Here is a 144,179-nt window from a genome sequence, read left to right on the forward strand (position 1 = left end):
GTCAGGGAAATTTTTTTATCATTTCTATTAAAAATTTTAATTCTGAGCCGATCTCCCTGAGGCAGCACTTAGCCTCAGGGAGATCCGTGCACTCTTTCATGCGCATGTGTGAAAGAGTGCACTCCCTGCTGAGGGAACCCCCCCACTGCTCACACAGGGAGCACATAGGGCTTCCTGGCGGACTGGGTCTTAATTGTCCCGCCAACGTAAAATGGTGGCGCACGCTCGATCGGGGGCGCCGATCAGAGGCGCGCCCGCCCTCGCCTGCTACCGCACTTCCCCCCCAACGGGTGGAAAATCTTTTCCCAAGTGACAGATGCCACCTCAACCAGATGCTATGGATCTCTTCTCAACTCCCTCCAGACGCTTGTGAGCCAACCAGTCTCACTGAACTCCGTCTTTCACCTGAGGGTTTCCAATCTCCATTCTCCAAGAACTTGCTTTGGAATCTCTCCCAAACCAATGCTTTCTTTGAGATGTCTTCCACAGGGGTTCACCTCCATGGTTTCGAACTCTCCTTCCGATGTTCCTTTCCCCGGGTCACCACATGTATTCAAGCTTTCTTCCAACCACGGTCTCTCATCAACTCAGCCGTCAACAGTACCATTGCTTCACATGCCAATAACAAAGAGATACAGACCTTCAGTTGTCTCTTTGGGCCTTTTTGCCTCTTGCAAGCTGTTCTCGCTTTAAATCTGCTTTTTATGGCTTTTATCAAATCTGAAGCTTTGAGCCTTTCTCTCTGCCCCTCACTCTTAACTTCACTTAACAGGATCTTTTCCAGGTTCCTGTTCTTCCTTTGACTAGAAGGCTTTCTTTGGACTTTCCCCTCTTCCACTCCCCTGGAGTTTTGGGGGTTTTCCTTAGCTTGGTACTGGCTATCTGTCCCCTTCTAGGTTGCTTCTGCTTCACAGCTCTCTGCAAACCAACTGAACTCCACAGCTTCCAAATCAAAACTGATGGTTCTCTTCTGTGTGTATCTGTGGAAGGACCTGCCTCTCTGGCCCCCTGTTGCTAGGCAACAGTCCAATTCTTCTACCCTTGTTTGTTTACCTTTTCTTTAGCAGTCGTAAAACTCCTCATTAGAGATGCAAGCACCTTTTTAAAGTGAAACTAAAACTCAATTTGACCTTTTTTAACACAGATACAGAAATACAAATCAAACTTAAACTTTAAAGCTAAAATTCATTTCTAGCACCTTCAAATACCAATATAACTTACTTAAACAATCTATTCACTAACACTATTTATCCCTTTTAAAATTCCCCAGTGCGCATACGCACACACACACACACACACACAAAGGACAAACAAATAACTGCAGAAATGGGCAGTTGAAGAAAAAAAATTAAAATGCTAAAGCTCACAGGGTTTTGACGCTATCGATTTGGTGCTCCCTTGTGCGAGGACGGATCGCTAGTCCCAGTAATGTCTGAAGATTCTCATCAACGAGGCTTGAGCATGGAGGAAAATAGAGCCTGATCAGTCCTTCTAATCTCAGCCTCTCGGGTTTCCAAATACATACAAGTTCCCCTGAGATGAGGATTCCTAGCTGGATACAAATAAGCACTGTATTTCAAGCAAGGCAAGAATATTGCAATCTGGGCAACTTTTCCCCTTCTCATTTCATTCCCAGCTGGTTTCAGATAACAGGTTCAAAACCTAAATCTCCTCCATCAGGTGACTTCCAGTAAATCACCAGGCCTTTGCGTTTAAAGCCGTCTTTTTTCCATCAATTAAAGTGATTGCAGTTCAAATAAACAAATAGCTCTCCTCCAGAATTGCTATGCTGGTCCTTTAGCTGACACCATGTGATTTCTTACCCACAATCCATGGTGAATTTATGACCTTAGTCTTAAAATAAATCCAGGTCAGTTCCCAAGTGTCCAAATAATACAATGTCCTTCCAAATTTTAAAAGAAAATATAGTTCTTGTAGATATGGTTTGAACAATTCACTTCACTTGAGATATTTAGGGGACCTTGTGGTTACCTGATTGATCCATGGCTGAAAACATCCTTTTTGAAATCCAAGGAGAGAGACTGAAATAGGTTAGTTCAGTGAGCCTTGGGTATTATCAGGATCACTGTGGAACTGACCGCTGGAATTTAAGTCCATCTTCAAGTCACTGCCACATTTAAAATTAAATAATCCTGCAGTAGCAATACAACTGTATGTCTTTGTTTAGATATTAACATTTTTTTCACAAACTCTGTAAAATTTGATTTTTTTGAAAAGTAATAGGTAAAATAAGGTTACATTGAAGTGAATTCTCTTTTTGGTTATTAGTCAAAAATATTTGATTCTGACAAGTATAATAAAAGCAAAATACTGCAGATGCTGGAAATCTGAAATAAAAACAGGAAATGCTAGAAAAGCTCAGCAGACCTGGCAGCATCTGTGGAGAGAGAAAGAATTAGTGTTTCGAGTACAATATGACTCTTCTCTGTTTCTCTCTCCACAGATGCTGATTTTCTTCCAGCATTTTCTGATTTTGACAAGTTCTGTTTCCACTTATTTATGATACTATTAATCACTACATGTACAGATAAACGCTGGACATGGAAATAATATCCAAACCAATAAAATCGCATCGAGGAACAATCAAAATAACATATGCTGATATATTACAATGTCAAATAAATCATTACATATTTGTCACGCTTTTGAAAGTATTTGTGTAATGTCAAATTTCTCCATTTGGACAAAATTTTTCAAAATAAATATATAGTTTATTATATTTTAGTGTATACCTTAGTGCACAATCACTTATTTCGCTATCTGAATATTTATATGAAGAGTTAAGGGATTCAGTGCATTTTACTGTGATTGCGTCCCCTGCTTGCTGACATTATTACTTCTGGACGGATGGAGACCTCCTTGACTTAGCGCCAGATTTAAACTGCTGTGGGGAAAAGGGGATGTCCACGCTACAGAGATTACTAACTCATTATGGGCGGTTTACTTCAAATTCAGCAGCAAGCGGCGTTGCTTTGCCACTGACTGTAAAATCCAGGCCATTGTATTTCCCTTTTTTACTGTGGAGATGCTCTATTGGCATGTCAAAGGTAACAAAGTTGCATTGTAACAGATCTGACATTTCCTCAATCACAGTAACGCTAGTCCAGCGCCAACGTGAACTCCCGGTCTGCTAGCAGCAGTGGCAGGAAGATCGATGCTCAGTTTCGGGAGACTACAGTGGCCAACACCCAAAGGTTGTCGACGACCCTATTACCCTCGTTCAATATTTTTATAACTGATATACTAAAATTTTCAAAAGAAATGGATAAAATAAATGCCGCTTTCCTGCCCCTGGCTGATGCACTGACCAGTTAACCAGTAGATAAATATTCCACAAAATCCCTTGTGATGACCCCTTCCCTCAAGTTTCAGATCAAGGAAAAAAATTAGAAACAGAATAATTTTCTCTTAAAAGATTGATTGGTGGGGTGACATTAATTGAACAAGTTTATTATTATTAGAAATTCCTAACTCCCTTTCTCTGAAAAGTGTTGCTGTAAACATACTGGTGGCTAGGTGGCGGTGTGTGTGGATGTTCTCACCCACTCTGGGCCTATCCTCTCCACTCTCCTTTGCTGCGCCTGTTGCTATGGTTACCCGTACGCTACAAACAAGTTTGCTGCTGAACGGATCCCTTCTGCGGAAAAAAAAAGGGGGCATTTAAACGGATGAATTGCAATCAATAACGCTTGGCGGGGTAATTCGCGGTCTTTCAAAGTGCAGCAGCATGAGTTTCACTGTCACTCAGAGTCTGCAGGCGAAGCAGCGATTCAAACCGGAGCGAGCCCTTGACTACATCTATGGTAAAGCAGCCTCACTATTGCGGTACTGCCTGCTGTTAGACTCCTCTCCAGATATCTTCCTTTGTCGTTTTGTACGGTTTCTTTTAACTTTTTTTAAAAAACACTCTTCTTGTCCCTCATTGATTTGCTGCAATTTTCATTCTCCTTTCGTTACCGTGCACCCTCCAGTGCATCGTCCAAATGGCCCTTTCTGATGTGTGAATCCAGGCAGTGTACATTGGCGAGCTGTTTGGCTATGCAGCTGAATCTAATGCCGCCTCCCCTGGACAGAGAGATTCGTCTCGGATGAGGGCGCAAATCGGGCAGTATCCGATACGCAGTCCCTGATATTTAATCCATCTTGAACCAGGTCCCGCCCGTGAACTGGTCCCAATGTCCCAGGAATCTGAAGCCCTCCTGCACCATATCTCTTGCCATACGTCAACTTGCCAGATCCCCTATTTCTATTCTGAACAGCTTGGCACTGGGAGTAATCGAGAGATCTTTTAGGTCCTGCTTTTAAAACCGTGCATACTGTTCAACACTAAAAGGAGCAACAACCCTGATCGATTTCTCCTCTTTTTAATGGTACCGAGGCCAGTTGTACTGCTTCCATTCTAACTGAGATTAGCAAATTCAGTACAGGGCAGGGATTGGAGCTGGGACCAGCCTGGTGTCTGTGGAGCTCTACCAAGGCATTTCCTCACAGATCCATTGGGGGAAACTTACTAGATTTGTGTTTTTTCTATATAGTTTCTCATACATCAGGAAAATACCAACTTCACCACTGTGATAATTTAATTGTCAATTAGTCACCACCTTCTCGAGGGCAATTAGGGATGAGTAATAAATGCTGGCCTAGCCAGCCCACACCCTGTGAAAAAATAAGTTTTAAAGAAAACAAACATAATTTTCTAAAAGATGTTTTGTGCTTCAGTTCGCTATCCTTGACAGTAAAATTTGCAGTGCTGTAGTCTGTGTTTACAAATTGTTAATAAACAAGGGATGTTTCAATGATGTAGTCATTGACACAATTGTGTTATCATACAATCAATTTTACCTCTGTTCAGTTTTCTCATTTAAATTGTTAAAAATATGGATAAAAACAAAATGGAAAAATTGCTCAGCAGCTGTCACAAGTAGCACAGTCTGATGTTACAGGAACTGCATCTATATAAATTGGAGTGACAATACTATTTTAAAAACAAAATCTAATGCTCATTATAAAATATTATTAGTACAGATGGCCATTTTGAATGTTAATAGGTTGAAGGGATTTTTGTATTTTGACAAGTTTTCATGGCAGCAGGTGGTGTAGTGACTGAATAGTTAAGTTCAGTGCTGTATCTGTCACTTTTCCCAGGTGCATTAAAGCAGGAGTATTTGGTTTGAGCATAGATAATTCAACATACATTTTAAAAATGCTTCCCTGAGGAAAAATAACAATACATTGAAACTATATCTTTTTAAGAAGTACTATTGTTTTCATAAATATTTTATGGCATAAAAGGAGGCCATTCACTGCATCATGTCTGTGCCAGCCAAATAAGAGCTTTCCAGCCTAATCCCACTTTCCAGCTCTTGGTCGGTAACCTTGTAGGTTACTGCACTTCAAGTGTGTATCCAAGTGCTTTTTAAATATGATAAGGGTTTTGACCTCCACCTGCCTTTCAGGTAGTGAGTTCTGGAGCCCCAATACACATCAGGTGAATAGATTTCTCCTCAACTCTCCTCTAATCCTTCTGCCATTTACTTTAAATCTATGCCCCTGGTTATGGACCTCTCAACCAAGGAAAATAGGTCCTGCCTATCCACTTTATTTAGGCACCTCTTAATTTCATACATCTCAGTTAGTTCTCCACTGCTAGATCTTGCAGCTCAGCAGGTAGCTCCCCTTCCCTGAAGCTCTGAGTTCAAGTCCCTCTCCAGGACTTATTGACTACAAAAGGAGAGTTTGTGAAGCGGTTCAAGCAAGTTGATAATTAGCCTGCTAATCCTTCCAACACTCTCCCACAGGGAACTAAAGTGAGTGAAGATACAAAGTAAACAATTCTCCTCTGTTATTGGGAGGGCAAAACAACCCCAGCCTGTCCAATTTTCCCTTAGCTAAAATTCTCCATTCCCAGCAACATCCTGGTAAATCTCCTCTGTACCCTATCTAGAGTGATCATATTTTTCCTGTAATGTGGTGACCTGCGCTGTACCTGCTACTTTAGCTGTGGCTTAACTAGTGTTTTCTGAAGTTCTAGCATAACTTCTCTTATGTTCTATGCTGTGGCTAATAAAGGAAAGCCTTTTGTAATGCCTTCTTAACCACCTTATCCTTTTGTCCTCCTGCTTTCACAAATTTGTGGACACATAGTCCAAGGTCCCTCTGTTCCTCTGCACTTCTTAGTATCCGACCATTTCTTTAGTTATTTATTTATGTTTTTTTTATTTATTTTATCCATTCATCACTAAGGCCAGCATTTATTGCCCATCTCTAATTGCCCTTGAGAAAGTGGTGGTTAGCTGCCTTCTTGAACCACTGCAAGCCATTTGGTGGAGGTACAAGGCAAGCACATTGTTTTTGAACACATCATTCAGTGGCATTGCACCTCAATTAGTAACTGTGTTTGATAGTACATTGGTATTTAAACATAATGATCCATGGTATTTTGCTTATATTTGAGATATTCTGGAAAATCTATTCTGTTCATTTATTTGCTCATTTATTTGTACAATTTAAAAGTGTAGTAATTGCATTTTTGTTTCAGCCTTTCTATCATTACCAGTGATCATTGCCCTGAAGTGTAGTACTTATGGTATTGAAATAGTAAACCAAAGGTTGTGATTTCAAATCTCACAGTGGCCAGTTGTGAAATTGCATTCAATAAATTTGGAATTTTATGGGGTAGCATAAAAAAAATTCACCATAAAATCTTAATGCAAAAGCTAAACACTGGATGCTGGGAATCTGAAATTGAAACAGAAAAATGCTGGAAATACAGAGCAGGTCTGGCAGCATCTGGAGAGCTCTGATGAAAGGTCACAGACCTGAAAGATTAATTGTGTTTCACTTTCCACAGATACTGCCAGACTTGCTGAGTATTTCCAGCATTGTCTGTTTTTATTACCATGAAACCTGTCAGATTATTGTAAAAACACAATTGGATCAATAATGATTTTCAGAAAAGGTAAACTACCACCCCATAACTCCCACCCCATACTATGTTTGACTTTTATGGAGGACCTTTGAGGTGTTGTAGCAGGTTTCTCAATTGTTTTTAGGGTAACAGCTGAGAGACAATAAATGTGGTCATGCCAGCATGCCCAGGCCCAGATAACGAATAATAAAAATAAATTGCTGAAAAAAGAGACGCTGAAGCTTTTTGCCTTGCACTAATCAGGACATCAGCAAAAATACAAAATGCAAAGGGAACAACAATTTATATTTCACGAGATGAGAATGCTGATTGGTTAGCAAGTGGACTCTGATTGGTAGGACATTACCACGGAGAATGTACCAGTTAACTGATGACTGACTTTTAAATGCTGAGCTTTGTTTAAATTCAGACCAAACAGGTTGACTCTCTGATTGGTCAAGGCATTGCCCTGGGGAATAAACCAGGGCATGGCTGTTGCCTGTTCTGTTCAGTTGAAAGAGGCGCAATGTGTGTACGTGTTCTTTCTGCTTGCAAAGAACAGGGTTCTGTGTATTAATATATGTAGCTTCTAGCACACATAAGTGTGCCCACACTGTGAGTCTGACTGATAATCTTAAATTGGTTGTCAGCGTAATTCTTAGAACAGTCAGGATTGTTTAGCAAATGTTGTCCAACCGTGGAATCCCATCTAATGTTGGACACTGTGTTTTGAGTTTTGCAAATATGGACTGGTTGGTGACGATCAGTACCTTGCCTTTTGCGAGCAGCCAAGGAGACACTGCTGTGGACTTGATTTTCCAGACAGGTTTCTCATTAGAAACATCAAACTTTATTTACAGGCTGCAGCAGCAGTTACATGCTTCCATTAAGCTCCACAACTAGAAGAAGAACTCCCACTCTAAGGTTCACCGCGCTTAGGGCTGATTCGTTCATACTGTCGCGTGATACTATACAACACAATAAGTCTTAAAACTACAATCATTACGTTCCTTAAAGCTACAATTACAACATCCCTCCCCCTTTAAATTTTTTGTACAGTTTGTATTTACAAGAACTCTACCTTCATGGCATTACAAATATATACAAGGGTCATGGAATTATAAGTTCAGTCTGTCAGGTGGTTTCCGGATCCAGGCTCCACGACTTTCGAATCTCTTACTGGATCCACGTTATCTGGAACTGCAGCAACATCAGGTACCTCTTTAGCCACAGGCAGTTCATTGTTATCTACTCCGACAGAGACATCTAGTATGTCCACCCATGGCTGAACAATTTCAACAGGGACCACAGTTTCTACAATGGTTACAGGTAAAACATCATTTTCTTGGGGTATCTCCCTTCTTCTCAAATGATGCACATGTTTTCAGGTGATCCGGCCCTCCACTTCTATGTGGTACGTGAAGGGTCCGGTCACAGAAACCATTACAGCAGGTAACCAACTCAATCCACCACCGAAGTTTCGTACATATACTGCTTCACCAACAGTAAATTCTTGCTCACGACTATGCAAATCACGAGAGCCTTTTGACTCCCTTGACTTTTCTCCACCTTCCCCTCCAAATTGGGAAGTACCAGGCTGAATCTCACTGGAAGGCATCACTTCATAAGTAACTCTGAAGGTGTTGAACCTGTAGTAGTGTGGGGGTTTGTTCTACAGTGAAACAGGAAACGTAAAAGTTTAGTCTCCATTGATCCTCCTGATAATTTTTTCATCCCAGCTTTAAAAGCCTGTACTGCTCTCAGCTAATCCGTTAGACGACGGATGATATGGTGCCGTCTTTACATGTTTGATACGATTTAGGCTCACAAATCTTTGAAATTCGGGGCTAGTAAACGCAATACCATTGTCAGAGACAATTACTTCTGACAATCCATGTATAGAAAAGCTCTGGTGTAACTTTTCTATAGTTGGACATGATATTGGCAACCTAACCTCGTACACATCTAGCCATTTGGAATGTGGTCAATTGTTAGTAGGAACATGGTGCCTAGAAAAGGACCAATGTAATCCATGTGCAGTCTCACCCAGGGCCTACCAGGCCATTCCCACAGGTGCAGTGGGGCCACAACAGGTAACTTCTGTAGTTGTTGGCATTGTATACAATGTTTAACTACCTTCTCAATATCACTGTCCATGACCGGCCACCAAATATAACTTTGCATGATCATCTTCATTCTTGAGATTCCTGGATGTGCGCTGTGCAACTCTACCAAGAGTGGTTCCCTTCCTTGTGAAGGAACAACTACTCACGTACCCCATAACAGGATACCATCCTGATGGCTCAGTTTATTCCTTTGAGTGAAGAATGGCTTCAATTCATCAGGGACTGGTCCCTGGGACCATCCTTTCAACACTTGGTCTCTCACTCAAGATCATGATTCATCCAGTCTCTTATCTGCCTCTTGCAGACTGGCGAGGAATCTAGAAAATTCATCGTTAATACGATCTCTTGGGGAATTGGGGCATGTTCATTGCTCTCCTGCAAAGGAAGGTGACTTAAGGCATCAGCATTGGCTATATGCATCCCTGGTCTGTGCACAAAAGTGTATTCGTATGCTGATAAAATTAGAACCCATCTTTTGAATTTGTGCAGAAGCAATGGGGGAGAGAGCTTTTTCTTCACTGAACAGACCCAAGAGCGGTTTGTTGGCAGACACTATCATAAAGTGTCAGCCATGTACATATTGATGGAATTTTTTAACTCCGAAAATAATCGATTAATCCTTCTTTCTCAATTTGTGAATACCCTTTCTTGGCCGTGGAAAGGGTCCTGGATGTGTAGCCTATCGGCCTTTCTGAACCGTCGTCCATCTTGTTCGATAGTACCACTCCCATGCCATAGATGGACGCGTCGCAGGTTAGTACCAGTTCCTTTGTTGGGTCGTAGTGTAGTAACAAGTTTGAAGAGTACAAGAGTTGTTTTACTTTCTTGAAGGCTTCTTCATGGGGTAACTTCCAAACCCACTTAATAATGAGTGTAGAGGGGCTAGGACCAATGATAAGTTGGGTAGGAATCGACCATAATAATTAACCAAACCTAAGAATGACTTGAGTTCAGAGTCATTTTTAGGCGAAGGTGCCTCCTTAATAGCTTTAATCTTTTCTTCTGCCAGGTATAACCCTTGGGCATCCACCCAGTGGCCCAAATAAACGACTTCACTTGCCTGAAAGGTACACATTTTTCTTTTTGTTAAGTACACTCCTTCCAAAAATCGTTTCAAGACTTCCCCAATTTAGCCAAGTGTTCAGCTTCCATGAAACCCGTTATTAGGACGTTGTTCAGGTAGACCACGGCTTGATCCTTGTAGTCCTTATAGCAAACTCTCCATCATCCTCCGGAAAATTGTGCAGGCCGAAGAAACACCGAAGGGTAGACGCATGTATTAATATAACCTATCGTGGGTGTTTATGGTCACAAACTCTCTGGAGGTATCATTCAGTTCCAGCTGCTGAAACGTGTGACTCATATCTAGTTTAGTATAAGTTGTTTCTCCTGCTAATTTAGCATAGAGATCCTCAATCTTGGGGATAGGGTACTTGTCCAACTTGGCAGCTTTGTTTACTGTTAGCATATAGTCCACACACATCCGGATGATCTGATCCAGTTTTAAGACAGGGACTATAGGTGCTACCCATTCTGAGAATTGAACCGGCTATATGGCCCCCCAGTCTCTCTAAATGGTTCAATCCAGTGTCAACCTTCTTCTTCAGAACGTATGGCACTGGCCTTTAAAGAAACAAGGAGTTGCTTCTGAGCCAACAAAGATCTTAGCTTGTAGGCATTTGATTCTCCCTAGTTTCTCTTGAAAAACCTTGTCATATTTCTTTAGCAGCTCTGACAGTCCGCCTACTCGTAGCTGGAAAATTTCAGACCAATTTAGTTTAATTTCTTTCAATGAATCATGACCCAGAAGGCTTGGTCCTTCACCTTCTACTACCATCACTGGGAGTTGTGCTGTTTGGTGCTTATAATAAACAGATACAATGGTAATATCTTTCATTTGGATAGTTTCGCCAGTATAAGTTTTCAATTTGGCTGAAGTCTGTTCCAAATTCAATTGTTGAGTAAAAGCAAAATACTTCGGATGCTAGAAATCTGAAACAAAAACAGAAAATGCTAGAAAACCTCAGCAGGTCTAACAGCATCTGCGGGGAGAGAAACAGAATTGACGTTTCGAGTCCGTATGACCTTTCTTTAGAACTCTGAAGAAGGGTCACACGGACTCAAAATGTCAACTCCGTTTCTCTCTTCACAGATGCTGTCAGACCTGCTGAGTTTTTCCAGAATTTTCTGTTTTTTTGTTTCAATTGCTGAGTACTCTTGTTTAAATATTTGAATGTGTGCTCTCTCACTACAATGGCTGAAGCACCAGTGTCCACTTCCATCATTAAAGGTTTTCCATTTACCTGCAGAGTAACAGTGATTGGCTCAGTCTTCTCTACTTTTACATTAAATAGGGAGTAAATATCAGAATTGTTGGTTTCTGGTTCTTCCACATTATGTACTTCGATTAACTTAGTTTGCTGCCTGGGCGCCTGTCTCAATCTTACTTTACATTGCTTCAGTATGTGTCCTCTTTTATGGCAAAAATAGCACTCCACCTTTTTAAAATGGTAGGTTTCAGGAGTATGATTGCTTCCAATTGGTAACAATTCATTTTCAGATTTGTTGCTGAGCTGTTTCCTGTATTTATTTTAAATTTTCGGGTAGCAGCACTGTCTCCTGCTTCGCGATGGAGCCCAAGCTCTTCACGCCACACCCAGCTGTCTGTTCCCACCCCAACTGGAAAATGGCGCCATTTTGTGCACCTTATATAGCCTGTGCGTCCCATTCGGCGCTTTCCATCGTGAGTGCTATTTCCAATGCTTTTTTAAAATTGAGGTTTACTTCAGCTAATAATCGTCGTTGAATGGCATCATCTTGCACACCACAGACCAAATGATCCCAGAGCATATCACTTGGCATTTTCCCGAAATCACAGTGTTCAGTCAGTTGTTTCAATTTCTCCATGTATTTAGCAATGGTCTCCCCCGGGGCTCTAACCCCTGAGTTAAACCTGATCCTCTGCATGGTCACTGAGAGTTTTAGGTTGAAAGTGTCCCTTAACAGGGTCTACCAATTCACCAAAGGCCTTTGAGTCGGGGGCGTTCAGGGCCATCAAACTTCAGATTAAATTATAGGTTTTACTCCGGCAAACGCTTAGGAGAATTGCTCTCCTCTTTTCCTCCCCTCTTATTTCGTTTGCCTGGAAATAGAACCCAAGACGTTCTACATATTGACACCAATCCTCTGTGGATGGTTCGAAGGGGTCAATCCTGCCAAAATGTAGCATATCTGATGAGTATATCTTGCTTTTCTTCTGTTTAAACAAAATACCCACAGTCACTGGGTGAGGGTCAACGCTGGAACCAATCCTGTCCTTATCACCAGTTTGTTATAGACTTGATTTTCCAGACAGGTTTCTCATTAGAAACATCAAACCTTATTTACAGGCTGCAGCAGCAGTTACAAGCTCCACAACTGGAAGAAGAACTCCCACTCTTCCCCGTGCTTAGAGCTGATTTGTTCACACTGTCACGTGATACTATACAACACAATAAGTCTTAAAGCTACAGTCACTACATTCCTTAAAGCTACAATTACTACAGATATGATCCGCTAGTCTCTAAGATGTATGGCCTACATACCTAGCATCACACCAACACTGAAATTCATGTACCACATTACTCATTTGTGTGATAGACAGAATAGCTTTTTGGCTTGACAGCAGTGCCCTGTTAGTGGTGAACACCACTCATGTTGCTACTGAATATAGCAATGTGGAATGGCTAACTTCACCTGTTGCTCAAATTTTTGAGATACATTGCCTTTCCAAGGAGTAGAAACATGAGTGGTGTTCACCACTAACAGGATGCTGCCATCAAGCCAAAAAGATGTTCTGCCCATCACACGAATAAGAAATGTGATGTATGACTTTCAGTACTGGTGCGATGCTAGGGATGTAGGCCATACATCCCAAAGACTGGTGGATCATATCAAACAGCATGTCCCTTTGGCAGTTCACATAAAGTAAGGTACTGATCATCACCAACCAGTCCGTACTTGCAAAACTCAAAATACAGTGTCCAACATTAGATGTTATTCCACGATTGGACAATATTTGCTAAACAATCCTGAATGTTCTAAGAATTACGCTGACAACCAATTTAAGATTATCAATTGGGCTCACAGTGTGTTGCACTTATGTGTGCTAGAAGCTACACAAATTAATCCACAGAGCCCTGTTCTTTGCAAGCGGAAAGAACACGTGCACACATTGCGCCTGTTTCAACTGAGCAAAATAGGTGACAGCCATGCTCTGGTTTATTCCCCAGGGCAATGCCTTGACCAATCAGTCAATCTGCCTGGTTTAAAGTTAAACAAAGCTTGGCAGTTAACTGTCAGTCTTCAGTTAACTGATGCATTCTCCATGGCAATGCTCTGCTAATCAGAGTCCACTTGCCAACCATTCGGCACTCTTCCCATGAAGTATAAATTGTTGTTCCCTTTGCATTTCCTATTCTTGCGAATGTCTTGATAAGTGCAGGATGAAAAGTTTCGACATGTTTCTTTTTAGCAATATTTAAGTAAATGACTAAAAATAAATCCTAACTTTTTTTGGTGGTGTACTTGTGTGATTTGGGTGAAAGGCAAAATTAGGGCACACATCCACCATTTTATTGTCCTGTTTTAGAATTCCAATGGGGAGTAGGTGGCCACTTCTGTCCATTAGCTCCATTGTTGCATTATAAGAGTTGGGACTGTTGAGATAGCATCCAAATTTAGAGGTTCCACCTTTTATATGGTAAATGTATAAGCAGCATAAATGGGGTTCACAATGTTGTTTCCAATGGCAGTCCATCTTATTATAGATTGATTGCTGACCTATGAGAGATTGATTGCTAATAGGAAAATGGCAGTGACACAAAGGAACATGTTACGATGAAAATTTCTTTTTTTTGGCTAGAGCTGTCCATTGCCCCTTACCATCAATGCTGCCAGTGTGTCTACATGAGATGGCAAAATTCCAGTGACCACTGTAAGTAGTGCAGGTGCCCAGCCCATTTATATAAACGACCTAGGGATGTGATTTGCAATGTCAACGCTGGGACAGACTGACAGGCAGAAATCCTGCTGTGCTGTAAATCTGAGGTGCAGCGGCTCAACTGAAATTCCCAGGCCACATTTCCCTGCTAGGTCTCCAGCAGTTTCAGCTATTGCTGTTTTTAAATTGGCTGTGTGGTTTTCAGAAATGGCATCTTACAAGAATATACATGTAATTAACTTTTATATGAATTACAACACAATGAAAATATAACCAAATTAATGAATTTATTTGGAAATTTATATTACACTTAGATGAGTTCTTAAAAACAAGTTAACTACTTGAAGCTGAGGGATTCATGTTGGTGACTCCTATTATCGGTAGTCATCCTTATTGTAATTATATACATCAATACTTCTTATCAAGTTAGAAAAAAATTATGATGATGAGCTATTGAATAACAAAATGACTTCTTTTGTCCACCGCAGATCCTTTGTATTCAGTAGCTAGTGAGAAGGATCATGCCAAGATGTCCATGAAGGCATTCACATCCGTTAACAGATTAGTGAGTACTGGCAAATGTATTTTATCAATGTGATGTGATCTAAAAATAAATTATTCACTAGAATAAGTTGAGGGGTCAATGTGTTGGCAATTCTTTCAGCTTACTAATGAAACAAATAGAAATTCATAGAATACTTAGCTTGGCAAATATATTATTGTCTAGCATCCTCTATTGTTATCATTTTTTCTGGAAATATTATTCAATCTCTATATTTTTTTCTGAATTCCCAGGTTTCTTCAGATAGCCCATCTGCCATGGTGATATTTTGAGATGCATCTTAGATGCTTATGACAATAATTGGTACAGCTGTCTATATTCTATCCTTCCCAATCCCACATGACAAATCCTTTTGGTTCTTTCAGGCACTGCTCTGGATTGTCCTTAAGGAAACTGCCCATTTCTGGACAGCATAAATCAGGCTGCCAAGTAAAATAGGGTGAAATTCTTCCTTTAAAAATGTCCACCAGATTTTTCTTTGTGGGACCTGCTATGATTCTGATTGTGTGCCAGATGTGCCACAACTGAATTTGAATGAAGTGGGCAGAGGCATGGCCAAAAGTTCCTTATTACCCTGCCTTTCTGCCCATTTGCACCTGAAAACTAAAGCCATTGCAAAGGTGGCTCACAGGCAGAAAGAGATCAAGAAGGTGACTGGCCATAAACAGTTTTTGTTTGGACTTTTTTTTACTTGAAACTGCAATATTTGAGCATTTGTAGGAACTTTGTAGAATTTGCTAAGAATTTAAAGGGTACCCTTCATAATTAAATAATGGACTTATCTCTGGGGCTTCCTTTATTGCTGACTTTTTAGCAGAGGAGGATTAACATGGAGGAGGAAAGGATGAAAACTAGGAGAACACAGCATCATATGCACAGTCAACATCTGACCTATAGGTATTTGTATCACAGAGGACCATTCTGGATTTTTCATATAGGGAGTGTCCACGAAGTTTGCATTTTCCTCCTGACACCATCACAAAGATGTGCCTCCCTTGGACCCTGACCTGCATCCTCTTTCAGTTAGGGGCTCTCACTACCTTGTCTGTGGCTTTGACAGCATTTTTATGCATCCAGATGCTTCAGAATGACTCCTAGTAACATAATCACATCAGTCAATGAGTGGGTCAGTGCTTCATTAGACAGGTCATGGATGCATTTTTCAGGCATACTGCAGTGTTGATTTTGACTGGAATAGTGAATGTTCCACAAAAAAAGGACTTAATTTTCCTCCCCATGTACAGTCTCTTCCCACCTACATCTGTGACTCTTCCAATGCCCTACATCACTTAGACCATAAGAACATAAGACACAAGAGCAGAAGTAGGCCATTCGGCCCATCGAGTCTGCTCCGCCATTCAGTGAAATCATGGCTGATCTGATAATCCTCAATTCCGCTTTTCTGCCTTTTCCCCATAACTCTTGATTCCCTTACTGATTAAAAATCTGTCTATCTCCGCCTTGAATATACTTAATGACCCAGCCTCTACAGCCCACTTTGGTAAAGAATTCCACAGATTCACTACCCTCTGAGAGAAGAAATTCCTCCTTATCTCTGTTTTAAATGGGTGACCCCTTACTCTGAGATTATGCCTTCTGATCCTAGACTCCCCCACAAGGGGAAACAATCTCTCAGCATCTACCCTGTCAAGCCCCCTAAGAATCTTATATGTTTCTATAAGGTCGCCTCTCATTCTTCTAAACTCCAATGACTACAGGCCCAACCTACTCAACCTCTCCTCATAAGAAAATCCCTCCACACCCGGGATCAGCCTAGTGAACCTTCTCTGGACTGCCTCCAATGCCAGTATATCTTTCCTTAGATAAGGGGACCAAAACTGTTCACAGTATTCTAGGTGTGATCTAACTAGTGCCTTGTTTTAGCAAGACTTCCCTATTTTTATACTCCATTCCCTTTGAAATAAACGTTCCATTTGCCTTCCCTATTCCCTGCTGAACTTGTATGTTAGCTTTTTGTGATTCATGCACGAGAACCCCCAAATCCCTCTGTACTGCAGCTTTCTGCGGTCTTTCTCCATGTAAATAATATTCAGCTCCTTTATTCTTCCTGCCAAAGTGCATAACCTCACATTTTCCCACATTTTATTCCATCTGCCAAGTTTCTGCACACTCACTCAACCTGTCTTTATCCCTCTGTAGAATCTTTGTGCCATCCTCAGCGCTTGCCTTCCCACCTATTTTTGTGTCATCCGCAAACTTGATGGTAGTACATTCACTTCCCTCGTCCAAGTCATTAATATATATTGTAAATAATTGTGGTCCCAGCACTGATCCCTGTGGCACTCCACTAGTTAAAGGCTGCCATCCTGAAAATCACATCCCCCTTATCCCAACTCTGTCTTCTATTAGTTAACCAATCCTCTATCCATGTTAATACACTGCCCCCAACTCCATGGGCTCTTATCTTATTAAGTAGCCTTATGTGTGGTACCTTATCGAACGCCTTCTGGAAATCCAAATATATTACATCTACTGGTTCTCCTTTATCTATCCTGCTTGTTACCTCCTCAAAGAATTCTAATAAATTTGTCAGGCATGATTTCCCCTTCATGAAGCCATGCTGACTCTGCTTGATTATATTATGCATTTCTAAATGCTTTGCTATTACATTCTTTATTGTAGACTCTAACATTTTCCCAATGACGGCTGTTAAGCTAACTGGCCTATAGTTACCTGTTTTTTGTGTCCCTCCCTTTTTGAATAAGGATATTACATTGGCAGTTTTCCAATCCTCTGGGACTTTTCCAGAATTTAAGGATTCTTGGAAGATTATTACTAGTGCATCCACTACCTCTGTAGCTATTTCCATTAATATCCTAGGATGCAACCCACCAGGGGACCTATCGGTCTTTAACCCCATTAGTTTCCCTAGTACTTTTTCACTAGTGATAGTTATTGTATTTATTTCCTCCCTCCTCTTTTAGGAGGTAACAAGCATGATAGATAAAGGGGGAGCCAGTAGATGTAATATATTTGGATTTCCAAAAGGCGTTCGATAATTAATACTAATTATTTAGTAATTTTGGAACGCTATTAGTGTGAAGACTGATGAAAGTATTCATTCAACTCCTCTGCCATTTCTTGGTTCCCCATTATTATTTCCCCAGCCTCATTCTCTAAGGGGCCTATGTTCACTTTGGCATTGCTCTTTTTTTCGTATATTTAAAGAAACTCTTACTGTCTGTTTCTATATTACTTGCTAGTTTATCCTCAAAGTTTATTTTCTCCCTCTATTTTTTTGGTCATCTTTTATTGGTTTTTAAAACTTTCCCAATCCTCTGGCTTACCACTAATCGTTCCCACATTGTATGTTTTTTTTCTTTCAATTTGAAACTATCCTTAACTTCCTTGGTTGACCATGGTTGGTTTATCCCCTTCCTAAAATCCTTCTTCCTCCCTGGGCTATATCTTTGTTGTGAGTCATGAGCTATTTTCTTAAACATCTGCCATTGTTCATCAACAGTTTTTTTCCGCTAAACTCCTTTCCAAGTCCACTCCATCCAACTCTGCCCTCATTCCTTTGTAATTACCCTTATTTAAGTTTAGCACAGTTGTTTCTGATCCAAGTTTCTCACTCTCAAACTGAATGCTAAATTCTACCATGTTATGGTCATTGTTTCCTAGGGGATCTTTTACTTTGAGATCATTTATTAAACCTGCCTCATTACACATTGCCTGATCCCTGATTGGGTCCACAACATATTGTTCTAGGAAACTGTCCCGAATACACTCAATGAATTCTTGTTCATAACTACCTCTGCCAATTTGATTTACCCAATCTACATGAAGATTTAAGCATGATGATTAATGCATTGCCTTTTTTATATGCCCTCATTATCTTCTGATTTTTTCTCTGTCCTACAGTATAGCTCCTGTTAAGGAGCCTACAGATTACTCCCACCACGGTTTTCCTCCCCTTAATATTTCTTACCTCCATCCATATGGTTTCTACATCTTCTGATCCAAGATAATTTCTTGCTGTCGTACTTATTCCTTCTCGTACTAACAAAGCTACCCCACCAACATTATCTTCCTGCCTGTTCTTTCGAAAAGTCACTTACCCCTGAATATTCAGTCCCTAGCTTTGATCTCCTTGTAGCCATCTCTCTGTAATGGCTATAAGATCACACCCATTAATCTCTATTTGTGCCGTTAATTCATTTATTTTGTTCCAAATTCAACGCACATTTAAGTAAAGAGCCATTAATTTTGCCTTTTTACAATTTTTTCCCCCTTTGACTCTATTTGCTGCTTTTTTTTATGTTTGTACACTCCGTCCCTTCCTGTCACACTAGGTATCATTATCTAAATAGCTGCCCTGCAATGCTACCATATCCTTTTGCTTTGTAAGCCTATGTATCCCCTCTCCAGAACCCTCCCCCCTTCTATTTAGTTTAAAGCCCTCCCTACAGCCCTAGTTATTTGATTCGCCAGGACACTGATCCCAGCACAGTTCAAGTGAAGCCCATCACACCAGAACAGGACCCTTCTACCCCAGTACTGGCGCCAGTGCCCCATGAACTGAAATCGCAACCGTTTCCAATTTCCTGGCCCTAACCATTTCCTTTTCACTTTGGACATTCAGCTCCTCTACACCTCCATCCCCACCAGGATGGACTCAGAGCTCTCTGCTTCTTCCTCAAACAGAGGCCCAACCGGTCCTTATCCACCACCACCCTCCTCCGCCTGGCTGAGCTTGTTCTCACTCTGAACAACTTTTCCTTCGACTCCACTCACTTCCTCCAAATAAAAGGTGTTGCTATGGTTGCCCACATGGGTCCTGGCTATGCCTACCCTTTTGTGGGATATGTGGAACATTCATTATTACGGTCCTACATGGGACCTCTCTCATTTCTTTTTCCATTACATTGACGACTGTATCAGTGCTATTTCCTGCTCTAGCCATGAACTGGAAAATTTCATTGACTTTGTTTCCAATTTCCACCCTTCTCTGACCTTCACCTGACCCATCTCTGACTCTTCCCTTTCTTAAATCTCTCCTGCCCTCCATCCTATCACAGATTTTCTGTTTTGTGGGCACTATAAGACCACATTTGGAGTAATGTGTACAGAATTGTTCACCTTATTTAAGGAACGATGTCACTGTGTAGGAAGCAGTTCGGAGAAGGTTTACCAGACTAACACATGAAATGGGTGAGTTGTCTTATGAGGAAAGGTTGGACAGGCTAGGCTTGTAGCCGCTGGTGTTTGGAAGACTAAGAGGCAACTTGATTGAAACATATAAGATCCTGAGGGGTCTTGACAGGGCAGATGTGGAGAGGATGTTGCCTCTTGTGGAAAAATCTAGAACTAGGGGTCACCCTTTAAAAATAAAGGGTCACCCATTTAAAACCAAGCTGAGGTGAAATTTTTTCACTCAGAGGGTCGTGAGTTTTTGGAACTCTCTTCCTGAAAAGATGGTGGAAGCAGTCTTTGGATATTTTTAAGGCAGAGATGGATAGATTCTTGGTAAGCAAGGGGGCAGTGGGTTATTGGGGGTAAGTGCAATGCAGATTTCAGGTTACTATCAGATCAGCCATGACCTTATTAAATGGCAGAGCAGGCTCGAGGGGCTGAATGGCCTACTTCTGCACCTTGTTCGTATGTTTGTTCTTCCTGCCCTCCCTACCTTTCTACTGGCTTAAAACCTATTACCTTTCTTTCTATCTTCAGTTCTGATAAAAGGTCATCGACCTGAACATTAACTCTGCTTCTCTCCACAGATGCTACCTGACTGCTCCCTATTTCCAGCGTTTTTTGTTCTTATTTCAGATTTTTGTGTCTGTTATATTTTTCTTTTGTATTACTGACTGATTCAGCAAGGTCTTGAATACTGCCAGGATCGTTGTACAACAAACAATTGGAATCCTGAAGTCCTGTTTTCAATGCCTGGACAGCTCAGGGGTGAAGAAGGAAAAGGTGCTGCAGCCCAATCTGCTCTTTGTGGCACTGAATCCCTAGAAAGAGAGGAGATAGGCCATGACAACCTGTTGTCAGAAGCATACGCTGACAGGCAAGAGATCATCAACAACAGCTTCCAATAAAAAGGCTACCCTCTATTGAATGACACAGTAAAGCCCTTCACGATTCCATACCTTTCTCTCCAGATAACTCTTCAGTCAATCTGTAATACTTTCAATATCTTCTCTGGGAGAGAATATTTAGAAACATCAATCTCCATATTTTACATCCCCCTTGATAAAATATTCAAATATGTTGACTTGTCAGAAATGTATCTGCTAACTACCATTTGTCCCTTCATTATGCCACACTGCTACTTGTTAAGAGGGTGATTACCCCTTGTGTCAAACACTCTTTTCACATTTAACCTTAGTCTTTTACTTCGACAAGGTATTACCTCACTATTAGGTAATTGTGAAGTTTGTGACCAGAACTTTATCGATGGAACTATTGAGGACTGATGGGTCATTCATCACAATGAAGCCAATGTTCTTGAAGGGCCTCTTTCCAGAGCCACATTGCTGTGTGCCTAATGTCTAGTAGGACCAGACTAGAAGCTACAGTCTGTGCTGGTTTTGGAGAGAGCCACATTGATGCTGAAATATTGTCATTGCCAGTGAGGAGCAACAACAGAAGTGGTTGCTATTTGCAGTCAACTGGTGATAGGCACGGGCTCAGCTGGCCTAATTGTCTGCATTTTAGCGGTTGAATAATGCCAATTAAGTACTCAAAGCCCCAGGTTTGCATTCTCTTCAAGTAGTCATTGTTGCCACGGTGGAAATACCAACTACCCTTAAAGCCTTTTCCTGATGTTTTGAAGTTGCATTGATTTGATTTCTGGACCACCAAAGGCACCAGGGTCTTTCTCATGTTATGCTCTGTGATTCACCTGTGATGCCTCATTTGGCTCATCAGTGCCTTCATTTCAAGTGTGTCTATATAGGTTGGTACTTGGGTAAGTAAGGGACCATAATGGTGTGAGTGAATCAGTTGGAAAAAGAATCTCTGGAGATGCCAGGCTGTTTATTTGATGTAAGAGTTCAGCAGTTCTGAGGGAAACAATGGACATTAAATTTACTTCCTGATTTGTGAATCTACTGGTTAGAGTCATACCTAGCACAAACGAAATAGTTGTGGTTGTTTGGAGGCCAATCATTTCAGTGCCAGGACATCGCTGTAGGAGTTCCACAGGGTAGTGTCCTAGGCCAAACCATCTTCAGTTACACCACCAATGACCTTCCCTCCATCATAAGGTCAGAACTGGGCTTGTTTGCTGGTGATTGCACAGTGTTCATTACCATTCGCAAATCCTCAGATAAGTAAGCAGTCCATGTTGCCTGCATGCAGCTAGACTTGAACAACATTCAAGCTTAGGTCGATAAGTAGCCAGCAACATTTGTGTCACAAAAGTGCCAAGCAACGACCACCTCCAACATGTGAGAATCTAACCAACCTCCCTTGACGTTCAATGGTATTACAATTGCTGAATACCCCATCACTAAAATCCTGAGGGTTACCGTTGACCAGGAACTTAACTGGACCAGCTATGTAAATACTGGGGCAACAAGATAGAATTGAAAAGTAGGGATGTTATGCTGAACCTGTACTAAATCTTGGTTAGACCATCCTTAAAGTACCGTGAGCATAAGAATACATAACAGGAAAGAATTGATAGGCTGGCTCTCTTGTCTCTTGATAAAAAGAAGGCTAGAGCCTGTTAGCATTGTTGTGGGTCTTAGATAAGCCTGCCCTTGGTCAGGATTGATGGATACTGCTGGAGTCAAGGCTCCTGGTAAACTTTACCTTTTATTGAACGTTCTACTAACTATATACAGTACAAGGCTTCACATAGAACTATTTCCCAGCATAATCTGTTGTCATGTGATCTTACACCACTGATGATGTAGACTTTATTTTTGCATATTTAACATTAACCTTTGAAATGACAGAGAAGTGACCTAACAGAGGTCTTTAATATTATGAATGATTTGTGAGAAAAGATGGAAGGAGGATCAAGTGAATCATAAACAGCATCATGGACTGATTGGGACCATATAACCTTTGTAAGAGCAGTTCAGAAACTGGGAATTTTGCATCAAGTAATTCATCTCCTGACCTCCCAAAGCTTGTCCACCATCAACAAGGCACAGGTCAAGAGTTTAATGAAATACTGTTTACTTTCCTGGATGAGTGCAGCTCCAAAAGCACTTGAGAAGCTCAACAACATCCATGACAAAGCAGCCCACTTGTTCTGCACCCCCTCTTATGCATTCACTCCCTCCACCATCAATACTCAGTGTGTACCATATACAAAATGCACTGCAGCAACTTGTCACGCCTCCTTTGACAGAGCCTTCTGAACCCATGACCTCAACCACCTAAAAGCACAAGGGCAGCAGACGCATGGGAACCTCTCCAAGCCACATACTATCCTGACTTAGGACTATATCACCATTCCTTCACTGTTGTTGGGTCAAAACCCTGGAACTCCCTTTCTAACGACACTATGTGTGTACCTACACTACATGAGCTGCAGTGGTTTAAGAACGCAGTTTACCACCACTTTCCCAATGGCAATTATGGATGGACAACAAAAGCTGGCCTTGCCAGCAATGTTCACATCCAGTGAAAAAAGTAAAAAATGTAATTGAGCAATGGGAAAAGATGTTTCAAATCATCAGAATATCTGCACACAGCAACAACTCACAGTTCTGTAAGTTTCCCATCCCTAATAGCTTTATTGCAATGTCTCCATCTCCTATTGATTCTGAAGCACACCTGCCCACAAGTTGTAGAGCTTCCTCCTCATGCCTACTGAGAGTCATAGAGGTCTACAGCACAGAAAAAGGCCCTTCGGCCCATCAAGTCTGCACTGGTCAAACAAGTACCTAACTTTTCTACTCCCATTTCCCAGCACTAGGCCCGTAGCCTTGTATGCCATGGCATTGCAAGTGCACATCCAAACACTTCTTAAATGTTATGAGGGTTTCTGTCTCTATCACCCTTTCAGGCAGCGAATTCCAGACTCCACCCTCTGGGTGAAAGATTTCTTTCTCACATCCCCTCTAAACCTCCTGCCCCTTACCTTAAATCTATGCCCCCTGTTTATTGATCCCTTCACCAAGGGGAAAAGTTGCTTCCTGTCTATCCTATCTATGCCCCTAATAATTTTATACACCTCAATCATGTCCCCCCTCAATCTCCTCTGTTCCATGGAAAATAACCCCAGTCTATCCAATCTCTCCTCATAACTAAAACTCTCCAGCCCAGGCAACATCCTGGTAAATCTCCTCTGCACTCTCTCTAGTGCAATCACATCCTTCCTTTAATGCGGATTCCAGAACTGCACGCAATACTCTAGCTGTGGCTTAACCAGTGTTTTATACAGTTCCAGCATAACCTCCCTGCTCTTATATTCTATGCCTCGGCTAATAAAGGCAAGTATCCCATATGCTTTCTTAACCACCTTATCTACCTGTCCCGCTACCTTAAGGGACTGGTGGACATGCACACCAGGTTCCCTTGGTACTTCCCAAGGTCTTACCATTCATCGTGTATTCCCGTGCCTTGTTTGTCCTGCCCAAGTGCATCACTCTCACTTATCTGGATTAAATTCCATTTGCCAATGATTAGCCCATCTGATCAGCCCGTCTATATCCTCCTGTAATCTAAGGCTATCCTCCTCACTATTTACCACCCCACCAATTTTCGTGTCATCCGCGAACTTACTGATCAACCCTCCTACATTCAAGTCTAAATCGTTTATATATACCACAAACAGCAAGGGAACCAACACCGATTCCTGTGGAACCCCACTGGACACAGGCATCCAATCACAAAAGCACCCCTCGACCATCACCCTCTGCTTCCTGCCACTCAGCCAATTCTGGATCCAATTTGCCAAATTGTCTTGGATCCCATGGGCTCTTACCTTCATTATCAGTCTCCCATGCGGGACCTTATCAAAAGCCTTGCTGAAGTCCAAGTAGACTACGTCAAATGCATTGCCCTCATCTACACACCTTTTTGAAAAATTCAATCAAATTGGTCAGATATGACCTCCCCTTAACAAAACCATGCTGACCGTCCTTGATTAATCCCTGCCTCTCCAAGTGTAGATTAATTCTGTCCCTCAGAATTGCTTCCAATAGTTTCCCCACCACTGAGGTTAGACTGACTACCTGTAGTTCCCTCATTTATCCCTTCCTCAACCGTTTCCTGCGGACGTTTCCTTGAGAGCATATTGTTAGATGCAAGCAAAATACCTATTACTCAAACAGGAAATGTGGTGTGCAATGGGGGATGACAGGAGGGGAGGTGTACTCATCAGGGGATCTTTTGTACCTACTAAAGGTCTCATTAATTTTATTTTATGCACTATGGGCCGGATTTTTGCTCCTGAGGCAGGTGGCTCAAGTCCATAAATTTCCCAGCTCAGCACACCCACCTCAGGAGAAAGTGTCCCAAATGGCATGATTTTCTTTCTGAGGGGTGGGGCAGGTACTGGATGGAGTTGGGTCTGCCACCCCCTGATGCAGATCACCCCCTGACACGGCCACAGGGGCTGCCAAGAGCTGAAGCGGGCTGGTTAAAAGGTTGGTTCTCTGCAAATTTGTCTCAGTTGTTTTCTTAAAAATTAGGCTCTCCAACCCTCACCCTTCACACCCCTCATCCCTCCTGCACTCCCCAAGCCCATACATGCCAAATCATGCCAACCTATGCCCCACTCATCCCCAATGGCCCCTCTTACCCTTCTTGCCCTCAACCATCCCCAATGTATTCTCATAACCTCCTTGCCAACCCATGCCACCAACTCACCCCATTGCCTGTTATAGCCTCCAAGTAAACTTAATGTCAATTCATGCCTTCATAACCCCCACCCCACCTGCCACCCTTTGCCCTTAAACCTCCATGCCAACTCACCCAGTATCCACCATTGACAAACCTCAGGAGTCACATTGAGATGAAATAAAATAAAGATCTAAATATGTATTACAGCTTTCAGTATAATGAACTAATACTCCCATTCTTGAAAGCCCATTCAATACATTTAAACCTCCTCAAGTACTAACCCCTTATTAAAACAAGCATTTATGACTCAACATCAAAGACAGCTAACCCTTTAATAACCTCTTTGAGCTGTCAATCAAACTGTGAACATACAACATCCCCCCCCCTCCTCACCCCGGCCGTGATAATAATACGCTATGGAAAGCAGCCAAGCATTAATAATGCTATAATGATATCATTTAGATTTATGTCAACAAACACCTGATGAAACTGCTAGGACATATTTTGTCAACTATCACAGACAGGCAGTTTCTTTTCAGTTTTTAAGGGCAAGCAATTTAAATAACTTCACAGCTTGAGTTTTTTCAACTCTCACAGATACCTGAAGGCAGTTTTTTAAATCTGCCCATTTAACTTGACAGCTTGACATTTCTACAGACTTTATCTACCCTTCAAGAGTGTTTACAACTCCTCTAAAGATCTGTATTTCCCACATTGTGGGATAAGGCCCTTGTTCCACCAAAAATGGGGTCTGTTTGAACACAACACTGAGTAGTATTTGAGAGTTTTGTTCTTTGGTCACTGTAGATCTCCCAGATAGTGCACTTACTTCTGGCATTACTTTTCAATGTTCAGGTGCAAGTCCAACTCTCTCTCTCTATCTTTCTATACATTTTGAGTAACCTGCTGTGCTTGTGGCCATTATCTTTACCTGCAACAATCTGATATGGTTTCCCTCCCTCCCAGGATGGTGATCCAGTCAAAAGTGAATCTTGCTGAATCTAACCTTGCACACTCAATAAGACACATCCAAGGAAAAGATGATTTAATACCAGTAGGAACACATGGGAAACGTTGCCCTGCCATTTTACTGAAAGTGTCAGGAATATCCTCACTGTTTTGCCATATTGCCTGGTATCCGCTATTTATTGATTTTTTTTTCACTGTGCCAATGGATTCTCTCTGAAATTGGCCAAGTAGAGAGCGATTACTTTTTTTCCTACTTATACATATGTAATATTTGTTTTTGAGCACTAATACACCTTCAAATGTATCAGATTTTCACAAGCACTAATCTATGACTGAATTTCTTGAGATGCACGGTTGTATTTGAAAATGTGCCTGCATGTTGTGTTGCCTTCAAGTCACGCCATAAATCATTATCATGTCAAGATTTCAGACAAGCTTGATAATGATTTCTGCAGATTAGAAATGCATTTTCTTTTTTTTTGCAACAATAGGTGTACACAGGAGGCCACATGTGCAACCACATTACATTATAAAAACTCTAAAATGCCACCTGGCTGATAGAATATTTGTAAAGAAATAGTGAGCTGCTGAATGATAGAATATGTCACAAATTATTATTTATTGATTTTGACATAAGCAGAATAAATTAAGTAATTATACAATTTATTGCCACTAAATGTCAACAATGTCCCTTTGAAGAGTGCAGAAATGTTTACTACATTGACTTATCTTGCTAATTTGCCTTTATATTAAATAGCAACATAATTGAATTTTCATAACCATATATTTATGTTAGTGTGTGCTTTGAATAATTGCCTTTGGGCCTAGCCATCACAAATTCTATATATTTCTTTCATCACACAGAAAAGAATACCTGACTATAAGACCATGTTCAGTAATTTGCAGCGTTTCCCAAGCTACACCTTTCAACTAGATCGTAATGACCCAGTCCCGAAATTTGTTGATCAACGCTGGAAAGGATTTGGAGAGAGAAAACAAGAAGCCATCAAGCACCTGGCAGCGTAATTGCTATGTTCTTTCTAGATAAGCTAAATAGTCAATTCCACATATACCTTTAAGTAAATCTTATAGCTGGAGTACAAACATATTTGAAGAGCACGTCTTGCTACAGATACCTGTTTGAAAAATTGTATTTACTGCAAAAAAAAGCTTGACATTGTGAGTAGCATTTAATGCAGGCAACAGGGATCTCACCTGCTGGCTGGAGAGCTGGCAAGAGCCCTGGGTCGCGTCCTTTAGGGAAGGCCTGATGAAGTTAAGTGCCCATCAGGCAGTGATGGACCTTCCCTGGGATAAGAACCATGGGGCCAGAGGTCCCACCCCCAAAACCTGCTGGCCAATCAGTGGCTGGTAGCTGCCCATTGCAGGCAGTGTCAGTGGAAGTGGTGGCCAACGAAGCCATCAAAAGCCCAGGATCATCAAGTGACCTCAGGCCACAGTGAGCGAGAATGGGGAGTCATGGGAGAGAGAGGGGGTTGCAGCAAGGGCAGTGTGGTGGTTTTCAAAGGGCCCCTTCTTCCTGATGCCGGTCCCTCAGGCACTGAGTCCTGGCAACAAGAGACCCCCTCCCACCCCGGAAACCCGCTTGTTCGCTTTTTGGGCTCCCTACATGGTTGAATACCAGCAGCGGCAGGGTGAGGTCCTTTGACATTAATTGCCCACTTAAGGGCCTCAATTGGCAGTGGGACAAGATGGCTGTCCACGAATCTTCCCGCTCCAGACTTAACGAGGCAGAGTGGGAAGGCGGCAAGATCCCTACCCTCCCATTAAATGACCCTCACTAATGGCCATTTTTAATTGTTTACATCATTTCTCTGGAAGTTCTTGTGTTCTTCTTTTGATGTTACGATGGGAGATTAGAAGAAACCCCATGGAAATTCCAGATGAGTATATGTGGGAGCTGAATTGACATTAGCAGATGGTGTTTGAACCAGCTGCTTCAAAGATCTTGTCAGTTCAAATGTGTGTTAAGCAAGGTTTGTCAAACTGTTCAGTGTAAAACTCATCTCAGCCAGTTCTTTCACGCGCTCAGGCCTCAAATTTCAAAATATCAAAAGAGGGTAAGAAAATGACAGGAGATTTGTGCTGATTAGCACATTTTCTCTTTAAGGCTAGGACCTCTATTTGAATGTAGGTAAGGTTGATGGTATGCAAGTCTTCTCTTTGTTGCCTTGTAAGGGTACTATGTGAAGCAGTTCAGAGAAAACTAATTGCAATTCAGCAAGAATATTGTTTTTAAAAAGTCAATGTAAAGTTTTGACAAGATTTATTAATAAAGTACATTGATTCTAGTCTATACTTAAAGAATGCTTTTGCTTAGATTTCATGTTTTTGTCTTTTACAACAAGAAATAGAAAAATTGATTCAAACCCACTACACAAATATTTCCTTTTCTTGGCAGAAATGACCCTTCCCTTAAAATGCAGTTACAAATACAGCAAGATCCACAAGTGAGCGGTAAGAACCGGTACAAGTATTTCACGAGGTAAGATAACTGAAGACAGTTTTTGTTTGCCAGTATTTTTGTTAAACACAGCATGAATAACAAATGCAGAATCTGACTTTACTCTCATTTTGCTTAATTTGAATTACTGAATAATTTGAAGTGTGCCATAAACACCTCCAGTACTATACTATTCCAATTATTGGATAATTCAGACATTTTATTGCACTCTCAATGGTTTGTTGCTCATATATGCATTTGTTATAAAAACATGGCAGTTTCCTTACATTTTGAGGTTCTTATGCAGATCAATATTTCCAATGTATTCTGTTTACTGTGATGAACTGGGCTACTTTGTATTATTGCTTTGCATATTTTAGTCACTGTCTAGCTGATACATCTGCGGGCTTTAGTTTCACAGGACCTAAATAGCTCAGTTTTCCAAACTGGCAATATGCAGTGTTGCACAATGTCCTTGGACCTTTTTGCATTTATTCAGAGTATCCCATTCAGTGGCTCTATCAGAAATACGTGGGCTTTGCTTGTTGACTGTCAAATAACAACCTCTATCTTCCTTTCAAACAGCACATATTCTAATGATTTAGTCAATCCGAATCCTTGATCCCTTTAAAGCTCAGGCACATAATAAGTTTTTGGGTTTTGTGCCCCTTAACTATTATGGGAATGGACTGGTTAAAAAAAAGTTCAGTCGTGAGACTGACTACCTTAATGAGATAAAGTCAGAAGGTGTATTAAGACTGGGCGGGGAGCCCACGATGACTTCTCTTCTTGCAGCTTTGGTCTCATGGTCATCAAACTTCTTTCTCTGTCTCTGCATGTCTTTCCCTCTCCCTCATCTCTTGTCTTCTGGTTTCTAGTTTTCTGTGTTACATGGTCTTATTCAGGAGGAATGCTTTTATTCTGGTTCTTATCCAGTTAACCCCTCCCTGTGCTCAGTCACAGTTCATGTGAGCAATGCTAGCCTCACTTGATCACGTAATGTGTCATTGTTATTCTATTTCCTTTTATCTCATGGCTGCTACATCCTGTTGCTGCTTATCTCAAACAAAGCCCCTCTGCATTAGCTTACACAAGCAGCTTCAAGGTTTAGCTTTCAGCTGCATTAAGCTTTTGAAACTTGACATCTCCAAGAATCCCTTAACCTTAGCATCATTATGTACCCTATTTCTAAGTTTTCCCATCTGCTATACTACCAAGAGGGGTTTCTGATAAAATTTGTAGCCTTGTTACTGGCCCTATAATCTTACAGCACAATAGCAGTCATCATGTACGAGATGAATAGTGGGTTACCAGTGGCTGTTCAGGAGCTGGCGCAAAGTATGTAGGTGAGAGAGAAACTCAAAGCAAAGCAGGGGCAGGATCTGAGCCCGAGCTGAGTTGTACCTCTTGCCTGACCTGTATGGTCTGACTCTTTTGCTTACACTGGGTCATGAGCTGCAGGCTCCATAAGACCATAAGATGTAGGAGCAGAAGTAGGCCATTTGACCCATTGAGTCTGCTCCACCATTCAATGAGATCATGGTTGATCTGATAATCCTCAACTCCCACTTTCCTGCCTTTTCCCATAATCCTTGATTCCCTTACTGATTAAAAATCTGCCTATCTCAGCCTTGAATATACTTAACGACACAGCCTCTACAGCCCTCTGTGGTAAAGAATTCCACAGATTAACTACCCTGACTGGCACTGGGTATTTGGGAGCTGATGCAATATGTTTTGGTGAGAGAGAGTGGCTAGGATGGGACTTAGGAGTTAAGGGACCAGAACCTAGGGTTTGGAGAGTGAAACTACACAGATCATGGGACTGAGGTGGAATTTAGGATCCAAGGCTTAGGAAACAAAATGAAGGGAATGGTATGAGAGTAACTGGCTTGAATTAAGTTGCTGAGTATTTCTCCCTAAGAGAAAAGGGGGAGGATAGGACTTAAGCGGAAAGTCTTGCTGCAGAACAGAAATGTAGTCTACATGGTAGAAATACAGTAGAGTTTGCTGAAGGAAGTCAGAGCAGGAGTGGTTAGGCTTGGTGTAGGATCTATAGAGTGGAATTTGGCCAGATGGCAGGGAGTAGGATGGAGCATGTGGGTAGAGAGAGGAGTACTTATGCAGAGTAGGAATGGAGAGGAGCAGAGCATTGTATCAGAATGGGCATCAGCGTACTTGAATCAAGAACAAACACTGGTGGAATAGGAAGAGAAGTATTCAGCAGGGAATGGAATGCCCGGACATGGAATATAGCATTGTAGCAAAGATGGGAGTGGGCATTTGGAATCGCAGCTTAGCGCTTAAACAAAGAGTAAAACACTGAGCTGGGACAAGATGAGTAGCATTCTGGAAGCAGATTGTAAGTTACAGTGCAAAGCATATACATTTAATCGGTCTCTAGTAACCACATGACTGATAATCCATTAAATGCCACTTGACCATCATGAACCACTGAAATGTCTGACAATGGACATACATATGTTATGTTTAAAAGGGCAACTGGCACAGATGTATATGGTACAATAATATTGTGGCTAGGATCCTGGACTAGCAACCCAGAGACTGTGGGCTGAATTTTACCAGCTTTTTTGAGACAGGTGGGGAGGTGGGAATAATACGGTAAAATGGCAAAGGCAGGAAAGATGGAAGATGAGCCAGCCACCCAGAGCTCATTTTCCCCCCCCTCTATATGCATCTTTCCCACATTAGGGGGCCTGCTGCTGTGTGGGGAGACCGTCCAGTGACACTTGGCAGCCTCTTGCATTAAGGTCTTCTGTGCTGCATCAGAGCGCACTTCCTGGTCTGTTGTAATATTTCCATTCTACTATTTCTTGCTCAGTGGCTTCTGTAACCAGTTCCAGCACCTGCTTCATCCAGAAATCAACCCACCTTCAAGAGGTGCAGCCTGGCTTAAAGACTCAGTTCAATTGGTGCTTGTCTTGCCTGAACTTTGGACCCCTGCTGAGGCGTGCAGCCACTCAACAGTCTGCTTAACAGTATTATTTAACTTAGCAGACAGCACAAGGTTTGCAACATTTATGGACAGGCACAAGTTAGTCATGCATCATAATGACCAAGCACATTTTCCAGCCGAAACCATTTTCTCTCCCGTCATCTCTAACATTACAGGACTCCCTTAGTACATGCTCAAGTCCTGGAGAGGTACTTGAATCTATAACCTGCTGATTTCAGGTGAGAATTCGGGCAAAAGTTCAATATATCTAAAATAAAATGTAAATATGCACCTTCTGTGCTTAAGGATAAATGTGTATATCAGATACATTTACATCCAAATACATCTTGGACGCAGTGGTATCTGCTATTTTCTAATAAGGACTCCTGAGACAGAAAATCCAGATACAGGTATTGGGACTAAGAAAAATGTTAGTTTGTCGATTATCCCTGGAAATATACTAAGCCAATTCTCAATAGATAGAACAAAGCCAAACAAAGGAACATTTTGGTTTTTTTAATTCATTCATGGGGTGTGGGTTTCGCTGACTGGCCAGCATTTATTGCCCATCCTTAGTTGCGCTTGAGAAGGTGGTGGTGAGCTGCCTTCTTGAACCACTGCAGCCCTTGTGGTATAGTTACACCCACATTGTTGTTAGGAAGGGAGTTACAGGATTTTGACCCAGCGACAGTGAAGGAACGGTGATGTATTTCCAAATCAGGATGGTGAGTGACTTGGAAGGGGAACTTCCGGGTGGTGGTGTTCCCATCTGTCTGCTGCCCTTGTCCTTCTAGGTGGTAGTGGTCATGGGTTTGGAAAGTGTGTCTAAGGAGCCTTGGTGAATTCCTGCAGTGCACCTTGTAGATGGTACACACTGGTGCTACTGTGTGCCGGTGGTGGAGGGAGTGAATATTTGTTGACGTGGTGCCAGTCAAGTGACTGCTTTGTCCTGGATGGTGTCCAGCTTCTTCAGTGTTTTAGGAGCTGCATTCATCCAGGTAAGTGGGGAGTATTCCATCAGATTCCTGACTTGTGCCTTGTAGATGGTGGACAGGCTTTGGGGAGTCAGGAGGTGAGTTACCCATCACACGATTCCAAGTCTCTGACCTGCTCTTGTAGCCACAGTATTTATATGGCTAGTCCAGTTCAGTTTCTGGTCAATGGTAACCCCCAAGATGTTGATAGTGGGGGATTCAGTGATGGTAATGCCGTTGAACATCAAGGGGTAATGGTTGGATCCTCTCTTGTTGGACATGGTCATTGCCTGACACTTGTGTGGTGCGAATGTTATTTGCCACTTGTCAGCCCAAGCCTGGATATTGTCCAGATCTTGCTGCATTTGGACATGGACTGCTTCAGTATCTGAGGAGTCGCGAATGGTGTTGAACATAGTGCAATCATCAGCAAACATCCCCACTTCTAACCTTATGATGGAAGGAAGGTCATTGATGAAGTAGCTGAAGATGGTTGGGCCTAGGACACTACCCTGAGGAACTCCTGCAGTGATGTCCTGGAACTGAGATGACTGACGTCCAACAATCACAACCACCTTCCTTTGTGCTAGATATGACTCCAACCAGTGGAGAGTTTTCCCCCTGATTCCCATTGACTCCAGTTTTGCCAGGGCTCCTTGATGTCGCACTCTGTCAAATGCTGCCTTGATGTAAATGGCAGTCACTCTCACCTCACCTTGGGAGTTCAGTTCTTTTGTCCATGTTTGAACCAAGGCTTTAACGAGGTCAGGAGCTGAATGGCCCTGGGGAACCCAAACTGGCATCAGTGAGCAGGTTATTGCTAAGCAAGTGCCACTTGATAGCACTGTTGCTGACCTTTTCCATTACTTTACAGATGATGGAGAGTAGACTGATGGGGTAGTAATTGGCCGGGTTGGATTTGTCCTGCTTTTTGTGTACGGGACATACCTGGGCAATTTTACACATAGCCGGGTAGATGCCAGTGTTGTAACTGTACTGGAACAGCTTGGCTAGAGGCGGGCCAAGTTCTGGAGCACAGGTCTTCAATACTATTGCCGGAATTTTGTCATTGTCCATAGCCTATGCAGTATCCAGTGCCTTCAGCTGTTTCTTGATATCAAGTGGAGTGAATCGAATTGGCTGAAGACTGACATCTGTAATGCTGGGGACCTCCGAAGGAAGCCGAGATGGATCATCCACTGGCACTTCTGGCTGAAGATTGTTGTGAATGCTTCAGCCTTATCTTTTGCACTGCTGTGCTGGGCTCCTCCAACATTGATGATGGGGATATTTGTGGAGCCACCTCCTCCAGTCAGTTGTTTAATTGTCCACCACCATTCACGACTGGATGTGGCAGGACTGCAGAGCTTAGATCTGATCCGTTAATTGAAGGATCGCTTAGCTCTGTCTATCACTTGCTGCTTATGCTGTTTGGCACGCAAGTAGTCCTGTTTTATAGCTTCACTAGGTTGACACCTCATTTTTAGGTTTGCCTGGTGCTGCTCCTGGCATGCCCTCCTGTACTCTTCATTGAACCAGGGTTGATCCCCTGGCTTGATGGAAATGATAGAGTGGGAGATATGCCAGGCCATGAGGTTACAGATTGTGTTCGAGTACAATTCTGCTGCTGCTGATGGCCCACAGCGCTTCATGGATGCCCAGTCTTGAGTTGCTAGATCTGTTCAAAATCTATCCCATTTAGTACGGTGGTAGTGCCACACAACACGATGCAGTGTATCCTCAATGTGAAGGCGGGACTTCGTCTCCACAATGACTGTGCAGTGGTCACTCCTACCGATACTGTCATGGAACGATACATCTGCGGCTGGCAGGTTGGTGAGGATGAGGTCAAGTATGTTTTTCCCTCTTGTTGGTTCCCTCACCACCTGCTGCAGACCCAGTCTAGCAGCGATGTCATTTAGGACTCAGCCAGTTTGGTCAGTAGTGGTGCCACCGAGCCACACTTGTTGATGGACATTGAAGCACCCCACCCAGAGAACATTCTGCGTCCTTGCCACCCTCAGTGCTTCCTCCGAGTGATGTTCAACATGGAGGAGCACTGATTCATCAGCCAAGGGAGGGCGGTACGTGGTAATCAGAAGGAAGTTTCCTTGCCCATGTTTGACCTGATGCCATGAGACTTCATGGGGTCCGAGTCAATGTTGAGGACTCCCAGGGCAACTCCCTCCTGACAGAATACCACTGCGCCACCACCTCTGCTGGGTCTGTCCTGCCGGTGGGACAGGACATACCCATGCATGGTGATGATGGACTCTGGGACATTATCTGTAAGGTATGATTCTGTGAGGATGGCTATGTCAGGCTGTTGCCTGACTAGCCTGCGAGACAGCTCTCCCAATTTTGGCACTAGCCCCCAGATGTTAGTAAGGAGGACTTTGCAAAGTCGACAGGGCTGCGATTGCCATTGTCGTTTCCAGTGCCTGGGTCAGTGGTGAATGGTCCGTCCAGTTTCATTCCTTTTCCTTGTCTTTGTAGCGGTTTGTTACAACTTAGTGGCTTGCTAGGCCATTTCAGAAGGCATTTAAGAGTCAACCATGTTGCTGTGGGTCTAGAGTCACATGTAGGCCAGACCAGGTAAGGATGACAGATTTCCTTCCCTAAAGGACATTAGACATTAGTGAACCAAATGGGTTTTTACAACAATCGACAATGGTTTCATGGTCATCATCAGACTTTTAATTCCAGATTCTTAATGAATTCAAATTCCACCATCTGCCATGGTGGGATTCGAACCTGGGTCCCCAGAGCGTTACCCTGGGTCTCTGGATTACTAGTCCAGCGACGAGGGACAGGGAGGGAAGAAGATGGAAACTGACCAGGTCAGTCCAATTATGCATTAGTGTACCTCTTGTTGGCCATTTGTGAATTATGCTGACAGAAGTCAAAGAGATGGTTGCTTTGCTCCAATGAGTAAAGAAATTGGGTGGGAGGAGACTAAATGATGAAGAGAGAAAAAGATTTGAAACCTGTTTGATGTATTTTGCTTTTTTTTAAAAAATAATGATTTTTTTTGGTTCATACCATTACATTACAATTTTTAATGGTTATATTTTCTGTTTGCTTTACAGACCCATTATTCCCTTTGTACAACATATACCTGTGAATACAATTCTGGATGTGCCCAAGTAAGTTCATATTAACTTTTTATGGAGGTTAATGATAACTTTGGCTTGTTGTACAACCCTTTTTCTAGAGAAGGTTGGTAGGAAGGGAAGTAACTGAATCAGTTGGGCTTATTTGTGTGAAAATAGTTTCTGTTCTTAGATTAAGCAAGTCATTGAATGAAAGTAAAGGATTTGAATTTGAGAAAAGTCATCAACGTGAAATGTTAAAACCATTTCTGTCTTCAGAGATGCTGCCAGTTCTGTTGAGTATTTCCAACATTTTCTGATTTTGTTAAAGATTTGAATGATGGATTTTAAACCTAGAAACAGCAATTTACTGCTGCTTACTGAGATTTATGGTGATGTAATAATAGAATTACCCTTGTTCAGAGGGCATTTTTAAGATATTGCTGTGGGTCTGGAGTTGCATGTAGGCCTGACCAGGTAAAGACATTAATGAACCAGATGGGTTTTCACAACAATGGTTAAAATTAGACTTTTAATTCCAGAATTTTATTGAATTCAATTTCCACCATCTGCCGTGGTGGGATTTGAACCCCGACCCCAGAGCATTACCACTACACCACTGTCACAAGGCACTCAACAGGAGGGATTTCAAATAAAATTTGACAGCAAGCCACATAGAAACAAAAATGATAAAAAGCTTGGTTAAAGAGTCAAAGTTTTAAGGAGCACTTTAAAGGAGGAGAGGGAAGTAGAGGAGCTAAGAGGCTTTGGAGGGAATCTAAAGTTTAAGCTCTAGGCAGCAGAAGGCACAGCCACAAATAGTAGAGTGATTAAAATTGGGGATGTGCAAGAGCCCAGAACTGAAGGAACACAGAGATTTTAGACAATTGTAGCAAAGGGCATATATGTTATCTGCATGTAACACTTGGGCAGGATCCTCTGCAAGAACTTAAAATTAAAATGTTTACAGAGCACCATTAGGAACAACATTCCTGTAAATATTTTAATTAACTCCAGGTAGATTTATAAAGTGCCTCTCAAATCCAACAGACTTCTTGTGCACTTTATGAGCCAGGTTTGATCCCATGTTGAAGTTAGATTGAGTTTGACAACTTATAAAATATATGTGACAATGTGGACGGAATCATCCGTGCCCACTGGCGGCGATTGCCACGATTCACTGGGGATAGTACGCTGTAATATCAAGCCCCACTGTTCCCCAAGCTGTGACAAATGTGAAAGTTTGACCAAACCACCAGATTGCTCCAATTCTACCTAACTGTTTAATTTAGGTTAACAGAATATAAGCACCAGGTTTGTAAACTTAATAAGTAAATAACTGTTTCTTGAACAAATTGTCTTTAACTAGTGGCAAAAGAAAGAAATATGAACTTCTAACTTCTAACCCTATAACTTAAACTCTACCCCTTCTTAAACCCCTAAATTACAAACACACACATACATAAGACGCACAAAATGTGGATTTTAAGGGTGAAATAAAACAGTTCAATTGCACCAATCCAGAGTACAGGATCAGATGGGTTGATTTTGATTGATGTCTTCCAAATTCCTTGCAGTTTGTTGATGACTCAAGGTGGTCTCTCAGCACTTTCAATCTGTGGTTCACTGGTTGAAAAACTTGCTTTTCAATGTCTCTACTGGTGATTTTCACCTTTTCCTCTTGACAGGGATTTTCAGAGAAAGCAGGGTACAGAGATGTGAGGAATAGCTAGCAAGCCACTATGGCAGAATTACTGGAATCTTACAAACACAGGAGAGAAAGGTTTTCGGTCTTCCCTCTTTGCAGGCTAGGAGCTGTAGTCCCTGCACTGTTACCACACAAAACCCTGGTCACCTGGTCAGGAGCCAATTAAAATGCTGTCATCAGGCAGTACCCCTTAGTCCAGGGCTCCTTTCCAGTACCAACCTGTTCTTTTATGGTACACTCTATTCCAGGATAGCAACATTGTAGACATTCTTCATCATATTCCAGTGAACATGTCTTTTAGCCACAGCCATGGTAGTTTTTAAATCCACAGTCCAATTTTAAAGCCACAGTCCAAGAAAAATAAAAGTAGGTTCTTTACAGGATGTCATGGCGGGCGTGAACAGACTATATGGCGAGAAGGCCAGAAATCGGCTTTATAGCGTCATGAAACTAGATTGCGATTGTCTGCTCCACCCTCAATGGTGAGCCATGCTTCCCACTGCCTCATGTCAGGAACATAATTTCAATACTTTAGCATCTCATTATAAGCTCTGCTCACTGAAATTATTCCCCCAAGTTGGATCATCCTAGCATGTCAGCCTGATTGCATGCCGACGTGTTTCATAACTGTACGTAAGTGATATGCACCTGGCAACCTGCATTTCGCTCGGGACTTCGAGGTTTGTTTTGCCTACCTTGCTTCGGGCTGCACTTGCAGTCATCAGCACCAGGCTTCACAGACAGCACCACATCACTTTTAGGGGGACTCATGGGCAGGTCTCTACCTACCAGACCAGTCATAAGGCGAGGGTGAATTTTCAATAGCTGCAGAGCTAGCGCTTGCTTGGGGATGTGGGAGAAGTGGCCTCAGGCAAGGGAAGAGGCTGCAGGGAGAGGGCTGTACTGGGGAAGGGGTGTATCTGAGGGTGTGTGTGGGGACACATGTTGATCTGTGCACGTGGCCTCAAGAGGGTGAGGGCTGAGGAGTCAGTGTCTAAAGGAGATGAGGCTAGATGGAGATGTGAGGGTGTCTGTGAGAGAGCGAGTGGTAATGTCCCATGAGCTGGCAGCGGGTGAGATGCCAGCGAATGTGTGATAGGCTTGTGAGTGTGTGAGTTCAGAGTGATGAGATGGTTGCCTTACCCTGGCAGCACAGATGAGATCATTCGTCCTCTTTCTGCATTGGATGGCTAACCTCTTTTGTGCAGCATTGGTACTGACCACCACTGCCACCACCCCCCAAGCTGGACTGGTGAGATTGCTGAACCTTCTGCAGCCAGAGCGGGGGTGGAGGACATAAGGTCACTGAACTCTTCTTGGTTTTCACTGGAGCAGTCCTGGGCTGCAAGCATTGAGAACTGTGTTCATGGCTGCAGTTTAGATATGGCACCCAGTGTAAGGAAACGGTGAGGTAATGGTGTGGCGGGCGATTCAGAGGCCGCTCGCCAGCGAGATGGCATGTTTCCTGTAGCTGCATAATTAATGAGGTGGGAAGCGGATCATACGGCGCGAAAACACGCCCGCTACCACACTTTGGGTGGAATCATCCTGGATTTGCACTATGTCTGTAAAAGCTTCCCATCATTTATGTAAAGCTGACTGACCCCTAATTTCTGGATTTATCCCTCTCCCTTTTAAACATTGGTGTAATATTTGCGATCCTCTAGTCCTCTGGCAGCCACCCCCCTCCCCCTCCATATGAATTATATTAATTTTTGATTGTTTTTAATCCAAGTCTAGGAACCATTTAAGTTTGCATGAGCAAAACAATTAAATATTATAATGCTGGCTAAAATGTGCAAAGTTTACTTTAAATTTCCTCGATAAAATGGCACATTAAATTTTTTAAAAGTAAAAAGCTTTAATGGTTGTAGGAGTTATTTATTGCCATTTTAGACTGCATCAGAATTCAGCTGTCATATAAGTCGGGGTCCTGAAGTACAAAAAAAATGCTCATGATACAGTAAAGGCAATAAATGCGTCTTATCCTTCAAACATTCTGTTATTATGAGACATTAACATTTTAGTAAGGGGAGAAGTTCTCCTATGAAGCAAATTAAATGTACTTTATTAACATAATTAAACTCAGATCTAAAATAGTATTTGATAACTTAAACAAATTCAGAAGCTTTTAATTGCTTAAATTGTGAATAGTGACAGTAACTAGAGCACACAGACTTAAGATGACTAGCAAAAGAAACCAGAGACAACATGAGCAATGTCCTGCTAAGATGCATGCATGCACAGCCGCCTGAAAAGTACTATGCAGGCCTAGTTCCAAGTACTACATGTGTGCGACTGCATCAAATAATTTAAAGGGACTGCGCAATGAAAAAAATTGGCTGTGCACAATAATGACATTTTCAAGGGAATGTTGGACACAAGGGAACATTTTTTTATATAATGAGTTGTTGTGATCTGGAATGCATTGTTTAAAGGGTGGTGAATGCAGATTCAATAGTAACTTTGAAAAGGGAATTGGATAAATAAAAATAAATAAAATGGGGAAAAGTGAGGGAAAATGAGACTAGTTGGCTAGCTCTACAAAAGAGGCAGCACAAGCACGATAGGCTGAATGGCTTTATTCTGTGCTGTATCACTCATTGATTCTGTGATAATTCAGCTAGAAAGGTATCAAGTCATGGAGACCAGAGGGATCAGATTTGCTACCAAGTCCACTCATCTCAGCCTAGGCTGCAATTGTCTTCAGTGCCCTGGACTAAAGGGAGAAAAAATTAATTTACTTGAGTTAATTTACTGATTTCTATCTAACATGTTTAGTCTGAAAAGTGTACTTGTTTTCACAAGTGCACAGGACCAGGTTTGTCTCTAACATGCTGAGCAATATCCCAGTCCACTGTCCAGACTCAGACATGAAGAATTGCTGCTTGGAAGCAAGTTATCAGAGGGTGGCCAGTTCCTGCTGACTCATACACCAACAACACTCAATTCCTTCAAACAAAAATGAGGAAAAACTATTGGGGCAAATTTTAAAAATGTCGTAAACTTTGACAATTAGCATACAATGAATTCTTAAGCTGACTTTAATAGCCAACACAAAAAAATATAGCAGGGGAACAGAAGAAGAATAATGTTGACAATATTTTAACAGAGCATTATACTTGGAGAGATGCAAACAATCAGTGTGTCCATCAGAAGAATGAAGTGGCTGGTAATCTCAACTCTGGGGGTAGAAAAACATAGGCTGTAATTTAATGTAGGTGACAGGGGTCTCGCCTACCAGCTGGAGAACCGTGAGAGCCCCATGTCACCTGTTTTCGGGAAGGTCTGCGTTAGTATGTCCAATTAGGCATTTAACTGGGCAGTGGCCATCCTTCCTGAGATCAAGGACCCCAGGGGCAGCTCCTGCCTGCCAAGAGCTGCCAACCAACCAGAAACCAGAGGCTCTTCATTGTTTGGCAGCACCATTGGGGAAGGTTAGCTGCTGCTGCAAAGCGCCCAGCTGAAGCCCAGGCCACAGATGAGGGAAGGCAGGAGGGGGATCACAGGAGAGGTGGGGTCGGCAGCAGAGGTGGCTCTCAGCAGACTCCCTTTTCCCGATCCCCGTTCTCTTGATCAGGCACTGAGTACCTTTAAACGAGGGACCTCCCTGGCCCCCCCCAGAAGCCTATATGTAACCCCAACAGAGTTCTGCATGGCATTTCCCCTCCCTGCCACTGCTTGAATACCAGTGGCAGTGGGATGAGCCCTTAATTGGGCATTAATTGCCCACTTAAGGGCCTCAATAGGTGGCAGGGTGGGGAGACAATCCGTGAGCCTTCCTGCCATGGACTTAAGTGCAGAGGTGGTAAGGCAGCAGAGCTGCAGGAAGGCGGCAGAGTCCCCACATGCCATCCTCCTGCCCGAGCCCCCGGCTATCAAACTTGCTACGGGGGAGGGCATTAAATTCTGCCTATAGTTTTCCCTTTCTATGTGCAGTTTTGCCTGTAAACATCAGCCTTACTTCTGTGGTAGGGTTCATGCTTTTGTTAGATGTTGTGGGTTTAAGTCCCCATTCCTGAGACTTGAGTACATAGTACAAGTTGCCTCTCCAATGCTGTACTTAGGGACTGCTAGACTATTGGAGACATGATGAGACATTAAACCAAGCCCATTCTGCCCTTTTGAGTTGAACATAAATGATCTCATAACACTATTTGAAGAAGAAAAACAAGTTCTCTGTGTCCTACTTAACATTTATCCCTCGGCCAACGTCAATAAAATATATTAGATTATCTGGACATTTATGTTATTGCAGTTGTGCACAATTGGCAGCCATATTTCTGCATATTATAACAGTGAATACACTTCAGAAATACTGCATTAGCTTTGAAACATTTTGGGATATCCTGAGGTTCTTGAAGGTGTTATATGAGGGGGCATCTCATAGAAACCTATAAAATTCTAACAGGACTAGACAGGGTAGATGCAGGAAGGATGTTCCCGATGGTGGGGGAGTCCAGAAGCAGGGATCACAGTCTGAGGATATGGGGTAGACCATTTAGGACTGAGATGAGGAAAAATTTCTTTGCCCAGAGAGTGGTGAGCCTGTGGAATTCACTACCACAGAAAGTAGTTGAGGCCAAAACATTGTATGTTTTCAAGAAGGAGTTAGATATAGCTCTTGGGGCGAAAGGGATCAAAGGATAAGGGGAGAAAGCGGGAGCAGGCTATTGAGTTGGATGATCAGCCATGATCATGATGAATGGCGAAGCAGGCTCGAAGGGCCGAATGGCCTACTTCTGCTCCTATTTTCTATGTTTCTATATGAATGCAAAGTTTTCTTTTCTTGAATGGTTTGGGGAAGTATTTGTCTGTCTATGTGAGAGCCTGAATCTACTAGAAGCTAGAGAGCCAGTTGTTACCTGTGATAGTATGGGTCCATCCTGGTTTTAACAACATGCACCATTAAAAATGAAACCATGGAAGTAATTTACTTTTATTATCATCACTGTTCTAAAATTTATTTTCCTGTAATTCTTTTCAGGGGCCGCTCCCCAACTAATTTTGAGCAATTGAATGATCAATTTATACCTATACGGACGGTGGGGGTACAAACAGATTACCGGGACAGTGAAACACAAACTGAACCATACTCTCCAGAATATGTAGTGCGACCTGGATCAGCTCCTGAACTCCTTACACTTGCTGCATTGAAATTTGGTGAGTTGTGTTTAAACTAGGCCAATATGCAAGAATAAATAGTAAATTAATAACCATTAAAGCAGAATAATGCAATACTGATCTCTGATCATTTGAGGAGCACTCAAGGCTGCTCTTTCAGTTGTAATAAGCAAAGTTAAAGTAAATAATTCCCCCTAGTTGTTCCCCCTTCCTAACAAATATTCAACAAACCAAATAGCATGTGGTCCACAATGCACAAAATGAAAAAAATCAGGGACATTTGTTTTGACTGCGTGCAAACTCACATCTGTTTTAAAATCTTATTTTCACATCTGTGTGTGATGTAGTAACTTCTGTTTAAACTTACTTTCATTGATCTGATTTTTGATAATGCCTGTTGATTTGCTTTTGCATTACGTTATTGTGATGCAATTGTGGCTGTAGCTGAATATCAAATGTGTAGCATAAAATGGACAAATATAATTCAGTCACCATTACAGATGCTACCTGAAATGGGGATAGCAATCAATTTTAATTCAAAAGCAACTGATGTGAGGGTTGTCAAATAAATTAATGCTTCAAAAATAAAAACAACTTATTTTTTCATGATTGAAAACACAGATGGCCTAATGAGTTCATGCATTGAAACATACAGATTAGGAAGGCCCCAAGTTTGATTCTCTATTTGTGTTGAGTTGACTGATCTCAACAAAGATGAGAGAAGGTATGCTGCATTTGGCCTCAGTGCTCCTCTGAGATGAAAAAAACAGTTAGGGTTTCTGCTTCTGAATGCTTCTGAAAGTGCACATAGTCATTCTTTGGGTGACGACAGAATCAAACTTGCCTGTGATGTCTCCACATTGAGCAGGATTTTACCGTTGGCGAGCAGGGGCGGGGCCCGCTCGCTGACACTTAAAATGACATGGGATGATGTCGGGCAGAACTCCCGATGTCATCCTGCCCCATTTAAATTTCCAAGAAGGCGGGGGCGCAGCAAAATCAGCTGCGCACCCGCCGACCTGTCAATGGCCAATTGAGGCCATTGACAAATCAATTAAAGTACTTAGTGGACCTGCCCGTCCAACCTTAAAGTTGGCGGGCAGGCCAGGAGCCCTGGCGGCAACTAGAAAAAACGTGAAATCTCATCCATCGGCGGGATGAGGTTTCATGTAGGGTTTTAAAAATTTTAATTAAATTGTTATGGAAATTATGAACATGTCCCAACTCATGTGACATTGTCACATGAGGGGACATGTAAGGGCATTTTTTTTTTCTCTGTTTTTAATATTGTTGACAGGAGAGGCGATCTCCCTGAGGCAGCAATTAGCCACTCTCGATTTTAGGGATTTCCCCCCAGCCCGCACAGGGAGCACATAGTGCTTCCCTGCGGACGTCACGCTGGGCAGGCCTTAATTGGCCCGCCCATGTAAAATGGCGCCGTGCCTCCGATCGGGGATGCCGATTCGAAGCGCACCTGTACGTGCCCGCCCATCAACATCCCACCCACCCACAACCCCCCCGACAGAGGGAAAATTCTGCCCATTGTCTTGCCAACAGTTTCATCTGGGCTCAATGATGAATAAAGAAAATAAATTGAAGAAGAATGAGGCCAGTAGCAGCATTGCATGCCGATGTTTGGCTCAAGTTATGGATGTAAGCACTGCTTCTTGTTCCTTTGATACACTGGGCAGTGAAGCAGTCTTGCATCACATTTACTAATTCTGATTCTAAACTGGATGGGTAGTCCAAGTTTATATTTGGCTGATTGAAATCACCTATTAAAATAACTTCACTAACACCCCTTCTGTAATTTTAAATAATTTAACCTTCTTGTGCTGACTTGGCTGGCAGTGGTGAATTATTAGTATCAGCTTGGAGCTGATTGTAGTTCATTCTGAAGTTGCATGCATTCTTGCCTTGTGAATGCTGACATGTTAATGCTGAGCATTAAAATGATGTTTTTTCTTCTCTATTTCTCTTTATCTTTATTTTCTTTCTTCTTTCTCTTCACAGCCTGCCTATAATGTTTTATTAAAACTGCGGGGCTTGGAGAGAGAAAGAAAGAAAAAATTGTCAGACTGAAACTGGCAATTACTGGTGCAGTCTGTACAGGTGGGACAAGTATTTTTTTCACTGCTGGAACTAGGTTGTCCCACTATGAAACTCTTAAGAAGTATGTTCCCTCATGAATTTCTGAACTGCTGTTTAACTATATGGAGGCTAATTTAATTCAAAAGATAATAACATACTGAAGGAAGTGAATCCAACTTTAACTTTCACTTAGAGTAATCCTCTGTGGATTTACTAAACATATCATAAATTCTAATGTATCAGGCATATTTTCACAAAGGTGTTTATGACCTGCAGAAGAGGTTGCAATGTGCAATAGAGATCTATTGTCCTGGGTAAATGCTGTAGGTACAACTTGCGTAGTTTTTTAAGTAAATGTAAATTAGGCTTCTGAAGAGAAAATAAGGATGTCTTGTCCTAAGAATCCTTGAATATTTGTAGAATTTGCTTTCCTCTTAAAACATAGTCAAGACTTTTTTTCTAACTATTTAATGAATGAAATTTTCTCATGTGACCACAGGCCGAGGCTTACCAGCAGGCTTAGCAGAAGTGGAGATGATTGAACGTGCACGAGCAAAGCGTGCATGGGAAGCTACCCTGCCTCCATTGAGTGATCACTCACAACATGAGAAGAGGAAGAAGATGATGGAGGCTATGGAAAGAAATGAGTGGGCATTTCGGGAACAAGAAATTGAAAAGTAGGCATAAAGTTGCACCCTAAAACTGAAAGCTGCAACAGAGTCTCAGTTGAATGTGCGTATAACAATAGGTAGAAGGGAGTTAAGACTAGGAAAATAAATGATTCTATCTGGACTTGGTTGTAGGCTATCACTTCACTGCAGTAGAGTGTGTGATGCACTGTCGGAGGTGCCATTTTGCAAATGAAATTGTAAATTGAGGCCTCATCTGGTCTATAAGATAGATGTAAAAGATTCTATAGCATTATTCAAAGAAGGGCAGAGGCGTTCCCTTAGTACCCTGGCTAACATTTATCCCTGAATCAATACCTAAAAAAAAGCAGATGATGATCATTTATTTAATTGCTGTTTGTGGGGCTTTGTTGTATGTAAATTGACAGCCAATTCTTACATTGCACACTGACTACACTTCATAAATACCTCATGGCTGTAAAGCACTTTGGCATGCCATTTGAGACATCCTTTGGGGAATCTCTATCTTTGTAATCTCTTCCAGTCCCACAACCATCTAAGATATCTGTGCTCACCTAACTCTTGGCCTCTTGGGCATTTCCAATTTTAATTGCATCACAATTGGTAGCCAACACCTTCAGCTGCCTAGACTCTAAGCCCTGGAATTTCCCTCATTAATCTCTCTGCCTCTCTACCTTCCTGTTTTCCTCTAAGACGCTTCTTAAAACCTACCTCCTTGACCAAGCTTTTGCCATCTGCCCGAATATCTCCTTATGTGTCGGTGTCAGATTTTACTTTATCACCCTCCTGGTGAAGTGTCTTGGGACATTTTATGGCATTAAAGGTGCTATATAAATATAAGTTGTTGTCCTTCAATCATGAACGGTGCCCTATAAGTGCAAGTTCTTTCTTCTAGTCCTGATATTATGTACTGTCTTAGAATGACCAATCTAACACATTAATCATACAAAGCAGAAATTAGTGTCTGCTCTGGTTGGACAGGTAGCCATCTATATCAGCTTACATTGGTAAAACAGGTTCTAATTTCTAATAGCTATGAGTCTGAGAGAAATGGATATAAAGAACGAAAGATACAAATAGAGAGAAGGACAAATAAGCAGTATTTTTCTTCATTCTAATGTGATTTCTCTAAACAAAAACAAGCTGAACTTTGAAAAGAAACAAAGCTTTTTTGAAGAAAACAGATAGAAAGATAGAAGACAAACTTACTAAGAATGAAAAGGCCACTGGTGTCTTGTCACCTGCCTTTAGGGAGAATGAATGGAAGTGGGGAGCAGATAGAGGTTAAAGGGTAAGGTGACAGTGAAGCTAGGAAAAGGGGAGGATAAAGGGGTGTGGGTAGTTCAAAGGGTAGTGATAAGAATGGTAGGAAGGGGACTGGATAATGGGAAGGAAAAGGGATAGGGAACATAATAGGAGCTGTGAGGCTGGGAAACTGGAGGAGAGATGGAGGCAGCTGCTGTGGGATACTTTTTCCCTGGACCCCTTGCACCAAACACAGAATGTAGCTTTTAGTAGCTCCTTTTCCAACTTACCATGCCATACCACCTACCATTTCACAGCCAAAAGTAAAGCAAAAAGAGGGTAGAATTTTCCCGGGCTGATCGAGGCAGGTTTGGAATCGGGGGAGGCCACTGTGAATTTTTTTTTTTTAATTGCCACCAACATCCTGTTATGTTCCATCTTTGCCAGGGGTGAGTTAGGAGTAAAGTCAGTAACCCCCATTTGAGGCAAGAAGGCAATCAAAGTTGTTACACATGCAGGCACTTAAGAGCCATTTTGCGCATGCAATGGCTCTTTATCAACATCACATGGGCCACACATTTGTGTATGCACATCATTAGCTTAGAGGAGGCGAATGCACAGTAGGAAGACATTGAGGCCTGAAACTGACATGAGCTCAGCTGTACAAATTGGGAAAGTGACAAGCCTGAGGTTAACCATAGGTAGATGGGCAAGTCATAGAGGCTGATATTATTGATTATGGTTGGGGTAAGCAACCTGGTGTCCGTTCCTTCAGGAGACTTGCACACTTCACCAACGCTACTGACCTTTCTGTCTGTGAGTTCACACAAGAACATGATGCCTTATCTGAGATAGGGTGGACTACTGAGGAGGAACTACATCGTCAGGAACATTAGCAGCCACAGCAGGAGGACATCAATGGCAAGGGGAGCAGCAGTTGATGCATGCAATTTGGGCACATGGAGTTGGATGCAACAGTGGGGATGGCTGCGGGGCAGGACATAAAAGAAGGTGCTATCCTCAACACAAGGTCTATAGGCCAAGAGTCAGCTTCTTGGACAAATCTGAGCAGCAACGCCTCCATAGGTTGTGGCTCTCAAGGCAGGTTGTCGCAGACCTCTGTGCATTTGGAGACAAACCCAAGGCCAGTCGGAGCAGGTAACCACCCTTTCCCAGTTGCATTCAAGGTGACATGCTGCCAAGTTTTCTTTTTTCTGGATCATTCCATGGGGCAGCAGCTGACATCCGCAAGATTTCACAATCTGCAACACTTAACCACATAACACAGACGCTGGATCCCTTCTACGTGAGGGCAGCGGACTGTATTAGATTTGAGACAGATGGGCTGTCAGCTTCACCTCCCCGGCAGGATTCCCTCAGGCTCAGAGTGTGATACACTGTGCCCATTTGGCAATCAAAGCTCCCTTGAAGCAGCCAGGTGTATTTGTCAACAGGAAGGGATTTCATTCCTTCAACACATTTGGTTTTCAACCAGTGAACAAGAATCATGCAAGTGTGCACACGGTTCCCAGGTAGCTACCATGACCCTTTCATACTGAAGTGGTCTCAGGTGCTTTAACTCTTCACCCCAATTCTTCAATGGATGGCTCCTGGGTGACGAAGAGCATTACCTGAAGACCTAATTGGATGACACCAGTGCAGAGCCCTACCACAGAGGCACACAAAGGATATAATTGTTGCCATACAGGGACCAAAGTGTAGGCCATTAGCTTGCTTAAAGTACAGCTCTCATGTCTTTACTGGTGGGCAGTCCTCTGCATTGTGGTGGTCTGCTATGCCCTGCACAACTTGATGCTTCAGAGAGGAGTTGGAGCTGGGACCAGAAGATGATGTGAAGTATATTGCATCCAGGGAATGTGGCAAAGCATGACAGTGCAGAAATTTTGCTCATGCCTGTTACCATAGACCTGCATGCCAAAGAAGCCTGCAATACCCTCATCCAGGCACGCATCTTCTGAATATGATGCATGCAGCACTACTCTCTTGCCCCAGACCCCTCAAGCCAGCAATTGTATATATATTCAACACCTCCCCCCAGTCTGTTGTCATCGTTGTGGGTCTTAGAAGGGGTTGTTCATGATCTGAACTTACAGATACTGTTGGAGACAAGACTGTTGGTAAACTCTACCTTTTGTTAAACATTATACTAATGATGTACAATACAGACTCAACACGAGGCTTTACGTAGAACTATCTCCATGCTCCGTTGTCATGTGATCTTACGTCACTGATGATGTACACTATATATTTACATACTTAACATTAACCCGTTATCCTACAGCTTCCCCCAAGTCTCTGCCTTCATCTCTGGTTCACAGAGATAAGCTTTGTGGTGATTTCACCAATCTCCCTGAGCTTGTTCTCATTTCTCTCGGAGATTGTATGGGATTCAAGTTCTCCATGTTCTCAAACTCTGTGGAGCAGTGTGAATCTTTCGAGACTATTGATTCTCTGTTCAGGTTGTTTTCCTGATCATATGGGTAGTTAGTCTGTACCATTGATGGTGGTCTTCTTGTAGAGGGAAGTGCACTTCTATTTCTTCTCAATATTCTGCATTTAGTCTCTACCAGGTAAGATCTCTTGTGTCTTTTCCAGTACTTGGCCTTCTTGATTCTGGTCTCTATCCAGACTGATTCATCTGGTTGGAGTTCTGGTAAATCACGCACTTTATGGCATTGTTTGCAGTTTCTGCTCTGATTTTCATGATACTCATCCTCCTCCTCCCTTACTCTGTCTATATCAGTTGCTTTTAGACAAGACAGAGCGTATGTGGAAGAACAGGAAGTTGAGTCCATAGACTTCTTCTCATCAGAAGTTCTGATAGAGCCAAACCATTCTGAAGTAGTGCAGAACAGTAGTTCAACAATGCTAAGTTGATATCACCATTCTTTTTTAACAAAGCTTTTACCATTCTTACTCCTCTTTTGGCCTCTCCATTTGCTTGTGGGTATCTGAATGAAATGGTTGTGTGGAAAAATCCATAGTCTTCTGTAAATTTTGTGAACCATTCAATCACAAACTGTGGGCCATTGCCTGAAATGATGAGACCTGGGATGCCATGTGGGGCAAAAATTTCTTCTAGTGAAGCTGCAAGATTGCCTGATAGGCGGCTTCCCCCACCCACTGCTGCATGTTCCATGGTCACTGAAGACCTCCATCTTGAACTTCAGAGGCAGCCACAGGCTTTCTTCAGGTAAGCCCTGATATGTGCACACCACATTGGTCCAGACATGTTCTGGACTGGCATGATTTCCCACTGGTGGCGCAGACAATTGGGGGTGGGGGTGATACTGGTTGGGCCTTCATCTGCACCCATTAGCGAGGTGAAAATCAGCTTCACGCCGGCCTATGGCAGGAATTACGACCCACCATGGCAGGTGGGAGCGTAAGATCCTGCTGTCACTTTACGTGGGCATGAAACCAATTTTTGGACCGTCCGCTGTATTCGTGGTCATAACTCACTTTCTTGTCTGCCCCCCATAACCCTTGACTCCCTTGTCTATCAGAAACCTATCTAACTCAGTCTTGAATAAATTCAATGACTCAGCCTCCACTGCTTTCTGGGGAGGAGAATTCCACAGACCAACAACCCTCTGACAGAAAAGATTTCTCCTAATCTCCATTTTAAAAGAGAGACCTCTTATTCTTGAACTGTGTTCCCTGGTTCTTTGATGGGGAGAGTACATGGTTGCATTTCCATGTAGTGTTGAGCCATCAATACTTCATTATGCCAAGGCCATTGCTATGTGAATGCATCCGCTGAGTTTGACTCTCCATTAATTTGGTCAATCATTGAGCACATGACCATCTCCTTCGAAAGAGTCAATGCTTCAGGCCTGATGAAAGGTTATGGACTTGATACGTTAACTCTGTTTATCTCTCCACACTGCTACATGAGTATTGTTGATTATTCCCTGTTTTCATTTGTGTTTCACTAACTTGATTGAATCTTTTGATGAGGTAACAGAGAAGGTTGATGTAGTGTATGTGGACTTCCACTTTGATGAAGTGCAACATAATAGGCCTGCCAGCAAAGTTGAAGCCAAAAGAATAAAACAGGCAGTGGGAACATGGCACGAAGTTGGCTGAGTGATGTTACGACTGGTCCCCAGGCGAGGTTCCCCCAATTTGTTATGATCCCGGATGAGGTACCCCAAATTGTTTTGCTCCTGGGTGAAGAAGGATGAGCTGGCTCCCCTTCTTTATTCAATCCCCTTGGTTGGTCACGACAAGGTTAATTTACAAAGGATCCCTTCCTTTGTGGATATCTTTTCCCAATCCAAATGTATTTATGTTTTAAAAGGAGCAAATTTAACCAGGCTGCCTTGAGTCAAAGAAAGAGTGAATTTATTTGTTACTAAAACGTGAGGAAAAATAATAAAACACAACACTCATACACACAGATTAGAAATGAGAAGTGAGTCCAGAAATAAAAGTTAAAAAAGATATATTAGTCAGTCTTTGGCTTGTCCATGAGGAGTAGATGATGAAACGTTGTAGCCATTAAGTTGGATGGTTCCGGCAGAGCTGACTTTGGGCAGTTAAGCAGTTGGAGATTCTTGGTTCTGCAGGTTAGCTGAAAGGAGTTGTCCTGTTTCCTTTTCAACTGTGACTTTGCTGACTTGTGACTTGCTTCCAGCAATTAGAGAGAGAGACTTTTTTACCTGCAAGTGCCTGGTTGATGTTCTTCAGCTCTGACCTTCACAGCACACACCAGCACCAGAACAGAACACTAAAACTAGTGCACACAGACCAGGGTTGCAGTTGGCTTTTAACCCCTTTTCTTATGTATTCCTGGAAGGTAAAAACAAGCATGCCTTTTTCCCAGAAACTGCTTTCTTTCAACTCAGTTCATGTCCACAGTCTGGGATATAACTCAGCAGGAGATGGTTTCTGCTAAGATGGTAATCAGTTTTTTTTGCATTGCACCTCTTCCTTTGAAGTGCCTCTGTCTGAAGTAGGCATTAACACCTTTTAGGTGTGACATTCTGTTCTCTGGACCAGTTGATCAAGAGTAATCCACATAGGAATTTTCCACCAAATATTTACTTTACAGTCTTAGCCAGCTTTTGCCTGGCACATGTCTCACTTAAAAATTCAATATGTCTGTAAATAATTCGGGGCTATGATCCATGGTCATGACAGTGACAGGAACCAGAGAGTTGTGAACATGTGTTTTTCAGACTGGGGAAAGATATATATATTATTGTAAATATATAGTGATGTTCCCCAGAGGTCAGTGTTAAGACTTCTGTTTTTCTTGATCTATATTAATAACCTAGACTTGAATGCATAGGGCACAAATTCACAAGTTGCAAATGACACAAAACTTGGAATTATAATGAACTGTGAAGGGGGATGGTGATACTCTTCAAGAGGTCATAAGCAGGCTGGCTGGTAGAATTGGCGTGCACGTGGCAGAGGAAATTTAATGCTGTAAAGTACAAACTGATACATTTTGGTAGGAAAAACAAGGAGACGGAACAATTCTAAAGAGGATGCAGAAGCAAACAGACTTGATTGAAACGTATAAAATCCTGAGGGGCCTTGACAGGGCCGATGTGGAGAGGAAGATTCCTCTTGTGGGAGAATATAATACTGGGGGGGCCTCTGTTTAAAAGTAAGGGTTTTTCCATTTAGGACAGAGATGAGAGTTTTTATCTCTGAGGGTCATGAGTCTTTGGAACTCTATTCCTCAAAATATGGTGGAAGCAGATTCTTTAAATATTTTTAAGGCAGAGGTAGATAGATTCTTGATAAGCAAGGGAGTGAAAGGTTATCGGGGGTAGGTAGGAATGTGGAATTGAGGTTACAATCAGATCAGCCATGATCTTATTGAATGGCAGAGCAGGTTTGAAGGGCAGAGTGGCCTACTTCTGCTCCTAATTTATATGTATGTATGCTCATATGTAAAGAGACCTTGGGGTAAATATGCACAAATCATTGAGGTGTTTGGGCAGGTTGAGAAAGTTTTTAAAAAGTCATACCAAATCCGGGGCTTATAAACAGAGGCATAGAGTACAAAAGTAGGAAGTTATCATGAGTCTTTATAGAACACTGTTTCAGCCTCAACTGGAGTATTGTGTCAAATTCTGGGAATTTTTTTCCACAAACTTTTTCTGGAATCCACTGCCTGAAAGGATGGTTGACACAGGTTACAAAGTAACTTCCAAAGGGTCTTAGAGATATACTTGAAAAGGAATAATATAGCACTTTTAGCATTGGTTCCTCTGTTACTGTGCCTTTTGTCAAATGTATTGCAATAATTCTATCAGGCTGTAGCAGTTGTAGCTGTCAGCCTTGCATTGTGAATGTAACAAATGCATCCTTTTACGTCTTGTACTTTTTCTTAAGGCTTCAGGAAATTCGACTGGATGTTTTGATGAATTTGTTGAGCCAACGGGAAGCAAAACAACAGGAAATGAATGTAAAACGGGTTGATGCAATTTGGTCAAAACTTCAGCAAAAGAAAGGAATGGCTATAAAGAAGATAAGATTGGAGCACATCAAAGGTACTGTTAGCTTCATTTAGAAGAGTATGAGTGACTATTTCTTTGACTTGTCTTTCATTTCTCACCTTTTTTCTTGTTATCCTTCACCATCGTTTCCTCTGTAAACAAATAGAACCTCTGCTAAAGCATTATGCAACTTACCTTGGAGATGTGTGTATGTGGCCTAGGCCACCTATCTCTGTTTGTTTGCAATTTAATATACTGTCGGAAACCATGGGAGAAAAACTTATCAAACCACTTTGTCATAGCCCTTAACTAGTTTCCTTGTTGCTGCTCTTTCATTTAAAAAAAATAGACTTCCATGAAGGGTAAAGTCTTCGTAAATTAATCTCGTACATTTTATGTAATGTCGTCATAAGCTCTTAAATTACTAAGTTTATCAAGCTGCTTTATATAATCTATCTATATTGATGGGAATGTTGGTCCAAAAGGTTTCTTTAACATTTTAGAACTCATTCTCTAACTTGTGCTCCAATGTAGTAAGTGTCCATACTGGGAGCAGAGCCTTCCAGGATTTGCCTGACAGGATTTTTTGTTTGGTTGCTTTTTTAGAGAATGGGAAATAGGAGCCAGTAAAGATGTGTTGGATTCTATTGAAATATCAGACATTTTCCTGTGCTCTGTGGATAAATTTTATTTTGTTTAGATATATAGTTACAGCTAGGCAAATGATCAGTAGATTAGCAGGAATTAAGCAAGAGTACTAACACATTTCTCATCATATTGCTCACTGTGATTTGTACAATACATTGGGCAGAATTTAGTTCCATATGCATGGATCCCCTTGAGCCCTGTGTCACTTCTGTGCAAGAGTCTCAACACTATTTAGGTGTACTCAGGTACACGACTGGTCAGCATTGAGCCTCCAATGCGATTAAGGCCTCCATGAGTGGAAACCCCACCCCCGAGAGCTGTCAGTCTATCAGAAACCAGTAGCTCTCCATTTCTGGCAGCAGTATCAGGAGCATGCCTGCTGCCAATAGAGCTCCAAGGCCTACCCAGAGGATCAACGCTGGATCCCTGGCGACATGTGAGTGGAGTGGGATGGGGTTTGTGGTGAGGGAGTTGACGAGGAGGGGCGGTCTGAAGCAAAGGCAGGGGTTTAGTTTTCAGTGGGTTCCCCTCCCCCCCCCCACCCCCCCTGCCAAACCCCCTTTTCTGATGCTGGGTCCCTGATCGGGCACTGAGCACCTGTCAACGAGGGACTCCCCTCCCCACTAAACCGCATGCAAACCTAACAGGAGTTGCCTGGTGGCCTTCAGAAACCATGGGAGACCCATGCGAGTCCTGCTTGTTTCCTGAACCGCCACTAAATTCCACTGGGCTCTCGGATAGTTGGCTTCAAATGGCTCATTTATGGGCCTAACTGGCATCCAGTGGGCAGGATTTCCACCTTGGGCCCTTCCTGCCCCCACTACATCGGGGTCAGTTTTCCCAAGCCAAGGATCAGATGCGGAGACTCCCACCAATTCTCCTGGCACCCCGCCATCATGGCCACTCTGGCGGGCTTCACTAAATTCAACCCATTATTTATAACAATGGAAGCATTTGACAACTAGCTAATTTATAATGTAACTGATCACCTCTGACTTAATATAAGCGGCCAGTCTAGGTTCAACATTTTAACTTTTAAAAATTGTCCTAAGTTCCGATTTGGCAGTTTCTCAACAGTAATTGATTACTCTGTGACTGATGGCTTTCAGGAAACCAGACTTTTAAATTTTTAATTACCTCACCGCTACAAGGAACAATATTGGTCAGCTGGAGCGCACAGGAAGAAGCCTTTAAACCCAGAATTTCTGGAGTACAAATAATGCACGTTGCCATATGTTTTAACATATGTGACTGGCTTCATTGTGGGCCACCATTCACTTCACACACAATTTTTAGATGACCACAAAAAGAGTGTAATAGATTCCCATTCCATTTTAAATTCCCTTCTGGCCAGAATACACTCGTTTTCCAGGACAATTGTGGAAGAAATTTGGGTATCAAACAGGGTATCATAAGGTTGTTCCAATGCATTCTAGGCCAACCTTCCATCTTCAAACCTCCCTAAACCTGAGCTCATTCGAAACTCTGGTGCCCATATCCTAATTCATATCAAGTTCCGTTTACCCATGTCTCCATACTCACTGATCTACATTGGTTTTTGGTCTGGTAACACCTCAATTTTAAAATTCTCATCATTATTTTCAAGCCCCTCAATGGCCTCACTCATCCCTATCTCTGCATCCTCCTCCAGCTTTACAACCCTAAGGCCTCTCTACTTCTTCAATGCTAGACTGTTGCACATCTCCGATTTCCATCACTCCACCATTGATGGATGTGTCTTCAGCTGCCTAGACCTTAAACTTTGAAATTCTCTCCCTAAACCTTTCTGCCTGTCTCTCTTGCTTCAAGGCACTCTTTAAAACCTACTTCATTGACCAAGCTTTTGGTCACCTGTCCTAAAATTTCCTTATGTTACTCGGTGTCAAATTATAAATAAAGACAAAAAATGCTTAAAATACTCAGCGGGTCAGGCAGCATCTGTGGACAGAAACAGAGGCCTAGATTTTCACCACAATGGAGAGCCTCCCCTTCAAGGCGAAAATAGCAGAACTACCTGAGAGCCGCAAATTCTGTCCCGAACTTGACACATCCCATTTTCTTGTGGGCAGGCATGAGGGTGTTTTGCACATGCACGTTTTATGGAGGCAGCTGGAGGTTTAAATCATTAGCTGCCTCCACTGAAGTGGGATTTTTGTAGCCTTGGAGTGTGAAACTCAAAAGTGTGTAGATTAGACCTGGTAAGAAGAGAACTGAACTTTGTGAATTTCTTTGGATAGCCTGGGTACTCCTTTGAAGAGGCATTGGATGTAGTCCCAGGACACCTTTGGTGGAGACAAAAACAAAAATTGCTGGAAAAACTCAGTAGGCCTGACAGCATCTGTGGAGAGAAAGACAGAGTTAATGTTTCGAGTCCGTATGACTCTTCTTCTTTGAAAACAATGGGCGGAATTTTCTGTGCCAGCTGGCATCAGGTGTGAGTGGGCAATATGGTGAGAAGGCCAGAAATCAGTTTCACGATGTTGTGAAACCAGTCTGCGATCGTCCACTCAGCCCATCAATGGTGGGCCACGTTTCCCGCCATCGGGTGTCAGGAACCTCATTGTAATACATCTGCATAGCATTATTAGGTCAGCCTGCCAGGATCATCACCCTATGCTGGATCGTCCGCTGACATTGGCATGATTATACACCGACGTGTTTCACAACAGCATATATAAGGCGTGCACTTGGATGGGCTGCACTTTGAGGGGAACTTGGAGGTGAATGCACAGTAATGTTTTGCAGCACTCGCCCTGTTGGACTTCAAGATTGAGTTGCGTTGGTGGGGCCGGGTTGGGGGGGCAAGGGTTGCCTTGTGGTTGAGACGACTTGGGGGTGGAGACAAGGGCTGCCCTGCAGTTGAAGCAACTTGGGGGTGGGGGCAAGGGCTGCCCTGTAGTTGAGGCGACCTGGGGGGTTGGTGGGGGCAAGGGCTGCCCTGCGATTGAAAGTAGTGCACAAGCACACGCAGGGTTGGGGGTGGTGGGGAGAAGCGGTCACGCATGTATAAAGTGCCCATTCCTCTGCAGCTGAGACAGTTCAGGCACAGCCACATTGACATGCGTGGAGTCGGGTCTCTATCTTATCTGCCCACTCAAGCAACGCAGAGGCATGAAAGTGCCACCAAGTGCTCCAGAGCTTTTCACACCTCGGGCACAGGCTGCAAACTATTGAACGTTTTAGTGGACTGCGGAACAATTGGACGACTGGGCACGTTGTATAATCTCCTTGCTAAAGCTGGCCATGGGAGCAGTCACTGGTGGAAGCATTCACAGCCCCTTGCAATGTCATCATTCCAGTTTGGAGCAGTCTCCCCCATGGTTTAAGCTAACAGTGCAGCCTTACAATGTGGGTTAAGAGATTGACTGCACATGAACTAAGAGCACAGCATGCAGTCCAGTGGGCAAGGCTGCTGCCAATCGGTCAGGTGGAGTGGGCGGAGGTAGTTGGGGTTTTGGGCAGCCATGCAGCGCACTAAACTCTGGCCACCAAGTGGTGGCCAGCACTCTCTGGGACGCGTTATGGGGCCTACAGACTTAACCAAGAGAGGTTCTTAGTATACCCAAGCTAACCCACGCATCTCTCTCTTTCATCCTGCAGGAGGAGTACATCCAGGACCATGGAGCCTGGTGAGCTAGTTGTATACCTTGTGGCATACAGAGAGAGGAGACAACAGAGAAGAGAGCGACGGAGGCACCTGGCTGCGCAGAGGGAGGAGCAGGACCTTTGGGAAGAAGGGGCGGCTGGGGCTCCTGCACACGCTGCTGAAGAACCACAGCGAGCCGTCATTGGTCAGCACCTAGCTAGACCCAGGATGTATAGACGCTGCCTTTCATTCCTGCAGATGACCGACAACTAGTGTCGCTGAAGACTGCCCATGTCTAGGGAACTGGTCAATCACATCTGCCAGCTACTACAGGATTTGGTGTCACGGGGACATGGAGGGCATCCATTGCCAGTGGCCGTGAAAGTGACCACAGCGCTCAATTTTTAAGCCAGTGGCACCTTTCAGGCCTCCATAGGTGACCTCTGTGGGATATCACAAGCCTCCACCCATAATTGCATCCATGAGGTCATTGATGTGGATGCTATCTTTGCGAGGGCACACAACTTTGTGCATTTCGCCCAGGATCAAGAGAGCCAGGGTGCAAGAGTGATTGGATTTGCCCAGATCTCAGGGTTTTCCACAGGTGCAGGGTGTGATCAACTGCACTTATGTGGCGCTCAGATCTCGGTCACAGCAAGGGGTCAACTATGTCAACCGCAATTACTTCCATTTGCTGAATTTGCAGCTGGTGTGCGACCATCTCAAAAAAGCGTTCTGGAAGGTCTGCGTACGGTTTCTAGGGAGTGTCCACAACTCTTTCATTCTCGGGCAGTCACAGATCCCTGATGTCTTCCAGCATCCGTAGAGGCTGCAGGGTTAGCTCCTAGGGGACAAGGGCTACCCGCAAAGGACGTGGCTGATGACACCCATGCGGCGGCCTCAGCCTGCAGCAGAGTAAAGGTATAACAAGACTCATGATGCAACTCACAGCTTGGTGTAGCAAACCATTGGGATGCTGAAAATGAGGTTCCGGTGCCTGGACCGATCTGGTGGAGCCCTGCAATGTAGTCCACAGAGGGTGTCATGCATCGTCATCACCTGCTGAGCCCTTTACAACCTGGTACTGCAATGGGGAGAGGAGCTGGCTGAAGAGGAGAGGCAGGAGCTGGAGACCTCCTCCGATGAGGAGGATGTCGACCGTGATGAGGATGAGGACATCCTCAAAAGCAACAATGACGGCGATGGGGACCTTGCACTGACCAAACGAGACAGGCGTGCTCGAGAGGCCCTCAAAGCTGCTAGATTTGTGGAGGATGATGATAACATGGAGTGAGGTGACACCGTGGATCCTCACATTGCATCTGTGAATTTTTGACTCCAGCCTAGTTATGGCAGCACAAATACCCTCTGTGATAATGCTCCTGTCATGGAGACACAATGGAGGCCCTAATAGTCACTTGATTGCAGGAGGATGATGATGAAATGCAGTGAGGACACTCCATGGATCTTCACATAGCCTCTGAGAATGTCTGACTGCTGTCTGGCCGAGGGCAGCTCGCTTGCGCTCAATGGTCAGGGTCACATCATGGAGGCGCAGCCATGTAACTTTAAAAGCACCTGATCCTTTGTCCGCCTTCAGCTCCTGACCCCTTCAGGAGCACAGCATCAATGGTCACAGATGCTGAAGAAATGGGGGCAAGCCCAACCTTAAAGGTGCTGGGAGCGCACAGAAAGAATGACGGAACTCCGAGACGCCTTCCCATAACATTCTGGCAACAATGACAAGCGCTGTCAAGGTGCAGGCATCACTAATATGTACAGTGTGAGGTCGGACCATCATTTTGGTCTGAAGGTTGCACAAAGCACAGGGAAGAGGCCCTGGACAGAGACATCTGCCTTTATCTTGTGCAGAAAGGTTTTACATCTGAGTGACACGAACACTGCTTATGAGAACAAGGAGATTAGGCAGGGAGACATTCTTGGGACTTTATTGACGGTAGTGAACATTATGTACAAGTGATTAATGCCTAGGCTGTGCAACTAATTCTCCTTAATTTTCCTGCCGCTATGTCTTGATGCTCCCCAGACAACCACAGCAGAGGTGGAGGCAGCCTGCTGACAGGTACGCCCTGTCTGTGATAACCTTGACAGGTATCCTCTGGAGGGCTGAGGCCTGGAGGGCCCCGGCCTGCTTTCGGGGTCCTGCTGTGTGACACTGGCACCCTCCTCGGCCTGTGGAGCTGGAGCTACTGAAGTCACAGGAAGAGGGGATTCTCCTGGAGTCACCTGGATGGATGGCCCGGGAGGTGCATCTGCTGGTCCTCCTCCCTATGGATGCCCGACGGCCCCTGGCTGACTCCTTGAGTAGAAGGGGTAGCAGGAGTGAGATCGGACTGCCCCACAACCCTCATGCGTACGTACTGTTGGAGGCCAACTATGGCGTTGGCGATGGAGTTCAGCCCATGCAGCAGTGCAGGAGCGATGAGCTGGACCAAGGTCTCCATGGTGGCTGTCATCCTACCAGTGTTGACCTCGGTGCATTGGCATGCCGGTGCTATCAACTCAGCATGAAGGTGGACGGACCCTTTCATCTTGCTTTGCAATCTGAGGAGTGCAGTGGACATCCCTTCCTGAGAAGGGGTAGAGTTTAAGCTATAGAGTTAGAAGTTAGAAATTTATCTTTCTTTCTTTTACCACTAGTTAAAGACGATTTGTTCAATAAACAGTTATTTAATTATTAAGTTTACAAACCTGGTGCTTGTATTCTGTTAACCTAAATTAAACAAGTAGGTAGGATTGGGGAAATATGGTGGTTTGGTCAAACTTTTCACATTTGTCATGGCTTGGGGAACAGTGGTGCTTGATATTACAGCGCACTAGCCCCAGTGAGTCATGACACTATCTGCTTGTCCTTTGTTTGTGTGTGTGTTCATGTGCGTGCGTGCGCGCTGGGGGAATTCTTTAGGAAGAGATAGATAGTTATACTTCCCGGTTACAATTGTGTGTTAACCAGTACTTGCAACTTGTTAAAAGAAGTTTTGTATTAAACTAAATTAATCATTGAGTTTTTTGAAAGAAGCCTGGTCAGAGTCTCTTTTCTACTGGGTACTAGAGGTATAGGTACACAATTGGCTATTTCAGTGAGAAAATTAAACATTTAAATTAATGGTACGGCCTGCAGAGTAGTGGGGCTTGATAATTCACGCACTCATCCGATCCCGGTCGTAACGATAGCGAGAAATGGCTGCAGGCGCTGGATACTACAAAGTCTATGGGCCCTGACAATATTCCAGCAATAGAACTAAAGACTTGTGCTCCAGAACCTGCCGTGCCCTTAGCCAAGCTGTTCCATTGCAGCTACAACACTGGCATCAACCCGGCAATGTGGAAAATTGCCCAGTTATGACTTGTACATTGAAAACAGGACAAATCCAACCTGAGCAATTACCACCCCATAAATCTACTCTTGATCATCAGTAAAGTGATGGAAGGGGTCATCAACAGTGCTGTCAAGCAGCACTTGCTCAGCAACAACTTGCTTATTGATGCTCAGTTTGGGTTCCACCAGGGTCTTTCTTTTATCACTAGTTAAAGATGATATGCGACTGAACCTCATTACATGGTTCCAACATGTACTAAAGAGCTGAACTCCAGAGGTGAGGTGAGAGTGACTGCGTTTGACATCAAGGAAGGATTTGACCAAGTGTGGCATCAAGAAGCCTGAGCAAAACTGGAGTTGATGAGAATCAGAGAGAAAACTCTCCACTGGTTGGAGTCATACCTAACACAAAGGAAAATGGTTGTGGTTGTTGGAGGTAAATCATCTCGGTCCCAGGATATCACTGCAGGAGTTCCTCAGGGTTGTGTCTCAGTTCCAACCATCTTCAACTGCTTCATCAATGACCTTCCTTCCATCATAAGCTCAGAAATGGGGATGTTCGCTGATGATTGTACAATGTTCCGCACCATTTGTGACTCCTCAGATAATGAAGCAGTCCATGTCCAAATGCAGCAAGACCTGGACAATACCAGGCTTGGCTGACAAGTGACAAGTAATATTTGTGCCACCCAAGTGCCAGGCAGTGACCATCTGCAACAAGAGAGAATCTAACCATTGCCCCTTGATGTTCTATGGCATTATCATCACTGAATGCCCCACTATCAACATCCTGGGGGCTACCATTGACCAGGAACTGAACTGTACTGGCCATATAAATACTGTGGCTACAAGAGCCGGTCAGAGGCTAGGAATCCTGTGGCAAGTAACTCACCACATGACTCCCCAAAGCCTGCCCACCATCCCCACGGCACAAGTCAGGAGTGTCATGGAATACTGTCCACTTGACTGGCTGAGTGCTGCTCCAACGACACTCAAGAAGCCTGACACCATCCAGGACAAAGTAGCCCACTTGATATCGCCCCATCCACAAACATTCACTCTCTCCACATTGACGCACAGTGGCAGCAGTGTATACCACTTACAAGATGCACTGCAGGAACTCACCAAGGGTCCTTGGTAGCACCTTTCAAACCCATGACTGCTACCATCTAGAAGGACCAGAAATTGAACTGGACATATAAATACTGTGGCTACAAGAGCAGGTCAGAGATTGGGAATTCTGCAGTGAGTAACCCATCTCCTGACTCCCCAAAGCCTGTCCACCATTTACGAGGCACAAGTCAGGAGAGTGATGGAATACTCTCCATTTGCTTGAATGACTGTGGCTCCAACAACACTCAAGAAACTTGACAGGACAAAGTAGCCTGCTTGATCGGCGCCCCATCCACCAACTTAAGCATTCACTCCTGCCATCATTGATGCACAGTGGCAGCAGAGTGTACCACATACAAGATGCACTGCAGCAACTCATGAAGGTTCTTCTGACAGCACCTCTAACAACTAGAAGGATAAAGGCAGTAGATGCATGAGAACACCGTCACCTGGAAGTTCCTATTCAAACCACACACCATCCTGAGCTGGAACTATATTGCTGTTCCTTCACTGTCATTGGGTAAAAATCCTGGAACTCCCTTCCTAACAGGACTGTAGGTGTACCTACACCAAATGGACTGCAGCGGTTCAAGAAGGTGATTCACCATCACCTTAAGGGCAATTAGAGATGAGCAACAAATGCTTATTTTGCCAGTGATATTCACATACCATGAAAGAATTAAAATAACTAATTACCCTTGTGGATTCCGTTAGTGTCCGTCTTCTATGTGCCTTTACATGTACTAATGTTTTTATACAGTGCTACCCCAGAAGCTGCAGCATGGCTGGTAGAAGGCTGCTGACTTTTATGGATGACACTGCAAAGGCCTTCCAGGACGACCTCGAGTAACGCACACCCTAAAAGGCCCGACTTTGGACTGAACCATCTTGGCATGGGTGGCAGGAGTGTGGACTGGCTGGATGTCATGCAACAGCAAATGCACTGGCAGGGTGAAAATATGACAGTCTTCCAGAGAGAAGATGGCAGCTTCCTGTTCCATAGAGCCACTGCCACTTTCCTGGGGCCGTTACCTTAGCATTCCTAATAACCTGTTGGAGAGCAGTTTGCTGGATGGCTGTGCCACCCTGCAAGCCCCTTTTAGGCACTGGTATCAACAGACATGATGGCAGGTTGTAGCGCAGCATTCTGAGAGCAGTCTGGCAGTAAATTGACTTTACATTACAGCAGTCTGAACTTCCTCTGCAACACCCAGATGTTGCATGGCTTCTGCTTGTTCTGCAATGGAATCGAAGATGTCAACCAATGCATCATTGTTGGGTCCTCAAGTGTTCCAAAGGTCTGCACAAAGCCCTGTGCAAAGATTTTGCTGGATTCCTCCATGCTGCTTTACATTGCATGCTTACTTTCTGACGGGCCTGATAGTGCACCAAGCATTTCATTACGCATACCCATCAATCTTCTTCTGTAACTTGCCCTATTGAAGTCATCATCTGAAATCTCTGCAGAAGAACTTGTGTGGAACTTTGCACTCATGTGAGCTGGCACCTGTGCTACTCTTAATTCCAGCAGGCTGCAGATCACTAGTGCCCGGTGTCTCATCATAAGCAAATCCCACTTTGAAACTGTCCTCTGAAGTATGCGCAGTGTCAATATTTGAGCTGATGGCTGCAAGTGTGAGAGCGAGTGATGATGTTTCTTCTTCATCACTGACTTCTTGCTCTTGCACCTCCTGCTGTTCCACCACTGCCTGAGCTGGTTGCAGTTCTTGGGAACTGAAAAGAGGAAGGCACAAGGGTAGGGCTGTGGTCAGGGGAGAGGGTAGAAATTAAGAGACACATGCTTATACCATCTACAGCTTGTAAATCTAAAGAGATTGTGGGATGAGAGAGAAGCAGGATGTGAGAAGGAGGATTAGGAATGAGGATACTGTCACCTTTGATGGTTTCAGCCCCACCATGGGCCACAACCTCAGCCATGGCTACTTCAATGATGGCAGCCACTGCCTCCTCCATGAGGGTAGGGACATGCAGCTGGGCCTGTCCCCCACTGATTCGCTCCTGCAGCTTCTGGTTATGAGCCAACTTGCCCTGCAAGAGAAAGGGAAGTGTGATGCAATCGGTTTGGGTGATGCGGCTCTCATGATTGAATAACAACTAGCAGTGTGTGAGATGCGGTGTGAGACTTGCAGCAGTGCTCAGTGTGTAATGGTGAGGTGTAGTTATGAATGTTAGGTATAAGTAGTGTTTGATGCAAGCAGGAGCATGAAAAAGGAATTCAAGGAAAGCAAGGAATGAAATTTTACTAAATTACCATTTTCTGTGTGAAGTCAGAACGCCATAAAAGTAAGTTTAGCTATTCATACAAAATGTTTCACACAAGCATAATTTCTTTATTAGATATTGCTGATTTGGGGTGTCAGTATCTTTGTAATAATTCTGGGAAAAGAAACAAAATCCCTAACGGTTCATTTTGGTGTTGGAGCAAGAATTGTTGAGACTATGGTTCTATGATTCTGTAATTCCATGGACAGAATTTTAACTGCCAAGGGGTGGTGGTGGTTAGGGTAGGAAGTGGGGCAGGGAGGGGGTCAGATGAGGGCATGGGTTTGGATCCAGGTGGGCAATTAAATCCCTGAAAAGTAACATCGCATTGGGAACCTGACTAGATCCCTCCCGCTTCCAGGTTTAACCTGGGTGGGTGGGAGGCACCTGTGGAGCTATCAAGGAATTGATTAAAATATTTAAATCTCCAATTAACTGAGGATTTAAACTAGCATTCTGGATTTAGCAGCCAGTGCATGGGTTTCTTGAGCTGTGTGGAACATGCGAGAGTTAGCCAGGTGAGAGAACAGTGGGGAATGCTTCTTCAGTGAACATGCTGCGAAGCCTTCAAAGAGTGAAACTGAATTGCAGCCATGCCTAGGTGAGAGGCTGATGCTCACAGCAGCTGTTCAAAGGGTGTGCTTTCATTGTTTGATAGGTGCTTTCCAATTCTTGGAACTCAGTTCACCTATCATGGAACTTACTTACCTCAGTCTGCACTTCCCTCGTTTCAGCCTTCATTTTGGCATGGGAGCGCATCAAGTAGCTCGACCTACTTCTAATGAAGCATAAGAGGAGAACCAGTGCAGCACTAGCTGCCTTCTCTTCAGCCACATGCCACTCCACAGAGGGGATGGCCACAGAGATCTGCCTCAAAGAAGGTGAAACCCCAACACAGGGTCAACAGGACGTGAATGAGCATCAGAGCCTTAGGAAGCCCAAGCTTTGACAGCAGGATTGCTGATATCTGCAGCACCCCCCACTTCCCAGTGAACAGGTGGACATGCATTTCCAGTAGCTATAAAGGTGGCTATCACTGGAGGTCAGGCCGCCCCCCCCACCCACCCCCCTCAAAAACACCTTGTTTCTCTTCCTCTCCCTGGAGTTCTGTCCTCTGATACAAAGGTGAAGGCGAATGTGATGGTTGGCTGTTCAGGGGATGTGAGGAAGTGCCTGGAAGAGACAGGAATAAATGGAGCTACAAGGAGTGTTGGCCTGAGGAGTGTTGTGCAGGAGAATGCTGGGAAATTCACCTCACTGCATTTCCTCAAACCACCAATAGGACCGCTAGGTAAGAGTCAGAGACCTGGGATTGGTTGGAGGTATGTGGGATGAGGACAGCCTTCCCAGGCCTCATTTCCATTTCTTTCATTGCTGGAACCTCAGGAATCAGTATACAGTTCAGCCATTCTGACCACCGGTCAGGTCCCTTTAATTAGAAATCCTTCCTTTGACAGATTTGGGGCACTGTTCTGCAGCCCCTCCCCCCGATTGGTTGGGACTCCCGGAAGGAAGCAGGATGCTAATGCCATGGCTGAGTTAAAGGGCCATCGTAAAGCCTACTTCAATAGCAAATAGACTCCCAACCTGCACCAAGCTTTTCCCATTGAAAGGTCTGTTTAGATAAAATTCCACCCTATCTCGTAGTGCTTTTATCTCTCACACAGAGGATATTGGACTAAGGATCAAAGTTTAAGTTATGTAAAAATGCATTCTGATATTTATTAACATTTTAACATTTGTCTTGCTAGAAATAAGAAAGCTAACAGCCAAGAGGAGAAATGTGGAGGGGAGGCTTGAGCGGCGTAGCCTCATACAGGACTATGCAAATTATGGTTCACAGGTTTATGCACCGATCTCTCGAATTGGCCACTTTCCAGACCAGAATTCAGAGCGTTTCATTGTGAAAAGTCATTTTCTATCCACATTTAATGGTAAGTTAACGTTTTGGATTCCTTTGTCATCTGAATGTCCAACTGGCAATCGTCAACAATGTAGAGTCATTTTACAACATTTTTAAAGATTTGTTCATGGGATGTGGCTGTCGCTGGCTATGCCAGTATTCATTGCCTATCCTTAACTGCACTTGAGAAGGTGGTGGTGAGCCTCCTTTTTGAGGTTCTGCAGTCCATTTGTTGTAGAAACACCCATAGTGCTGTTAGGAAGGGAGCTCCAGGGTTTTGATCCAGCAACAGTAAAGGAACAGTGTATAGTTCCAAGTCAAGATGGCGTGTGGCTTGGAGGGGAACTTGCAGATGGTGGTGCTCCCATACATCTGCTGCCCTTCTAGGTGTAGCGGCCACAGGTTTGGAAGGTGCTGTCGAAGAAGTCTTGGTGAGTTGCTGCGGTGCATGTTGTTGATGGTACACGCTGCTATCATTGTGCATCAACGGTGGAGGGAGTGAATGTTTAAAGTGGTGGATGGGGTGCCAATCAGTTGGGCTGCTTTGTCCTGGATGGTGTTGAGCACCTTGAGTGTTTTTGGAGCTATACCCATCCAGGCAAGTGGGGAGTATTCCATCCTGACTTGTGCCTTGTAGATGGTGGACATGCTTTGAGGAGACAGGAGATGAGTTACTCGCTGCCATTGAATGTCAAGGGGAGATGGTTAGATTCTCTCTTGTTGGGGATGGTCATTGCCTGGCACTTGTGTGGATTGCACCAAATATAACACATTCCTTGAGTTCCAAATCTCTTTATACTGACTCTAGTGCATAACCTGTAGTTCAATATTAATCCTTAGGTTTGGAAATAGAACTTTACCCATTTTTAACTAGTTTAAATGATCCAAGTGGACACAGAGAGGATGATAGTACTTGCTGGCGTTTAAACATGGCTGATACAAAAGTGATTCTTGGAAGAGTTATAAATGCAAATTTTCTTCCTATACAATGAAATCGAGGTTGTGTGAAAATTTGCATTGTCTGAAATAATTCCTCATGGATTAGTTATAAAGTGGAAGTCTCATTATTCCAGTTTTCACAGTAGTTATTGCCGGAGACAAAGGGTTGCTGGCTGAGACCAGAGACTGTGGGTCGGTGGGGGCAGGGGAGCTGCTGGCGAGACTGTGAGGGTGTTTGTTATTGGGGGGGTGTGTGGGTGGGGTGGTGACCAATGACCATGGGAAGTGGTGCTGGCAAGACCGGAGACTGGGGCAGGAGGGGGTTGGGGAGACTGGATACTGGGGCAGGGAAGCTTTGAGGGAACAGTGTGCACAGCATCAACAGAGTGAAGGAGGCCCAAAAGAGTTGTCCAAAAACAAAACTATATCCTTCGTAACATTCCACATAGAAAATATTTTACTTAAAGTCTGCCTCCTCGACCCCATCACCACTGTGCAAGCTGGTCCCTCAAAGCTCCTTGCTGCTCCCAGTTACTCCATGCTGATCCCAAAACACACCTTTGCCCAACTCGCTTCCCCAACAGTCATACTCAGAAGTCCCTCTCCCCAAACTCCCTTCCCCCCATTATCTCAGCAGCCCTTCTTCCAAAACCCCCTCCCCCACTCATTCAACAGCAACTCTTTCCCCCCACCACTTAGGCCTGCTGCCGGACCCACCTCGCAACTACCCACCTGCTGAACAACTTTCAGAGACAGTGAGTGACTTGAGTCTAAAATGCTGGTCAGTCCTCCTGCTCCTCATGGCTGAGTGGAGGGGGCTGCATTTGTGTAGCATCACAATGCGCATGGGCATACACCAAAGATGCATGGGCAGTGGCAAGAGGAGACTCTGAGCAGTCTCCCAGTTGCTGCCTGGAGAAACACAGGACAAATAATGTCCTGGGAAGCCAACATATAGGGTACAGGACAAATTGGAAAATTATGGGACAATCCTATAAAACATGGAACAGTTGGACACTCTAGGCCTGCTGCATCTTGTCCCACTCAGGCACTTGACAGGCTAGCAGCCGGCCTTCTCCCAGGATCACGGACCCAGGGGCGCAAGTTCTGCCTGCTGGAAGCCAATCAGAGGCTGGCAGCTCTTCTGTACTCAGTAGCGCCACTGGTGACGTGGTGACTGCTGCTATGACACCCACCTGAGGCCTTGGATTGAGGAGGGACCCAGGCTCAGGTGAGTGATGACGGGTGTGAGTTGAAGGTTGGGAGGGTCATGCAGTGTCGGCAGCAAGGGCAAGGGGATATCTTTCAGCGAACACCCACAACCAGGCACTGAATGCCTTTGAGTGAGGGCTCGCCTCCACCCTAGGAGCTCAGAAGCAAACACACCAGGGTTAATACCAGCATCTGTGGGATGAAGCCCTTAAGTGGGCATTAATTGCCCACTTAAGGGCCTCAATTGGTGGCAGGCCGGGAAGGCCGTCTAAGAGGCTTCCTGCCATCTACTTAATTGGGGTCGAGGTGGGAAGTGCCAGAGTAAATGCCTCCCCACCACTAAACTCGCGACGGGGGAGGGCACAAGATACAGCCCTTTTCTCTATTCCATACTAATGAAAGGTACAAATTTTTAAAAAGTGCACATATATAAGTAAGTTTGTCTTAAAAAATTGAATGAGATTTTTACTAATAACAACTGTTTTGAGCTCCTTCAGGCCTTGATTGTACATTTCAATTTTTTTTTAGGTATACTAGCATTGGAGGAAGCTTTACCAGATTTTGTTACTCAACCGCGCATACAAATTCGGAGACCAAGAAATACAACAAAGGATGGCCTCTTGAAGTACGCTGCTCGACGAGATATGGAGCTGGCTAAAATTCACAAGGTAAATGTTAGTGATCAGATATTAGTTTAAGAGCTTGTTGGTCCTGGTTTTGTAGTTGGTTTTTATAAATTTAGAGGAAAATGTGAGTAAAATAATTGTTAATACTGTCTCCAGTACTGATGACCTACCCTCGTAAGAACGGTGGGTGGCTTCAACATCTTACCTAATCAGATATTACCTGCCAGGCCAACTGGTGGTGTAATTTATCCACATGGTGCCACTCTTGCTGTACCCAAGCTTACCTGAAGCTCAGGAGGCACCGCTTCCCACACATCCTGCGTGAGGCGGCTGGAGTGGTGCACGTTGTATGCACTCCAGTATGCACTCAAATACGTTGAAAGAGCAAGATCATGACATACTTGATGTCAACAGGCTGATGCAATGCACAGATAGGCCAACAAGTATGCAGAGAATGCCATCCTAGTCACTCCTGAAATAACAGGCATGATAGGGCTAGTTAAAATCAACACAAGTTGCAGCTGAGGTTCCTTGATTTATGTGTGCTCAGGCAAAGTTGGCAGAAACACTGATGAGTTGTTGGTGGAGTTTAATGGCTTCTACTGACCATGAAAGGAAGAAAATAACATTGCCTTGCGTAGGTATGGGACAATAGTTACTGTGCACTTGCTGTGCAACATAAGCAAGACATGTAGAGGACTCTATGAGGAAGGAGGACTCCGCTGAGAAGGCCCTAGTCCGAGAAGATCTTCCAGGAACACCAATCCTACCTTGAGATGAGCCAGAAGGAGTGCCTCAGGAGGTTTCACTTCATTGAGGAGATAGCAATGGAGTTGTGTTACTTCCTGCACGAAGACCTGGAGCCTCAAATCAGGGCAAGGAAGGCCTTCCCAGTGGCTTTAAAGATCACCATCACCTTTTCATTCTTTGCAACCGGTTCCTACCAGGTGAGAGCAGGTGACATTAGCAACATGTCACAATTTGCTATCCACAGAAATATCTGAGAGGTGATAGAGGTATAGGGGAGAGAGGACTTTATTGTCTTCTTCTTCAGGAGGGAAGACCAAGATGAAAGGACATGCGGGTTAGAGTTGGGGGGTCACAATGAAGGGGTGGGGGGTTGGGTTCAAGAGGCCAGATGTGGGTTAAGTGGGGGATGACCTGGGTGGGGGGAGGGGGGGGGGCGGTTGCCCACGGGGCCTAGGAGGAGGATCCCCCCTGCCCCTTGCCTGACACCAGCCTGAGCAGCTAAAGCTGCCAGGCTTCCTGTATGGCATGGCCTCCCACCATCTCAGTTAAAATACTGGTGGCAGCAGAACGAGGCCCTTAAGTCACCATTAATTTGCTGATAAAGGGCCTCGATAAGCTCAAGGGCAGGCGAGCTGCCTGAAGCCTCCCCAGCCCCCATTAAATTTCAGACAGATCGGGAGCGGGCAAGTAGTCAGCAGGAAGGCCTCATGCTGGATTTTATGTGCCCCTCGCCTTCAAACCTGCTGGTGGGAGAGTGAAAAAATCCAGCCTTTAATTAATTTCTCCTGAACATGGTAGGCCTATTATGTAATATTAAATATGGTTAATTTTCAAGAGTTAATTACACACTCCATGTGTGCAGATGCCTGTTTTCCTGATTCAGTTTCACTTGTCTGAAGTGTCCTTAATTTTGCTTTGACAGTTTGGAATATGAACATAACCTTTACATGCATACCATACATTTTTATATCAAAATTTAAGCATTGTTTTTCTGTCAACAGTGTTCTTATTGACATCTCATTCGAGCTGTTACAATTGTAATCCCCATCCTTCTTTTGAAGGTACATACATTTCAATTGGCAAGATTTTTTAACCCTTTCCTATGTAGTTTCAGTACTCTCCTGGTCAGCAGTCCATTTTCCAGCCTCCATAAGCTTGAGCTGATTCAAAACTACGCTGCTCATATTCTAACCAACACCATCTGAATTTTTGCCATGGAGGCCGGAAACTTATTTTGTTTTCAGGTCACAAATCAGCCTCCGGTGACAAACAGATTAAAGTTAAACATTTTGTGGAGGTAAAGCCTTAATTGGTATGACGGGTTTCCTGTTCACTTAGAGCCATTGGGGGCAGGAATGGAAGTTGGTCAGATGAAGTGGGCAACTCATTTAGGCATCCCATGGCAGCCATCACTGAGTCTGCTAATTGTCCTTGAGAAGAAACTTGTTGAATGTACCAAAATCTTTCAGAGCACCAGGGGGGAGTGAGATATCACAGGGGAGCTGGAGGCCTGGTACCTGGGGCAGAGCTGCCCCTTGCTTCAATGCCAACCTGGATCAAACATTGGAGGCCGTGAGGGAAAGGAGGGTGGTCCTTTTTCCGGAGGATGGCAGGAGGAGGCCATCTCATTGCGCAGCCGGTGTACCACTGTGTTCAGCAACCCTCCACCTCCTCTTCTCTAACCACCTGCTCTTTCTCCTCCTGGGATGATCTGTTCCCTTCCAGGAGGAGGGCCCCATCATCCTCAAGGCCTAAACCTCTCTGGAGAGCCAGTCCAGACACTGGAATCGCATCTTCAAAAACCCAATGACCCCACATTCAACGTTTGTTTTACTGATTGGGATGCATTGGTTGTCTCACCTCTGTGCCTCTGTCCGGGGCTGCTGCAGAGGGGTGAGTAGCCATTTCTTCCTGGAATATCCCTTGTCCCCTCAAACAAGTTCTTAACAAGTGTTTATAGTAAGTTAATTGGCCCCACTAAGGAGCAGAGAGGGATTGACATCAGTTCATAGCACCCTCGCCTTTGAATCAGAGGGCTGTGGGTTCATGACCCACTCCTGGAAAACCAAGAACTGTGATTGTACTCGAAAGAGTTGCAATCTGTGACTGTTGATAACTCAAAAGAGTTTGACATCCTGCCCTCTCCCAGATGAGCATTTCTGGTGCCGGGAACGGCATCCTGAAACTGACATGCCTTTCCTCCCCTCATTGAGCAGGATTCTTACCCCAACACCATTTCTTGCACTGAGCAGGATTTTGGCCATGGCTACCCCACAATTAGCAGGATTTCACATATTCCTTCTCCTCCCTCTTCCACTGAGAAAATTTTCATAATTCTGCCCCTCCCACTTCAGTGAAAAGGATTTTGGCACCAGTGAACATGAATTCCCTCCCCCACCACCCTGAGCATTACCCGAGCAGGAGTTTATCCCCCTACTCAGCAAAATTTTGGACCTACACCTCCTCTACTCTGAGCAGCATTTCAGTCCAACAATCAATCCTCCAAAAGATTGTTTCCGCCTCTCCTTCACCTTCCTACACTCCCCTCCTTCCCTCCTCTTCATTCCCCTCTAATACTGTAGCCTCACATTGGACATGTTGCTTTGAAAATACTAGCAGTGCTACAGAGCTTTGATTTAAGAAATATATTTTATATTAAGAAAGTGGAATATCCTATGATTCACTGATGTTTAATCTAATCATGACTAGATCATTTAAAGAATTGTGGTAAATACTGTAAATTTACAGATTTTGTATTCATAAAACTCAGGCTATACGGGAAGCAAGATTTAAAGGAGAAAAACCAGAAAAGCCACTTCGCTTTCTGTTCAAGATTTTAAAACCTGTTCCTCGTCCTCCAACACCTACAGTGGAGCCACCACCTGAGGTAAGGGAAAAATTAAAAATGCTACCCCTTTTTTCCCTATACTGTTATCTTCAAAATAAAAAATAATAAAAAAATAAATGGACTTACACTGGTTGATGAAAAGCTTGCCCAAAGGGGCAAAATGTGAAGGCAACAGAAAAGTTGATCAATTGGGTTCTCAACTGAAAGGAAGATGCAACTTTTTCATGTTTTAGTGTACACCACTTCTTGCATTGTTAGAGTGACCTGCTGATTTTACTCAATTTGGTAGCTCAGTGGATTTAAGTAATTTCAATTGATTGCACAGTGGCACCAGTGACCCTCTGCATTTTGCAAAATGTACCAGTGTGCTGACAGTTGGCCATCTATGTCATGGCGTTCAGTGGAAAACAAGATAAGAATGGTACGGATACTATCCTGGGTTAGGTGATATAAGTTCCATCAGGCTGTAGGAAACAGGCAGTTATTCTGGATAATTTGTAAGTGGGTATGCCAGGGTTTCATCACAAATTATACAAATGATAGTGCAGTGTTCAGCCTGGAACTGCAATATGTTCATATCAAGTTTCTCTATCTGCTATTTTAAAATAAATGGTTTAACCATCCATTACTGAACAGATAAACGTGCTAGTTTTTGTTTGGTACTATTGTACAATGTAATTTCTAAGCTGGTTGTAACTCCCCTATCTTTCCTTCTCCACTAACATTCTTCAACGAACTGCACCTTTCATTCGCTAAATTTGAATTTACCAGGATTGTATTATTGAAATAATGTGAAACTATTCAAAGAAATTTAAGAAGCATTGTTAATTGAGCCCTGCATCTCTAATATATTTAAAATGCTGAACGGGCAATGCACTTTAAAGCAATTGCACTTGAAGGTGGAGCTGTGTGCATAGTTATGTGGCATATTGTTGCATGATAGGGCCACCTTAAGGAAAAGAATAGTAATTCATCTTTGGATCCATTCAGCAATGTTTTTAAAAAATTATTTAAGGAACCTGAGGAGCCATTTTTAAAAAAAAGACAAAATGCATAGCCTTAGAAATCAATTTAAAAGCTCAAAACCAATGGACATTACAGTTCCAGTCTTGGCCAAATGCACAGTTGACAGAGATAGCCACATGCGCCCCACAAAGCAAAATAAAGAACTCAAAAAAGGCTTCAGAAAGATAAAATGAAGTTGTAGATAAGGTGAAATTATGCCTTATGAGCACAAGAAACTGCAGCATCCGATGAGTAAACTGAAGCCACCTGAGCATGTACAGAACAGGTGAAGGGAAGAAGCTGATTAACATTCGCAATAAATTGAAAGCAGCATTGCGAAGATTCTAAATTTAATACTGAAGCCTAAACAAAATCTGCCCCCTACCCTAGTCTCTGTCTTATTCCCATCTCTAACCCATCCACTCCCCTCTCCTTTCTCCACATCCTCTCCAGTCCATTGTCTCTCAACCCTCCCACTGTCAGAAGGTTGTTGATTCAAGTTCCACTCCAGTGTCCTGCCCAATATTTATCCTTCAATCAACTTTGCAAAAATCAGATTATTTGATTATTAACACATTGTTGTCTATAGAAGTTTGCTGGGCGCAAATTGGCTGGAGTGTTTCCTACATTACAACAATGATTACAGCTCTAAATTAATTAATTGTCCGTAAAGCACTTTGGGATGTCCTAAGGTTGTGAAAGACACTATATAAATGCAAGTCTTTTATTTTTTTTCTCCCTGCCTATTCTCTTTTCCCCTCCCGCTCTTCTTCCTTATCCTTGTCTTTACCTGCCTCTCTTTTTTCTTCATCACTTCTCTCTCTTTGCTCCCCTGCTCACATCACTACTCCTCTCACTATCCCTCTCCTTCCACACCATTTCTCATCTCCTTTAACTCAAGGGGGTTGGAATACAAAGGTGAGGAAGTGATCTTTCAGTTCTACACTGGACAAAATCTGAAGTACAGGCTTCAGTTTTGTGCACCAAACCTCAGGGAAGATATATTGGCCTTGGGGAGGGTACAGTAAAGGGTTGAATTATGAGGATAGGACATGTAAACCTCATGACTTATAAATTTAGGAGCACCTAATTTTTGGGCCCTGACATTTGGCCTCAGACTTCATTGTCATATTGCCTGCATGGCACTCCATCACATTGGTTAATGGCAAACATGAGAGTTCTTTACCCATGCCTGCAGCAGGTGTTAGGCCCACATTTGTCAATGTAAAGGACCCAACACCTTACTGAAGTGCCCACTCCAATACTCGTTTGCCCAAGAGAGGATCAAGTGAAGAAAAATCAAGCCACTTTTTAATGTCACAGCAGTCCTCAGACTGGTTGGGTGTTCACAGTCAGAGTCAGTGACCTCCAGTCCAGGGAGATCAGGAGGACCTGGAGATTAGGAAAAGCAGGAGTGGGGGAACGTTATGACGTGACAGATGATGTGTACCAGGTGGATCAAATCCACGAGGGAAACTTGATCACACGGTCACAACAGTTTTACAATTTGTATTTTATTTCGACATGCGTGCCCTGAATTCATAAGTAATAAGTCCACCAAAACTTCAGAGTTTTATTTAGGGAATACTAAATATTTATTAACAAAAGGAAAGATTTCAAGCACATACATAGGTCTACAAATTACTACTATAATAACTCCTAAAACCCCTAATTAATCTGGCTTCCAGTTACACCCCCGTTAAGGCAACAGTAAAAAATAGATTTTAACAGACCCAGGCACGTCAACACAATACCCTGGACAGAAGAATTCAAGGTGGCTTTTCCCAATTTGGTTTCTGTAGACAGCAGGCTTAATGCACAAATACTGGAGGCTTTTCACTCTTCTGGTAGATCTTACGATGTCTTCCCTGACACACGGTCATTCGCCTTTTATGCATGTTTTTCCCTTTTAATGTAAATCCCATTGTTCCCATATGTCTTTGGAACTTTACCTTTCTCACAATATAAATCTTTTCATGGTGCAAATATTATCAGTAACCTTTGGGAAAAATAAACACACTGCTTAGCCTAGCTTCTCTGGCTAGGTGTAACTTCCTACCATCTCTGAAATTCAAACTACCCTGATTTATCTAAAAATGCAAATTCTCCTCACCTCACATTCTAAAACTTCAGCCATGTTTACGTATTTAGCATTTGAAACCTAGCTTCTTTTGATGAGTCAAAGCCTCTAGACCAGCTGTCTCCAATTCAATTAAATACCACACACACACACATACACACCCACACACACACACAGAAACTATCCAAATGCCACTATTAACCTACTTTTGCAATAAAGCACAATAATATTATGAGAATTATTATACTTCCATGACAGGGAGAGTGATTAGGGTCAGGGCTGGGGAAAGGATGAAGGTTGATCAGGGTAGGGCCCAGAAAGGGAAGGATTGGGAATCAGCGATGGGGGAATCAGGAGCGTTGAGAGCACTCCTGCTCCTCCTGGCTCTGCATTTAGGTAAATTACTTATCTTCTTGATCAGTAGGTGTACAGTAGTGCTGGATTTCTTAAGTGCATCCCACAATGGCACTGATTGCCTCAGAGCAAACCACTGTTGAACCTCAAGCATGTGTCAGGTTCTTTACATTTGCAAATAAATGTGCTGCCAGCATGGATAAAGGTCACCTCTTATTTGCCTTTACCTAATATGGTGGTTAGTGCACTTCTGGCCAGAAGCATGTGTGAACTTCCTGTCTGCTATTTTGGCATGTTGAAAACGCTACCCAAGAAATAGGTACTACGAAGCCCAATTTCTGGATCATTTGTTTTCTCTTGAGTTTAGAAGATTGAGGGGTGATCTAACTGAGATGCTTAAAACATTAAACCAATATATTAAATGCAGAAAAACCATTCCCTTTAGTGGAGGAAGAAAATGAGTCAAAATAAACTTAAAATTAGATATATTCCACCTCTCTGCTGAGCCTTGATCTCCATGTCTTCAACTGGTAATTATTAAGGTGCCCCTTCAATCAGTGCAAAAGTGGAGTAGTCAACCCCTCCCACATGCCCGCAGACCCTTTCCGTGGCGATTTTTTTTTCCAAAAGATATTATTCTACTGCATTATTCCATCGGACTATCAAAATGATGTAGCCATGATTACATTTTGTGACCAGCTTCCAACCGCCTCCTGTTACTGTCCAAGCCCCTTCTCTCCTCCTTGATACTCATCATGTCCAAATTTCCGTTCCTCTGATCACTCTCCTGCCTAGCTCCCCTTTTAACCTTGGAGCCCATCGTCATTGTTGTTGATATTCCTGTCCTCCTCCTGAACTGTTTTCTGTTATGTCCCCTTGCCTCATGTTGACCTCATCTCTCCCAATCTTGAGACCATATGCACCCTGACTTACAAGGACTCCGTCCATGAGACCATCGACTACCCACCTTGACCGTTCCCCATTTACAGGGCTGCAGATACCTCCGCTAACCGTGACAGTGCCATCTGCTGCCCAGTACCAAGCCACCACCCCGCAGGACCCAAAAGTGTGAAGGACTGACCACACCCCAAACACCATGCTATGCACAACCAAAACTGCACAGACAGGTCTTCCCCCTTCCTGCACCGGGACCAAGACATGTGTCCCATGCATAGCCCTGTACAGCCCCAGTGTGATCCAGAGAGCCCAGGACTGCCTTTAATTTCTGCCCCAGACAATGTGGTCAACAGAGCCCAGGACTGCCTTTAATTTCTGCCCCAGACAATGTGGTCCGCACAGACCCAGGACTGCCTTTAATTTCTGCCCCAGACAATGTGATCCACACAGACCCAGGACTGCCTTTAATTTCTGCCCCTGACAATGTGGTCCACACAGACCCAGGACTGCCTTTAATTTCTGCCCCTGACAATGTGGTCAACAGAGCCCAGGACTGCCTTTAATTTCTGCCCCAGACAATGTGGTCCGCACAGACCCAGGACTGCCTTTAATTTCTGCCCCAGGCAATGTGATCCACACAGACCCAGGACTGCCTTTAATTTCTGCCCCTGACAATGTGGTCCACACAGACCCAGGACTGCCTTTAATTTCTGCCCCCGACAGTGTTGTCTGCACAGCCCCAAGGCTGACTCATATTTCTGCCCCCCTCTTCCTTTAAAACCTCCCCTTCCCTACTTTGCTCCAGTCAGTCCCCCTTCCAATTATGCATCTGCTTCCCACCCCTTCCTCCCTTGCCCCAGTCAGCAGCCCCCGTCATGCATCTTCCTTCTATCCATTTTCCCCCCCTTCCTCCAGTCAACAGCCCCCCCACCCCCAGTCAAGTCTCTTCCACCCTTTCCCTCTGGTCCTGCCTGATGCTGAGCAGACTTGGCGCTGGATCGGATCAGTGGTGAGATATGGCAGCAGCACAGTTAAATATAGGTGAATGTTGTGTGTACAAACCTCAAAGTTGCAAGTGAAGTGAAGGTCGCCAGGTGCACGCCACTAATATATGGTTGTGAATCAGACCAGTCTAATTACCACTGGCAGAGCAATTAGATCTGGAGGGAGAACATTAAAAACCCAGCTCGCCAGAATAATGAGTATTCATGATATGGAAATGCATGTAAATGTGGTTCCCAACATGGATTAGCGGGGAAGTTGACCTGCCATTAGTCCGTCATGAAAGTCGTGAGGTAAAGATTCCAACTTACTTTCCTGCTGGCGGTAAACTGACTTTTGCCATCACACCAAATTTTGTATCCCTTCCTGCCATAAGTCCTGCCACTGGTGGGACTGGAAAACTCTGCCCAATGAGTGCTCAATCTGATACAAAGTGCTGAGAGATACTGTCCTGTCCTGGGTCACTGGCAATGTGCTGTTCCAAGCATACAACAAAAAAAATGGACAAATGTTAGAATGCTGGATCCTAGACACAACTTCCATCAGAGCTTGCATTACAAAATACTAACTGTAAATGATGGTTGTGTGATTTTGTGTATGCCTGAATGGGAGTGAGTAGGAAGGAAAGCCAGATATAAGGAGTTATGTTACTATTTTCTTCCTCAGGAGGCCTATGGCTTCACCTTTCACTGCTTCCATCACGTTATTATATGAAAGGATGAGTTTTCCTTCATGTAATGTAAGGTTTATAACTTGTGAGATCTTGTGCAATTCAGGCCTGGTCCCTTGTAGTCTGCTTTTATTTGTTGGAGAAGATAGCACAATCTTCAGAAATTTTAAGTCAAAGGAGAACGACCACAACGAATGTCAGGTGAAAAATCTGCAGTTCATCCAGATCAGTAGGTGATTATACATTATGCATCATGCAGTTAAGTTGCCGGGTAGGGGAAAGATGAAGCTTGCTGTGAGTGATGCCTTGCAATGCCATAGCAACACTGTTGAAGAGAAACAAATTTGCAAGAAATTTTAAAGATACTGAAATTACAACTAGGATTTTCCTTGGGTCCCACTCAGAACGTGGTAGATTTTATTGATTACTCTATGATAAGATGCCTCTGTCAAAGTGGTTATTCAAATTTTAAGTCTCACCCTTTAGGCAACACTACAACACTGGATGCCATGAACATGATGGCATAATGATGGAAAAGATTTTGTACATCATCATCTCATCGTTCACATCCTATTAGAATTTGGTGAATGCAATTGAATCTCAATGGTCACATCGGAGGTGGAGGGAGCTAGAATATTCCTCTTCCCAACTCAAAGAGGTGAAAGGAGGAGGGAGAGGGAAGAATTGAAAAAAATATCTAGTACAGAAATTAATATTCCTAAAGTAGAACAAATTATTCATCTAAACCACTGGATAAAAGCTAAATTAAAATTGGCAGATCTTTTTTTATTGGAATTTTTGTTACAATAAACAGTTTACTATTTAGAGGCAACAACTAAAAAACTTTGACTGCCTTAAATGCATCTCAGTGTATACTTGGTTCCACTGCATTATTCCTCTTTCTGTACTCAATATAGTGTTACAAGTCTGTAGAATTCTGGAAAATATTTAATGATATTATGTTTTAATTAATAAGACTTTAATATCTGATATTAAGTGAAATTATATAAACATTAGGACTATACCCCAAGCTTCCTTCTTAAACCAATGTGCTTCTAAAGAGAGAGATTCGATTTGATGGACAATACCTTTGCTAAGACATATAATATGTTATCATTTCTTTATTTAAGGGAGAAGAGGAAAATTATCTGGCTATCATTTATCTGCAGAAATTAATAAGAGGAAGGACTGTTCAGAATATGGTATGTTTTTATGGAATCGTTATAGATTATGAAATAAATATAGGATTCTCAACATGGGATTGAAATTTATCAACTTGTGCAGCATTGTGTACTTTGGGAGAATTTGAGGAACTGCAACTTATAAACTGTGATAAGAGAGTGGAAGGGCTGTATGTCATGTTATTACCTCCGCCATTGAAGGTGGGCAGAGGTAATGTTTTTGTCTCTGTTAGACTGTTTGTCTATAAACAGTATATCTCAAAAACTAATGTATGGATTTCAGTGAAACTTGGTACATAGATAGGGTAAGGTCCAAGGAAAAACTGTCTAGCTTTTGGTGAAGTTGCAGATCTGGATCCTGGTTTTTTTAAAGGATCCATCTGTTAATATTAGGAAATAGGACAAATTTGTTTTTTCTTTTGGAATATTGTGGGTTGTTTAATTTAGGATGTTATTGATTGTTTTAGAATGTTATGGATTTTCTCAGCTGTTGTGGTACAATTTGTCACAGCTGTCAAAATGTGAGCAGAGTTTTCAGAGCAGGTTGTTGGATATGGATTGGCATTAAGCCTCCTCAGTGAGATGGTAACTCTGAATAAAAACATTTATTTTTTCAGTTTTGTAGTTAGAGCATCAACCAGGCAGAGAAAAGACTCGATGAGGGGTTGCATACTTGTAACAACGTTGAGTTAACAGAGCATAGCGGATGTATGCACTCTACTGAAAGCCCTCTTCACTAGTTACTTGTGCAATAGCAAGTTGATTTATCAGTTCTCACCATTTGATAAAGTTCTGCAATAATAAAACATTGCATAATGGTGGGAAGGGCATACAGCTTTTGCACTTGCTGACAACAACATATCAATGCTGGTAGTTTTGGTGACTGCACAGTCAGGCTATTCCAACCATCCAACTTGAAGTTGACATGGGATAGTTTGGGTAAAATGAAAAGCACTAATGGTAATTGTGGAGCTGTGGGACAACACTAATGCAATCCATAATCTTGTAGATGTTTGAAGGCAAGGAGAAGCGTATAGAGCTGATTCAGGAACTTCGCACCACTCATGCCCTCCAGGAGGACAGACAACTACTGAAGCAAGCAGAAATGCAGGCTATATTGGCTTTGCAACATGAACAACATCTAAAGCAGGAAAAGGTGACCCAACAAGTTTTGTAATATTTAATGGAAATCAGTACTGTTAAGATTTTGTTCTGCTTTCTTTGTTATTTATGATTATGTGACCGGCCAAATAGATAGAAGTAAAGTTCATTTAATCACAGAATTCACAGAATCACAGAATTTTAACGGCATGGATGGAGGCTATTTGGCCCATCGTGTCTGCACCAGCTCCCCAAATGAGCATTATGACCTAGTGCCATTGCCCTGCCTTTTCCCGTGCACATTGTTTCTATTCAAATAATCATCTAATGCCCTCTTGAATGCCTCAATTGAACCTGCCTCCACCATACTTCCAGGCAGTGCATTCCAGACCCAAACCACTCATTGTGTGAAAAAGTTTTTTCTCACGTCACATGTGCTTCATTTGCAAATCACTAAATCTGTGCCCTCTCGTTCTTGATCCTTTTACAGGTGGGAACAGCTTCTCCCTATCTACTCTGTCCAGCCCCATCATGATTTTGAATATCTCTATCAAATCTCCTCTTAACCTTCTTCTCTCCAACGAGAACAGACCCAGCCTCTCCAATCTATCCTCATAGCTAAAGTTTCTCATCCCTAGATCCATTCTTGTAAACCTCTTCTGCAGTCTCTCCAATGTGTTCACACCCTTCCTATAAATAGGCACCCAGAAACTGTACACAATACACAGCTGAGTTCTAAAGAGTGTCTTATATAAATTCAGTATAACCTCCTTGCTTTTGTACTCTATGCCCCTATTAATAAAGCCCAGGATACTATATGCTTTATTAACTGCTCTCTCCACCTGTCCTGCCACCTTCAATGATCTATGCACATATACACCCAGGTCTTTCTGCTCCTGCACCCCCTTCAAAATTTCACCCCTTATTTTATATTGTTTGCCCACATTCTTCCTATCAAAATGCAACACCCCACACTCCTCCACATTGAATGTCATCTGCTACCTATCTGTGCACTCCACCAACTTGTCCATGTCCTCTCGAAGTTCCACACCATCCTCCTTGAAGTTCACAACACACCCAAGCTTCATATCATCCTCAAACTTTGAAATTGTCCCCTGTACACCAAGATCTAGATCATTAATATACATCAGGGAAAGCAAGGGTCCCAATACCAACCCCTGGAAAACTCCACTACAAACCTTCCTCTAGCCTGAAAAATATCCATTGACCATTACTCTGTTTCCTATTTTTTCAGCCAATTTTGTATCCACGTTGCTGCTGTCTATTTTATTCCATGAGCAATAACTTTTCTCACAAGTCTGTTGTGTGGCACTGTATCAAATGCCTTTTGAAAGTCCATGTACAACACATCAACAGCATTACCCTCATCAACCTTTTCTGTTATCTCTTCAAAAAACTCCAGCAAGTTAGTTAAACATGATTTCCCCTTTAGAAATCCATGCTGGCTCTTCCTTATCAACCCATATTTTTCCATGTGACTACTAATTCTATCCCAAATAATTGTTTCTAGAATCTTGCCCACCACTGAAATTAAACTAATTGGTCTGTAATTGCTGGGCTTATCCTTACAACCTTTTTTTGAACAAGGGCGTGATGTTTGCAATTCTCCAGTCCTCTGACACCACCCTTGAGTCTAGGGAAGACTGAAAAATTGTGGCCAGTGCCCCTGCAATTTCTACACTCACTTGCTTCAATATCCTTGGAGGCATCTCATCCAGTCCCGGTGCCATGTCAACTTTAAGTACTGACAGTCTATTCAACACTTCCTCCTTATCAATTTTGAATGCTTCTAGTAACAGAGTTTCCTCGTTTGTCACCATGACCTGGGTAGCATCTACCTCATTGGTAAAGACGGATGCAAAATATTTATTTAATACCTCAGCCATGGCCCGTTCGTCCATGTGTAAATTCCCTTTTAGGTCCCTAATAGGGCCTACTCCTCCTTTTACCACCCTCTTACTATTTGTTTGCCTACAGAAGACTTTGGGATTCCCCTTTATGTTGGCTGCCAGTCTTTTCTCATAATCCCTCTTCACTTCTCTGATATGCTTTTTCACCTCCCCCCTGAACCTTCTGTATTCCTCTTGCTTCTCAATTGTATCTTCTACTTGCCATAAGCACATTTTTTCTTCTTTATCTTAATTTCAATCTCCTTTTTCATCCAGGGAGCTCTGGACTTGTTTTCCCTTTCGATGGAATATATCTTGATTGTGCCCGAACCAATTCTTTTTTGAAAGTAGCCCATTGTTCAGCCCATTGCTACAGTCTTTCCTGTCAATCTTTCTATCTGGACCAGCTCAGTTCTTGCCCCATCGAAGTCGGCTCTTGTCCAGTGAATTCTTACTCTGGATTGCCTATCATCCTTTTCTATCATCCTAAAACGTATAATACAATGATCACCGTCTCCTAAATGCTCCCGCACTGACATTTGATCTACTTGACCTACCTCATTTCCAAGAACCAAGTGTGTCTTTTCTTGTTGGATTGGACAAATACTGTTGTAGAAAATTCTCCTGAACACAATCTAGGACTTTTGCCCCTGTCTGCCCTTTACACAATCATTGTCCCAGTCTACACGTGGGTAATTAAAGTCATCCATTATAACTACTCTATAATGCTTGCATCTCACTGTAATTTCCCTGCAGATTTGTTCTTCCACGTCCTTCTCACTATTTGGCGGTCTGTAGACTACACCGAGCAATGTAATTGCACCCTTTTTGTTCCTTAGCTCCAGCCAAATTGATTATGTCCTTGAACCCTCTGGGACATCCTCTTTCTCCAGCACTGCAATGCTCTACTTAACCAATATCACCACCCCTCCTCCTTTCCTTCCTTTCCTATCTTTTCTGAACACCTTGTACCCGGGAATATTTAACACCCAGTTTTGCTCTTCCTTAAGCCAGGTCTCTATTATCACCACAACATCATATTTCCACATGGCAATCTGCACCTTTAACTCCCCAATATTATTTACTATACTCTTATGCATTCACATACATGCATAGTAATCTTGATTTAGATTTTGTTACTTTCTCCCTTAGCCAACTTTAACTATTAACTTACTATTCTCTACACTAGTGCTATCTGTCCCTCCCAGTATCTTGTGTACCCTGGTATTCCTCCTTAATATTTTCTCTTGGTTCCCACACTTTTGCCAAGTTAAGTTATGAATGGCCTATTGCTTTATACTGTGCATATTTTTATAAAGCCTGTTAAGAAGATTGGCAATAATAAAGAGCTCCACATTCTGTTAAATATTTTTCTAAAAGCTGACAATTCTTTTTGTGGCCTGCAGTGGCCCCTTTAAAGCTGCTGGTTAGACCAGAGAGCTGGTTTTCCTGAATGCAGTCAGTCTGGTGCCAAATTGGTAAAGGAGATATCAAATAGTGTTTTATTTGTGAATGTAAAATGCCTTACACCTTATTCAAGTGTGGACTCTGGATTCCTATTGTGATGCCTAAACCAATATGGTGGGTGGCACACCAATTTAGAATGCATGTGTGCACACCACACACAATGTTGGAGGCTTTGGTGCCAATTTTATATCTGTAAAATGGATGCCTAATCATTGAATTTCTAGGCCATTCTGTTTCAGGTGCTTCTAATATACATTATGAAATAAAGCTGTAGGCAGATATAACACTTCAGAACATTCTGCAATTTAAAATTAACATTTAAACAAGAGAAAAAGAGTAAAATGCAGAATAAGTTAAATTTCTGTTAGACTAGATTATTAACCTTTGCTAATGATTGGTTTTACAGCAGACAGTTATAAACTTATTACAGTTAGTATGAATCCTTTTTTTCTTGCTATAGCATTCTACAATGGAAGATTATCTCTCACACATTGAAGGTCGTGTACTCGCAGACATGTTTGACTTCCTGAATAAGGAGCTGCTGCGGCTGCAAGAGGAACGACGCATCCATGCAATTGTTATGTTGGCCGAGCGTCGCCGTCGCATCAGAGAGGCAGAAGAAAGTGGCTTACGTCAAGTAGAGGAGAGACGTAGAAGGGAAGAGGATGAAATTTTCAAAGAGGTCAGATACTTGCAATATAAAATTACATTACAGTAAAGTCCTGCCTTTCTCAGGGGTTACATTCCCACGAAACCTCGCAAACGGTGAAATCACGAATGACGAACGTGCTTTTCAATCGAAGTCAATTAGATAGAGTCCAGCAATGTGAGGGCAGTATTGGTTTGTGCAGTTACTCTATAGCAAATTGTGGTATAGTACCTCTATACAACAGTGGGGGAGCCTCTGAGCAATACAAGACATGTATTGCAAATTTTAAAAAGAGACGATCCTCATTTAAGAAAAACATGAATCACCTCAAAACTGGCAGACAAAATTGGTGAATATTTCAGAATTGAACAGAGCCATTATTGCAGTTCTGGACCGAGAGATTCGTACATTTCCACGTTAATCTCTCCGTTCAGACTGTACTTCAGCTGCAACCATTCCAGGCACCGCTTCTCACCCCTGTCGGAAGGTGTGTAAAAAAAGACAATTAAATGTCCATGGTCAAGACTAATGTAAGGAATCCACTTTCAGAGTCTTCGACATCATTTCTCTGTTAAAACATATCAAGGTCTCTGCTCCATCATGGCTGCTGTCTCTTTGAGGAAAGAGGAGAGAGGGAAAAGAAAACGCAGATAAGCGAACATTGCTCATGTGATGGGCAATGCGGTGTACAAAGTACAAAGCATGGGTAAACAAATACGCGAACAAGGAAGTCACAAAAGGCGGGATTTTATGGTCCAACAAAATAAGTATTCATTTAATAATTATTTATTAATCATAAATTAATATTATTGATTAATTATGTATGTTGTCTACACGCTTAAAGATTACCTGTCAAGCCAGAAAGACACTGAATTGAAAGAATAAATATGCATTTATATAGTACCTTTCATGACTTTGAGATATCCCAAAGTGCTTTACAGCCAATGAAGTACTTTTGAAGTGTAGTTTCCAGTTGTAATGTATGAAATGTTGCAGCCTTTGTGTGCACAGCAAGATCCCTCAAATAGCAATGTGCTAATGGCCAAGTAACCTGTTTACTGATAGTGATTGAGGGATATATTATTGGCCAGGACACTGAGAAGAACATTTCTCCTCATCTTTCAATAACTACTTGGCATCTTTTATGTCCACCTCAGGTCAGTAAACAGAGCTTCAGTTCAACATTTTATCCCCTAAGCAGCATTTCCCTCAGTATTGCAGTGAAGTGTCAATCTAGACTTTGTCCTCTTTTGGATTGGGAAGTTGAAACTACATTCTTGAACTGCTGTGGTCGACTTGGTATAGGTATCCCCACAGTGCTGTTAGGGAAGGAGTTCCAGCCTTTTGGCCGAGTGACTATGAGGAGTGGCGATATATTTTCAAGTCAGGATGATGTGTGGCTTGGAGGGGAACTTGCAGGTGGCCTTTTGTTCATATTTGGACCAAGACTGCGTGATGTCTAGATACTAGTGGCTCTGGTGGGACCCAAACTGAGCTACGGTGAGCAAATTATTGCTGTGTGAGTGCTTGATTCCATCTCTTTACAGATGATTGAGAGTAGATTAATGGGGCAGTAATTGGGTAGATTAAGTTTGTTCTGCCTTTTGTGGACAGGAGATACCTGGGCAATTTCCACTGGTGGATAGATGCCAGTGTTGTACCTGTACTGGAAGAAGCTTGGCTAAGGGTGCATTAAGTTCTGAAATACAAGTCTACAATACTGCAGCCAAGATGTTGTCAGGGCCAATAGCCTTTGCTTTATTCAATCCAACAGCCATCTCTTGACATCATGTGGAGTGAATCAAATTGGCTGAAGATTAGCATCTGTGATAGTGGGGAATCTCAGGAGGAGGCTGAGATTGATCATCTATTCAGAACTTTTGGTTTAAGATGGATGCAACTGTTTCTGCCTTGTCTTTTGCACTGACCTGCTGGGCTCCCCCATTTTTCAGAATAGGGATGTTGTTGCAGCCGCCTCCTCCAGCTAATATTTTAGTTGGCATTAGCACTAGTTGTAACTGGATTGCCAGACTGCAGATCTTTGATTTAACCTGTTGGTTGTGGGATTTCTTACCCCCGTCTATTGCATGCTGCTTCTGCTGTTTAGCATGCATTGCTAGTCCTGTGTTGTAGCTTCACCGGGCTGAGACTTCATTTTTAGGTATGCCTGATGCTGGTCTGGTCATACTGTTCTACACTGCTCATCGAAATAGGGTTGGTCCCCTGGTTTGATGTTAAAAATGAGTGAGGAAAATGCCAGGCCATGAGATTACAGATTGGTGTTGAATACAATTCTGCTGTTGCTGATGGCCCACAGCTCTTTAAGGATGCCCAGTTTTGAGTTGCTAGATCTGTTCTGAGCCAATCATATTTAGCATGGTGGTAGTGCTCCACAACATGATGGAAAGTGTTCTCAGTGTAAAGACAGGACTTCACCTCCACAACGACATTGTGGTGGTAACTCCAACCAATTCTGTCATGAACAGCTGCATCTGTGGCAGGTAGATCAGTGAGGGCAAAGGTCAAGTAGGTTTAACCCATGTGTTGTTGGTTCACACACCACCCAACACACAGGCCTAGTCTGGCAGATGTGTCCTTCAAGACTCAGCCACCTTGGTCAGTAATGGTACTACTGAGCCACTCTTGGTGATGCACATTGAAGTATCCTAGCCAGAGTACATTCTGTGAACTCTACACTCAGTGCTTCTTCCATTTGATGTTCAACACGGAGGAGTACTAATTCATCAGCTGAGGCAGGGTGGTAGGTGGAAATCAGCAGTAGGTTTCCTTATCTGTGTTTGACCTTGTGTTTGCCATGAAATTTTATTGGTCTTCACTGACCCAGAGGCACTGCAACCACAGCCCCCATACCTGCTCCTGACTTGGTTTGGACAGGTGACCAAATCCTCTGGCCTCCTTGTATGGATGCACTAACTCAGCACAACACCACCAAAAAAAAAATGCAGTACTGTCACAAGCTTTACAATAGCGGAAGCAAGTTAAAAACTCCTCACCTGAAAGTTGAATTGCTGGCTCTTTAATTAGCAATAATGGGTGGGAGGGTGGGGTCCCTTGTGCAGTTGAACGCTCATTCAGCTGTAAGTAATTGGCACAGGCATTTTCTGAATTTGCATAGTCCAAATTTCAAAACTGTCTGTCAGATCAGTTGGAATGGCTGACTAATGTCACAATCAGAGCGCTCCTGATGCTCTCAGCATATACATGCTAGCACCCTTCCCAGCATAGGGTGCCACGCCAGAAGCACTGTTCATGCCATTTGCTGACCTCAAGGCTTCCACAGCCTATGCACCAGTGGTGCTACAGAGCCCAACTTCCTGGCCTAGAGGTTTGCTGTCAACCTTCCAGGTCAAAGAAGTTGGGTGATGGTGAGAATCCCTTAAGGAAATTGTTAATGTAACCATTTATTCACTCTCTTCCCCCAAGCTATGTCAAGTGATTTTCTATTATCCTTGTCTGGTGCAGGTTGTTAAAGTACACCAGACCACAGTGGACTCTTATTTGGAGGACATCTTGTTGAAGTCTGTGCAAGATACAGCAGAGGATCAAGCACGCCAAGAGATCTGTAAAATGGCTGATGAAATCAATGATATTGCCTATGAAATTGAACAGCAGTATGTAGCTTTTAATTACTTGTTTTGTGTATTTAAATTTGGTCAGCTGTGAATTTTATTATCATGATCAAAAGACAAAATCAAAAGTTGAATCAGAATAATATTTGCCTTTTTGTGGCATTTTCTACCCGAATTCCGTCTTTAAAGATATGTGTCTTTGAAATCTCTCTATTACTCTTTCTTTTACAAATTCTATCATTTAGGATATAGTTTGCGTTCTTTTCTTCAAATTAACCTCCTTTCTCTGCATTGAATTGCATCTGCTCAATCCTATCTATACCCATCTGCAATCACCTATATTCTTCCTGACATTTTGCCATGCCTTCTAATTTGGTATCATTATAAGATTTCAATATCATTTCTCTTGTATCTATATCCAAAACATTTATATGAATGAAAAACAAGAGATACCAGCACAATCCCAAGGTGCACCATTACTCAGATTCTGCTAGTCTGAAAAAGAATATTTATTTCTAATCTTTGCTTTCTGTCCTTTCACAACCTCTTTATCCATGCAGTTACGTGAGAAACGTATTATGGTAAATCCGACACAAGCTCATTTCACCTTCTGCAGCACTGCATTGTGTTACCAGGCCCTAGGAATAGAAAACTAATATAGACTGCAGAGGCATCAAGTATATTGACATTCAGCTTCTGCAAAGCAACACGCATGCAGGCAGTGGCACTCTGAATCATGGGGAAGCCTGCAAACCACAAGACTTTGCAAATATTCCAGCTCCAGCTTGGAAGGAGCCCAACACATAAAAGTTGATAAAAGATACAGTCACCTTCACAGCCACTGGCAATGCGGTCCTCACCCTGCTCTGAGGCTGTAGTTGTGGCTGCAGCAGTGAAATTCCAGTGATAATGTCCTTCGTGGAATGCAGATATCTGACACACTATCCCTTCCTGAGGTTCAAGTTGAGGAATTTCTCCCTGAACACTCTGGGTGGCTATGGCCACCTGCTGAGCACTGTTCTTCCCCCCTCCCCCCACTCCCCACCCCTCCATCCCTCTCTTCTAGCAATTTTCCCCTGCTCTGAATAATTTCATCTCATTCTCCCAGTCATGCTGTATTTCAAAGGAAATGTCTACTACTGCACCCATGTCAGGGAACAACTGGTTTGTGCAGAAGCCTTGATGTCAAAACAAAGTTTGTTAGCATGTGCCACACCACTTTTTTTAGACTTTAGCAACATTAAACAATTATGAAAACCACGTAACTTTTCTACAATTGTAGCATCTGCCAGTAGAAATTAATCAGCGACTAACCTAAAAATAGTTTATGAACCTTAAATCGTGCTGGTGGGATTTCGGGAGGTCTTGTGGTACAGTGGTAGTGTCCCTACCTCTGGGCCAGAAGCTTCAAGTTCAATTCCCACTTCAGGACTTGATGGCCATGAAAGATGTGTCACAATGTGGCCAAAATAGTTGATTCTCAATCCGTAAATCCTTCCAATATGCCTATGGCAGGAGGTAAGAGCAGGAGTGTTTCCTGGTCAGCCATCTGCAGAAAGCAACGACAAGCCACTGCAGGACTTTGCCAAGCTTTGCCATGGAACAATCACAGAAGTCAATGGTCACCAAAGCCCTTTCAAGGCATGGTACCTGAAAAGAGGAGGAGGGGGAGGGGGGGGTGCATTCCTTCCTGCTCCTGAACAGTCATTCAGCTGTGCATGATTAAGACTGCACATTGGCTAGTATGTTAAGCTCCAAAATGGTAGCGTGGTATCAAATCAGCGTTACACACCAATTGAAATCACAGATTTGCTTACTCTAAATACTTTCAGGCGGATGCTCACTGTATGCAGCTTATCGCCCTAACCAGTATGGCATCTGGCATGACTCACATCACTTATAGTGCTCAAAACCCAGCACGAGAAATCTGAATTTTGCTGCTGCAGTTATTTATTCTGCTAAAAAATAATTCAATCTTCATTTTCTCATTAGCCGGACCCATTTACAATCGGAAGAGATTGTTTCAGAATTGGTCCACAGCTTCCTAATTCCAGAAGTGCACAAAATAATAATGAGGGACAGAGGTAAGAAATATTCAAGTGTGTGAATAGAGAATGAGAAACATTAACCCTGATATTAACTGGGAGGATGGGAGGAACAGAGGTGTACAGTTGGCAACCCTCATGTCCTCCTTTTTTTTCTTTCATGTGATGCAGGCATCTTTGGCAAGACCAGCATTTGTTGCCCATCCCTAATTGCCATTGTGAAGGCGGTGGTGAGCCGCCTTCTTGAACCACTACAGTCCATGTGGTGTAGGTACACACACAATTAGGAAAGGAGTTCCAGGAATTTGACTCAGTGACAGTGAAGGAATAGCAATGTAGTTCCAAGTCAGGATGGTGTGTGGCTTGGAGGGGAACTTGCAGGTGGTGGTATTCCCATGTGTCTGCTCCCCTTGCCCTTCTAGGTGGTAGAGATCATGTGCTTGGCAGGTGCTATTAAAGGAGCATAGGGGAGTTGCTGCAGTGCAGCTTGTATATGGTACACTGCAACTACCAAGCATTGGTGGTGCAGGGAGTGAATTCCCAGCCTCTGACCTGCTCTTGTAGCCACAGTATTTGTATAGATTGTCTAGTTAAGGTTTTGGTCAGTGATGCTGGAACAGCTTGGCTAGGGGCACAACTAGTTGTGAGGAGGCTGAGATGGAACATCCACTCTTCAGTAAAGTAATGGAAGGGGTCATCAATGGTGCTATCAGGTGGCACTTGCTTAGCAATAACCTGCTCACTGACACCCAGTTTGGGTTCCGCCAGGGCCACTCAGCTCCTGACCACATTACAGCCTTGGCTCAAACATAGACAAAAGAGCTGAACTTCCGAGGTGAGGAGAGAGTGACTACCCTTGACATCAAGGCAGCATTTGACAGAGTGTGGCATCAAGGAGCCCTAGCAAAACTGGAGTCAGTGAGAATGAGGGGGAAAACTCCTCGCTGGTTGGAGTCATACCTAGCACAAAGGAAGATGGTTGTGGTTGTTGGAGTTCAGTCATCTCAGCTCCAAGACATCACTGCACGAGCTGCTCAGGGTAGTGTCCTTGGCCTAACCATATTCAGCTGCTTCAATCATGACCTTCCTTCCATCACAAGGTCAGAAGTGGGGATGTTCGCTGATGATTGCACAATGTTCAACACCATTCGCAACTCCTCAGATACTGAAGCAGTCCATGTCAAAATGTAGCAAGAGCTGGATAATATTCAGGCTTGGGCTGACAAGTGGCAAGTAACCTTCGCACCCCACACAAGTGTCAGGCAATGACCATCTCCAACAAGAGAATATCCAACCATCGCCCCTTGATGTTCAATAGCATTACCATCACTGAATCCCCACTATCAACATCCTCAGGGTTACCATTGACCAGAAACTGAACTGGTCTAGCCATATAATACTTTGTGGCTACAAGAGCAGGCCAGAGGCTAGGAATCTTGCAACGAGTAACTCGCCTCCTGACTCCTAAAGCCTGTCCACCATCTACAAGGCACAAGTCAGGAGTGTGATGGAATACTCTCCACTTGCCTGAATGAGTGCAGCTCCCACAACACTCAAGAAGCTTGGCACCATCCAGGACAAAGCAACCCACTTGATTAGCACCACATCCACAAACATTCACTCTCTTCACCACCATCGCACAGTAGCAGCAGTGTGTACCATCTACAAGATGCACTGCAGGAATTCACCAAGGCTCCTTCGACAGCACCTTCCAAACCCACGAGCATTACCATCTGGAAGGACAAGGGCAGCAGGTAGATGGGAACACCACCACCTGGACATCCCTCCAAGTCATTCACCATCCTGACTTGGAACTATATCGCTGTTCTTCACTGTCACTGGGTCAAAATTCTGGAACTCCCTTCCTAACAGCACTGTGGGTGTACCTACACCACATGGACTGCAGCGGTTCAAGAAGGCAGCTCACCACCACCTTCTCAAGGGCAACTAGGGATGGGCTATAAATGCTGGCCCAGCCAGCGAAGCCCACATCCCGCGAATGAATAAAAACAAAACATCTGGCTGAAGATGATTGCAAATGCTTCAGCCTTGTCTTTTGCACTAATGTGCTGGACTCCTCCATCATTGAGGATGAGAATATTTGTGGAGTCTCCTCATCCTGTTGTTTAATTATCCACCACCATTCAACTGGATTTGGCAGGACTGCAGAAATTTGGTGTGATTCATTGCTGTGGGATCGCTTAGCTCTTTGTGTTGCTGCTTCTGCTGTTTGGCACACAAGTAGTCCTGTTTTGTAGCTTCACCAGGTTGACCCCTCATTTTTAGTTATATCTGATGCTGCTCAAGGAATGCTCTCTTGCACTCTTCATTGAATCAGGGTTGATTCCTTGGCTTGATGGTAATGGTAGAGTGAGGAATATGCCAAACCCTAAGGTTACAGATTGTGATTGAATACAATTCGGCTGTTGCTGACGGTCCACAGCTCCTCATGGTTGATAAGTTTTGAACTGCTAGATCTGTTCTGAATCTATCCCACTTAGCATGGTGGTAATGCCTCACAACACAACGGAGGGTATGCCCAGTGTAAAGATGGGGTGTGGGGATGCCAGAGGAACAACAACGTGGGCTGGGAAGATCACAGGCCAGAGGGACATTGATGAGTGAGTTGGGAGAGATTGTGGTTCAAGTGGGGTATGAATACAAGAACTGGGAATGATTGGAGATCAGTGGGCCCATCAGCGGGAGCACTTTAAGAAATTAGGGGAGATTGTGAGAAAGTTGTGGGAGGCCAGGAGAGGGCTTGATGGGGTCTGGGGACAGGAGGAAACTGGATGAGAGGTGGGGTCTGACCTCTGCAGAGATAACAGGTGGACTGAAAGGAAGCATTCCTGATCCTCCTAGTCCACAAGCAGTGCTAGGAAAGTACTTAACTGTTCCATGCAGCAATCCCCACCTCCCTTTACATTTCAGATTTTTCCTGAGATTTTTTACATTTTTACTTCTCACCCAACACACATCCACCCATTTAAAAAAAATCCCCCAGTTATATTTGGATTTATTAACAAAACTAGTTTTTGAATATGATGAACCAAATATGAAGGCAGGGGGTAAGTTGAGGTCTAAGAATCCCACATTGTTCTTTTGCGAGTTGGACCATTCTGTGAGGCCACATGTGCCCTGTTTTCTTTATTTTGCTGTAATTTGCAAACTGATATCATTCCTCAACTTCTCACTGCATCTATGCTAGCAGACCCAATAAAATCAGTGAGAAATGATGTAAAATGAAACACTAGGAGAGGTTTGTTTAATTCTCACTATTATATATAAGTGTCCATGTCTTTAAGGTGGCTTTAAGGGGTGATCAATGTGGACAAAAGCAGTTGCTTTCTTTGTGAAGGGTAAGTATTGATAAATGCCATCAGAAGTGGACGTTTTTCTCAATGCGCTAAACTAAAACATTGGCCAGGATTTTACGGCCCCGCCGCAGCATGTCTCCCCCGACGGATGTGGCGCGCCATTTAAATCTCCATTCAGTTTGGTGGGATTGTAATATCCCGAGCGGGAGGGGCCTTAAAATCCTGGCCATAATCTTTAGGAAGGGTTTTGTAATTTTATAAACACCTCTAATTTTGCTTTAGAATTTCATGAGACATGTGCCAAGAATCATTTTTCTTCTTTTCTTTCGACAGTAAAACAATTCCAAAGTAGGCATCTCCTTGTTGCCCACCGCATCATTCATAATGAGGCTGAACGTATCATGACAGATGCAGCTCCATCTGTATCAGCATCCAGCAGTGCTGCAGCTGATGTTATGAATCAGGCACTGAATGAGGTTGAGAAAGAGATGAAGACGACGTATGGATCATAAGTGAGGAACAAGAAAGTTTTAAATTGGCACCTGAGATTAGGAAAAGGGAGTGGAGAGTAATTTTCAATTGCATCACTTGGGTGGCATGTGCTGAGTAGAACACATACTTATAGAACTTGTCCCATTTTTACAAAAGCTAAATACTGTAGATGCTGGAAATCTGAAATAAAGACAGAAAATGCTGAAAGTATTCTGCAGGTCAGGCAGCATTTGAAGAGAAACAAGGGCCCAGGGTTTTTGCTCCCGAGGCAGGTAGCACGAGTCAGGAAATTCCCCGGCTTGCAGGTCCCATCTTGGGAGAAACACCCCCAAATGGTGCAATCTTCATTCCAGGATTGGAAGTTGAGGTGGGGTGGAGGATGGTGGTGATGGGGTGGTTGCAGGATACAGGCCTGCCACCCCATATGCAGATTGAAGGCAACCACACAGGCAGCCAAGTGCCAAGGCGGGCTGTTTAAAAGGCCGGCCTCAGTTCTCTGGTACTTTCTCCCAGTTGTTTCATTGGATTTTAAGCCCTCTAGCCCTCACCCCTCATACCCCAACACCCTCCCACCCACTCCGCATGCCACCTCCATGCCCATTCCAACTTGATGCCAACATATGCCCCCACCCACCCCATGGACCCTTATAGCTCCCGTGCCAACTCACCCATTATCCACCATGGGCAGACCTCAGGAGCCGTGTTGCGATGAAATAAATAAAGGTCTAAATATCTATTATAGCTATGACTATATTAAAACATATAGTTTTAAAACGTATAGATTCATTGAAGCCTGTTCAAAACTTTTAAATCTCCTCAAGTGCTTAAGCCCTATAAAAACAAACTTCTATTCATAACCCCATATCATAAACGACTAATCCTTTAATAAGCTTTTTTTGATCTATCAAACTGTGAACTTAGGACGCCCCGCTGAGATAATTATAGCTTATGGAAAGCAGCCAAGCATTCATAATGATAGCCCTTGGAGAAATGTCAACAAACAGCTATTGTAACTGCTAGAACAAAGTTTCTTTGACACTCACTGACACAGACGTCCTTTTTTTTAATTTTTAAAGGGGTGGGGATTTAAATAGCTTCACATCATGACAGTTCTACAGACCTCATCTTCCCTTCAAGAGCATTTAATTCTACTCTAAAAATTTGTGACTCCCACACCATGGTTTAAGAACCTTACTACAGTGAAAATGGGGTATTTTTGAACTCAGTGTTGAGTTCAAATGACCCTGCTGTGTTCAGGTTTCCCTCATGTGTGAATCATGCCCAACCCCTTTCCCCTACTGGTAAAAATATGATCTGTCGTAAATGGCAGAGGGACTTCCACATGTAGGTTCTGGCTGCCATTTTTATAGGTCTGCAGACTCTCCAGAACTCCATGAAAATCTGGGCCAGAGATAATGTTTCAGGTCGATGACCATTTGTAACAGGTTTCAAGCAAGACTAGAGGAGGAAGAGAGTCAGGGGTCGGAGTGGGGAGGGGGCAACATAGGGCCACCCTATCTGTGATAGGGTGGAGGCCAGTGTACCTCTAATAGGCCCATGTTTACTTTCTCTAATCTCTTCATGAGATTAAGTGACATGCACAATTTTCCAATCTAAAGAAACAGTTCCTGAATCAAGAGAACTTTGTAAGATTTATAGTTAGGGCATCTGTAATGTTCTCATCTACTTCCTTTATAACCCTGGGATGGAAACCATTTGGTCCTGGGGGTTTGTCACTCTTTAGTGCCTTTATTTTCTTCACTACTGTTATTTTGCTTGTGTTAATTTTGATGAGTCCCTGATCCTGATTCAATATTGGTTTCCTTGGGTTGTCTGGCATGCTGACTTCTTCCTCTGCTAAAAGTGCTGATGCAAAGTAATTATTCAGCTTGACAATATCAATATGATCAGTTTTTAAGAGGCCCACATTACTCCTGACCCTTCTCTTCCTGTAATGTAAATCATTTTTGTGTTGATTTTGATATCCCTCGCAAATTTCCGTGAACAGTGTTTCCGACCTCCTTTCCTCTCCAAAATCCTTGAACGTATTATCACCTCCCAAATCTGTTCCCAACTTTCTCAGCATTCCATGTTTAAATCTCTCCAGTCAGGTTTCCATCCATGCTACAGTACCAAAATGACTTTTACCAAAGTCACAAATAACATCCTATGTGACTGTGACAAAGGCAAACTATTCCCCCATGTCCTTCTCGATCTGTTTGCAAACTTTGACACAGATGATCACTCCATCCTCCTCCATTGAAGTCCGCCTCACCTAACTCTAGAATATTCATAGCTGTTTCAAGTTTCTCCCTTCCAAAGCATTACATTGAACTTGATCATATTATGATTGTTATTACATAAATGTTCACGTATCAATTGGTGTTGACTAAATCTGGCTCAGTATTCATTATTAAATCTAATATGGCATGCCCCATTGTTGGCTCTAGGACATATTGCTGCAGGTAACTATCACAGACATACTCAGTGAATTCTGATGTGTCAGACTGCTTCTCCCGATGTGTATGAAAAAGTCCCCCATTAAAATTACTCTGCCTTTTCTCCAGTCTCTACACATTACCTCACCCCTGGTAATGTTCTTGTAAATTTCCTCCGCACCATCATCCACGCCCCTCCCTCCCAAGCCCTTGACATCCTTCCTAAAGTATGGTGCCAAGAATTGAAAACAATAGTCCATCTGAAGCATAAATAGTCTTAAAGATTTTGCATAATTTCCTTCCTTTCTACTCTTTGCCTCTATTAATAAGGCCCAGGATTCTATATATTTCAACTTGTCCTGCTGCCTTCAAACAGTTATGTACATACACCCCAGGTCTCCCTACTCCTGTAAACCATTTAAAATTATAACATTTAGTTCATATTGCCCCTCATCATTTTTCCTACCAAAATGTATCACTTCATATTTCTCAGCATTAATTTTCATCTGCAATGTGCCCATTTCACTAGTTTGTCTATGTCCCCCTGAATTCTGTTACCATCTTCCTCATTGTTTACTACGTTTCTGAGTTTTATGTCATCTGCAAATTTTGAAATTATCCCCTGTATTCCCAAGTCTAAGTTCTTAATGTGCATCAAAAATAGCAATAGTTTTAATGTCAACCCCTGGGGAATGCCACTGTATATATACTTGCCTCCAGTCTGAAAAGCAACCATTTTCCTCTACTCTCTGCCTCTGTCCCTTAGCTACTTTCATAGCCACACTGTTACTGTCTTTCTAATCCCATGGGCTTTAATTCTGCTAACAAATCAATTACATGATACTTTGTCAAATGCCCTTTGAAAGCCCATATACACAAAATCAACCACACTATCCTCATCAAAACTCTCCTTCATTATTTTTTCCAAAGAACTCAATCAAGTTAGTCAACCACAATTTGCTTTTAACAAATCAGTACTGACTTTCATTTATTGTTTCATACTTTTCCAAATGCCAATTAATTTTATCCCATATTATTGTCTGTTAAAATTTCCCCACCACTGATGTTAGGCTGACTGACCTGTAGTTACTGGATTATCCCTCTGCTCCTTTTTAAACACAGGAGCTACATTTGCAATCCTCCTGTCCTGTGACACCATCTCCACATTGAAAGAAGCTTGGGATGGTGTCAAGGGATCTTTTACATCCACCTTAGAGGGCAGGTAGGCCCTTGGTTTAATATCTCATTTGAATGGCAGCATCTCCGACAGTATAGCACTTCCTAAGTACTGCCACATAGGTGTTCAAGGTAAAGCCCCATCACACCACTGTAATTGGGATCAACTATAAGACAAAGAAATCAAAAGAAAAGACCAGGGGAAGAAACTGCAGGCAAGAATTGAAAATTAATTCTCCAGTTCAAAAGGCATAAGTAGACTCTTGGAAGGAAATGGTTGTCTAGGAATATGAAGTAACTAATATTCATTGCTTTAGATGATAAACATTTTCATGTGTTTATTATCTTATTAATGTTGCATAGATAGCTATATTTTCAGCTGGGTTAGAAGTAAAAATGACAACTGGAACCACTTTGAAAATAAATTCAACCAGGTACTTGATAGAAATTACAGCCTCTCGGATGGTTACTTTTGAATGGATTTCTATACAGATGTATTTTAAGTGAACCAGAGTGATTAATTTGCTTGTTTGAGAAAATATGAGAAGTTACAGATAGATTGTTATACAATGTGTGATACACAGAGTTATTACACATAACAAATACTTGAAATGATGGATTCCAGTAATTCTAATAAGCCAGTTATGGTGTTATTTGATCTTTTAAATTAGACTAACAGTCTCATAACTCCTGATTAAAAAAAAGCACAGAGCCTCAATTGATTTTAAAGGAAACCATCATAAAAAACTCAGTTATAAACATGATATCTGTATATTATGAATTCTACATACTTGCAGCTGAGTTTAATAATCCAGTTGCTGTTTGAGCATTTTTAAATGTTATTGAAACCATGTTCTTTTCTTTCAGATATTTACTGCGATTATTTCATCCACTACTCTGAATATTTAAGAAAGAAAGAAATCGGGTTAAAATGAGAAGTAACTTTAATGTAGAGTTTATTTTGTTCTTTTTAACATGCACTTTATCCATGAGCTCTTTCACTAACTAGTAATCCTTAAAATAATTAAATAGACATAAATTTGTAATAGTACACTAACAATTTGAACAAAAAATAAAATGTTTAACTAGCATTGTTGTGTACTCATTAGATGAGGGGCAACATAGAAAATATCACTCAGACCATCTGTTTTCACCTCCGTAACATCACCCAACTTCACTCTGTCTCAGCTGATCTGTTGCTGCAAGCCTTGTTTATGTCTTTGTTACCTGACTTGATTATTCCAATGCACCTCTGGTAGATCTCACATTCTACTCACCATAAAATTAAGGCTATCCAAAACTCTGTTGCCTGCGTCTTAACTCACACCAAGTCCTTTCACTTATCACCCCTGTACGCCCTGACCTCTATAGGTTCACAGTCAAGCAATATCTTGATTTTAAAATTCTCATCTGTTTTAAAATTCCTCAATGGTTTCACCCCATTCCCATCTTTGTAATGTCCTCCAGCCCCACCAGCACTCCAAGATATCTACACTCATCTAATTCTGACATCTTGAGCATCCTCAATTTCAATTGCTTGTTGGCCATGTCTTCAGTTGACTAGGCCATAAATTTTGGAATTCCCTCCCTAAAGCTCTCCGCCTCTCCAACTCACTTTCCTCTTTTAAGACACTTCTTAAAACCTCTCTCTTTAACCAAGCTATTGGTCATCTGATTTAATAGGCAGGAACCTTGGTGGCCAAGCCCACTTAATCACATGAGAGGCCCCACGTCAATCTTCTGGTGGAGGTTGATGCAGGATTCCCAGCTGCTGACAGAGTGGTGGTAATTAGCCTCATTAATGAACTAATTGCTCATTATCTGAGCTCACCGCCATTGATTGCTGACTCAGGGCTTAAATGGGAGCCGCACAACCATATCGCACCTCCCAAAGCAACTCAGCAAACTGCTGAAAGCCACACTTCTCCTTGCCTACTATCTCCCACGACCCTCGCCAGTTCCTGGAACCCATACCTCGTGACCCCATCCTGCCTCACTCACCTTTAGCCTCGGGTCCCTCATTGTTCCTGGGCCTCTGGTGGGTGCATTACTGGCAGCTGCCATCACTCCTGGTGGCACTGATGGGAATGAGGAACTGCTGGCCTCTGATTGGCCGGAAGCTCTTGGCAGGCAGGACTTCTGTGACCGGGGTCTTGAATCCAGGGTGGCCATTTTTGTGCCCTGATGTGCAATTACTTTCATCGGCTTCCCCCCTCCACAGAACTAATGGGGTTTCTCTGACAGGTGAGACCCTCATCCGGCCGATTAAATCTCACTCAATATCTCCTTATGTGGCCCAGTGTCATATTTTGTTTAAAATACTCCTGTGAAATACCTTAGGGCAATTTATTACATGAAGGACATGATACAAATCTAGGTTGATGATGTTGATTAACCATATCTGACTGGGATAGACACAAGCAGATTGAGATTTGATTTAAGTCATCACAAGATCACTTAAGGATGCCAACAGTCATTCAGCCTTCCACAATTACCCTACACATATCACATTGCTGCAACTAATTGTTTCTTAAATGATTCGTGGGTTTTAGCCTCCACAACTCTACCCAGCATTCATTTTTTATGTTGATCACCCTGTGTCCTAAAGTAACTATTTTGAATCTATGTCCCTTCATTCTGCTCCCAGATTAAGGTAGTATGCCAGATTAGCTTTTTCCAAATTAATTATTACTTTGTGTACCTGATAAGATCATGTCTCAGATGCATTTTTTACTTGCTGAAAAGCCCGAGTGTCTCTTGTCTCAGACCACTGGCACTAAGGGTCAGCCTCATGGTTCTTTCCTGCACTGTTTCCAGTGCTTGAATGACTCCTGTGTTTATCAGCAACTGGAACAGGACACATTCCCCAAGGTTGAAAGTGACCAGTGCACTGCACAATTTGATCATGAATTCTTCTGACTTTTATTCAATATTTTAGCTACATAGTTGGACATTCTGTTGGTTTTGTTAATTGCTGCTCTGCATTGATTGGATCTGCTGAGCATTAAATTTAGCAAAACTCCTAGGTCTCTTTCAACTCATCCTTTGTTATTTCAATATTATTCTTGAATGATGTAGTTAAAACAGGAAATTCTGGAAACACTTATCAAGTCTGGCAGCATCTGTGGAGAGAGAAACAGAGTTAACATTTCAGGTCTGTGATCTTTCATCAGAACCAATTCGTAGCATGCTTGTGCCCATGCAGATTAAGGTGGATAAGACACAAAATTTGTCCCCTTGCCACATTTGAATAATTCCAGCTCAGGTTTCTGCATTTTCAGCATCGCTCTTTCCTCAGCACTGCTGGTGAGCTCTGCGCACAGCAGGAGGGCCAGGTAGTGTTGTTGTAGGCCACATCATTTAGATAGCTTACTCTTTTTTAGAGGCAGAGGGCTGGATTCAATGGCCGCAACAGTGGCCTTGTCTACCAGCCAGAAAGCCAATGGCAACCCCTGTTTGGGTTTTGAAATGCAACATTACTACATGTCCTTTCTGGCTTGCTGTAGTCATGTGACCTCTGCCACGAGGGACTCTTGCTGCAAGCAGCTATCTTACAATCAGTTCAATAAATACTTTCCTCCAAGAAGCACTGCAGTCTTTGACCTTGAAACATGGTATCAGAGTGGAACTAAAATAGAGTTTGAAAACCTGGCAAAGCTGTAGAGAAGCCACAGCTACTAAAAGAGAAACACGAGTTCAAATCTGCTAAAGGCTGCTGAAAAATGACAAGGAAAAGTAAACAAAACCAAGGCTGCAAGTAAAATACTGGGTGAGTTAAAATCACTGTCAACTTTCCCCTCACTGCTCCAGTAGAAATGAAACATGATATGTGGCAGAACTGACAGTTTTTCTACTTCCACTGGCAAAATTACAAGATTGCAACAGATTAAATAAACAAGCTGGAGTCAATACAAGTAGCCACATTTCCAATACTGCTGGGGAGAGACTGCTACAAATTGTATTCCATCCTAAGTCTATCTAACAAACAAAAGAAACATGACAGAGATTTTGAATGCCTTGAACACGTGCTTTGAACCCCAAGTGAATGTAATTTATGAATGCTATGTTTTCAACACTAGAGCACGAGGTGAAAAGGAGTCCATTGATCAGTATGTGACTGCTTGCAGAATCATGTGAATTTGGGCAACTAACAGATGATCACATTAAAGTTAGGATTGTCTTAGGCATAAGAGACTCCTCAATGAAAGCAAGTCCACTGAAAGAGTAGATACTCTTTCTCAAGAAAATGATAGGCATGTAGAAATGTAAATTGTTAGCTACATCACATGCACGGCAGAACTGACCAGGAGATACATTATGCTGAAAGACACTCCAGGCCGAAAGAGCAAACAATAACAGACAAAGGGCATGATGCAAATACTGCATTGGACATCATACAAAGGGAAAAAGAAGGAATGCCCAGTGTGGGAAAAGCAGTGTTTTAACTGCAAGAAGCCGAATCATTTCGCACACAAGTGGTTGTCTATAAAGGAGCGCAACAAGCCTAAACAGGTGGCCACTAGAGATATCAGCAGAAGAGTCTGATGAAGCACAATACATGACACAACAGTTTGGTTCTGTCAAGTCTATGGGTGATAAATGATTTGTGACTGTTACAATGATGACTGCAAGAGAGTATCAAGCAAACAAGAACTGTCAGACACTGATGTGTCATGTAACATCATGACCTTCACAGAGCTGTGCAAGTGGCTCAACACGGCAAATCAAAAATGAAGCCCTCGAAAGTAAGGTTGAGGCTATTATGATGGCACGATACTCATACTAAGACAACAAATTAGTCTAAAAGCCCAACGCAATGGCAAGAATGAAAATCTGGAGTTCCAGATCATAGATGGTATGCAACAGCCACTCATCTCAGCTGGAGAAAGTCTAAAACTTGGACTGGTAACCCTGAACATGTCAACAGAGATTTACATCATGTCACAGCACACAAAACCATTGACTGCCTAACAGATCCTAAAGGAGTACAAACATATGCTTACAGGGTTGGGACGTCTACCAGGAGAATATCATCTAGAAGTAGATGAGAGTATAAGATCAATTCAGCATTTGCAGAGGCAAGTTCCAGCTGCCCTCAAGTCAAGCCTAAAAGACAGGATAGAAGAGCTGGAAAAAACGGGAGTAATCAAAAAAGTGACAACTCCTACAGACTGGATTAGCAGCATGGTAGCAGTGAAACAACCTGGAAAGCTGATAGTATGCTTAGACCTAAACAATCTAAATAAAGCACTGAGGGGATCTCACTACCCCATGCCAATCATTGAAGGAATTTTGCCACAACTTGCCAAGGCAAAGATCTTGACTACCCTAGTTACGAAGAATGGTGGTTGGCAAGGGAAGTTGGATAAATGCAGCAGCTTTCTAACTACATTCTGGATGCCATTCGGGAGATACAGATGGTTGTGCATGCCAATTGGCATTTCTATGGCTCCAGAAGAGTATCAACGCAGACAGCACGAGATAATGATCTTCCCGGAGTGGAAGCCACAGTGGATGATCTACTAATCGATAGATGCGGGGACACACTGGAAGAAGCCATAGCCACCCATGATCAGAATTTTATACAACTGCTAGAGAGAGAGCTTGCTAGATGAACCTGAAGCTGAACAAGAAAAAATTTCAACTGAAGATACCTGAAGTCAAGTACATAGGTCAAGTATTGACAGAAAAAGGTCTTCTCCTGGATCCTGACAAGGTGAGAGCTGTAGCAGCCATGCAGTGACCAATAGATGTGAAAGCAGTGCAACAATTTTTTGGATTCGTAAACTGTTTAGCAAAAAATTTGCCAAATTTGGTGTTGGAGTGTGAACCACTATGCAAGCTCACTGCCAAGGATGTGTAGTGGCACTGGGGCACAGACAAGAAGCAGCATTCATGAAAATCAAACAGCTAGTGACGACAACACCAGTGCTGAAGTACTATGATGTCAATGATGAAGTGACTTTGCAGCGTGACACCAGCGAGACAGGCCTCGGAGCAACCCTTATGCAGCAAGGAAAACCAATCGCATTTACATTCATGTCACTAAAGCAAATGGAAAAATGCTGCGCTCAGATCGATAGTGTGTGCCTGGCTATTATTTTTGCATGTGAACATTTTCATCAATACCTGCTTGGAAGAGACAAAGTAACAGTGGAGTCGGACCACAAGCCACTTCAAAGCATTTTTCTCAAACCACTACTACCTGCTCCAAAGCATCTGCAAAGATTGTAACTTCATTTATAGAGATATCATCTGGACGTGACATACAAGCAAGGGAAACAGATGTACATTACTGACATGTTGTTGAGAACAGCACTCCTCATGAGGAAAGTTGAGGATGCTACAACAGAATGCAAAATCTTCCAGATTCAACGTGAGGCAGCAGCTCAAAATGATCTGGAAGCCATCAACTTAGCAGAGGCATTGGGCGGAATCGTCCACTCCCATTGGCATTGGCCATCATGATGGGCATGAGCGGACAATATGACGGGAAGGCCAAAAATCGGTTTCATGCCATCGTGAAGCCAGTTTGCAAGTGTCTGCTCCACCCATCAATGGCGGGCCACCTTTCCCACCACCGGACGTCAGGAACGTCACTTTCATACATCTGCATATCATTATAAGCCCTGCTCTCTGGAATCATCTCCCCATATTGGATCATCCGAGCATGTCGACGTGATTGCACACTGACGTGTTTCACAACTGTACGTAAGCAACGTGCACAAGGTGAGCTGCACTTCACTCGGACTTCAAGGTTTGTTTGCCTACCTTTCTTCGGGTAGCACTCGCGGTCATCAGCGCCAGGCTTCATAGGCAGCAACGCATCATTTTTAGGGGGGCTCATGGGCAGGTCTCAATGTACCAGACCAGCCGTAAGACAGGCGTGGCTTTTCAACAGCTGCCGGGCTAGGGCTTGCTTGGGGACGGGGGAGAAGTGGCCTCAGGCAAGGGAAGAGGCTGCAGGGTGAGGGCTGTACTGTGGAAGGGGTGTATCCCAGGGTTTGCGTGGGGGCACATGTTGATCTATGTAAGCGGCTTCAAGATGGTGAGGGCTGAGGAGGCAGTCTCTAGAGGAGATGAGGCCAAATGGTGATGTGAGTGTTTGTGTGTGAGTGGTAATGTCCCTTGAACTGGCAGTGAGTGAGATGCCAGTGAATGTGAGAGTTTAGGGTGATGAGATGCTTGCCTTACCCTGGCAGCATGGCTGAGATCATTCATCCGTTTTTTACCTCTTGTATGCATCATTGGCACTGACCACCTCTGCCACTGCCTCCCAGGCCGGAGTGTTGACTCTGATGGGCCTCCTCCGGCCAGAGTGGGAGTAGAGGACATCACGGCAGGCCTGCAGAGTGTGCAGAAGGCATCCCAGAAATGCGTCACTGAATCAGGGGGTTGCACTCTTCTTAGCTTTTGGGGCCATGTCTTCACCGGTGTCCTCCTGGGCTGCAAGCATTGAGAAGTGTGCGCGCAGCTGCAGTTTAAATATAGCGCCCTGTATGAGGGAGCGGCGAGGGAAAGGCATGGTGGGCAAACTGGAGGCCGCCCACCAGTAAGACAGCATGTTTAATTAGGTGGGAACAGGACGATATGGTATGAAAACCCGCCAGTGTGGCTGACGGGTAAAACGTCCTTTTTTCTGCCCACTACCACACTTCGTGCAAATCTGGGATGATTCCACCCATTGAATCTGACAGACAAGCGCTTTGCTCAAATCAAGCGAACTACCCAACAAGCTGCAACACTCCTAGTGTTGCATGAAATAGTGATGAAAGGATGGCCTGAGAGCATTGGTATTGTGACCTAAGTGGTCATAAGAACAATATTGGGCATTTCAAGATGAATTGACATGGTAGCATCCTGTACAAAGGAGTCACCATCCCTAAGGAGATGGGAGGAGAGATGCTGAGGCGCACCCATGCAAGTTATCGAGGAATTGAATCAAGTTTGGGAAAGAGAAGTGTCCTACTGGCCAAACATGAGCAATGAAATTAAAGACTGCATCAGCCAGTGCAGTGCTTATAATGAATACCAAGCTAAACCAAGCTGGAGAACCTTTGAGGATGCATATATCCCAGACAGACCATGAATGAAGCTGGGAGTAGACCTCTTCACTCTAGCAGGAATTGATTATCTTATCACTGTTGACTACTATTCTGACTATTGGGAGTTAGACCAGCTGACTTCAACAACGATAGGAGAAATAGTAGAATGCCTAAAAGTACATTTTAGTTGTTAGGCATTCCAGATATTGTGATGAGTGACAATGAAGAATTCAGCCGTTTCATAAAGGATTGGGAAATTCAACACTATACATCTCCGCATTATCCCCAGTCGAATGGAGAAGCTGAGGCAACAGTGAAAATCACCAAAGGAATCATCAAGAAATCGAGCAAATATAGCACAGATGTATACAAGGCAGTGAAAAAAATCAAGGTGAAATGTGTTATGACACAGCAGTTGGTAAAGCTGAGTTATTTAAAAATCCCAGAGGGAAACTTTAAGTAACTGTCATAACTTATATTTTAATTGATATATTTGGGTTGCAGCTCTAAATTCAGGTATCAGACCACCAGTTCTCGAGAGGTTTTTATAGCAAACTACATGAGACATTTATTAATTTACGCAAGTTAAATATATATACACATGGCTACAAATTACTACTATCATAACTTTTAACAAATTCCCAAACTAATCTCCACTAAGGCAACAACACCACAGACTTTAAGCAGACACTAGGCAAAGCATTTTCACCTTACGAATTCAAAATGAGGTTCCTTTCACTTTGGTTCATTTGCAGACACAGTGGTAGGCTTACAAGCTTTGATGTTACCTGCCTTTGCTCTGCACATACGAAACTGCTATCAGTTATACACAGCACATCTCATTGATTGTAATTTCTCATTGTATCACCAGCTCCTTTGAACTCCACCTCTACTAACAATAAAACCCCTTTCATAGTACCAATTTTATTAGTAATAACATTGCTTGGTCTCTACTAGCTAGGTGCCAAATTTCACTCCCCTTCTTGAATGCTCTATTCAACAAAATGCAAATGCTCTCTACCTCTCTTACATCTCAAAACTACTATACATCAAAGCACCCAGACTAGCTGGTTTTAATCCAATTAAGACACACCCACAGACTAACCCTCTATTTAAAAAAATAATAATTTCCAATAACATTATATACATTAATAGCTTCATGATAAATGGCAGAAAGCCAAATTTCATTTTGACAAGACTGCCAAACCATTGCCAGAATTGAGTATTAGAGAGCCAGTCAAAGTGCAAACCTTCAATGCTCTCAACAGGAGTCAGCCCATGTGGAAACTTGGGACATGAGTGGAGAAGTTGTCACCTCGATCATATGCGGTAGAAGTGAACAACCAAATATACCAGCACAACCGCAGGCATATACGAACAACTAGCGAAGCTGTTCCTTCATTGCAGTTGGCCACTAAGAAAGATGGGATCTCACCAGCTACACTGAGTACAGAACTACCAGGAATCCCAGAGGTCCACATGTCCCCAACAACTGCAATTGAACAACAACAGTTACCATGTCAACAAGTGCCACGGGCACGACACTCCCTAGATAAGAAACATCACCCAGACAAACAGCCAATGACAATGCACATACGTACCATTAAGAGATCTGCACGGTTTAAAGACTAAGTATGCAATGCAGGTGCGGAGACTGACTAGTAGAACAAACAATTGTTAATGCATGAGAACAGTGGGTGTATAGGGGGTAACTTGGGTAACTCACAGTTACGTGTGATCTTGCATGCAAATGTGTCTTCAGTTCGTTAGGAAAAGGGGGATGGTTGAATCTTTAGTTCATTATGAAAAGGAGGATGTTTAGGTTTTGAAATGCAAGATTACTACATGTCCTATCGGGCTTGCTGCAGTGATGTGGCTTCTGCCATGAGGGACTCTCTGCAACCAGCCATCTTACAATCAGTACAATGGAGACTTTCCTCTAAGAAGCTCTGCAGTCTTTGAGCTCGAAAAAACCTCACCATGTCCATTTCCAGGAATCCCAGTGGGATTAGAGGCCTATCAAGCAGTCTGCTGTCTGCAATCAAGGTTCTCAAGCCTCGAAAGGTGAGGAGCCCACCTCCAAGAGCTACTAACCAATCAGAGGGCTACCCGGTCTTCAGCCCCAGCAGCAGCAGGAGCGGTGGCCACAACTGGGTCAGCAGGAGGCTTGGTGCAGCAGCATTGATGGAGGCCCCAGAAGAGGTAGGTAGAGTTGGGGGGGGGGGGGGTGCGGGGTGCTCGTCTGGGCAAGTCAGGCAGGCCTGGCAAGGTGTGGAGGGGGTTATTGTAGAAGACAGGGAGTGCACTTACAGTGGGGGCGGTCTTTATTGCCAGGGGGACACTCAATGAGACAAAGGGTGCACTGGTAGAATACCATCCGCAGCAGGATGAGGCCCTTAATTGGTCTGGGCATCAAGGAGCCCTAGCAAAACTGGAGTCAATGGGAATCAGGGGGAAAACTCTCCGCTGGTTGGAGTAATACCTAGCACAAAGGAAGATGGTTGTGGTTGTTGGAGGTCAGTCGACTCAGCTCCAGGACATCACTGCAGGAGTTCCTCAGGGTAGTGTCCTCGGTCCAACCATCTTCAGCTGCTTCATCAATGACCTTCCTTCCATCAAAAGGATAGAAATGGGGATTTTCGCTGATGTTTGCACAATGTTCAGCACTATTCACGACTCCTCAGATGCTGAAGCAGTTCATGTCCAAATACAGCAAGGCCTGGACAATAACCAGGCTTGGCTAGTAAGTGGCTAGTAACATTCGCACCACACAATTGCCAGGCAATGACCATCTCCAATAAGAGAGAATCTAACCATCGCCCCTTGACATTCAATGGCACTTCCATTGCTGAATCCCTAACTATCAACATTCTGGGGGTTACCATTGACCAGAAACTGAACTGGATTAGCCATATAAATACTGTGGCTACAAGAGCAGGTCAGAGGCTAGGAATCCTGCAGCGAGTGACTCATGTCCTGTCACCCCATAGCCTGTTCACCATCTACAAAGCACAAGTCAGGAGTGTGGTGGAATACTCTCTGTTTGCCTGGATGATTGCTGCTCCAACAACACTTGTTACGAAATAGAGATAGTTTATGTATGTATTTGGGTGTGTTAGGAATAAGGTATATTTTTAAGTTTAAGTTTAATTTATATTTTTTTTCTATTTGTGGGTTAAAGAGGTGAAACTGGGGATCTAGTTTCATTTTTGAGTGAAGACAGCATGTTCAAAGCTTTGTTCATCTCCCTGCATTTCTAACGAGTTTTATGGCCCTTGAAGCGGAGGGCTGTGTTTTCAAGGTGGGGTTAGGGTGGGGGGTTGCACAGTTCCAAGGTCAAATAAAATATTTGATGCATAATTAGACCCATGGGATAGATTATTTATTAAGGTGAGGTAAGAGGGATGGACAAATCACTTGCATCCAGATTTTGCTGTAAGCCTTGAAAATTTGAAAACTTGCCTCTGAAATTGAAGAAAACGAGAGAGAGAGATCTTGCGATCACTGTGGGGAGAACTTTAATTCTTGATGTGCAATTCATTGTAATGTAGTTTAATGGGGATTCCCAGAGCCAAGCTGCAGTGATGTCATCAAACTATCCATGTAGTCAATCACATTAAAGAAGTCTCACAGACAGCTAATTAGGAAATGAAACACTGTAGTCAAATCAACTTTTTAAAAATTTACAGATAGTGAAATAAAGATCGGGTATACAGAGGTGGCTAAGGCAGCAGTTAAAATATCCTGAACAAACATTAAAAATGATTTTTTAAAATTGGAAAATCTAGGTTTAAAAAATCTAGTAATTAATCATAATGGAGGCATTTAACATCAGTCCACAAATAGAAAATGATCTTTTCAGGGCTGGATTTATTGTTCAGCAGTACTAATTACTTAGATCATTGTTAAAATCCCAGTTAAACCTGATTGAACAAGGCTTAACTTTTTATGGGAGTTTCTAACATCGATATGAGAGTGAAAAGGAGGAAGTTCTCATCAGATCAATTGATTTCTCTGTTTGCTGGATCTGGGCGGGTGGGTCCACAGTGCAACCTGTAGCTGAGCAGTGAATGACATATCACAGCTTCAGGTTTTCTGCATTAATCTGTGCTTGTGCTAAATTCTGAAGGTGCGGTCAGATTTAGAGGAGTAATGACAGCAAACATAGAGTTTACCATCAAAAACCTCAAATTCTGGGCCAGCTGTATCCCATGATAGCTGCTGAGCTGATAGCTGACCAGTGGCAAAGCTGCAATTAGGTTAGGGTCAACTGTAAAAGGAGATACAAACTATACCTTAAAGATATCTATCATATATTCTAGTTTTACTATATGTCAAAATTTGATCCAGCAAATTTAGGAAGAAAGAGCTTAAATGGGAACATCACCACCTGCAAGTTCCCCTCCAAGCCACTCACTATCTGACTTGGAAATATATCACCGTTCCTTCACTGTCACTGGGTCAAAATCCTGGAACTCCCTCCCTAACAGCACTGTGGGTGGACCTACACCACATGGACTGCAGCAGTTCAAGAAAGAGGCTCACCACCACCTCAAGGGCAATTAAGGGAGGGCAATAAATGCTGGCCTAGCCAGTGATGCCCAAATCCTGTGAAAGAATAAAAAAAATTAGGTAGCATGCTTCATTACCTCAGTACATCCCAAAGCACTTTACAGCTTGGAGTACACTTGAGGTGCAGTTACTGTTGTAATGTAGGAAAAGCATTGGAAATTTGTCAGCAAGCTCACACAAACAGCAATGAGATTGTTCATAAAGGCAGGCTCCCTATTAATGGATAACAGTTGGAATGAAAACTGCTGGTCAATCAACTGGGAAGGCTGCAGGAAGCAAGATGGCACAGCACACGGGGAAGTGAGCTTCTATTGCAGGCTCTGGTGACCAAGGTGGAGACCAGGAGGGAGACAATGTTTCTCTGGGTGGATGGGGAACAATCAAGCACACTTGAAGAGGGAGTGGGAGAATGTTGCCAGGGAGGCCAATGCTAGGAGTCTGGTACTAAGGACGCATCAGTAGTACAAGAAAAAGTATAACGGCATCACACGGTGGTCAAGGGGAGTGAATGCACCCTCACATTACATGTCATGCCCACTACTATACCACTAACCTCGTACACTATTCAATGCCTCACATCTCCATCACTTAGCTTACAGCAGGCCCTAGCACTCAGGGCCCCTAGCTAGAACCATAGAAAAATTATGGTACAGAAAAAGGCCATTAAGCCCATCATGTCTGCGCCAGCCAAAAAGGAAGAAACTAGCCATTCATTTTAATCCCACTTTCCAGAACCTTATCTGTAGCCTTGCAGGTTACAGCACTTTAGATGCAGATCCAGGTACCTTTTAAATGATTTGAGCATTTCAGCTTCAGTCACCATCTTATACAGTGAATTCCAGATGCCCACCACCCTCTGGGTGAAAAAGGTTTTCCTCATGTACCCTCCAATCCTTGTACCAATCACCTTAAATCTATGCCCCCTGGTAATTGACCCCCTCAGCCAGTGTGAAGTATTTCTTGTCTACCCTATCTAGGCCCCTCAATTTTGTACATCTCAATTAGGTTAACCCTTAGCCTCCTCTGTTCTAAGGAAAACAACAAGCATTCACATCCTGCACCTCACCCACACCCACCTCTCGCTGCCTGCACACACCTCCAGCTATTCAGCTATGGTAAACACACCACCACACAATCCCTGACAATCTGCCCTCTCTTGCAGAAGAAGGTTATGTACAGCACCAGGGAGATCCAGGAGATCAGAGGGGAGCCTACAAGACTACATTCTAAGCCCCCTAGTGGAGACAAAGTTTTGGATCATGGATCCAGAAGCAACACAGACCGCAGCATCTGGCACCTTAAAGGCTGTCCAGGATAGTGGTAAATGACTGGCTTATGCCCCTTTTCAACTCCCTCTTCACTCACATCCTAAGATGTGGCTTCAAGAGGAAACTACAGGTGGGGTGAACATGGAACACCTGCTTTCCTCTCTTCCAACCCTTTCCTCCAATCTTCTCCCTTTCTAGCTTTCAGTGAGAGCAGAGCTGCTGCCTGGCCATCCTCAGCAGAGCTGGAAGAAAGAGAAACAGCAAACCAAGATAGCAAGAAGGAGGGACCGTCACTTGATTTTACAATTCTGGCCAGCAGCTCTGGTCCTGGTTTATTTGTGAACTTCAGATGCATTGGGATGAGTACATGCCGAGTCACTGCGCATGAGTGGGCTACAGCCAGGCCAGGGGGAAAGGATACTTGTGTGCCAGCTCCCCAGAGCACGAGGTTGCACATGATTTCTGCTGCAGGGCACTCAGATGAGGACATTGGTGGGGCGATATACTTGAGAATGCAGATGATGATAACGTACACCAAGATGTTTGGGGCATGGCAGACCTGTCAGTCTCCTGTCGCTGGCGAGAGCTTGGGGAATCCAGCTCCAACATGGCAGAGAGCTTTTATGCTTTGGATGCTGGACATCATTTAGGACTGAGATGAGGAGAAATTTTTTCACCCAGAGAGTGGTGGGCCTGTGGAATTCGCTACCACAGAAAGTAGTTGAGGCCAAAGCATTGTATGTTTTCAAGAAAGAGTTAGATATAGCTCTTGGGGCAAAAGGGATCAAAGGATATGGGGAGAAAGCGGGAGCAGGCAATTGAGTTGGATGATCAGCCATGATCATAATGAATGGCGGAGCAGGCTCTCAGGGCCGAATGGCCTACTCCTATTTTCTATGTTTCTATGTAAATCTGAAACAAAAACAGAAAGTGCTGGAAAAATTCAGTAGGTCTGGCAGCATCTGTGGAGAGAGAAACAGAGTTAACACCTCAAGTCCGTATGACTCATCTTCAGAGCTGAAGCGAAGTAGAAATGTGATGGAATTTATACTGTTTAAGGGGGTTGGAGCAAAGTAGAAGGTAGCGATAGGTGGGGGCTAAGGAGACAGTGACAAAGATGCCATCATGGACACAAGACAAAGGGAGTGTTAACGGTAGTGATAAAGGGTAAAGAAGGTGCTGATAGTGACATAAAGGTAAGAGGGCAGAAAGTGTTAATGGCAGAACAAGCTCTGTGAAAGCACAACATAGAAACAAGTGACAGATGGCCCTGTGGGGGCAGTTGGGGAGGGGGGTGGTGGTTGGGGGAAAAAAAACAATAAATAAATAAATAAATATTAATTAATTTTAATTTTAAAAACAATAAATAAATTTGAAGAAAGGATTAAAAAAGGGGGTCAAGATGGAGGAGACAGCTCATGATCTGAAGTCAATGTTAAGCCTGAAAGGCTGTAAAGTGCCTAACTGGAAGATGAGTTGCTGTTCCTCCAGTTTGTGTTCAGCTTCACTGGAACATTGCAGTTCCATGGACATGTGGGCATAAGAGCAAGATGATATGTTGAAATGGCAAGCGACAGGAAGATCTGGGTCATGCTTGTGGGCTGAGTGAAGGTGTTCCGCAAAGTGGTCACCCAGTCTATGTTTGGTCTCCCCAATGTAGAGGAGACTGCACTGGGAGCAGCAAATACAGTAGACTAAATTGAAGTGCAAGTGAAGTGCTGCTTCACCTGAAAGGACTGAGCGAGGGAGGAGGTAAAGGGGCACGTAGTGCACCTTCTGTGATTGTATAGGAAGGTGCGTTGGGAGGGGATGAGGTGTTGGGGTGATGGAGGAGTTGACCAGGGTGTCCCGGAGGGAACGGTCACTATGGAATTCTGATGGGGAGTGGTGAGGGGAAGATGTGTTTGGATTTTATGCAGAGCTTGGAGCCCTTTCCACTGTGGAAGTGGTGGTCAACTCCATGACAACACTACAGACCCAGCTATAATGCAACACCTGGTGGCCACTGTCTCAGCTTCCACTGCATCGCAGGCAAAACTCTCCCAATGCCTCTGCTGAGTGGAAGCTTGATGGAGGTCATGAAATCCATGTCTACTGGCATGCAGGCTCAGACAGCTGCCATCATGGGTGCTGATAATGCTCAATGAGGCTTGCAGGTTTCTGTAGTAGTCCAGCAATCTGTGTTTGGAGTAAATTACTAGCATTGCTGAGGTATTGTTCTGTGGGAATGGGATAACTCTCAGCGTGACAGCATTCATGTCCCACCACTGTCACTCTGTCAGTACACTTGCTGTTGCCTCTACGCCAACCCAGGCTGTTGCCACCCACACCAAGATAATTATAGTCAGTTTCTGGGCCTTCTAGCCCCAGAGCTGCTCAAGGACATCCTGTGAGACCATCTGCAGTTTGCTCCATTGAAAGTCAGCAACTTGCTCCATGGTGTTCTGTAGTCACTGGGGTAGCATTGCGTGTTTTTAAAAATTAATCTTTAGAATGATCGATCTAATGATCGGAGTTGGTGCATTTGGTGACCGCTTTCGTGCCTTCGGAGACAGCATGTTTGGCCAGTTCCCCTGGCAGCATGAGGCGGATGGTGTTCTGGGTCTCATTGGTCAAGATGGTGTGGCACTTGTTGTAGTGAATGAGGTGTGAAGCCTCGTAGGCAATGCACTCAAAAACGTCGACAACGAAGGAATTCATTATGCTCGTGGCCTTGGCCGAGATCCTGGTGGGAGTGTGGACCTGGGTTAGCACTCTGTACATGTAAGTGGAATAGCTCTGCTTGCGAGATTTCCTCTGCTTCTTGGGAGACTTCTTGGTGACTAAAGTCACCAGCTGCTTCGACATCTTGTGGTACTCACTGCCATTAGCTGTGGCTGCCAGTTCAGGTATTCCACTCTCACTGCATGGGAGCACTAGGCACTATGGGTGCCATATTAGGTGAAGAATGACATCTATGCCACTCCCAGACACTTCTGGCAGGGCCGACACAGATCGCCATGCTGTTGAGGGTAACAGTTTGATGCAAAACCTGCCATTTTTCTACTCACTGCTGTAACACCCTCATTCACACTGGAACATGTGTTCAGCTGCATGAGTGACCCTCTGATCCCACCATCCCCATCTAAAGGGATCCATCTAACTCGCAGATTACATGATTATCACGTACTGGCTTTTGCAAAGTTTGTGGAAGTAATAGATTGTTGGAAGATTTAAGAAAAGTTGTTAAAAGTTGGTAAGGCATTGGCTGTTACTACAAGGCCTCCTAGTACCCCACTTTCTCCCAGTTATCGGGGCTATAGTTATAGTTCCCCCTTGGTTAGCAGCAGAGAGATATGAAGCAGAGGCTGCAAAGAATACATGCTGCTCACAGAGGGAGGAGGGCTCTCAACAGGAGATCTTACCAGGGTCTTCCTACTCACTAGGAACAATGTGTGTGTTTGGCAGCAGTGCTTCACCAAGGAGTTGGTCACAGGACTGTGCTACCTCTTGGAACCAGACTTGTAACCTCAGAGCAGGATAAGGAGGCACTGCCAGTGGCCGTCAAGGTGATCATGGCCCTGAATTTGTTTTGCTAGGAAGAAAGGCTTACATTTATATATCGCCTTTCACAACTACCAGACATCCAAAAGCACTTTACAGCCAATTAGGTGTTGTTACTATTGTAATATGAGAAACATGGCAGCCAATTTGCAAACAGCAAGCTCCCACAAACAGTAATACAATAATGACTAGGTAATCATCTTCTACGATGTTGATTGGGAGATAAATGTTGGCCAAGACACCAGGATAACTCCCCTGCTCTTCTTTGAAAGAATGCTGTGGGATCTTTTACAACCACCCAAGAGGGCAGACAGGGCCACAGTTTAATGTTGCATGTGGAAGATGGCACCTCCGACAATGCAGCACTCCCTGGAGTGTCAAATTTGTATTTTTATGCTTAAGTTCTGGAGTGGAACTTGAACATCCAACCTACTGACACAGATGAAAGGGCTACCAATTGAGTCACAGCCTTCGGATCCTTCTAGACTGGAACAGATGACATAGAAATACCTCACAATTTGCCATCCATCAGTGCATCTGTAAGGTCACAGAGGGTCTGTATACCAGCATGGACAATTTCATTGACTTCTCTAAACAGAGAGAAACAAAAGGAGTGGGCATGTGGCTTGTCAGGATAGCAGTCTTCTCTATGCTGCAAGGTGGCATTGACTGTGCGCACACACTTTTGCAGGTGCTGCATCTTAATGAAGGTTACAACTCACTCAACATGCAGATGTTATGTGACCATGCCCAACACATCATGCTGGTAAATGCTTATTATCCGAGCAGCAGTCATGATGTCCTCAACCTGTAGCAGGCCGCCGCGCTAACAACCCTTCGACCACAACAATGGATCAGAGGGTGGCTGCTTGGCAACAAGGGCTATTCACTCTACACCTGGCTGATGACTCATCTCCACCACCACACCACACGTGGTCAAGGCATTCAATGAGAGTTGTGCTTCAGCAAGGAACAGTATCAACCATTGGTGTGCTGAAGGAACAATTTCACTGTTTGGATCTCTCGGGAAGAATCTGCCAGAACTCACCAGAGCAGACGTCCCAGCTCATGGTCCACTGTCCACTTGGGATATCATTCACTATGGAACAACGTTCACTATAGAATACTGTCCATTAAAAAATACTTTCCATTTTGGATATAGAATACAGCCCACTATAGGATAACAGTGGGTTTGTTAACCACAACAGGACGAGGAGGAGAAATGGGAACAATGGAGGAGGCAGCTAGCCCATCCACATACTGGACAGGATGTTGATGAGCACATCATTAGACTTATCTCCCTGAATGAAATACCAGGTCCCTCTTCTTCAATACTTGCCAATTTTACCATCCCTCTATGAAGGGCTATATAGCAGCATTCCCTTGGCCATAATCCTGAAATAAAACACCACAAACAAACATCCACATCAACTTTATCCAACAACACCCAATACCATACTCATTTAACAACTTTGTGCTTTCCCTGAATGTTGGATTTGTGGTTGTCTTTGCTTGCCTTAGTGCTCCTACATAGTGCTACACCAATGGTTGCAGCATAGCTGATGGAAGGCTGGGGAAGACTGCAGATTGCCTTTCAGGATACCCTTCAGTAGCTCTGGGCCTTGATGTGCCGGCTTTGGAATGCAACATCTCAGCACTGGTGGCAGCAATCTGGGTTGACAGGCAGTAACCAAGGTACTGACAGCAATGGGAGTATGAATGCTGTAATCCTGAGAAAGGGCAGCAACTTCATGCTCCATGATGCCACTACCACTTGGTGGAGGCACCTTAGTGATCCAACTAAACTGCAGGGGGACAGATTGCTGGACTGCCAGGAGAGCCTGTAAAACCTTTGAGCACTGGTAGCCACAGCTTGACGGCAGCAATCTGAGCTTGAATGGCACCGAGCTGGGTTTGCAAAAGCAACACACAGAGATTTCATCACCTCAGGCTGAGCTTCCAGTACAGCATTTAGACATTGGATGGCTTCTGCTTGTGCTGCAGTGGAAGCTGAGACATTGGCTCCCTGACACTGCATCATGGTCAACCCCACAAAAGTGTTCTTATAGAGTTAGCTACCAGTTCCATGTTGGAAAAGATGGGCTCTAAGCTCTGTGCAAAGCCCTGTCTGATGTTGGAACCAGGCTCCTCCATTCTTCTTGATAGTGACAATAAACCCTCTGGTAGGCCAATGCATCAAGCATTTCTGTGTAGATGGCCATCAACATTTTTCTGTATTTTGCCCCATCAAAGTCCTCATAAGTGGTCTGCTGCAGAACTAGTCTGCGATCACGCCCTCCAGGGAGCCTGTGTTATCCTTTCCCCCACCTTGGCTGCAGCTTACTTGCGCCTTGTCACTTACCACATTCGTATCCTGCTTCTGTACTACTTAAAATATTAGAGCCTGTATCTCAGCTGGCAGCTGTGTCAGATGTGTTATGATGTGGCAGATGATGTGTGCCAGGTGGATCAAATCCATGAGGGAAACTTGATCACATGGTCACAACCGCTTTGCAGTTTGTATTTTATTTTGAGATGCATACCTTGAATTCCGAAGTAGTAAGACTACTGTGACTTCAGAGGTTTTTAGAAAACTAAATTAAACATTTATTAACAAAAGAAAATATTTCAAGCACATACATAAGTCTACAAATTATTATAATAGTTCCTAAAACCCCTAATTAATCTGGCTTCCAGCTACACCTCCATTAAGGCAACAGTAAAAACAAATAGATTTAAACAGACCCAGGCAAAGCAACACAACACCCTGCATAGGATAATTCAAAGTGAGTTTTCTCAGCTTTGGTTCCTGTAGACAGCAACTTGATGCACAGAGGCTGGCGGCTTTTCACACTTGTTAGATCTTAGAATTCCTTCTCTTCTGACTCATGGGCTCATTACCTTTATACATGTTTCTCCCTTTATAATGCAAACTCCATTGTTCCCATATGTTTTTGCAACTTTACTTTTCTCATAATATAAATCTTTTCATAGTACTAATTTTATCAGTAACCTTTTGGAAAAATAAATACTGTTTTGCTAGGCTTCTTCCGGCTAGGTGTAACATCTTACCATCTCTTTGAAATTTAAACTAATCTAATTTATCTAAAAATGCAAATTTTCCTTACACCTCTCGTTCTAAAATTTCAGCCATGTCTATGTATTTAGCATTTCAAGCCTAGCTACTTTTTGATAACTCAAAGCCTCCAGACCAGCTGTCTCCAATTCAATTATAACCACCACCCCCCCCACACACACATACACAGAGAAACTAATCCAAACCCCATTATTAACCTACCTCTACAATAAACCACAATAATATTATAAGAATTATTACATTTTCATGACAGATCAAATGATGGTGTTGCTTCCTCCTCAGTCGGCCTTCAGCCTCAGGAACCACTGGCTGACCAGGAGGCAGATATTGGGTATCACAAAAGCATTGGTACATAGGGAGAGATTTGGATTGAGGGAATTTTTAGCAGGGGTGGGGGTGGGCACGCAGGGAAGCAAGCGATGCATGGTTACACCATTCACAACTTGTAACACAGTAGAGATTGTGTGATGAGGGTGAAGTGGGACTTGAAAGGTGCACTAGACAGGAACAGAGTCATTTTTGATGGCGTCAGTGATGCCACTAGCTGCAGCCTCACTCCAATTATCCCCAGCATGGTTTTCTCCATGAGGTTTTGGTTATGGGGGTGCGGGTCAACACGTGCAGCTGTGCCTGCACCCTGCTGATTTAAACATAGAAAATAGGAGGAGTAAGCCATTTGGCCCTTCGAGCCTACTCCGCCATTCATTATGATCATGGCTGATCATCCAACTCAATAGCCTGCTCCTGCTTTCTCCCCATATCCTTTGATTCCTTTTGCCCCAAGAATCACAGAATCACAGTGCAGAAGAGGCCCTTCGGCCCATTGAATCTGCACCGACACATGAGAAACACCTGACCTACCTACCTACCTAATCCCATTTACCAGCACTTGGCCCATAGCCTTGAATGTTATGACGTGCAAAGTGCTCATCCAGGTACTTTTTAAAGGATGTGAGGCAACCCGCCTCCACCACCCTCCCAAGCAGCGCATTCCAGAGCGTCACCACCCTCTGGGTAAAAACGTTTTTCCTAACATCCCTCCTAAGCCTCCTGCCCCTCACCTTGAACTTATGCCCCCTTGTGACTGACCCTTCAACTAAGGGGAACAGCTGCTCTCTATCCACCCTGTCCATGCCCCTCATAACCTTGTACACCTCAATCAGGTAGCCCCTCAGTCTTCTCTGCTTCCAACGAAAACAACCCAAGTCTATCCAACCTCTCTTCATAATTTAAATGTTTCATCCTAGGCAACATCCTGGTGAATCTCCTCTGCACCCCCTCCAGTGCAATCACATCCTTCCTATAATGTGGCAACCAGAACTGCACACAGTACTCCAGCTGTGGCCTCACCAAGGTTCTATACAACTCCAACATGACCTCCCTACTTTTGTAATCTATGCCTCGATTGATAAAGGCAAGTGTCCCATATGCCTTTTTCACCACCCCACGATCTATGGACACACAGGCCAAGTTCCCTTTGTTCCTCAGAACTTCCTAGTGCCATGCCGTTAATTGAATACTTCCTTGTCAAATTACTCCTTCCAAAGTGTATCACCTCACACTTTTCAGGGTTAAATTCCATCTGCCCCTTATCTGCCCATTTGACCATCTCGTCTATATCTTCCTGTAGCCCAAGACATTCACCCTCACTGTTAACCACCCGGCCAATCTTTGTGTCATCCGCAAACTTACTAATCCTCCCCCCCTCACATAGTCATCTATGTCCTTTATATAAATGACAAATAATAGGGGACCCAGCAGAGATCCCTGTGGTACGCCACTGGTCACTGGCTTCCAGTCACTAAAGCATCCTTCTGTCATCACCCTCTGCCTCCTAGAACTAAGCCAATTTTGAATCCACCTTATCAAATTACCCTGTATCCCCTGTGCCTTTGCCTTCTTTAAAAGTCTCCCATGTGGGACCTTGTCAAAGGCTTTGCTGAAATCCATATAAGCTACATCAACTGCACTACCCTCATCTACACACCTGGTCACCTCCTCAAAAAATTCAATCAAATTTGTTAGGCATGACCTCCCTCCGACAAAGCCATGCTGTCTATCCCTGATCAAACCTTGCCTCTCCAAGTGGAGATAGGTACTCTCCTTCAGAAATTTCCCTAATAGTTTCCCTACCACTGACGTGAGACTTACTGGTCTGTAGTTCCCTGTCTTATCCCTACAACCCTTCTTAAATAGCGGAACCACATTAGCTGTTCTCCAGTCCTCTGGCACCTCCCCCATGGCCAGAGAGGAATTAAAAATTTGGGTCAGAGCCCCTGCGATCTCCTCCCTTGCCTCCCTCAGCAGTCTGGGACACAAATCATCCGGACCTGGAGATTTGTCCACTTTTAAGCCTGCCAACACCTTGTCACTCCCTATATCAACTTTTTAAAGAACCTCGCAGTCTCTCTCCCCGAGTTCGATACCTTCATCCTCATTCTCTTGGGTGAAGGCGGACATGAAGTATTTGTTCAACACTCTACCGATGTCCTCTGGCTCCACCCATAGGTTGCCCCCTTGGTCCCTAATGGGCCCTACTCTTTCCCTGGTTATCCGCTTCCCATTGATATGCTTATAGAATATCTTGGGATTTTCCCTACTTTTACCAGCCAGAGCTTTCTCATATCCCCTCTTTGCTCTCCTAATTGCTTTCTTAAGCTCCACCCTGCACTTTCTGTACTCCACTAATGCCTCTGCTGATTTGCTCCCCTTGTACCTGCTGAAAGCCTCTCTTTTCCTTCTCATCGTAACCTGAATATCTCTGGTCATCCATGGTTCTCTGGGATTGTTACTCCTTCCTATCACCCTAGAGGGAACATGTTGAGCCTGTACCCTCCCCATTTCCTTTTTGAACACCCCCCACTGTTCCTCTGTATATTTCCCCACAAGTAACTGTTCCCAGTCTACCTTGGCCAGATCCTGTCTTATTTTACTAAAATCCACTCTCCCCCAATCCAAAACATTTTTTTGCAACTTGTCGATTTCTTTGTCCATAACAAACTTAAACTGTACCATGTTGTGGTCGCTATCACTAAACTGCTCGCCCACCACCACCTCAGCCACCTGTCCGGCTTCATTCCCCAGAATTAGGTCCAGCAATGTTGGACCCTCTACATATTGACCTAAAAAGTTCTCCTGTACACATTTCAAGAAATCCACTCCATCCAAGCCCTTAACACTATGTCTATCCCGATTAATGTTGGGAAAGTTGAAATCACCTAATATAATTACCCTATTGTTATCGTTTTTACACACAAGAGCTATATCTAACTCCTTCTTGAAAACATACAATGTTTTGGCCTCAACTACTTTCTGTGGTAGCGAATTCCACAGGCTCACCACTCTCTGGGTGAAGAAATTTCTCCTCATCTGAGTCCTAAATGGTCTACCCCGTATCCTCAGACTGTGACCCCTGGTTCTGGGCTCCCCCACCATCAGGAACATCCTTCCTACATCTACCCTGTCTAGTCCTGTTAGAGTTTTATAGGTTCCTGAGATCCCCCCTCATTCTTCTGAACTTCAGCGAATATAATCCTAACTGACTCAATCTCTCCTCATAAGTCAGTCCTGCCATCCCAGGAATCAGTCTGGTAAACATTTGCTGCACTCCCTCTATAGCAAGAGCATCCTTCCTCAGATAAGGAGACCAAAACTGCACACAATATTCCAAGTGTGGTCTCACCAAAGCCCTGTATGATTGCAGTAAGACATCCCTGCTCCTGTACTCGAATCCTCTCGCTATGAAGGCCAATATACCATTTGCCTTCTTTACCGCCTGCTGCACCTGCATGCTTACCTTCAGGGACTGGTGTACGAGGACACCCAGGTCTCGTTGTACATTCCCCTCTCAATTTATAGCCATTCAGATAATAATCTGCCTTCCTGTTTTTGCTACCAAAGTGGATAACCTCACATCTATCCACATTATATTGCAGCTGTCATGCATTTTCCCACTCACTCAGCTTGTCCAAATCACACTGAAGCATCTCTGCATCCTCCTCACAGCTCACCCTCCCACCCAGCTTTGTGTCATCTGCAAATTTGGAGATATTACATTTAGCTCCCTCATCTAAATCATTCATATATATATTGTGAATAGTTGGGGCCCCAGCACTGATCACTGCGGTCGGCACCCACTAGTCACTGCCTGCCATTCGGAAAAAGACCTGTTTATTCCTACTCTTTGTTTTTATTGCTACTGCGCCCATTACAGGCTACCTGGTCCAGCAAAAGAGAGATGTGTGTCACTGAGTGTGATACAGTGTGTTTGGATGATGTGACTTTAATAGCTGATGATATTACAATCCCTGTAGAGGCTGATATTTAAAAAAAAAATGCCCACAACACCAATGGTAAGAAAACATTGAACACGATCTGTAACAAACCAACTAAAACAAACACAATTCAAACATTAATTAACAGGCGAAGGGTATTTCGAACAAAAGGTGAATTGCACTTTAAATAGTTGATACAACAAAGTAACAATTACTTGCATTACTTCATGCACAAATATGGGACCACATGCAATTTCAATCTTTCCAACTTGGCCTGTTCTGTAGGATTTCTCATTCCCATCCAATTGTTTTGGCCTTTGAGCCGCATTCACCAGCAACCATATTTCACCCAGTCCCCAGACACGGTTACCACTGACAAGGCGCACACCTATGAACTCCCTCGAATGTGGATCATGATAATCCTGATGGCACAGAATCCCAGACTCCCTTCTCCAGCCCCTTTAAACTGTCTGGTGGGCTCTGACAACACTGACAGCATCAGTGAGTTTTGTCCAATTCACAATCTCTTGCCTTTCCTGTCTTCTACTGTCTGCTCTTTCCAACTATAAAACACACACAACACAGTATCTGCTCTATTCTCGGAGGCCTGCTTCAAGACCAGGATCTGTTTGAAAACTGCCAAACACAAAATTCTGTTCAGAGAGAACCTTGTTAGCTTCCTGTTTACACAGTTCAATGTTCTGAATCGCCAAACAGAACACACTGCATGACCCAACCCCATGGTAATTACCTTGCCTTTGCTTCTTAGCTGTTCAGCCCCATGGCAACCCAGGTCACTTGGGCATTTCTTGGAACCAATTAACCCTCTTTCAGAATACTCCCCAGCCCACTTTGGTCTTAAAGGGACATTGCACAAAATGAAAATACATCTCCCAAAGGGCATAGGTCATCAGACTTTGAGATTTGAGTGTTCAACTTCTAGTTGTGCTAAGTGTGAGAGGATGAATTGAATCATGAGGTGAGGTTTGTGCAAATAGGTGAGTGAAGGGGTTTGGTGAATGGAGGATTGTGAGAAGCTAATGGTGCAGTTGGTAGGATATTAGCATACATTCACCTTGACCACTCACATGAGGTCATTAACTTCTTGTGACACTGAATCCTGGTCCTCAGGAACAGACATGTCATTGACCTCCATGGCCACCTGCTCCCACTACCTCCTGAGCACTTGTCTGAGGGCATCCTGGTGCCCTAAGAGAAGGGAGCATCTCTTCCAGTCCACCTTCTGCATCAGTGATCCAAAAACCTGGGGACACACTCCCTCAACAGTTGTACCATTTCTGCTTCCTCCAGGTCGTCAGACCTTGTCCAGAGTTTTGGCCCCTTCTGCAGCCAGAATGCACCATTATGAGGAGCAATTTGGCTATAAATAGTGAAGTCTAATTTTAGGTTGTGCTAGTCTCACACGAATTTGGGCTCCTTACCGAAGCGTTTAGCTATTCAGCAACATGCTCAGCACTGAGCTGCATGCCACAATTATGGAAATGGGTAGACAGCATGAGGTTTCCATGCTGCCTGTATCACTTTGAATGAGCATCGTGATGCTGGCTTTCAATTTTGACAGCTTTTTAGCCCCCCAGGTCTCTCTACTATGAAAAGGATAGAGACACATTGGAGAAGGTACAAAAAAGATTTGTAAGATTGATACCAAGGCTGAAAGATTGTAGCCAACAGGAAAGACTTAACAGGCTGGGGCTTAGTTTTCTAGGAGGAAGAAGATTTGAGACAGTGACCTGAGAGAGGGCTTTAAGATTATGAAATAAATTGATAGGGTAGACATTGGGAATGTGTTTCCACTTGTGGGGCAGATCAGAACCAGGGGCCATGATAATCACTAATAAATTCAACAAGAAATTCAGGAAAACCCCAGAGAGTGATTAAGATGCAGAACTCACTACCACAAGTAATTGTGGTGACCAGCCTAGATTCATTTAAGAGGAAGTGTGAAGGGAGAAAAGAATAGAACAGTATGTTAGCGAGGTTAGATGTAGGATGGGAGGAGGCTCATGTGGAGCGTAAACACTGAGTGGCCTGTTTCTGTGCTGTAAATAATACACAACTATGTAATACTTGGAAGTCACTGTTTCTGGTTTAATATAAGGTCTTGGAAAGGATTATGTATCTAACAAAACAAAGTTAAGCAAGCCTTATTTTCTTATCCCTGAAATTTGTCTTCTGATTAAGTCTTTATAACCTGCACAGATGTTGCCTCAAAGATCTTCATAATGAGATTAAATATGTTCCATGAGTGCATGGTCAGGAAATTTAACTACACCAAGGGTATTGCCACCACATGGTGATTGACTACAGGAAAATAACAGGAAATTATGGTGAGTTTTCTCTTTATTTCAAGATATCCTGAGTATTCTATTACTTAGGAAAGTTCACAGCTATATCCAGATCTGGTCCATGCTGTGTGGGCTTTTGTCTAAAAAGTATTCCTATGACTCCAGGCCCAATGTTTTTTTCACATAACTGAAGTTAATACCAAAAAAATTGGAGGTCTGTTTTGAACTTGAGTACAAGGTTAAGTAGTACCCTTCAGGGGTAGTTTTACTCTTCTCATAGTAAAATGTCTGATTTCACAATGTGGTGGGTGTGTATAGAATGGAAGCCATCACTACTGCAGCCTTGGTTTTCGTGCTCTGCCTCTGCTGACTCACTGAAATAAAAAAAACGGAATCCAGCCCAAGTTAACTGCTATTACTTAACGTTCAGCTGGAATTTAAAGCTGTATGGGGACCTTTACATAACTTCCTGCCTACCTTGGTTACTCAGTGGCTAGACATCCATGATTCACCTCAGAAACAAAATGGCTATTGCTCCCTTACTCTAAGTATGACTAAAATAATGAATTTTATCAAATGAGGAAGACATGATTATATTTACCCTGAATTAAAATAACTTATTTGCATGGGAACCTAGTGCATCAGCTCGAGATGTCACCTTCTTCATGATCGTTTCCCCACTGATCGGGAGATACATCTTTAAGAAAAAGCCATGATAATCTGTATAACCCCACAATAGAGAAATCTACAATTTTTCACATCATAGAGACTTCACCTATCGTTTTATTAGAAAAAGCAAACATACCACCACAAAATCACAGCATGCTGTGCTTAGGCTATTGAGATGGCAAGCCTAGTTTCCTCATGTTTATAGCATTTTACACATTTTCTACACAAAAGCAGTTGTACTATGATCTTGAGGACTGGCAGGTGAGACGGAGGAGATTAACCAGTTGTCGTTAACTGTAAAAATTGTAGCTTCTCGAGTCTTAAGATCCACAGCCAGAATGGAGGCTGCATTTTGTTCTGGGTAAAATTTCAGTTTCCATTTTAGGACTGAGGGTGTGCAGTTGTTGGGTAAGAAAGTCTAAATTTTAATTTTGTACAAACCTAATTTAGTTTGCAGTTGGCATTAAACTGGAATCTACAGTTTAAATTCTGTAGTTGCCAGCCTTAAGCAGGGTTTTTTCAAGGATTCCTTGAAAAAGTAGCTATGTTAAGAACAAGCTGAAGCTGGATTCTTTAAGTGACTCAGATAGGCCTTTTGTGTTAGGAGAATATATAAGTAGCCAACTTAGTGCAACTTAGCACTTGAGTGCGACTTACAATACAGTGCCGGGAGTTGAGCGCTTCAGGGAGTTAAGCGAAGGAAGGGAAAAAGGTTGACGTTTCGAGTCCAATGACCCAATTGGGTCATTGGACTCGAAACGTCAACTCTTTTCTTCTCCACCGATGCTGCCAGACCTGCTGAGTTTTTCCAGATAATTCTGTTTTTGTTTTGGATTTCCAGCATCCGCAGTAGTTTTTTGTTTTTATAGAAGGGAAAAAGGTGTTTGGTTGCTTTTGCCTAAACCTTTTCAGCCGCCAGGAATTGATTCTTGCTCTGCTACAGGAGAAACTAGTTAATTGGTGAGTATCTGGTAAGTGGTTGAAGTTTATTTTATTCCTAAAGCTCAAAATAGTATATTTTGAGTGATGGGTGAGCAGGAGAGGACAAAAAGCACAGATTGAGAGGGCCTACCTGCAGGAAGGCCAGTGGTGGAGTGACGACACGAACCACAACGTGACGCTAGTGCAGGGAAAGCAGCTGATTGGCGAGTAGGATTGGTGAGTATTTCTGGTCTTTAAAGTAAAAGTAAAGTCTGTAGTTTGTATTGAGGTCTCTAGTCTTTATTCTCTCCTTAAAAATAGATTAAGTATAGGATCGATGCTGGTGTAAAAAAAATTAATTACAATAAAGTATAAAGAGCGGGGGATTCTTCAAGTGTAAAGAGCAGGGATACTAGAGCAATTAATTAATAAATGAAATAAAATAAAATATAATAATGATGGCAGGATGGGTGATGTGTTGCTGCTGCAGCAGCATGTGGGAACTGCTGGACACCAAGGTGATCCAGAGTGAACACCAAGGTGATCCAGAGTGAACACCAAGGTGATCCAGAGTGAACACATCTGTAATAAGTGTTTGCAGCTCGAGGAACTTCAGATTCGAGTTGAGGAACTGGAGTCCGAGCTGCAGACATTACACCACATCAGGGCGGGAGAAATTTACTTGGACACTTTGCTCCAGGAGGCAGTCACATCCCTCAGATTAGGTAATTCAGATTTGGTCTGTGATGAGGGACAGGAGTGTGTGACTGCAGGTGAGGCAGATACGGGGATCCAGGGGGTAGCATTTGAGGAACCTCGGGCCCTGCAATTGTCCAACAGTTACGAGGTTCTTGCACAGTGTGGATGAGAGCAGGAACTGCAGAGAGGATGAACAAACTGACCACAGCACCGTGGTACAGGGAGCCATTCAAGTTGGGGGAGGAAAAAGGAATGTAGTAACGGTAGTGGACAGCATAATCAGTGGGATAGATACTGTTCTCTGCAGCCGTGAGCGTTAGTCCTGAAGGCTGTATTGCCTGCCCGGTGCCAGGGTTAAGGACATCTCAGGGCTGGAGGGGAGCTTGGAGTGGGAGGGGAGGGATCCAGTTGTTGTCATCCATGTTTGTACCAACGACATTGTTAGGACTAGGAGGTTCTGCTGAAAGAATTTGAACAGTTAGGAGCTAAATTAAAAAGCAGAACCTCCAAGTTAATAATCTCAGGATTACTATCTGAGCCACGGGCAAACTGGCATAGGGTCAATAAAGTCAAGGAGTTAAATGCGTGGCTCAAAGATTGGTTTGTGAGGAATGGGTTTCAGTTCATGGGGCACTGGCACCAGTACTGGGGTAGAAGGGAGCTGTTCTGGTAGGATGGGCTTTACTTGAACCGTGCTGGGACCAGTGTCCTGGCGAATTGAATAACTAGAGCTGCAGAGAGGGCTTTAAACTAAATGAGAGAGGGTGGGGGGTGCATTCTGGAGAAGGGATACATAGGCTTACAAAGCAAAAGGATATGGCAGCCTTGCAGGGCAGCTATTTAGGTATTGATACCTAGAGTGTGGCAGGAAGGGACAGAGTGTACAAACGTTAAAAAAAAGCAGCAGCAAATAGCGTCAAAAGGGGAAAAAATTGAAACAAGGCAAGATTAATGGCTCTTCACTTAAATGCACATAGTATTCAGAACAAAATAAATGAATGAATGGCACAAATAGAGGTTAATGGGTATGATCTTATAGCCATTATGGAGGCATGGTTACCAAGAGATCAAAGCTGGGAACTAAATATTCAGGGGTATGTGACTTTTCTAAAGTACAGGCAGGAAGGAAAGGGTGGTGGGGTAGCTTTGTTGGTATGAGATGGAATAAGTACGACAGCAAGAAATGATCTTGGATCGGAAGATGTAGAATCCATGTGGGTGGAGGTAAGAAATAACAAGAGAAAGACGACGCTGATGGGAGTAGTCTATAAGCCCCTTAACAGTAGCTATACTGTAGGACAGAGAATAAATCATGAGATAATGAGGGCATTTAAAAAAAGGCAGTACATTAATCATGTGTGACTTTAATCTTCATGTAGATTGGGAAAATAAAATTGGCAGAGGTAGTCACAAGCAAGAATTCATAGAATTCATATATTCGGGATAGTTTCCCAGACAATATATGTTGTGGATCCAACCAGGGATCAGGCTAATTTGGATCTGGTAACGTGCAATGAGGCAGGTTTAATACGTGATCTTAGAGTAAAAGATACCCTAGGAAACAGTGACTATAATGTGGTAGAATTTAGCATTCAGCTTGAGAATGAGAAACTTGGATCAGAAACAACTGTGCTAAACTTAAATAAGGGTAATTACAAAGGAATGAGGGCAGAGTTGGCTGGTGTAGACTGGGATAGGAGTTTAGCAGAAAAGACGGTTGATGAACAATGAAAAAAGTTCATGACTCACAACAAAGATTTATCCCAGGGAGCAAGAAGGATTCTAAGAAGGGGATAAACCAACCATGGTTAACCAAGGAAGTTAAGGATAGTATCAAATTGAAAAAAAATAAACATACAATGTGGCAAAGATTAGTGGTAAACCAGAAGATTGGGAAAGTTTTATATGCTGCCAGACTTGCTGAGTTTTTCCAGGTAATTCTGTTTTTGTTTTGGATTTCCAGCATCCGCAGTAGCTTTTAGCTTAAAGTTTTATATTATTTGCTAGTTTACCCTCAGTTTATTTTCTCCCTCATTTTTTTGACAGTTTTCCAATCCTCTGGGACTTTTCCAGAATCTAAGGGATTCTTGGGTGATTAGTACCAGTGCATCTACTATCTCTGTAGCTACTTCCTTTAATATCTTAGGATGCAACCCATCAGGTCCAGGGGACTTATCGGCCTTTAGCCCCATTAGTTTCCATAGTACTTTTTTGCTAGTGATAGTTATTGTATTTATTCCCCCCTCTCTTTTGTCCCTCGATTATTTACTGCTTTTGGAATGTTATTAGTATCTTCTACCATGAAGACTGATACAAAGTATTTACTCAACTCCTCTTATTTACAATATATATTAATGACTTGGATGAGGGAAGTGAATGTACCATCACAGAGTTTGCAGATGACACAAAAATAGGCAGGAAGACAAGTGGTGAGGATGACAGAGTCTACAGAGGGATATAGACAGGTTAAGTGAGTGGGCAAAAACTTGGCAGATGGAATATAATGGGGGAAAATGTAAGGTTATGCACTTTGGCAGGAACAATAGAGGAGCTGAATATTATTTAAATGGAGAAAGGCTGCAGGAAGGTGCAGCACAGAGGGATTTGGGGGTTCTCATGCATGAATCACAAAAAGCTAGCATACAAGTTCTGCAGGTAATAGGGAAGGCAAATGGAATGTTAGCCTTTATTTCACAGGGAATGGAGTATAAAAATAGGGAAGTCTTGCTAAAACTATACAAGGCACTAGTTACACCACACCTAGAATACTGTGAAGATCTTTGGTCCCCTTATCTAAGTAAAAATATACTGGCATTGGAGGCAGCCCAGAGAAGGTTCACTAGGTTGATCCTGGGTATGGAGGGATTTTATGAGGTTGAGTAGGTTGGGCCTGTACTCGTTGGAATTTAGAAGAATGAGAGGCGACCTTATTGAAACATGTAACATTTTTAGGGGGCTTGACAGGGTAGATGCTGAGAGATTGTTTCCCCTTGTGGGACTCTAGGACCAGAGGGCATAATCTCAGAGTAAGGTGTTGCCCATTTAAAACAGGGATGAGGAGGAATTTCTTCTCTCAGAGGATAGTGATTCTGAGGAATTCTTGACTGCATAGGGCGGTAGAGGCTGGGTCGTTAAGTATATCTGAGGCTGAGATCAGTAAGGGAATCAAGGGTTATGGGGAAAAGGCAGCAAAGTGGAATTGAGGATTATCAGATCAGCAATGATCTAATTGAATGACAGAGAAGACTTGATGGGCTGAATGGCCTACTTCAGCTCCTACGTCTTATGGTCTCAAATCCTCAAGATCCTGGACTCAATAGAATGGTTACAGCATGAAAAGAGACCAGCCTGTTATGTCTGTGCTGGCCTTCTGAAGGAGCAATTCACCTAATACCACTTCCTTCCCTTTTCGCCATTGCCCTATGTTTTCCTTTCTTAGACAATGATCCAAATTCCTTTTGAAAGCCTTAATTGAATTTACCTCCACCATTCTCAGGCAGTGCATTCCCAATCCTAATCAGTCACTGCATGGAAAAGTTTATCCTCACGTCACCATTACTTCTTTTGCCAATTACCTTAAATCTATGCCCTCTAGTTCTAAAACAGTTTTGCCCTATCTACTGTCCAGATCCCTCTTGGTTTTGAGTATCTCTACCAAATCTCCTCTCCAAGGAGAGCAGTCCTAACTTATGAACATACAAATCAGGATGAGTTGGGCCATTCAGCCCTTTGAGCCTGCTGTCATTCAATAAGATCACGGCTGATCTGACAGTGGCCTCAACTCCACATTCCACCTAGCCCCGATAGCCTTTGACTTCTTTGTTAGTCAAGGATCTATCTACCTCGGCTTTAAAAATATTCAATGACCCTACCTCCCCTGCTCTCCGTGGAAGAATCCCAAAGATTCACGACCCTCAGAAAATATTTCTCCTCATCTCAGCCTTTAATGGGAGACCCCTTGTTTTTAAACTGTGTCCCCTAGTTCCAGTCTCTCCCACAAGGGGAAAAATCCTTTCAGCATCCACCCTGTCAAGTCCTCTCAAGGTTTTATGTTTCAATAAGATCACCTCTTATTCTTCTAAACTTCAATGGATACAGGCCCAGCCCTGTCTAATCTTCCCTCGTTAGATAACCGGGATGAGGGGGCGGTGGGGTGTGTTAGCAGCCGGGTGAGTGAACTTCTCCAATCTTTCTATGTAACCAAAGTTCCTCAACCCTGGAACCATTCTTGTGAATATTTCTGCATCCTCGCTACTACCTTCACAGCCTTCCTAAAATGTGGTGCACAGAACTGGATGGGGATATTCCAGTTGAGGCCAAACCAGTGTTTTAGGTTCAGCATTACATCCTAGCTTTTGCACTCTTATGCCCCAAGCCCAGGATGACATATGCTTTATTAACCACTCTCCTCCAGTCTGAAAAATAACCGTCCAACTGTACGCTGAGTGACAGGAAACAAATTTCATACCCATGTTGCTATTCTCTTATAATTCAGGAGTTCTAACTTTGCTTAAGTCTGTTGAGCAGCACTTTATCAACTGCCTTTTGGAAGTCCCTGCATATCACAACAACAGCATTACCCTCATCAACACACATTACCTCATTAAAAAAACTCAAGCAAGTTAATTATACATGATTTTCCCTTAACAAATCTATGCTGGCTTTCCTTAATTAACCTACATTTGCCCAAGTGACTATTAATTTTGACCTGAATTATTGTCTATAAAAGGTTTCCCACCACTGAGGTTAAACTGACTGTTGTTGCTGAGCTTATCTTTACACCCTCTTTTGAACAAGGGTGTAACATTTGCAATTCTCCAGTTCTCTGGCACCACTGAGTCCAAGGAAGATTGGAAAATTATGGCCAGCACCTCTGCAATTTCCACTTTCACTTCCTTCCGAATCCTTGGATGCATGTCATTCTTTCCTGGTACTTTATCAACCTTTAAGTACAGATAGCCCATCCAAAACTAGCTCCTCTGAATTTTAAACCCAAGTGTCTGAACTCTTCTATTACCATGACCTGGACATCACCATCTTCCTTAGTAAAGACAGATGTATTAAATGAATACTTTGCCTCAGTCTCCATGCATAAATCCTTTTTGATTGCTAATCTGCCACACTGCTCCCCTCTGAACACCGTTTTACTATTTACATGCCTACAGGAGACTTTTGAATTTCCTTTTTCTTCTCATACTCTTGGTCTGGTTCTCAATTGCATTATCCACTTTACATGTCGTAAACATACTTCTTCATCTTAATCTCCATCTAGTCTGTCGTCCAGGGAGCTCTGGATTTGTTTGCCCCTCCTTTCCCCTTGAACTCTCTCTTCCCTCAAGGCAGCCCATTTTTTAACCTTCTAATCTTTGATTCTGATTTATCTGGGCCAGATCCATTCTTACCCCATTGAAGCTGGCTTTCCCCCAGTTAATAATTCTTACTCTGGATTGCTCCCTGTTCTTTTCCACAGCCAACATAAACCTTGTGATACAATGAATACTGTCCCCTAAAATTTCCCCTACTGACACTAAATCTACTTGGCCCACCTCATTCCCAACAACCAAGACCAGCAGTGCCTACTAAGAATTTTGCCATGCCTTGTTTTTGCTTTTGGTTCACTTAATTTAAAGTCTTTCTCTATCCATGCAGAGGACATCATGGCTATTGCTCCAGACCAAAGGCCTCCACCTCCCACTTCTCTTTTACAGGCACTGCTAAAATAACCTTTGTACCTTTCAGCCAAATCTTCCAGTTATTCTGGGTGTATCCTGAAGGACACAGAACTCTAGCTTCTTTTTTCCATGGACAGTTTTTTCAAACTAGTTTCTCCCGACACTCTCCACCCTCCCCTTCCTTCCTACTCCTATCACTCTGGTTATCACCCACTCTTTCACCCAGTCTCTCCAAGTTCATCACTTCGATGAGACATATCTTTTGTTCCCTTGATCCCCCATTCACTCAAATATTTTGTCTGGCTTCCTTTGCTCAGGTACTATCCCTCACCTATTTTGGAATCAATATCTCAAGGGAATCTTATCCAACTACCACCCGATCTCTTCAGTTGCCAACTTACTCATAGTATGGCCAAATGACTGACAAATTTTGTGACTACATTCATGGTATGTTATACTTTTCTGAAGTGAGAGAACACCACTCTCCACTTTCTCACTTCTGTTGCCCAGCTCCAGAGGGCTACCATTCTCTAGTTCCACTATGTACAACACAGCGAAGACAAAAATAATTTATTTTCCTGCCCTTGTAGCCATCCCTGGAGTTCAATGATCTGTCCGTAGTTCCTTCTTCATAGACATACTGCCTCTTAGTGCAAGAACAGGGTCAATTTCAATAGAGAAGAACATTCAACCGATTACTCCATCACTTTCTTCGACCACCTCTCTTGCCTGCCTGACCTTAAGCTGCGAATAACAGAAATTAGCCTCCCCTTTAATTATTTTTGAAATATGAACAACATTGAACACTGGCAATGCAGTATTTATTGTTTATCCCTAGTTCACCTCAAAGGCGAGTTTGGGACTGGAGTCACATGTAGGCCAGGCCAGACTATGAAGGACATGATTGAACCAGCTGGGTTTTATGACAATCTGCAAAAAAAAAAAATCATGGTAACTTTCTGGTGCTAACCCAATTCATAATTGAATTTCATAAATTGGAATGGTGAGATTTGGCCTCATTCTTCCTGATGTTTGGAAATTCATTTTATAGCTCCTGTAATAACTTCCACTTTTCCACCCCCTCCCCCCCCCCCCAACCAACCCCCAAAACTTCTGGCTGCAAGTTCTGGCTGAATCAGGCCATGCAAAAACTTCACATCCTGTTCAAGCCAGCACTGAGTTTCAAACCCCACATTTTATCCATAAGAGAGCATATGCATAACAGCAAATTATTTCATATTTCCAGCATTCACGGTAATGGGAAAATGCTGGCAATATTTAGTAGGCCTGACTGTATCTGTGCAGAGAGGTCGATGATCTTTTGTCAGAATTGGAAAAGGTTTGAGATGTACCAGCTTTTAAGCAAGTACAGAGTCAGGACAAGATGTAAGTTCTGTGATAGGCAAGACTGATTAAATGGCAAAGAAGGATGATGTTACAAAGTAAAAAGGCTGGGGGCGGGGATGGTGGTGGAGGTAATGAGATAAGGTAAGAAACAAAAGATCGGTTCAGAGTTGTCAATGGTATCAGAAACATTACCAGCACCTGCTGTGGAAAAAAAAGGAAGTGCTTATGATCTGAAATTGTTAATCCCAATATCGAGTCCAGAAAGTTGCAAAATATCGAATTGAAAGATTATTCCTTGAGCTTCATTGGAACAATGTGAGGTTGGGACACAGATCAGAGTGGGGGTGGGACAGAGAAATAAAATGGAAAGCGACGAAAAGCTCAGTGTCACATCTGCAGACATGCTATGCAAAGCAATCCCTCAATCTGCATTTGTTCTCCCCAATGTAAGAGACTGCACTGTGAGCAGTGAACACAGTATATCAATTTGAAAGTAAAAGTAAATTGCTGTTTCACTTGGAAAGTGCTTTTGGGGCCTTGGGTGGAGGGAAAGGGGGTGGTGAAAGGGCAAGTGTTGCATCTCCTGTGCTTGCATGGAGTGTTGCAGATGATGGAAGAGTAGACCAGGATGTTGCATCAGATACAGTCCCTTCAGAATGTCAAAAGGAGAGAGGAAGATGTGATGGTATTATGCTAGTGAATGACATGTTGCATATGGAGGCTGGTGGCCTGGAAGGAGAGGGCAATGGGACCTCGACCTCTGGAAGGAAGAGAAAAAGGTGAGTGCAGAAGTGCCAGAAATGGAGTACACATGGTGGAGGGTCCTATTAACCATGGTGACATCTTCATATTGAAAGCACAAGGTGGTATCATCAGAACAAATGCGATAAAGAAACAGAGAATCAGAGGATGGAAGAGTGTGCTTATAGCAAGTGGGTTAGGAGGAAGCATAATCAAAAACGTAACTCTGGGAGTCAGTGGACTTACAGCAGATAATGGTTGGCAGCCTAACTCCAGAAAAATTAAGAAATCAGCTATATAAAAGGCAAGCGAGGGGTGAAAATTAGAACGAGCTGAAGTTTTCCAATTTGGGATGAGAGCAGGGAGCAGCACCGATACAATCAACCTATTGGAAAAAGTAGTGAGGAAGGTGACCTGAGTAGCATTAGAACAAAGAATGCCCCATATATCCCATGAAAAGGATTCATGTGTGTTTGCATAGAGATACCTTTTACTTGGAGTAAAGGAGAAGTTATTCACTCTAAGAACAAGTTCAGCCAGGTGGAGGACGGTGGTGGATGGGGACAGGCTGGGCTTCGTTCAAGAAATCAGAGGACCTACATGCCATCCTTATGGGGAATGGAGATGTAAACCAGCTGGATGCCCCTGGTGAAAAGGAAATGGTTTAGGCCAGGATGCTGAAAACTCTCCTTCACAATGCCTATTTCACTCCACAGCACTCCCTTCCATGGCTTTGGCCACGTCCTGACTGCATTTTTCCTATTTCCATAAATGACAATGTATCCAAAACTAAGCTACCATTATCCTGTCCAGCCAGCCCATCACTTTCATCCATAATGATCTATACAGTTTCACATCACCTTACTGCAACCTACTATTACAAGCATTTGCAGCCTCAAGTCTTCTCCATCCCACCCCATCACCTTCACCTACCCCCAAACATAAGGCCTCATTCTTGCCTTATGTGCATCACCCCTTGCTCTGGCTCACCAATGGTGGGAGAATCTTTAGCACCTCCAAAGAATTTCTTCCACAAACTACTTCATCTTTCTCAACTTAAAACTTATATTTTCAATAAACCATGCAGTCATCTTCCCTTCCTAACTTCTACCACAGCTCGATATCTGCTTTATGTTTTCTTTCTGTAATGCTTCTTGGGATGCTTAGTTTTATTTTAAAGTTTAAAAGCACCATGTAAATGCAAGTTGTTGTGATGCCAGTGGTGGATTAACCCATTCTGGGTTACAGCCATGACTTGGCAACTTGGGAAGTATAAACTGAACTTCACCCGAGGATGGGTTTTAACTTCCTCCAATGAACAAGGAGGACCCATCCTAGTGCTTGACCTCCATTTAGCTGTTTCTCAAATATTGAAGCTCCCTATGCAGAGAACTGTGGACATATAGATGCTCCTTATGTGCACTGTTATAAGCATGCCATCACCTGAGATTGCAGCTAACAAGAAGGGTAACAGAGGTAAGCAATTGTGAATGCTGTCTTGGATGCCAGTAACCCACATCTGCCCACATAGTTACCTACAGTACATATATTCTATAATATTGAGTAGAATAAGGAAGATGACATTCATTTTTAGGGAATGTTTTTGAAAATTAGCCTAATCTGGCAGTGTACAATATTAATGTATACAATTTGCTTTAACGGTTTTATATACCCCATACGACTATACATTTAAACATTTTAATACATTGGTTAGACAAACTTCAGACTACATTCCAGTTAAGTGCTATTTTCCTATAGTCCATGGAAGAAAATCTTAAGAATCTTTACAGTTTTAACACTGGATCTGCTGCTAAAATACAATTTATCAAAATAACATACAAATATATGAAGGGCATAAAACTATAAGATGGTATAAGGGAAATTCATGTAGGGTTTGATTAAAAAATCCTCCTAAAGGAAAATCTCCCACATACTTTCCTTGTAGTATTATCTAAACCACATGGAGCATATTTAAAGTTACCTTTTGCATAAACTGTTAAAAATCACAGTTGGCCTACTCCTGAGTTTTGCTGTTAGCATAGAAATCTACTTCACACACTTTGCCTTTTTGAAAAAAAAACAGGTCAAAATTTAAACAGATTTTACCAGATTCGACAGCATGGATTCCAAGTTTTTAGTACTGGCGCACAAAATACAAATGCATTTTACCATTTTTACACGACACTGGAACTGGTATTTTTCAGACCATTATTTCAATTTAGGTATAATTTTATTGTTTGAAGCCAAGTAACACTTTGAGGAAACAAGAACAGCAGCAATTTCTATTATTTTCTCTGGTAGCTCACTCGTGTATGTATTCATATACAACCATATATTTTGCAGTTCAGCTTCACATTGTTTAACCAGTCAGATGCAAGTAATCACAGCTCCGTCTGAATGCACAGTGTAAATAAAAATTGAGTAAAGTGTGATTAAATTCACAATGATTGCTTTGTAAATTGGTTCATCTTGAATACTTCTGAAGAAAATGCAACTGATGCCTTGGTATTTGCCTCGGTTGCTCTATGATATTTTATTACTGATCACTTTTTAAGATGTATATTACTGCCAGCATGCCGAATTTTATAACAAAATTTAGAAAATTAACTTGAGGCTTGAGAAATTTAAGTTTAATTTGTATTCAATATTAGGGCTACTAAGGTTGGTTCAGAACCTATTTTTATGGGGGCGGAGATGTTGGAAAGAGCAAAGAAATACTTTATATTGGAACATTGAAGTGCCAGTGTGTTGAGCAGTGAGCTCAGCAGTTCATAAATGCTGTAAATTGTGAAATCAGCAATGCACAGTTGGTTTTGCTGCCTTCTGATTCATTGACCAGTTATAGTGAGAATTTGGACTAATGACCAAACTGATCACTCAAATAGGATTCTACTTTAGCCTCTCTAAAGCTTACCATCACTCTTTGGAGGTTTAAGCCACTCAGCTGAGTGTTTTAATATCCATATTTATATTGAAATATGATATTTTGATAATTCTTCCTCACAGTAGTTCTTTACTAGTGATTAAACTATACTTTTGCACATGTATTTAAATCATAAAATGCTACAGTCCAGACATTTTATTAAATACACAAAAGGCAGACTATAATGCAAACCTACATTATAGGTTAAATCCTGTGAAAGAATTAACCTTTTTCACTTGATCAAAATCAACTGCACATTAAAAAGGAAGACTTACAAAATTAGACAGGAAGGGACTATGAATTGTTTGTGGCCTATCCTACTGTTTATTTAATGCAAATTACAGTACCAGGTAATCTATTCGGAACCGAGTCACACAGAACGAATTGTATTTACAGGGATAAACATCAAGCATACTTCACAAAAATTTATATTAAAATGAAATAAAAATTCAGTCACAAACAGAAGCATTCAAGTAATAATGTTAAACAGGTCTTTTTTTTGTTTTTTGTTTTTTTTAAACCAAGACAGTTCACAAGTGATGCAATGGTTGTATATTATCCACAGTCCTTTTTGACAAGAGAGGTGGTCACGCTTTTGTATACAGGCTGTGTGAAGCATAGCAAAACATCTCTAATGCGGATTATACAGGCAAGCAGGTAGTCACACAAGTAAATTACCACGTTTAACCCTTTGTGTACCAATTGCAAATTGCAACATAAAAACAAGGATGTAGGCAATGACTTCAACATATCCCCTTTGACAGTTTCAAAGATTTGGTTGATCTTTGCAGCAAAATCTTAATCATTCATTTCAATTCTGGAAATCAAATTGGGCAGACAGCAATTGGAGACACCCCCCCCACCTCCCGCCCCCGACACCACCCCCCACCCCTCCCCCCTCCAAAAAAAAAAGTTCAAACCAGGAGAAGTTTGGATCAAAGTTGTGCTACTTTCACTAAACCGTGTCACTGTGAGGCCACTTGCTACAGCTCACACCTACTTTGCACTCCTGGTATAATGACATTATTTGGACCTTCTCAGGGCCAGGGAACTGGAACAGGAATGGCACCAAATAGCACTTTCATTAAAAAACAAATCAAAGCAGTGAAACTTCATTACAGCCACTGCAGTACAAATAGGCTGGGCTTGAATTCAATTCTAGCTGGCTAGCAACATGCTAGTGGATGGCTCTCATTGACTTACTGCTAAATCAACAGCTACATTTCAGAATCACAGTCTCAGTAAGCTGACTTAAGTATTGTAGCTGTTTGTCTTTTCCTCCGTTCCCTGAAGGAATATGGAGGGTACTGCAATTCAGTGTTTTGGATATTTATACAAATGGTGTATTAAAGACCATCCCAACCAAACTCAGTTCACATTGCTAATTAACTCATTCACTACCCGCTGTCACTATTATTACTGCAGCCCACATCTTGATTAATCGCTTTTAGAATGTTCTCAAGATCAGGGAGCTGAAGTGACAACTTTGTAGTGAATAAGCCTTTCTTTTGTAACAACAAAACACACAAAAATGAGGAATATTTATTGTGTACACTAAAAAATAAAAGCCTAAAGTACATACTAACTGTTTGAATATTAATTTCCATATTGTAATAAAAATATTTTTGTGATGCTCACTATTAAAGAATAGCTTACACCAAAAAAAAACTGTACAAACCAATTCTCGATGGTTCTCTTGCAACTTGGGAATTCCTTAAGTTGTCCATAGAGCTTGAAATTGCATATGTATACCTGCCAACCTAGGAGGTAACGTCGATACCCAGGTCTGCTCAACACTTTTCTATTGAGGTACCCAGCAACATCTGCCAAGAATCAGCTTAACACTGCAAGTTCTGCTCATTTTGGACTAGCCTAATTTAACATATGTCAAAAATCTTTCCCCCACACAGATTCTATAGCTCAAATTGGTAGAATGTTTAACAGCAGGCCATGGCATGAAAATGTGCTGCCTACTGTATCAGATTTTTTTCTTGAATACTACTCTGAGCCACCTCTTCCTGATTTTCCCTTATAGGGAACATTCATATTGAACTTGGAGGCTCAAAAAAATGTTCCCTTTGATTATACACAAACCCTCAAAAGCGAAAGGCGAGCACCGCACTCATCTAACCAAATTCTGAATAAATCTGTCATTTCATTAAAGAAATCGTGACTAAGGCCAGTGGCTGGCTCGTAGCAGGAGCCTAAATGCTGGTTAAAACGGTATTAAGCAGAAGAAGGTGAGGGAGAATCATTTGAAAGGTTTTCAAAAACCAAATGTAAGATTTTGGATTTAGTTTCCAAATATTTCATTCTTCTATTGTTTTCAATGGGACTGTGTCACTCTAAACAAGTGGTGAAAATATAATTTTATATAGTTTATGGCAATGCAGGATCTCAAAAAATGAAGTGGACTAAAGTTCATCAGCCTGTGGTATTAAATTGCCAGGAAATACATGGACAACCTTTCAGCTGAGTTTTGATAAGGACAGGCTATAAAACTTCCAAAGATTAAAAAAAATGACAAAGTGATAGTGTATACTCCATTACAGGAATCAGACCATATTCACAGCCTGATTCAGCTTTACTTGGAAATTCACTCACTGCTGGTACACTGCAGATGCCAGTGCATATCTTGTTGCTTGTAATGAATATATACTGCAGCAGAGGTGCATTAAGGATGAGCAAACCATTCAGATTAAACTTGCCCTTTATTCCATTTCTGTCCAATGCCCACTTCCCCAATGCAGTATTTAGTGGCATTTCCTCATTATATATCATTTTATAGATCTAGCTTATGTGGATGCAAAAAATGACAAAAATATCACGAGTGTGGTATTTTAGCAAAAATAGTGCTAAGTCTGTTACAAAAACAGAAAGCAAAAAAGGCTAAAAGTTCAATGGACAATATGAACTTGCTCCTTCAAAGGCACTAATCAAATCCTAACAGTTCTCTCATCCTTAGTACAAATTCACATGAAATTTTAGAAGCTGAAAATTAAAGCTGCACTTCAGATAGGAAGCCATGTAATGGGACACTCCAGTGTTAACTCGGTGCGCACAAGGTAAAAGCATTTGGTAAAACAAAAGCAATTAAAATCAAGATTTGCATTATAAAATGTCAAATAATTATATCATTTGTACATTAAAAATTTAAAGTCATCAGTTCATGCAGCACTAGTAGCAACTCTGCCAGGTTTACTTTCATTCCTAGTTTCATGTCCTACAGTAAATTTTGGAGAGTAAAACAGAGTTGGCATAGCACATAAGTGTTCAAATAGTTGGTTATACATGTATATAACATACAAAATTTGTATTGTAGCTTCCTTTCAAATTAACTCTGCCAAAACAACTGGAAACAATTATTTTCTGTAGAACACTCCAGCCTCAAACCTCAAATTGCCATAACCTGCTGAGAGCCCAAACATTTTAAATAATGATATATGCAACTTTTGAAGTGTTCAACAATTCTGTACAACTGTTTTGTTCCAACTGCAGTGTGAATTTCATATATGCAATAAAAATAAAAATTCTCTATAGGACAGATGTCAACTTATAAAGGTACATAAAGGGTTAAATATGAAAGAAACAGCAAATATACTTCAGTGAGGGACATCAATTTAAAAAAAATTCAAACATTGGAAGCAAAGGCACTCCAAACTATATACTATACAGCGCTAATTCCTTATTGTTACATTGTAGCCGCACCTATAGTACAGAATTGAAACTATATGGCTTTAAAAGCTCTCCTACAATTAACGAAATTTGCCCTGAATGTTTGTTGCTCTCATCAGTTCCCAGGTCCACATACTTTATGTACAAAACAAAAATAATTAAAAACAGGGGTTCAGGGAGGGGTGGAAAAAAGACGGGAGAAAATAGAGGAAGTCTGAAACCATTTGGGTCATTTTTACACTCCTTCAAGAACTCAAGATTGTATTTCAGTTGGTGTAGCTCAGAAATCTATAGGGACCTGTGATATATTATGTGTACATTTAACTTGGGTGTACATGCTACACTGCTTCTGCAATATCTTGCTTTAAATAAATGGGGCCAGTGCAGAGTTGCACTGGACCATAAAAAAAATCTTTTAGCCCTGAAGAGTCAAATAATCAAGTGATGAAAAAAGTACTGAAAATATTAAACTTCACTTTGATGCAGGGGAAATTATGGTGACCGTGGAATCTCTGGTCTTTCTTGCAGTGGTTGTTTCAGTGGATCTGTACCCGTGTCCATATGTTGCTGGTACAGGTCCAGTATTGATAAAACCTAATACCTATAACTAATACTACTACCTTCTTAGTCAGATTCTTAAGAAAGGATCTGATGGCAATGCTTCATGCCAAATCTAAACCCTGCACTACACCAGAGTGAAACACACCTCAGCCTTTCATGTTTTGGGATTGGGTGGGGAAGATTTGAACACTATGGCAGATTTCAATTGAAGATTGTCAAGGGAGGAGTTCAACATTACTCCACATTCCTTTTCAATCCCTCTTCAGTGAGTAAATGATTGGTTTGTATCTATTTTGTGTATGTTTTTGAAACAAGATTAAATAAAATGAACACTAATGACGATTTTCATAGTTGACCAGCATTTTTGCAGCTGACTGGAAATTTGAGCCAGGGCCATCCCATCCTCAGGTTGAGTTGGATGCAGAGGCTGAAGCCGCATTGGTAGACTGTCCACGGTCCACAGCAGCATTGGTATCTGGGAGAGAAAATAAAAAATATAAATTACACTCAAGAAAACAGAACACGTAAAATTCATTTTTGAAATGTTATCCAACTCTACCTTGATATAAAAACACTAGCAAGTGAAACATTGTAAATATCAGTACAGGAATTTGATATAATACTTTCACAGCTTTTGTCACCATTAAGCTCTGATTTAAAGAATTTTTTCGTATTTTGAAAAAAAAACTAATTTACCAACCAAATCAGTCTTCAGCCTCCCTCAGTGGCTATCTGAATTCTGAATACATAACTTGTTAAAATGCTATTGATCTAACAGCTACTAAATTTGACAATTCAAAAATTTAGAAAGGTCAATTCTAAATAAATAGAGAAAGTGCTGGACAAACTCAGCAAATCTGACAGCATCTGTAGAGAAAGAAACAAGAGTTAACGCTTTGAGTCCAAAATGACACTCCAATGCTGCCAGGCCTGCTGAGTTTTTCTAGCATTTTCTGTTTTTATTTCAGATTTCCAGTATCCGGAGTAATTTGTTTCTATTTCAACTCTAAATAAAATTGGGTAACTATCAGTATTTTGAAACATAAGCAAACAAGCGTCAGATGGCTAAAAATATGCACTGCTCAGATATGCTGAGCAGAGGAAAACAACTGCTAAGGTAATACAATACTGTAGTGTCAATAAGTTGGAGAGAAGCATTCTTTTTAAAAAAGCAAGAACTTAGATTCTCATTTTATTGGACACAACAGCATGTTTAGATAGTATTACATTAAGAGGCTAAGGCACTTCACACAAGTAATATAAGAGACAATTTGACAAACCATATAAGATGATATCAGGGCAGATGGCCAAAAACTTCATCGTAAGAGGCAGTTTTTAAGGAGTGTCTTAAAGGCGTAAAGAGAGGTAGAGAGGCAGTAGACTTAGGGAGGGAATTCCAGAGCTTGGGGCCTATGCAGCTGAAGGCATGGCCTCAATGGTGGAGGGATTAAAATTGGGACTTTCAAGAAACCAGAATTAGAAGCATGCTGAGATTGGAGGATTGTACTGCTGCAAATTACAGAAATAGAGAGGGATGATACCACCAGAGGAACCAGAAAACAATGAGAATTTTAAAATTGAACCATCGCTTAACCCAAAACCCATGGAGGTCAGCAGAACAAGGATGATTGTGAGAACATGACTTTGTGCGAGTTAAGATGTGGGCAGCTGAATTTTGGATGATCTCAAGTTTCGGAGGGTAGCAAGTAGAAACCAGCCAGAAGTGCCTTGTAATAATCAAGTCTAGAAGTGACATAGGCTTGGATAATGGTTTCAGCAGATGAGCTAAGATGGGCAAAGTCAAACAATATTACAGAGGTAGAAACAGGCGGTCTTAAGTGATGGTCTTGATATACGTCTGGAAGCCCATCGCAGCATCTAATATGACAGCAAAGTTGAAAACAATATGGTTCAGCCTCAGACCATTTGCCAGGGAGAGGGATAGAGTCACTGGCTGGGAAATGAAGCTTGTAGTTGGAACTGAGATAACGGCTAGGTCTTATTGATATTTAATTGGAAAAAATTTTGCTCATCTAGTACCGGATGTCAGATTGTTTGTTTAATTTAGAGAGAGTGGAGTGCTCAGGTGAGGTGGGGCTGGGTATTGTCAGCATACACAAGG

General features: G+C 42.9%; 3 protein-coding genes across 3 annotated transcripts in view; 1 reads left to right on the forward strand and 2 right to left on the reverse strand.

The window, feature by feature from the left end:
• Positions 1 to 3,670: 3,670 nt before the first annotated feature.
• Positions 3,671 to 98,835, forward strand: cfap91 (cilia and flagella associated protein 91). The gene is made up of 18 exons (XM_078559968.1): positions 3,671 to 3,824; positions 14,524 to 14,600; positions 27,204 to 27,361; positions 28,762 to 28,845; positions 35,823 to 35,879; positions 42,521 to 42,696; positions 45,248 to 45,425; positions 53,019 to 53,176; positions 65,844 to 66,026; positions 68,675 to 68,814; positions 72,293 to 72,409; positions 79,509 to 79,580; positions 80,569 to 80,715; positions 84,498 to 84,719; positions 88,170 to 88,318; positions 90,269 to 90,360; positions 93,972 to 94,150; positions 98,612 to 98,835. The coding sequence occupies exons 1-17, from the start codon at positions 3,749 to 3,751 to the stop codon at positions 94,148 to 94,150; spliced, it is 2,265 nt and encodes a 754-aa protein (XP_078416094.1). The 5' UTR covers positions 3,671 to 3,748; the 3' UTR covers positions 98,612 to 98,835.
• Positions 98,836 to 114,131: 15,296 nt separating this feature from the next.
• LOC144691876 (histone H2B 5-like) lies at positions 114,132 to 114,476 on the reverse strand. Its single transcript, XM_078560452.1, has one exon. The coding sequence runs from the start codon at positions 114,474 to 114,476 to the stop codon at positions 114,132 to 114,134; it is 345 nt and encodes a 114-aa protein (XP_078416578.1).
• Positions 114,477 to 137,106: 22,630 nt separating this feature from the next.
• gsk3ba (glycogen synthase kinase 3 beta, genome duplicate a) overlaps positions 137,107 to 144,179 on the reverse strand; it is a 173,650-nt gene continuing 166,577 nt past the window's right edge. The window contains exon 11 of the mRNA XM_078559969.1: positions 137,107 to 142,532. Within this exon, the coding sequence (XP_078416095.1) occupies positions 142,462 to 142,532 (71 nt within the window). The 3' untranslated portion in view covers positions 137,107 to 142,461. The remainder of the gene's footprint in view (positions 142,533 to 144,179) is intronic.

Source organism: Cetorhinus maximus, chromosome 16 (assembly GCF_964194155.1).
Source record: "Cetorhinus maximus chromosome 16, sCetMax3.hap1.1, whole genome shotgun sequence".
NCBI lineage: Eukaryota > Metazoa > Chordata > Chondrichthyes > Lamniformes > Cetorhinidae > Cetorhinus > Cetorhinus maximus.

Excerpts from the sequence above, each read along its gene's own strand:
- LOC144691876 (XM_078560452.1), bottom strand. The coding sequence starts at position 114,476 with ATGTCGAAGCAGCTGGTGACTTTAGTCACCAAGAAGTCTCCCAAGAAG.
- cfap91 (XM_078559968.1), top strand. The coding sequence starts at position 3,749 with ATGAGTTTCACTGTCACTCAGAGTCTGCAGGCGAAGCAGCGATTCAAA. Across the intron at positions 14,601-27,203 it reads TCACATCCGTTAACAGATTA|AAAAGAATACCTGACTATAA; the intron begins GTGAGTACTGGC and ends TTCATCACACAG. Across the intron at positions 72,410-79,508 it reads CAGTGGAGCCACCACCTGAG|GGAGAAGAGGAAAATTATCT; the intron begins GTAAGGGAAAAA and ends TCTTTATTTAAG.